The sequence below is a fragment of the Lupinus angustifolius genome, chromosome LG08, assembly GCF_001865875.1.
Source record: "Lupinus angustifolius cultivar Tanjil chromosome LG08, LupAngTanjil_v1.0, whole genome shotgun sequence".
NCBI classification, from domain to species: domain Eukaryota; kingdom Viridiplantae; phylum Streptophyta; class Magnoliopsida; order Fabales; family Fabaceae; genus Lupinus; species Lupinus angustifolius.
This window is the reverse complement of record NC_032016.1, coordinates 23,986,434-24,087,727: the sequence shown is the minus strand read 5'-3', so window position 1 is coordinate 24,087,727 and position 101,294 is coordinate 23,986,434. Positions and strand designations below refer to the sequence as shown.

General features: G+C 32.3%; 15 protein-coding genes across 22 annotated transcripts; 11 read left to right on the top strand and 4 right to left on the bottom strand.

Moving 5' to 3' along the window:
- Positions 8,206–9,370, top strand: LOC109355397 (E3 ubiquitin-protein ligase RDUF2-like). Its single transcript, XM_019598538.1, has one exon. It carries the CDS (start codon positions 8,280–8,282, stop codon positions 9,291–9,293), a length of 1,014 nt encoding a protein of 337 aa, XP_019454083.1. The 5' UTR covers positions 8,206–8,279; the 3' UTR covers positions 9,294–9,370.
- LOC109355395 (ATP-dependent zinc metalloprotease FTSH 10, mitochondrial-like) lies at positions 26,576–33,140 on the top strand. Of its 2 annotated transcripts, none has more exons than XM_019598536.1 (8): positions 26,576–26,867; positions 26,954–27,161; positions 27,278–27,349; positions 27,611–27,744; positions 28,316–28,789; positions 28,983–29,750; positions 30,539–30,766; positions 32,497–33,140. In XM_019598536.1, exons 1-8 carry the CDS (start codon positions 26,817–26,819, stop codon positions 32,974–32,976), a joined length of 2,415 nt encoding a protein of 804 aa, XP_019454081.1. In that variant the 5' UTR covers positions 26,576–26,816; the 3' UTR covers positions 32,977–33,140. The 2 variants fall into 2 exon arrangements, with proteins under 2 accessions (XP_019454081.1, XP_019454080.1); XM_019598535.1 differs by lacking the exon at positions 32,497–33,140 and adding an exon at positions 31,087–31,690.
- LOC109355393 (uncharacterized protein C24B11.05-like) lies at positions 34,243–38,615 on the top strand. Of its 4 annotated transcripts, none has more exons than XM_019598532.1 (9): positions 34,243–34,285; positions 34,704–34,785; positions 34,878–34,943; positions 35,997–36,094; positions 36,203–36,240; positions 36,362–36,449; positions 37,370–37,669; positions 37,929–37,994; positions 38,225–38,557. In XM_019598532.1, exons 2-9 carry the CDS (start codon positions 34,725–34,727, stop codon positions 38,366–38,368), a joined length of 861 nt encoding a protein of 286 aa, XP_019454077.1. In that variant the 5' UTR covers positions 34,243–34,285; positions 34,704–34,724; the 3' UTR covers positions 38,369–38,557. The 4 variants fall into 4 exon arrangements, 3 of the variants coding, with proteins under 3 accessions (XP_019454077.1, XP_019454076.1, XP_019454075.1); XM_019598531.1 differs by having other exon boundaries at positions 34,249–34,285; positions 34,688–34,785; XR_002108658.1 differs by lacking the exon at positions 34,243–34,285 and having other exon boundaries at positions 34,638–34,785; positions 38,225–38,437; positions 38,476–38,615.
- LOC109355394 (uncharacterized protein C20orf24 homolog) lies at positions 39,276–41,833 on the top strand. Its single transcript, XM_019598534.1, has 4 exons — positions 39,276–39,528; positions 39,920–40,023; positions 41,087–41,216; positions 41,301–41,833. The coding sequence occupies exons 1-4, from the start codon at positions 39,418–39,420 to the stop codon at positions 41,337–41,339; spliced, it is 384 nt and encodes a 127-aa protein (XP_019454079.1). The 5' UTR covers positions 39,276–39,417; the 3' UTR covers positions 41,340–41,833.
- On the bottom strand, positions 42,413–42,802 carry LOC109354041 (xyloglucan galactosyltransferase MUR3-like). The gene has a single exon (XM_019596393.1). The coding sequence runs from the start codon at positions 42,800–42,802 to the stop codon at positions 42,413–42,415; it is 390 nt and encodes a 129-aa protein (XP_019451938.1).
- Positions 44,235–48,279, top strand: LOC109355388 (RHOMBOID-like protein 1). 2 transcript variants are annotated; one of them, XR_002108657.1, is made up of 7 exons: positions 44,235–44,586; positions 45,186–45,349; positions 45,924–46,087; positions 46,209–46,465; positions 47,396–47,522; positions 47,933–48,106; positions 48,261–48,279. XR_002108657.1 is itself a non-coding variant. In XM_019598526.1 (6 exons), the coding sequence occupies exons 1-6, from the start codon at positions 44,273–44,275 to the stop codon at positions 48,053–48,055; spliced, it is 1,149 nt and encodes a 382-aa protein (XP_019454071.1). In that variant the 5' UTR covers positions 44,235–44,272; the 3' UTR covers positions 48,056–48,193. The 2 variants fall into 2 exon arrangements, 1 of the variants encoding a protein (XP_019454071.1); XM_019598526.1 differs by lacking the exon at positions 48,261–48,279 and having other exon boundaries at positions 47,933–48,193.
- Positions 51,073–52,797, top strand: LOC109355390 (protodermal factor 1-like). Its single transcript, XM_019598528.1, has 2 exons — positions 51,073–51,551; positions 52,290–52,797. Exons 1-2 carry the CDS (start codon positions 51,148–51,150, stop codon positions 52,603–52,605), a joined length of 720 nt encoding a protein of 239 aa, XP_019454073.1. The 5' UTR covers positions 51,073–51,147; the 3' UTR covers positions 52,606–52,797.
- On the top strand, positions 56,547–59,134 carry LOC109355389 (expansin-A4-like). Its single transcript, XM_019598527.1, has 3 exons — positions 56,547–56,820; positions 57,285–57,603; positions 58,508–59,134. The coding sequence occupies exons 1-3, from the start codon at positions 56,664–56,666 to the stop codon at positions 58,815–58,817; spliced, it is 786 nt and encodes a 261-aa protein (XP_019454072.1). The 5' UTR covers positions 56,547–56,663; the 3' UTR covers positions 58,818–59,134.
- LOC109355387 (probable serine/threonine-protein kinase PBL19) lies at positions 61,375–64,598 on the top strand. Its single transcript, XM_019598525.1, has 4 exons — positions 61,375–61,868; positions 62,222–62,488; positions 63,305–63,427; positions 63,855–64,598. The coding sequence occupies exons 1-4, from the start codon at positions 61,449–61,451 to the stop codon at positions 64,425–64,427; spliced, it is 1,383 nt and encodes a 460-aa protein (XP_019454070.1). The 5' UTR covers positions 61,375–61,448; the 3' UTR covers positions 64,428–64,598.
- Positions 65,198–66,668, bottom strand: LOC109355392 (mitochondrial import inner membrane translocase subunit Tim9). The gene is made up of 2 exons (XM_019598529.1): positions 66,483–66,668; positions 65,198–65,615 (listed from the first exon to the last, which is right to left on the bottom strand). The coding sequence occupies exons 1-2, from the start codon at positions 66,575–66,577 to the stop codon at positions 65,429–65,431; spliced, it is 282 nt and encodes a 93-aa protein (XP_019454074.1). The 5' UTR covers positions 66,578–66,668; the 3' UTR covers positions 65,198–65,428.
- LOC109355383 (probable protein phosphatase 2C 23) lies at positions 71,492–74,154 on the top strand. The gene is made up of 3 exons (XM_019598518.1): positions 71,492–73,186; positions 73,282–73,395; positions 73,608–74,154. The coding sequence occupies exons 1-3, from the start codon at positions 71,555–71,557 to the stop codon at positions 73,986–73,988; spliced, it is 2,127 nt and encodes a 708-aa protein (XP_019454063.1). The 5' UTR covers positions 71,492–71,554; the 3' UTR covers positions 73,989–74,154.
- Positions 75,149–77,087, top strand: LOC109355386 (epsin-3-like). The gene is made up of 4 exons (XM_019598524.1): positions 75,149–75,479; positions 75,576–75,698; positions 75,773–75,934; positions 76,049–77,087. Exons 1-4 carry the CDS (start codon positions 75,337–75,339, stop codon positions 76,626–76,628), a joined length of 1,008 nt encoding a protein of 335 aa, XP_019454069.1. The 5' UTR covers positions 75,149–75,336; the 3' UTR covers positions 76,629–77,087.
- On the bottom strand, positions 77,823–80,082 carry LOC109355385 (actin-like). Of its 2 annotated transcripts, none has more exons than XM_019598522.1 (5): positions 79,928–80,082; positions 79,486–79,558; positions 79,019–79,412; positions 78,285–78,898; positions 77,823–78,132 (listed from the first exon to the last, which is right to left on the bottom strand). In XM_019598522.1, exons 2-5 carry the CDS (start codon positions 79,543–79,545, stop codon positions 78,067–78,069), a joined length of 1,134 nt encoding a protein of 377 aa, XP_019454067.1. In that variant the 5' UTR covers positions 79,546–79,558; positions 79,928–80,082; the 3' UTR covers positions 77,823–78,066. The 2 variants fall into 2 exon arrangements, with proteins under 2 accessions (XP_019454067.1, XP_019454068.1); XM_019598523.1 differs by having other exon boundaries at positions 79,486–79,560; positions 79,978–80,061.
- Positions 83,634–88,134, top strand: LOC109355384 (U-box domain-containing protein 13-like). 2 transcript variants are annotated; one of them, XM_019598520.1, is made up of 5 exons: positions 83,634–83,808; positions 83,839–84,092; positions 85,425–85,541; positions 85,754–86,209; positions 86,727–88,134. In XM_019598520.1, the coding sequence occupies exons 1-5, from the start codon at positions 83,802–83,804 to the stop codon at positions 87,831–87,833; spliced, it is 1,941 nt and encodes a 646-aa protein (XP_019454065.1). In that variant the 5' UTR covers positions 83,634–83,801; the 3' UTR covers positions 87,834–88,134. The 2 variants fall into 2 exon arrangements, with proteins under 2 accessions (XP_019454065.1, XP_019454064.1); XM_019598519.1 differs by having other exon boundaries at positions 83,634–84,092.
- Positions 94,075–95,809, bottom strand: LOC109355380 (dof zinc finger protein DOF2.2-like). The gene is made up of 2 exons (XM_019598515.1): positions 95,492–95,809; positions 94,075–95,304 (listed from the first exon to the last, which is right to left on the bottom strand). Exons 1-2 carry the CDS (start codon positions 95,540–95,542, stop codon positions 94,384–94,386), a joined length of 972 nt encoding a protein of 323 aa, XP_019454060.1. The 5' UTR covers positions 95,543–95,809; the 3' UTR covers positions 94,075–94,383.

Below are 101,294 nucleotides of genomic sequence, written 5' to 3'. Positions count from 1 at the left end.
ACTTGTAGTTCTCTTTTATAATAGTGAAATAATCTTTATTGCTCTTCAGTTATAGACTTAAGCAAATTACCAAGTCACATTAAATTCTCAGTATCATTTTCTCTATTATATTTTCTTCATGGTTTTTTACTCCAACACTTGTCATTTTGTGTCATTTTGTTCATAATAGGAACATTCTTATTTAACTGTTGACTCTGATTTTGAGTAAATGTTATTGAATACATTCCCTCTAGATATATTCTTAGATTTTGGTTGATTACTTCTTTCCACTTTTGTTTTTGGCAGAATATATCCACCATGCTTAATTTGTATATAATTTTTACAAAAAAAAATATACATAATCTTATTTGTATTTTTTTACATTCATTTGCAATGGGTAAAAGCAATATACAACAACTAAAGTTTAATTTATATGGGATATATTAATCCAACGATATCATAATAATAATATTTATTGACAAAACATTTTTAAGATTTTTGTAATCTTTTTCATATATAATTTTTTTTAATTCTCTTTATCTTTAGAAATTAACCAACATTTTGTTTGATTAACTCACATTAAGAAAAATTCTAACAAAATTCTGTGAGATTCTGCAATCTTTTCTTTTAGGTAAAGTAAAAGCAATATGTTCATTAAAAAATTGGTGCACGGTACATTATCATAAATTGATTGCAAGGTAGGAGTTTATTTGACTACTGAAGGATCTAACTTGATAACTTATCATTGATTACTTTAGGTGCAACCTTCTGACCTTTTATTCATATAGTTAATACTCATAAATAGGTTCAGCTGTGTAAGGGAGAAAAAATGCTACTATCACTTAACTATGAACCGGAGTAACCTTGGCCAAAATGATATAAATTCATTTTTTTTATTTGTATCATTGCACTAGAGGTAATATTGTCCAAGCCGAAAACTCTTTTTATTTATTTATTTATAGATAATAAGATGAAAACAGGAGGAGTAAGGAAAGTGGGTAGAGCCACCGCTTCAAATAATCAAATAGTTAAGTGAGAAATTGATTACTTGCATTAACATATTCACCAACACACAATCAAAATCGAGTCTTGCTAAGTAGTGATATCAGGATATTGATTATAGAATTCTATTGCATAGAAGAATTTCATTTAAAAGTATAACTTCAATTAAAATTTCATGGAGTTTCGATCATACAAAAAATAATCCAGTGTACTCCTTATTCAACCTGTATAATTCAAATAATTTAAAACTCATACCATAGGTAGTATTTATCCAAGGACGTAAAAATTATGTGCATGCATTAATAGTTGTGTGTAATTTCTGGCTATTATTTTGCTATAATTTTTAGTTTGACTATGTTTGAGTTTGGAAAATATTATGCTTCTAAAGGTTAAGTGATGGGTGAACATCAATAGTGGATCAAATAGTTACATTATTAACATTATAAAAGAAAGTCATTTACTAGAGAATTTGAGCTATTAACAAACGTGTTTCCCTGAGTTCATTTTTAAAGGAATAGAGTTGGGGCCAAAACGTCACAAAGGTATGTTTTAAATGTGTTTCTGGTAGGTTATAATTTTTAATATATGTATGCATATGCATTTACGTCACCGTTACACATTTGAGGCCCAACAAACAATTTATATTAAGTTATTGCATTGTTTATTTTACACAATTCTCCTTTTTTTAATGTAAATTGGAGTTCTGTATGAAATTTTTATTTTACAAAGTATCCCCTCCAACCGAAAAGAAAGTAACTCTTTTTTCAGTGTTATTTTGTCACCGTAATAAGGTCTTCATTTTTTTGGTACAAAAAAAGTCTTTAGTTTTAAGGAAAGTTAAAACATGTGGAAAGAAGTTTATTCATTTCCATAAAGATAGTCAAGAGAGTAAAAAGAAATAGAAAGTAAAATATTATGTTTGAAGATGTCACAAACTATTTTCACCTAGAATCTTGATATCTTAAAAAAAAACATCAACAAGTGTTGTCTGTTCGGTTTATTCAAGTGTGAAGTCCACATTAGATATGTAGGGAGGAGTGAAAGGGTTTATAAGAAGGAAAGCCCATGGAATTAATACCTTAAGGTTTTGGTTCAAGACGTGATGTCCAACATTGTCTCACCCATATTATTAGAAAATGAAAAATACAAACAAGAATATAATAAATATTTATTTCTTTATATATTTTAATATCCTTAAAATATCAGTTAATCCAAATCCAAAATTTTCTAATAAGAAATAGTAGGATGAATTATTTCTTATGATTGTCCTTGTTACTATTGATTATTAACAAGGATGCATGAATGCACAAAGTTCAACACATACCCACTTTGCGTTGTTGGGTATGATTGCATGAACATGAACGCGTCATAATTAGTTAGCTCTGGCCCAGTTATGAAAATGATGCTTAAAATCCATTATGGCATTTGGGCTTTCAATAAGATGCTTAAATCATACTCTCCATTTTATATTAAAAAAACCTGGGAATCCACTTACTCTAAGAGTAATTTTTAAATTTACTTTTCATTATAGCTATCAATTTTATGGACATTAAATGACTTAGATTTAGTTACTAATTGAAACTATTAGATTTCATTAGAATTAATGGTTAAGATGTGGAATAAGTTTAAATTTTTTAGTAAGTATCTCCTCTTAAAAACCAAACCATGTAAATGAATGTCAACAAATCTACAAAGGACAATATCAATTTCCACATTACAAATCAAATAAACAACTACATACTTTTAGTGAAAGTGATGGAAAAAAAAAAATGTGACAAGGTGTAACTGTGTTACTCATGCAATGCATATTTTTAAATTTAAAAAAATGCAACACGTAGTTTTTTATCTAATAGTTAAACCGATTGTTATTTCTGTTAATGCTTTTTATTACCTGAATAAATGATAATACAATATGTCCAGAACAGTTATATGTAAATAAATTAAATAAACAGACCGACGGATTAAAAAATCATTTTTGCAAAAAATTATATAGAGCTTCAAATGAGGTTAATAGATTATGGAGAGAGAAAAATATAATAAAGCTATGGCATAAATTCTAAGATCATTTTTATTATTATTAATATATATATATATATATATAAAAGTTGAAACACACGTGCTAAAAGTTGACAACGTCCATGATAAATACTAAAATATCAATATCTTATTCTTTTCTACCTTTTAAGTAAATCTTTATTCAAAGGTTTCCTTATTGTTTATTTTACGTCTTCAAGCATGAAACTCAATGAAATTGCATTATTTGAGCCCTACTAAATATCTCCTGTCGTTTTATTCTAAGAAGCTCAAATAATTTCAAAAGGACTTATTTATCTATCCTAATGAAACAAAACAAAAATTATTTTGATTAAAAATTAGTATTAGTTGTACGAAAAATGGACAAAAAATTAATAAAAATAAATAGATAATATTTGTATATGAAATATATAATTCAAATTAACAACTCCTTGATGAAGATACTTCCCAATACAATTGAAAAGAATAAAGAGTTTAATAAGTATATTCTTAAGTTTTAAGTTTTTAATATTTTGATTACATTATTTATTATCTCTGTTTATTATTTTTATTTAATAGTTAATGCTAATTAATAAGTTGATGGTATTGAAAATCTTACACAATCAATTGATGAACTATTTTCGCAAGAATAAATAGAAATATATACCTTATATATATATAATACCAATTTTAAAAGAAAATAATATATTGAATACACGATTTTTCATTTCTCTTCTTAATTTTTCCATAAAATTGCAATTAACCTTCAATTAAAGAAGGGCTTAATTTATGATGTGATGAGAAAAGAGGCAACCCCAAAGGCCGGGAGGGACATGGGTAGGAGATATTGAATGTTGACAAGTATTTTAAATGTACTAATTAAAAACTTTTAAAATACTAAATTTTTACTTGGAATGAAATTGTTGAAATGAGGGTTAATAAAACAATATATGTATAAGATATAAATGGGATTTACTAACATAATCATATTTACATTGTATACCAAATATTTAGACCAAAAATCCAGAATTTATTATGGTCAAACAATTTTATTTCAAGGATATTTATTTGAACCTATGTTATTTTGCTTTAGAAACATTTAGTACATTTTCTCTATCCTACTATCACTCCTCGTTTTTTATTACAAAACATAATTGAGATCACTTGTTCATTTTTGTAAAAAATGGTGAAGTGAATTGAAACATTAAAATGATTTATTATGCTCTATAAACAATGCATTAGAAACTAGCAAGTGAAGTTACTATAAGAAATTTTATTTCGCCTGAACTTTTATGTGATGCGTTCTGTAGATGCTATTGAAATCCAATGTATTGTACTCATCATGCACATAGCTAGAAGCAATACATATTTAACTATAACCTTTAACTTAACATATCAATGTTTTAATTGACAGATTTTTCAACACCATACTAGTGATTCACATGACACATTTTCTTTGGAAAGTTAGTAAAGTCTTGTTTTTTTCCAATGACAGTTTAATTCTCTATATTTTCATTCACTCACATGTATTTCACGGACATGTTGTAGTCACTAAAAATACTCAAAACTTATAAATGCAATAAAGCTAAATAAAAAAGCTTACAAATCCAGTTCCTAAAGACCTAAACAATGTATTATGTATATCCAATGTAGGCATAATGAGAAAAGACACAATAGTAGTAGGTAATGGAGAATTAATGAAAGTATGAGGATAGAAGGAAACATTACTAAATTTTAAATTTACAGTTGTTAGATGTGAAGCTAACATTGAAGCATCAGAATATATGGTTCATATGAAAGTTTGACATTAGAGAATATTTTTTTACAACTTGAAATAAACACATATATTATTTTTCTAGTATTCCAAATGGTCGTTTACAAGAATCGAACCACTAACATTTTGATTTTTGTGTGAATATAGTAAGATGTTATATTATTAGACCAGTATTATGATGATAAATATATATATATATATATATATATATATCATTTCTGCCTATTATTCGTAAAAATATTTAGAGATGAGAAAAAAATATATGCACTCAAAATATAAATCATTTATATTTAATTATTATTAACTCTTTAATATAAGTAATATAAATTAATAATGAATAATAGCATAAATCTTGAAAATAAATATATATTACTCTATTAGTGAAGAGGAATGTATATTACTTATTATTTTAATATTTGAATTCATGACTTTAAACTTTGATGATATTTTATTAGTTTTTGGAAAAGATTTAATATGTAGAAAATGATAGCATAAGTATTTTTATACTGTTAATATATTATTCATCATTTATTTGTTAACTCTAATTTACTCTCAAGTTAAAGTAGTACACATCAATAATAAATAATATATTAATAGGGTAAAAAACTTTATCCTTATAACGCAAACATTTTAAAATCTTTTGAAAACTTATGAAATATTTTATTTATTAACTAACGTGTCTTAGAAGATTCCCCAGTCAGACAAAATACGAAGAGGAAAAGGAAAGACAGGGATGTGATGTGACGTGGATACAATAATGCAGTTGACCAAGTAGGTCCCACTTACATTTCCAATTGACCAAGTTCTATGGTATTCTCTAATACAATAAGTAAGGATTTAATTTATCTTTGAGTATATGATTACTTTACTTCCTAAAAAGTATGATTCCCAAATATTTATACCATTTAATCAATTGATAATTTTTGTTTTTCGTTTCTTACTCTCCAACTATTTCATTTTTATAGATTAAGGTATTCACAGTTGGATTAAAAAAAAGTTTAATTCACATCTTGTACTATTTTTTACTAAAATATCCACATTATTTTGTGGAAAATCGTACAGACTTAATTTCTAAATTGATTAATCTTGTATAAAATGAAATTATGATTATTTAATGAGGAAAAATAATGTTGGAATTTAAAATTACACAATATTGAAAAACAAAAACCTAAAACTAAAAAATAAAGTGGGTACCCATAGTTTATTTTTCCTTTTTGTCACCATCCTCATTCACCTATTAATTATATCTTTAGGTATTTATAAGTTTATTTAGAAAAAAAATATCATATAACACTATTTTGGTGCTTTAACTTGAAATTATTTTTTTCTATTCATCTTTACGCTATGTTTGGTTGGGGTAAAAAGATGAGGAAAAAATTGAGAGAATGAAAAAGGAAGGAAAATATTTTCCATTGTTTGGTTGGAATGAAAAGAAGAGAGGAAAGAAAAATGATGAGACTCATGTCATTATGTTTTCTCTCCATTATTAGGAGGAAAACAAATAGAAAAAATTGAACGATGATCAATTATCCAAAATTATGTCCCTAACCATGTTTTAAACCAATGATGATGAAGGAAAAACAAAAAAATAATAAATATTTATTTTTTTAATTGATATGACATGTTTTTATTAGTTTATGACATACTTTTAGACAATAAATCTTTGTCTGAGAAAATTAGTGACAGATTTTGTCTCTAACTCGTTATACGGTTTAAAAATCATATTTTGTGTTAATCACAACTATAAATGACAATAATTTTCTAAATTTTGTAAGAAAACAAAGTAACACGTGCATGTCAATGTAATAAAGCGTAATTTAGTGGTGTAAAGTTTCACTAGATCCACAAAAGGACAAAAATGTCAATCATTCGATTCATAATATAGACACTTATTATGATGGACAGTCAAACATCACGAAATAGATCAATTCCTTAGTCACATGGTGATGAAATACTCTTGATAGTACAAAGAAAATATCATTATTAATAATAATTATATTATTTTCTATCATACCAAACAGTTAAAAATCACCATATTTTCTACCTAATTTTCTCTCTTAAGTTTTCTTTACTTGATTTTCTTCTCTAAACCAAACATAGTTTTAGTTGTTTTGCTAAAAGTAGAACGATGCAAAGTAATGTAATTAAAGTAGATTGAATGGTGTATTCTATTCCATGTGTTAAAATAATACAAAATAAATATTCATTTTAGTCTATTATTTTTTCGATCTTATTAATTTGGTTTCTTAAATATTGAAAAACTTAAAAATAATTTCCAATTTTTTTAAATGTGTGTCAAAATAGTCATTTTTAAGAAGAAATTAGTCTTTCTCATATACTGTAAAACATGCCAAAAACATTAATTTGACTAATATTTGAAATTTTTGGAAACCATTTAAAGTTTTTTCAACTTTTAAGAAACTAAATTAATAAAGTCAAAAATCATAAAACTGGAATAAATATTTACTTAATAATTTAATCAGCCATAATGGAATAAAATTCACAATTTACACACGTATCAAGTACATATCCTATCAAGCCTATATCTCCATTCTATATCATTTCTTGTATGAGGAATGGTGTATTTTTTTATTAAACTTTCTATCTAAAAGGAATTGATCATATATAACTTATAAACTAATTATTAAAAAGTAAAATTTTATTTTATAACATATATCACTTTATTGTGGGTAACAAGATAAATAATTAGAACTCACTTCTAGTGACATTTCAAGGAAGGTTGTAAATTCTTAACCAAACATTAATTTTATAAGAGGTTGCTTAGTTTGTATATTCTTTCCCATGTACCAAGAAAGAACATATTTCATATAATGTTTAATTAGTTTAATCACATACACTAGCATCTTCATTTTGCATATATGTTTGATTATCTCTAAACAATAATCTGATTTTCAATATTCCATACACAAAGTACCATTCCTAAAAATTTAGCTTTAACATTCTACCAATTTCTAAACTCATAATTGACTACAAACTATGGATTGTGCCGGCCAGATATTTCTTTGAATATGGTATAGTCGAAATAGTTATTTTCCATGATGCTAATCAAAATCTGTCAAAAAAATAATAAAATATAAATAACAACAAATAAGAAATGTATGTATTGTTATAAACTATCATTCTATCCGTTAATTATTATTGACTTTTATATATAAAAAAATAATTCAAATAAATAATAGATGATATACGAATTATATATAAATTTTTACACTAATAATATATAAATATTACACTAATAAGAAATTAGTATATAGAGAACTAATTTCGTTAAGTAAAATATAATTGACTCGAATAGAAACTGTGGGTGGTGAGGAGCATACACTATAGTGCTAAACTGCTAATTAAAAGCATTGAAAAATTAACAAATATAATATTATAAGTAGCAAGTAAGATGTTAAACGGGAGACAAACACGCAAACGTTTCTTTATAATTCACGCTCCACCCTTCAAAAACAAAACTAGTAACTTCATTTCACATATTCCCCTTAATATGAACACTGATACCCGTGAAACGCTGTCGTATTGGTGCTTCAACTGCACCCGCTACGTTCACGTTGTGAACCACAACAACATCACTTGTCCTCACTGCGAAACCGGTTTCATCGAACGGATCCAACCCGATCCATCACCCAATCACCCTCTCACTCCTTTCCCCGACGAGTCAACGTTGACCAGACCAGCCATCCGCCGGAGACACCGTAACGTCACCATCCACTCGCCGATCAACCCTGTCATCGTTCTCCGTTCACATGGACACGTCAGCGCCGGCTACGACGATACCGTCTTCGAATTGTACCACGACGACGGCAACGGTCTCCGTCCCTTGCCGACTGCTATGTCGGATTTCTTGTTAGGATCTGGTTTCAATAGCTTGTTGCAGCAGTTTTCTCAGGTCGAGGTGAACGGGTTTGATAGGCCGGAGAATCCGCCGGCGTCAAAGGCAACGATCGAATTGATTCCGACGATCGCGATCGAAGAATCGCACATATGTACCGAATCACACTGTGCGGTTTGCAAAGAAGAGTTCGAGCTTGGTTCCGAAGCGCGTGAGTTACCGTGCAAGCATATTTACCACTCCGATTGCATTCTTCCATGGCTATCGTTGCGAAACTCATGTCCTGTGTGCCGCAGCGAGCTTCCTTCGGCTCAGAATCCTCAAGTTTCCAGTGAAATCGATGAAGAATCGACCGGGTTCACGATTTTGAGGCTGCCAGGCGGAGGAATTGCCGTCGGTAGGTTTTCCGGTAGCCGGAGAACCAGCGAGAGTCGGTTACCGGCTTTGTACACCGAAATGGAACGTGCAATGAATAATAGAAGTGGAACTTCGATCAGTATTTCGCGCACAGCGAGAAGGAATAGGGTTAGGGAAAGTGGCATTGTTCGTAGGGCTTTTCGTAATTTCATATCATTCTTTGGTTTTAGCTCTTCATCTCGGAGTAGAAGACTTAGCTCATTGAGTTCTCTATTCAATAGAGGAAGCAGAACGTTTGTCATAGAAGTTTAATTCATTTATGATTTCGCTTTTTTTTTGTTGTTAAAGAAAGCATACATTAAAACATCAATTCTGTAAATAGCAAATCATTAGCTACTAGCACTGACAAGAAAATGCATATATTGCTTTCAGTCAAATTATTAAATGAGAAAAATAATATATATATATATAATCCAAATAAATGGTGATGATGTATTAACTGTATATAAATTTTTATACTATCAAATATCAATACATGGATATTACAATATTATTAAATAGTCAGTATAAGCTGTGGTTTACTACTTGTTCAGAAATGTTCAATGGTTGGGAGAGAAGAGGTTACATGTGGAATGCAATTTGAATCCTTAACAATCTTCTAGTGGTCAGGTTAGTTATTTAAAATTTTCAATTTCTGCAGTACCCAATAATACCCTTGCTAGGCTTTCATATGTTCTTGGTTAGTTGTTGGCACATACCTATTTTCGTAATATTGTCTTGACTGTGCTCTGCCAGTACAATGCATTTCATGAATTCCCTTCACTTTTTTGACTCCTACCAACTTATTTAGGAAATTTGTTTGATGTATTAAGAATGGAAGTACACTATTATATAACCAAATTATTTGACAACATAAAGGAAATCTATTAAAAAATTAACTTTTTTTCATCTTAAAATGGAAGTAACATCTTTAATATCTACGCAATAAATTTTATGATAAAATTATATTATGACATAAACTTTAATTAAATTAGATAATTTTAATTTCACTATAAAAAATAGTCCTAACTCATACAAATATTATATATGACCCAAAATTTCTACCGACTTAACTATGGAACTAATTAGAAGGGAGGAGAGTAGTCTTTTTTTATTACGAGAGGTTGTATATTGTTGAATGAGAAGAACACAACACAAAAAGGGTTAAACTAACAATCTGGTTGCATGTTTTCAAAGTGGACGGTGTACATGAAAAAAGGTTGATGCCTTGATGGTAATGAGAAATTGAGAATAAGACCACTTCCTATGTGAACCAAAGTTTGACAATTAAATTTAAACCATGTGGAAAATACTTGCTTAATTTGAGATTTCTAAACTTTGAAATATCTCACAATTTCCAACAACTTCGGTTGTATTGGGCTAACTTTGGCTGTAATGGGATATAGGCTATCATTTGTGGGATGAAGATCACATATCCCCAAAAACTATTTCTCTTTATCTCTATCCAATCAAAACACACTAAATAATATAATTATTCATTTATGATTTTTCTATTTAATTTAATGATATATTTTAATTAGTCTGATATAACAATTTGGACATAAATAGGGATAGAGGATCTCCACTTGTCATTGGGATGGGATCACCTGTACCAACTTGGTGTCCTCATTCCTGTCCCGTTCCACTCATATATTGACATATGAAATTAATATATTATTTTAATAAAATAAAAATAAATTAAGGTATTATTTTTGACTTATTGACAAACATTGATCGGTAAATTGAGGTATTATTTTTTTGACTTATTGACGAACATTGATTGGTCTAGAACATGAGACATGAACTTTTATACGATAGAAGATCCATTCCCTTCTCATTGTGATGAGTACAAATTTGTGAATGCATGCAAAATGCCAATAGCTTCACGTGCAGTCTCATGTTGTTGAATTACACATCTTCACATGCTACCATCAATTGCAATTTTGATTTTGCAAGAGATGTAGCCTGTGTTTTGGATGAAGCAATATAAAATCTGTCTAAACTTTTACTCTTTAGTGTCTATATTAAGAATATTTGTCTAATCAACGGGTAATAAGTCTTAACTTTGTTATACCATTAGCAAATAAAACCCAAACAGATCAACATGTTTGAATTTATCTAGACGAAAGTTCTCTGAAGCCAAGAAAATTATTAGAACAATATATAATTATTGGTAGACATATTTCAATTCCTTCTCATATTAACCAAGTATGTTCATTTATATTATTCTTTTTAAATCTCATAATATTATAGTTTTTTTTTTCGTTAACGAGTGTTGTAGAAATATTGTTTTAGGAATACATATTGAGTAGGTGAATATTAAAGATTAGTTTTCTAACTTCCATATTATATCCTAGAAGCGCTTATTAGCATTCATCACATGATTTTGTCTCTTCTTTCGTTTTTTTCTCATTTTAACATGGAGATCTAGGCCCAATTTTAAGAAAGCACTCCGATTATTAATTATAATATGAGCAACAATATTCTTTTAGTTCTTTCAGTTAATTGTTTTGCAAAAATCTGAATATATAGCAGCCATGAGTGCATATGGGAAAAAAGCATGCGATTAAGGACTATGGCACGTAATTGAGACAATACATGTGAATCTAACGTTAACTACAGTCCAATAAGGTAGGAAAAGTATGAGACATACATAGAGTTAAAAATCAATCCTCTTCTGGCATGCTTCATTCTGAAACATGGACACTGATATACCTAACCGACCAAACACTAATTTCTAATTTGTATCTCTATATATATATATATATGCTAGTCCCGCATGCAGGTTGCTGTCTGTTATCTTATATCACTCAGACTCAGTGTCATTGTGGCCAGAAAAACGCAATATTGATGCAGACAAAATGATGGCCACTTTTGCTTCATCACGGGCTCTTTTTGTGCCTTTTCTCTTTGCAATCAGTTTTTTCTGAGTTAGGAATCACCTAACATAACTTAGGGTCCACATTTCTGTCTCATTCCACTTATACCAAGAATGTAAAATTGATATATTATTTTAATAAAATAAAATTAAAATAATATGTTATTTTTGACTTGTTAGCAAACAATAATTAATTCGGTCATAGAACATAAACTTTTATGAGACAAGGATCCCGTTCCTTTCTCTCGACCTTCCTTGAAATTTCTCTCGCTACTTCAAACCATCGAAGAGTTACAAAGCACTACAACTTTGATGTACGCATTATCTTCAACCTACTTATGTTTGTATATATATGATATTTAAAGTGCAACATTAAAGCTAAATTGGCCTAAAGCAGTTTGTATAACTTGGTGAGTCGGGGTGAGCATGAGGCGGGTTGGGATAGGTTAAGGCTTGTCCTTATTCGACCCTAAATATTGGTCGGGTCACTTTTTTGAAACCGACCTTAGACCCGAAGCTAAACCGATCCTAAATAACGATTGGGTCAGCCTTTAAACCTGACCCTAGACCCGATTAAATATAATGCATACTCATTTTAGATAAAGACTTCTCAATATTATTTATTATTATGACTATGTAGTTTGATATATAAAATGTTATATGTATATATATATTATTAATCATGTATATATTATGTAAAAATTAAAGAATAAATGATATTTTCGACCAAAAGGATATCATTACCTTACACACATGTGAGTAGAAACACATACAAACATATGAGTGAGTGACAATGGGATGGGACGGGTCGGGTCATGCTAGGTCCCTACCCGACCCTAAATATTGTTCGGGTCTATTTTTTAAACCCGAACCCAACCCTATACTCGATCGGACCCGACCATATTCGGACTCAATCATGATTGAACCATGTCGGGTGAACAGGTAAGGTCGAGTCCTACTCACCCCTCAAAAACCTAATTACAAGCACACAACAAAAAATGATCACACATATGTGCAATGTTTTCCATGCATGCAATGAATATATTTATTGGTTAGCTGGATATAGACTAATTTTTTAGTTCCTGACCAATGATATATTGCTACATAAATAAATAATATAATATTCTGATTAATACAAGATATAAAATAAGATTCTATTTCACACAAATTATATCTTGTCACTACTAACTTATTCTAATTCTATGATGCTATTAATGGCAATAAATAGTGGATGACAACAAAAAGAGGCAGGGAGTGAGACAGCTGCAAAGTGTATGGTTAGATGTGCCACTCACAAAATTCAATGCCCCATTGAAACAGGCCATAGCTATGCGTACAACCTCACCATTGTTGGAAAAGAGGGACTCTCTTTTGGCATTCATACTTCTCATTAGAGCTGTCAAGACGAGGCTAGCCCGTCAAAACTCGAAAATTTATAGAGTTTGAGTATTATTTTAAGTATTTTTTATTGAATTTATATTTTTTAACTCGACCTGACCAGACTATTTTAAATTCAGACTCAGGCCGAGCTTACCCGGGCGGGTTCGGGCTACCCGTTTTACTTATTTGTTTTGATATTTTTAGGACTTATGGCTTGATAATAAACATTAAATGAAAATTTACAAAACAACTTATAATAAAAATAGATAATAAGTACTATATTATTGTGTATTTAAGTATTAACTCATCATCAAGTTAGTAAATCACTATTAACATTATAATTTCTTTGATGGAAAATTTATCATATATAACATTTCTAACCTTGCAACATGAAAGTTATATTTTGTAGAATTTAATTGTAAGAAATCCGGTTACATCTGGATAAACGTGTCACGGTTCAATATAATCCACGCCATAAATGCATCGGAAGAAGATGATGGAAAAACAATTACAATTGTCATAACAAATATGTTTGGTCGCATATGCATAACAAATATGTTAAAAAAAGTTATACGTTAATATCAAATTATATATATTTTTCTAAATAGATTAAATATGTTTAAAAAATTCATTTTTTTTAGTTTATGCGGGCCGACCTGCCACAACCCGCTTAGGGCTACAATTGAATATGCATAAATTTTATCCGGACTTTTTAGCTCAGCTCAGTTTAGCCCAACCTCAAGTTCAATGTTAGTAAGATTAGGAACTATTTATATGTTTCGATCGAACAACAAATTGTTATTTTTAATAAGTAGTTTTAAAAATAATAAAAAATTACTAAAAAGATTAATAAAAAAATAAAAAACATAAAATATATGAAGAAATGCGTCCCCTCGATTCGGCCACAAGAGTAGGTTATGGAATAGTCTTTTTGTCGGCTTTCCCATTTTGACACCTCTATTTCTCACTCTGTATGCATGGACCCCTAATCCCCCTTCATAGTCTCAACCAATCTTACCCATTCACCAAACCCTATAAGGATGTGCCCATCCTTTTTTTGGTGTTGAGATCCTCTCCTACTCAAGAGTCCAATAGTTAGTATAATAATTTATAATATTTTTATTTAAATATAATTTAAAATTTGGATTATTAAATATTTTTAGGATACATGTTAGTATCTATACACCGGACAATATTAATTTCATCATTTTTGGCACAAGTCTCAAGTATTCATCATTATTGAATAAGTACATTATAACTTTTAACACTATGATTTTTATTCTGATTTGTGTGCAACTTATAAATAATAGTATAAAATAACAGTTGTGGTGAAAAAGAAAGGGAATTATGATAGTGGCTATAATAATTGAATATAGGTGAGTGGTGGAGCGTGGATCCGTAGGCTATGATTGCACAAGCCCTTGAGAGTTGAGACAGGGGGTGGCCCAAATATCTCTGATGCCTACACTATTCACGCACTTCCTGCTTCTGGGTCCCTCTACATTTTCCCCAGTAACGGTACTCTGCACGCTCAACCAAACTTAACACAAACTCTTAATTAATTTTGCCTAATAATTTGGCCAACCAAGATTTGTTCTCGGGTGCCATATTCCAAATCTAATCTTCCATTACTTAAAACATGACATATTAGTTAAACTTTTCAAATATTTATTATTTTATTTTTGTTACATTATCATTAATGTAAAATATGATTTGAAACATAGTTCAATATACCAAATCTCTATTCATCTTTTACTTTTGGTAAGAGGTGGGTTCAATTTTCATACTACAATTTTTCTAAGTAAATTCCCAAAGTAACCTATCTCCACACAAGCATGTATTGTTAATTCCTACTTCCGAAAGGATCTTATGTAGGAGTATTAACTATTAAGTTTCAAAATATTAAGGATTAATTTAGTGTTATAAGATCTCATTAAATCGTTAAGATGATCGAAAGGTAAAAGATTTAATTCCTGAAAGTCATACTTGTTAGAAATGATAGTTACACATCAAAAGAGATTAATTTCTTATTTAATAAGGTGAGAGATACTTTGGTAGTATAAAAAAATTTTGAATACCAAACTTAGCCCTCATTTGATATTTGCACACCAGAATTTGTATACCAATTTGACTTGGAAATTATTCATGTCATCAAATTTTCATGTAGTGTAGTTATGTCCTAATTATCTACCATGGATCATACTATTATTATTTTTTAAACAAAAAAATCACCAGTAATTATAAAATAAGGGTAAACAATAAAGAAGTGAGGAATTATTACATGTTTCGTACTTAATGGACTCAACCAAATCTTCAATATCAATTACTAATCATGCCTTCATGATTTAAAATTATATAAACTTATTTCATATGAATAATGAAAATGTGATTGAGATCCTTCATCTCTTAGAAAAAGCATTTTTTTAGTTTTTTACATATTTAGTTCCCCTCTAAACTGTTATTAATTACAGTTTATGATTATCGAAGACTAATAATGAATCAATTGGTTTTGACATGTATGTGGACAAAGACGTGAAACCAGAGAATACATATTTTCTTCCAGCATATCAAATCACACCTTGGTCATCGTTGAAACATATCAAGGACCAAGCAATGTTTCAAATTTTGCAGCTTCTATGAACAACATATATTTTACTCAACATTATTTCTTTGGGCAAAATAGTAACACTGAGACTTTCAAGTTGTACCCATTAATCCATTGAAATTCAACTATACGGGGACTCCACCAAACAACACTAGGTAAATAATTGCACCAAGAGTGTGATGATACCTTATAATACACGTGTGCAGGTTGTGTTGTAGAACACCAACATTTTGGGATCTGAAAAGTGAAAACCATCTTTTGCATCACCAAGGGTTCAATTTCAAGTTTTCAACGTTGTGGGGCTAGGTTTTGGGAACTTTAATAATTCTAGTGCAGACCCTGCAAAGTTCAATCTTGTTGACCCTGTGAGAGGAACACTATTGGTGTGCCCTCTGGTGGTTAATTGGGTTACAGTTTGATTTCTTACCTACACAACACAGGTGATTTTCTTAATTCTATAATCTATATCGTTAATCTTTTGTGAGGAAATCTTTTTATCCTCTAATTTATTAAGTCAATCATTATAGTAAATAATAATTTAATAAATAATTCTAACCAACTATCTTGTGATTGTTGTATTAAAAGGTTTGTGAAAGAATCTTAAATATTTAAGATTTGAATTCTTGAAATGGAATTGTATGTAAAGGGAGTAGATTGTATAATCTTTATATCATTAAGTGGATTAAGATCATAAAGTACTTGTCTACTTTAAATAAATGATCATACTTTATAGGTCTTAAGACTTTTAAACAGATGATATAAATGGCTGAAACATGTGTTTGGTTGATGCAATGCCACTTTGATGTGCAACTTAGTTGGGAAGGTGGTGTTCTTTTTAAAATTAAATAGTAACTCAGAGCTTGATTCATAATACGTTTATCTGTCACACTCTAACCACTGCTGTAGTAATTTGTTCCCTTTGTAATATTTATGATAAATTTCAGTATTTGTATTATCTTTTTTTAAAGGAGTATTTGTATCGTAGAACATACATTCAAGGGATACATTATTATAGTTATATAAAAACTTATAATAAACTGTCATAATAATATGGATAATGTACAAGATGTTAATTAATCTCGTAATATTAATCACATATACTAATAAGGTTTTGGTTTAGTAATGTAAGGCCTCACTAGACCATCCAAGTCGAATGTTCGATTTCTAGGAGTAATATTTATTAAGAGGGACAACCATAAACCTTGAAATAGATTAATTTTCTAATCACAAAAATGTGAAGAAATACTTGTACAAAAAAAATCATGTATATGACCATACAAAAAATCTATGGGTCACCTAATTAGCATGAATATCCCGTAGGTTGGTACCACCCTAGAAGAGTCTTGTTGACCATGATAATAATCATTCATTCATTCTTTTCTTTTTAGTCTTTAACAGAACTGAGGACCAACCATACCTGGAGCTAGCACGTATAGATCACCCCATGTATTAATTCTTTGAGCAACGTCCTAGAGGAGGGAACTAGTACTGGTTTGTAGGACCCATACATGCATTTCCACATCACTACCTTCCTTCTATTTAGGCATTGTTGAGATCCCATTATAAGAAAGTTAATACTTTTGGCTTAATTGCTTATGTAGAGTGCTAATGATCCCATAATAAAGTTAAATTGAGGTTGATGAGAATCCTTAATTGATGCTAGTCTCACATAAATCATATTAGGACCAATTGTTTGACCAGAAGCAAAAAAATTGTGGCAACTCTTATGGTGGGTTCAGTAATAAATGATGCTTATCTTATCTGGATTCTGACTATCACGATTTTATCTTATTCATGCATAGTGACAAATGAACATAATGTCACTAAAAAATTTCCCTGTATATCTACAGTGTTACAAATGTTTGTTATGATTTTCATTTTTAAATATGACAGTAATAGATACCAACTTAAAGAGTGTACATGATATCTAATATCAATATGTGAAATGCAATACACTTCATTTCTTCTTAGACTTGTTACATTTTGGTGGAATATTTCAAAGTAAAGGCTACTAATAATTACGATGAGTGTGACCAGGGTGAAGAAAAAGAAAGATTCCAACTCTATAACCATGACAACACCAATTATATATTTATGTGTGGCACCTAAGCTCCTAGGCCTCAAAGGTGATTGAGATTTTCCCTTCTGGTATGTGTCACTTTTAAATTGAAGAGTAAGAAAGGAAAGGAAAAAATAATACATAAAGCAAAACTTTGGTCTGGTAAGTACAACTAATTATGAATTAAACAATCCGGGGTTACTTTTGTTTGTTGTGAGAAAAGTCAGAAAACAAAGAAGGAACGTGGCTTGCATTTTCAATGCAGATCTAAATATTATTATAATGGGAAGGTGAAGCAGTTAGAATAATATCATTTCCCTATGCTCTTCTTGAAAATAAACATTTCCTTCTAAACACACAAATATAGTGCAAGAGATATGGCAGAATCATAGAATCAGATGCAGGATTTAATTAGCACATGAAAGCTTCTTCTGGATGCTAAACCAAATGAGAAATGTAGTATTATCATAGTTGTTGTTCTTTAATAAGAATCTCGAGTAGTAAAAGTTTATAACAGCTCTAAATCAAGATTATAAGTTCTTTGGCTGTAGGGTAAAGATTAGCCTAAACTGAAATAATGTTGTTGATAATATACACACATATCTATTTTGAGCAATGTGTAAATCTTATAACTCACCTTAGATGATTTGTAATTACAATCGAATATATAATATTAAAAAAGAAAAAGAAAAAAGATATTGGATCCCTTCTAGATCAGATAGCAAAAAAATGGTCCATGTTGCAATTATACCATAAAATCTGAAAAGGGTATTTGTCTAATAGACTTGTTATGCTGTCTGCTTCTTCAAGAATCACCATGCTTGTGCCAACAAACTAACATAGCCACACACCTTCTCATGATGTAAAATCTGGCTTTTTGTTCTTTAGCTATGTTGGTACATTTCTTACCTATGGATGAGTTTTTCTGTGAGTAGCTCCTAGGAAGGTTATTATTACATTTGGATGTAGAAGAAGAACCCTTTGTGGACATGCTTCTAATAAGGAGAGGGGAGTTTGAAGAAGAGCCTCTAGTTGAAGAACTTCTTGAGAAAAATGACTTAGTGGAAGTGGATTCATGGCTGCTTGAACCTGTTTCCTTCTTTGATATCTTCCACTTTTCATCCATCAGAAACTGTTAATGTACTGTAATATCTTGAACTAGCTCCAACACAGTGTAAACTTGACTCTTGGTGTGTTTATGTGTGAGAGAGGAATGGTGAATCTGACAAGAGATAAGAAAGAAAGTTGATTATAGTGGAACTGTGTAGTGTATAAATACAAGGGTTCACACAGAGATCATAAAAAAATTGTTGAGTAAAATTTGATGCTATAGTGTGCTAATTAAATATAGATATCAGATATCTTACGCCATCATTCATGTATATATTAATATTTGTTAGTTATTTAAAAGTTTGGATGATAATATTTACAAGTTGTTAATTTTAAAAATTAAACAACTAAAATTACTAATTATTAATAAAAAAATTAATGGATAATTGAGGAGTGTACATATTCTCACTGTAAGTTTAAGCAAAGATACCTTAAGTTGAACAGTATATATTACCAACATTTTAGGCACTTTATATATTCCTACTTTTCACTGTAGCTTTTGACTGTTTCTTACTTTGAAATAAGCTCACATGAAATCTACCAACACATACTTTTATACTATAATAACAAAATAGTAATTTGTTTATTAGTAAATTGATTTACAAATTAAAAGTGACACATAACTTTTTATATTATAAAATTCAGTTGATTAATTTTATAAGGAAATATATCATTAATCAACTTCAAATTTTATTTGGAATTTGGAAGCAGAAGATTTGTGCTTTTGGTTGATGTGAGTGGCCTTGGCACTTGGGACTGATACACATGAAACCTTGTCCCTTGAATAGCCTCGAATAACTTCTGATTCTTTTTGGAGACACGCCTCTTGTACAGTTCTAAAATGGCAATCACTTATAAAAATCATATATTCATATGTGATGTAGAAGAGAGAGAGAAATTTCTTATTTTTTTTTATTAATGTGTATTGCATCAACTATAATATAAAGAGTTTAATATGTATGTACCATCATTACACTCATAACACATCATCCACTATTGATTTGTATTACTTTAATTTAAGACTCAATGATACATATAAACGATAGATAACATACCCACATTAAATGGCATCACATAAGAACAGTGTATCTTACTTATTAAGTAGACTACAATATTAGCTGTTCTCATGTGGAGGAGTTGTGCAAGTTTTAACATTAAAAGACCTTCCAAATATGTATAATTTCATCACACTAGTTCCTAATTCACTTAAGATGCTATGTTCCTTAGGCAGAAAATGTGCACATGGATGGAAGCATCAACTCAACAATATTCATGATAGTCAAAAGGTGTGTCTGAGTTATAACTCTTAAGAATTAGCATAAGAGACTAACGTTCATCATCCTTATATCTTATTCTTATGAACGTGACTGTTGTGTTTCTATTCACACTGATGAAATTGGTTTTAAAATTAGTAATTTTGTTCAGACCTAGCATTCTAGGTAACTGTGATCTTTCAAAAAAATATGCATTATAAGATATTGCAATAAAATACTATATATTCCTTAAATGATCTTAAACCCTTGCACCGTTTTCTTAGTTATGATTTTTTTATATTATAGGATAATTAATTAGCAAGTGGGTGATATAGATATGATGATCAATCATTCTTATGATCACTGCAATCACATAGCACTTACTCTACCTCCTATCTATGGATTCGGTGCTAAAGTATCTTTTTCTCCTTTTTAATCTTAGATATAGATATAGGTTTCATATTTTTCTACTCAATGAAAACCTTAGTTTATTTTGTAAATTTTGTGACAATCACAACTAGTGCTGAATACATTATAGGATTTAGATAATACCCACATTATTATATTCATTAAATAATTCATTGAAGGAATGGATTCTTAAGCACATGGCAACTACGTAACAAGAGCAGTATTCATCAGATTCCAAATATTTTAATATATGAAAGTAGAGTCTGAAATTAATACCTTCAACGAAAGGCATATTAAACTTAACATATGAAGGTGTTTTTTTTCCTTCTTTTTGTACTAATGTCGTCATAGAATTTGCCGCACTCAGTAGTCAGTACTGTGGTCACAGACTCCAGTTAAATATATCAAACTGCAGTTCTTAAAGCAGCAACAAACTTTTTTTGGGAGATTGAAAAAATATATAAAATGTACAAGAGGAATCCAATGAGTTAGAAACAAACGTTGTTTCTCAAGATTATTTGACTGGTCAAATTTTTTTTTTGCAATCAATGCTTGAAAGTATCATTATCCTTATTCCTTTAGTAAACAAAATTAGTATAGATTTTTCTTTTTGGTTGAGCATATAAAGGGTAATTTGAGTCAATGTGAAAAAAGTATTTTCTTTAGTACCTTTTGAAAGCTTGACTTGCAATCTGGCATGCACAGTAGGAGAAAAGTTTGAGGTAGCTAGAAATGTAGCCAAGTTATTAAAATCAAAAGGCAAAGATATGCAATCAAGTTATAAAGGAGTGAGAGTTGAGAGTAGTCAAAATATGACATGGATGGTCAACACATGTCATGTCACGTGGTGTTTATTTGATCATTAGTCCAAAAACATGATTATGGATTCTTTATCTCCCCTGTTAATCTTATGTGTAAGGTAAAAAGAGGATTTAATAATTTATAATTTTCTTGTTTAAGAATAGTTTAAAATGTGGACCATTAAATTTTCTTTATTAACATATGTCATAATCTTTATGTATTGGACCCTCCAGTATCCGAGATGATAGTTTTCTTCTGGTCCAAAAAATTCCAATTAGCTTATTGAGGTGGTGTTTTTGGGTTTTGACAATGGTTTTGTTGGGCATATCTAATTGAGAGAATATGGGGAATCTCACATGTAGACATGTGATTTGCTTAATGGATGATGATTTGGTCAGGTGGGGACTGGGGAGTGTGCATTTTGTTTCAAATAAATACATTTTTTATCTCACTAAACAATGGCCACCCCATTGCGTACTCAACTTGTGGTGCTGTTCAAGACATATTCTAGTTATAAGTTTTCCACCACGTTAATCAAATAGCAAGTATTCATCTCTTCATTTAATTGTTTCTCCATTTCTTGTTTTTCCTTCTTCTATTAACTAAGTTTGTTGTTGATTCTAATTACTTAAGATATCATAAAGTGTGTAAAGGTTTTATCAATGATTAAATAAAAGGGAATGGGTATCTCCTCGTATAAGGAGATGATTTATCTCCTCCTACCAGTGAAATGATGATATGTGTCATGTTTCATCATTTTGTATAAAAATATTTTTAAAAAATAAACAAAATAGCACACATGTCACATTTTTACTGACTAGAGGAGATAAGTTATCTCCTGATATGAGAAGATATATTATTCTCTTAAATAATATACGTTTAAATAGTGGTGTAAGAGTCTACTCCATTCCCAAAAAAAAGTTATAAGTTTAAATGTTCAATGCAAAATGGGACTCAGAACAAGTTTATTATTCATATGATAAGAGATACATTTGGTTATACAAAAAAAATATTCGATATCAGACATTATTTTATAATTTACATGAAATACATAAAAATCAATGATTTAATATGTATATACTGACAATGTAAATGTTTTTTACACTGTCAGTCAATCATCTACCGTTGACTCTTAAATAAAAGTAATACAAAACAATGGTAGATGATATGCTAACAGTGTAAAAAAATTTACACTGATAGTCTACAGATTTTAAACTCAAAAATCAATACAGCATCTTCAATTTAAACTTTACATGCCAATTTCTCATTTGAATACAGTATCTTTTTGGGGTATAGAAGAAATTAACCAGTTCCATATATTTTGATACGATAGAGACAGGTTGTGTTGGAAGGAGTTTGAAAATATGGGAATGGATAGGGATCTCCCCACTACTATAGAGGAGAGCTATGAAACACGGATTCGTCAAACACCCTCATGTATCGGTGTCCGACATGGATACATTTAGATTTGTGAAGGATATATATCCATAGAGTATCTAAAAATTAAAAAAATAAAATAAAATAAATAAATATTAAGACACGTATCCGATTCGTTTTCAATAAAATATATGATATATAGATCCGTCTTCAGTAAAATATAGGATTATAGATTCGTTTCCAATAAAACAAGATAAAATAGATTTGTTTCCAATAAAACATGATAAAATAGATTCGTTTCTAATAAAATAGAATAAGATAGATTCGTTTTCATTAAAATAAGATAAGATATATTTGTCATGGAGGGCAATGATTTTAGGATATATTTGTTTTCATTAAAATAGGATAAAATAGATTTGTTATGGAGGCATGATTTTAAATTTCCATTATATTTTTTACTTTGGATATTTTGATTTACACTTATAATTTTATCATATTTTATGTGTTTTTATTATTTTATACGCGTATTCCTGAACGTATTGTATCCTGTATTTTGAAAAAATACGTATCGACGTATCAGATACATATTGTACCCGACACACATATCAATATCCGTGCTTCATAGGAATAGAGTATTGGACGGTGATTATAACATGTGGTGAAAAAAGTTTTGAAGATCATAATTTTAAGTTTTTTAATAAAAAATAAAATATATTCTTTTTTCTCACATTTTAATACTTCAGTGTCGAATATTAGAGAGGAGTTAGGCTTAACCAAAAATTTGAGAACATTCAAATTATCAAACCAGATTTTTGTGAGCACTGAGCAGAGTTTCGCTGACAACTTGGTGGTCAAATCCGTAATGGATTATTAATTTGCTAATTTGCGTACTCGGTTACCATATATACATCTATCCTTAAGAAAACAAAACTTTATAAATGTATGAAGTTACAACATTTCTATACTTCTATATAGTATATAAAATTAAAATATGAGTTTAAAATCTAAGTATTAAGAATGTAAATTTTTTACACTATCAACATATCATCAACAATTAATTTATAATTTATATTACTTTTGTTTGAGTGTCAATGATAGTTAATAAATCAATGGTGGATAATTTGCTGACAATATACAAAATACTTACCTTGTAGTGTATACATATTAAATCCTTAAAATATTTGTTAAGCCAAATAAATAATTTAACATGCATAATTTTTTATTCCAAAATTGCTCTCTTATATAATTTTTGAAAATGTGTTAATGTGTCTCATCTTTTTATTTACATTCTATTGTTTTATTTCTATTAATTTTAATCTCACTTTTTTGTCCTACTATTGTGTCAATTATATTTATTTTTCTACTTTTTTCTTATAGAAACTGAATGATAAAGTTAACTAAATGTGTTTGTTATACTTTATGATAAAAAGATTAGGGTGTACTTATCAATGAACAATATACATGTAGAAACATTTACTCTATTACTAACAACAACCTTATTATCAATATTGTCAATAATTTAAACGAGTCTTCTCTCTTTATGTGATGTTCTCTCTTTCCTTTACTTTTCTTATTTTCAAGAGACGTAAGCATTTCATTAATTAAATCCTTTAATATTTAATAAACCCGAGTATACAATCAATCTTAAACAATAAGAACACACTAGTGCAAGCTAGTTTTTATAATCTTTAAACTTAACCAAACATTCTTAAATAAAATGTAAAATATATTACCACAAGCAAAATTGGGCTAACATCAGAGAAGTTGAAGACTATTTTGTCACCTTCAATGAAGGATTCAAAGAGTCTAAACCAGCTTCAAATACAAGTAGCCTGAAAGATTATTTGGGTTTGTATGTGGTTTTCCAAGCCCAGCCCACCAGGATTAGTCCACAAAATATACTAAGCAAGGAAAATACCCACAATAAAGTAACACTATTATCAACACTAGCATGTTGGCAGTCACTCCGTGTCTGTCGATCCACATTTTTTAATTTTTAATATTAAATATTTAATTTTTATATATTTTATTTTAGAGATTTATATCACTTTTTCGTACATGATATTATAATTTTTTGAAAAAATGAATTATGATATTATTAAAAAATACATTGCTAGTTTAATATATTTAGTGGATGTAACTTCCTCTAACCTTCATTTATATTTTTATTGTTTGAAAAAATATTGTAATAATTATTAATTATAAGGATAAAATAGGTAATTAGAAATTATGTCATGTAAGTAGTTTTAATATGTTTTAATTTTATATATAGTATATATGAGTTTAATTTTGGTGAAAATTTTATACTGTTAAACATTGTAGTTCATACTTCATAGTCATTCTATCTGAAAGTATAGTTTCAATATGTTATCAGCAACTGTCATAGGTAATTATCAGTAACTAATTTACTTGATGATGTTGGCTACAGTATAATTGAATCAGAAGGATTTATCTGATGCCACACTTTTTATCTTCATCGAAAAAACTAGATTTAGTTAGCTCTAGATATTGGTATGTTAAGAGACAATCTTATTAGGATTGCAATATTTCCATATTATAACAATGTTAATTATTTAGTAGGAGTTTTCTTCGTTCACAAATCTTGAATATAATTTCGGGAAGTAAACATGTAGCCCTCACTCAAGCCCATATTAAAAAAAACTTATTTAAACAAACGTGGAAAATATTTTTAATCTATGTTTTGAAGTTTAAAATCTATGTACCAACAATGTAAAGTTTTTTACATTGTTAATATATTATCCACCATTGATTTGTATTGTTTTTTTTAGAATAACAATTAATAAATTAATAGTAGATAACTTACTGATAGTATAAAAAACATTTATACTATTAATGTATACGTATTAATTCTTGTTTTTATTGGATGATATTAATTTTTAAAATAATTATGAAGTAACGATAGAAACATTCATAGGGTTCTAAACCGTATTATTTTGCCTCCAACTCAACATATATATTTTTAAATAGAACTCAACATGACTTTAGTTTAGATTTTCATCCTAAAAGTATATGACTATGATCGCTCATGATATACTCATTTGATAAACATAATAACAAAGAAGGGATAATGTTTTTTTTACAATTTAAAGTTTAAAAACTATACGGTAAAGATATGAGGTATCCTATTGTTATAGCTTATGTCTTGTTCCTTTCACGAGCATATTTAGTAATATTAGTGTAAAAATTTATACATATTTAAAATATTATTTACTATTCTTTGATATTTTTTTATCTATTATTAATTGTTATTTTCTTAAAAAGTAATACCAATACATAAAACTCCTATATACTATATTATTAGATATAAAAATATAATATATTATTATTAATGTTGAAAAATAAATATTTTTTCAATTTCATTAAAAAATTAATTTTAAATAAAAATTGGCTGGTATGACCGATAAGATTCAATTGAAAATCAGCCGGTATAACCAGTTTTGATTAATTTTGACTGATTTTAATCGGTATGATTGCACAACCAGTATTATTACTATACTATACTAGTAATGAGACCGATTTATTGATTTATCGGTTGAACCAGCCGGCACAAACCACGAAGGGCTGAACTAGAAATCTAGAAATCAGATATTGCAAATTTCCCCTAGTAGGAAGACAAAATTATAAGCGAAGCCAACGTGTGTTTTTCTTGACCTCAAAGCACTATGTGCGACGTCGTATATCTGAACCAAACAAAGCGTTAAACCTCCGCATTTGCTACGACTAACGTGCCACGTGTTTTCTCCATTCTATCGAACAACAACAACTGATATTTTAGTATTATCATCGTTTCGTTTATCAGGCCGCCATATAATAACGTTTCTTCCCATTCATATTAGATCTGTTTTGTTTTGTTACAATTAAATTTCATTTTCAGATAAAGATTAATACTGTGTTTCTCCGAACGATGATTTTTTCAAGAATTGGGCGATCCCTTTCTCGTTCTTCTCGCGCTAGAGTAAGCTTTTCTTTCATTTTGATTCAATTTCTTCGTTGCAAAACAGCTATTAACAAAAAGAACCTAACTTTGGATTTGGGTTATAGAATTTGTTGACGGGCGATGGGAGATTGGGAACCCTAGTTGGAGCTTCACGTAGGAACGGTGAATCCTTTTCCGATGGAGGAGTGTCTTTGAGGGGTTACATAGCTCCTGCCAACAATGGCTTCGATTCCAATTTGTCTGATTTTAAGTCTATTGGAGCAAACCCTAGGCTCCTTCGCTTGTTTTCCAGTGAAGCCCCTAAGAAAAAGAGTAAGTTAGGGATTTATTGGGATGTTGAAATTGAAACTGATTCTATTCATCTTAGTCAATGAAATGTGCTCTGCCTTCAGTTAGTGTTTTGATTAGTATTCCTTTGTTTTTGGCAGATTATGAGAACTTCTACCCCAAAGAAAAGAAGGAAGTTCCGAAGGGAGACGATTCGAAACAGGAATCTAAAGGTAATAAAGCAAATCTACCACCTACAAACTTCATTTACAGCTGTAGTGTAGAGGGGATATGGATATTTATGGTTTGAAACATGTGTTGATTGTGTTCTGACACCAATACCGGAGCTCCTTTCCCTTGAATCTTGTTGGACTGAAATGATTAAATTGTAGGTGTGTGTAGGAATTAATCATGTATGTCATTTCCAGTTTATATTATTAGAAAAGGAATGCCACTAACAACTTTTAACACTTGAATTCTCCTCTTGATTGCAGACGACTCAAACACAAAGACAGACGATAATGAAAATTTGAAAGATTTTTTCATGAAGCAATTTCAAAACATATTACCTTTATTGGTGTTGGGGGTATTTCTTACGTTTTCACTCGGTCCTCGCGAACAACAGCAGGTAGCCATAACTTCAAACTTCTTACAGTGACTTGTCACGGTTTAATTTATTTATGTATGTGAAGTTGGGTTGAGAAATTCAGATAAATCAATATATGCACTCTATATGATGAGTAAAATGGTTTCAAATGTGTGGATATTTGTTTGGAACCCTCTTATTTATTTGGAGGCTCAGATAATCCCTAGAAGTTTATTTCGCTAGAGTTGGTGTTTGATTGAGAGTTCATGATTGCAAATGTGCGTAATTCTACAAGATGAGCTATGTGCTGCCTGATATTTGCTGCTAATCTCCAATGGTCAAGATTGTTATTGTGGGATATATTCCTCGATGTTTATAAGCATTATATCCTTTGCTTGCTAGTATCTGGTTGCAAGTCTTAAACTATCTTGGTCAATGAACAATGTTTGACATTTTCTTGGTCTTATTTGTTTTGAGGTTTCTTTGCATGATAACTGGATCCGAGTCCAACCACCTGCTTTTGGCAACAGGGTCATTGTGTCTAATTATTGTAGTTTCTTTTATTTCATCATTATCATCTTGCTGACATGGACCAGAATTTGATTCTTTGCAGATCAGCTTTCAGGAGTTTAAAAATAAGCTTTTGGAACCAGGCTTAGTAGACCATATTGTTGTTACAAATAAGTCAGTTGCCAAAGTATATGTAAGGAGCTCTCCCCGTAACCCAGCAGACAGTGAAGTTGTTCAAGGGACCCTCCCTGGACAAAGAACTGGTGGCCAGTATACGTACTATTTCAATATTGGAAGTGTTGAGTCTTTTGAGGAGAAGTTAGAGGAAGCTCAAGAAGCGCTAGGCATTGACCCTCATGATTACATTCCTGTTACATATTCTTCTGAAATGGTTTGGTTCCAGGAGTTGTTGAGATTTGCTCCTACACTGATGCTTTTGGGAACTCTTCTCTATATGGGAAGGAAAATGCAAGGTGGACTTGGTGTTGGTGGTCCTGGTGGTGGTAAGGGCGGTCGTGGCATATTCAATATAGGAAAAGCCCATGTTACCAAAGTAGACAAAAATGCTAAAAACAAGGTTGGTACCTTTCCTTTTCTTCTATAAATAAAATGGCAGTATCTTTTGTATTCAATTTTAAACAGTATATTCCCCAGCTGCCTTTGTTATTGTTTACTTTAGTAGTTTTTTAGAAGAGGGAGTGGTGGTACATAACTTGGCTATAAGTTCATTTAATAGATGATATTTTTCTTAAATATTTGTATTTGTTCAGGTTTTTTTCAAAGATGTCGCTGGCTGTGATGAGGCAAAGCAAGAAATTATGGAGTTTGTCCACTTCCTCAAGAACCCAAAGAAATATGAAGAACTTGGCGCGAAGATTCCAAAAGGTGCTCTTTTGGTGGGTCCTCCTGGCACAGGAAAAACCCTTTTAGCAAAAGCAACTGCAGGGGAATCTGCTGTGCCATTTCTTTCAATTTCTGGTTCAGATTTCATGGAAATGTTTGTCGGTGTTGGACCATCCAGGGTGAGAAACTTGTTTCAGGAAGCAAGGCAGTGTGCTCCCAGTATAATATTTATTGATGAGATTGATGCAATTGGTCGAGCAAGGGGACGTGGAGGTTTCTCTGGTGCAAATGATGAGCGTGAAAGTACTTTGAATCAATTGTTGGTGGAGATGGATGGTTTTGGAACCACTGCTGGGGTTGTTGTACTTGCAGGAACAAATAGACCTGATATCTTAGACAAAGCTCTGCTTAGGCCTGGGCGATTTGACCGCCAGATAACCATTGACAAGCCTGATATTAAAGGCCGTGACCAGATATTTCAGATCTACTTGAAAAAGATCAAACTTGACCATGAACCTTCATATTTTTCACAAAGGCTTGCAGCACTTACCCCAGGATTTGCTGGTGCTGACATTGCTAATGTTTGTAATGAAGCTGCTCTGATTGCTGCAAGAGGCGAGAAAACACAAGTCACAATGGAACATTTTGAGTCAGCGATCGATAGGATCATTGGTGGCCTGGAGAAGAGGAACAGGGTATGTCATTTATGCTTTTACTTATTCTACTATTAGCATGGTTTGGGAAAAGGGTGTCGGAGGGGCTAGGTGTAATTTATATAAGTCTTCATCATCATCGGGATAGTTATAATAATGCCTTCTTCCCTGTCATCATCATTGAAGTGAAAAATAGTTTTCGCATAAATAAGATGTTGTCTAATAGTTTGTACAAATTAATGATTAATTTCAACTTGAGAATGATAAGCCTTTGTTCATAACTCGTAAGTTACAGTGGGATATCTATAATAGGAAGATGAGGAAAGGGGAAATTTTGTGGGGGTTCATTTAAGTAAAATTAATTTATTAACGTATTATACAATTTCATATAATAAAATGTTATATCCTTTTTCAGTTTATGTCATAGAACTTGAGACAAAAATTATAAGACCAGGTGTTTCCATAATATATAGCTAAGTTATTGTTTGATCGCATAGTTGCTATTATTCAGAGTGTGGAAAAACTTTTCCTATCTCCTGTGAAATAATACATACCACAGATTTATCCCGCCAAAGATGGTCTTAATGGGAAAGATTGTATGCGAAAGCTTTCATCTACTGGTCTTTCATTTTAATGTTTGCTAGGACTGTGCATTATATTTTGCCTGCATCTTTTGATTCTTATGTTATTGATCTTAGGCATTAAAACTTCAATTCATGATGTTGAAAGTTACATGCTACCATGAACAGAATATGTTGTGACTAATTTGCAATTCACTTTTCTTTTTCCACTTGCTAGTCAGAATTCTTATACCTTTGTTTCTTAACCAGGTAATAAGCAAGCTTGAAAGGCGTACTGTTGCTTATCATGAATCAGGTCATGCTGTTGCTGGCTGGTTCTTGGAACATGCTGAACCTTTATTGAAAGTAACCATAGTTCCTCGTGGCACTGCAGCTCTTGGATTTGCCCAGTATGTTCCAAATGAGAACCTTCTCATGACAAAGGAGCAACTTTTTGATATGACTTGCATGACTCTTGGTGGTCGGGCCGCAGAGCAGGTAATTTCAGCATATTGCTTATTGTTGACTTTTTCTTCTTCTTATCATCTGCTGTTTTTTCCTTCAACTCTTTGCTATGCGACTCGTTGGAAGTCCAATATCACCTGCCTCAATTCCTGGGGTGTGGCAGTTTATATACCTATTGGGCTTATTACACTTATGTTTATTGGTTTTAAGATGGAATCTAACATGACTAATGCTGATTCCTTTCTATTAAAAGAAGTCAATTATTCATTTTTAGGTTTTTCAGTTGTAAATTGTTTCACAATCCCATCCTTCGTAGCCACGAAAATGATGGTTTCCCTGCCTTCTTATTCCAGGTTCTCATTGGGAGAATCTCAACTGGAGCGCAAAATGATTTGGAAAAAGTGACCAAGATGACATATGCGCAAGTAGCAGTCTATGGTTTTAGCGACAAAGTTGGCCTTCTCTCTTTTCCTCAACGAGAGGACTCGTTTGAGATGTCAAAACCATACAGCAGCAAAACTGCTGCAATCATTGACAATGAAGTGCGCGAATGGGTAGGCAAAGCATATGAACGAACAATACATCTCATAGAGGAACACAAGGAACAAGTGACTAAAATTGCAGAGTTGCTTCTTGAAAAAGAGGTGCTTCACCAAGATGACATGGTTCGAGTTTTGGGAGAACGGCCATTCAAGTCTGCCGAACCCACCAATTATGATAGATTTAAGCAAGGTTTTCAGGAGGACGAGGAGAAGATAATAGAAAAACCTGTCAATGAGCCTGAGGAGAACGGTGGATCTTCACCGTTAGATCCTCTGGTTGTTCCCACATAATTGACCAAGTTTATGTTAGACTGTTTGTTATTGTACATGAATTTGTTGTTTTTCCATTCCTTGATATAGAGAAAGCTTGTATCTCATAACTGCTAAATAAAAGATATTTTATTTTTCATTTTTTTGGTTATGGATATGTTATAAACTAGACAATCACGTGTTCAGTTATTCAACTATTCTTGACCTGTTTATATTGAAAATTTCCTACATATCACTACCACGGGACAATGCATGTACTTGTTCATTTTTTATTTTGAGCCATCAACTGTTGCAGATGAAGTACTTACGCAAGTGTTAGAGCATATTACTGAACTCCTCAGAACTCGAGCTATAAGAATGTAAAGGCAAAATAATTTCTCTTTCCCAGAAATTTTTATTTACACACAGTTATAAGTGGTGAGTACCCAAAAAGGAGTTGTAGGCTGAACATCATGCTGTTGCTGGCTGGTTCTTGGAACATGCTGAACCTTTATTGAAAGTAACCATAGTTCCTCGTGGCACTGCAGCTCTTGGATTTGCCCAGTATGTTCCAAATGAGAACCTTCTCATGACAAAGGAGCAACTTTTTGATATGACTTGCATGACTCTTGGTGGTCGGGCCGCAGAGCAGGTAATTTCAGCATATTGCTTATTGTTGACTTTTTCTTCTTCTTATCATCTGCTGTTTTTTCCTTCAACTCTTTGCTATGCGACTCGTTGGAAGTCCAATATCACCTGCCTCAATTCCTGGGGTGTGGCAGTTTATATACCTATTGGGCTTATTACACTTATGTTTATTGGTTTTAAGATGGAATCTAACATGACTAATGCTGATTCCTTTCTATTAAAAGAAGTCAATTATTCATTTTTAGGTTTTTCAGTTGTAAATTGTTTCACAATCCCATCCTTCGTAGCCACGAAAATGATGGTTTCCCTGCCTTCTTATTCCAGGTTCTCATTGGGAGAATCTCAACTGGAGCGCAAAATGATTTGGAAAAAGTGACCAAGATGACATATGCGCAAGTAGCAGTCTATGGTTTTAGCGACAAAGTTGGCCTTCTCTCTTTTCCTCAACGAGAGGACTCGTTTGAGATGTCAAAACCATACAGCAGCAAAACTGCTGCAATCATTGACAATGAAGTGCGCGAATGGGTAGGCAAAGCATATGAAAAAACGGTACAGCTTATTGAGGAACACAAGGAAGAAGTGGCTAAAATTGCAGAGTTGCTGCTTGAAAAAGAGGTGCTTCACCAGGATGACTTACTTCAAGTTCTGGGTGAAAGACCATTCAAGTCTGCTGAACCCACCAATTATGATAGATTCAAACAAGGTTTTGAGGAGGTCGAGGAAAAGATACTAGAAAGCCCTGTCAACGAGTCCGGCGAGAGCGGTGGATCTCCACCATTAGATCCCCAGGTTGTTCCCACATAGATGAGGAAGTTTATGTTTGTTATTGTACATGAATTTGTTGTTTTTTCCATTCTCTGATATGGACAAAGCTATGATGTATCTCATAACTGCTAAATAGAAGATATTTCATTCTTGTTTTTTCTGTTACGGATATGTTATAAACTAGTGAATCCAGTTGTCAGTTATTCAGCTAATGTTGTTCTGTTTATATTGAAACATTTATGCACAACACAACACTACCATATGAGAACAAGGACATAGATATGGACATGGCTATGGTATATTATGTTCCTACATCCATTTTCCTTCACGTGCATTATTAGAATTTAAAAATAAACACCAGACATAAATAATTGTTTTGATTACTTCATTTTTATTGTAAAAAAAACCCAGCACATGTGAAAGTGCTCTATTAGAAGAAAAGTATTCAACATTGACGCGTAATAATAATTAGAAGAAAAATATTCGAAAAATTTAAATATTAAAAACTTGATGCATGCGAGTGGCACAATCAGAAAGAGCTGGCTCAAAAAAATAAAGAAAATATTAAATTATTTCTTTCTAAGATCTCTCATCCTACCAAAACTGCGTCGTTTCTCCCCGTAACAGTTCACTAATCAATCAATCGCTTTCACTAAACGTGATTCTCTAACCTATTGACAACGTTGTTTGTCTATTTAATTTTTCCTCTGTTCCCTTTTCTCTTCATTCACACTTCTCTCTTTATTTCTTTTCCTTCCCTTGCATCTTTAATTGTTAATTTGACCTTTCTACTCAGTTGAAGGAGATTCACCTCCTTTGAGTAAAAGATATTTGTGGTTTAAACAAAAAAATATATACATATGCACAAGCTACTCTAATCATACTTATAATTTATAATGCCTGTTTAACTCATTGAACAATTAATATGTAGTCTAACTTTTTTGTTTGACCAAGTTCATTTAACAGAAAAACAGAAGTTTAATTAAGTGTTTTTCAACCACATTTACGCCATGCATAACTTCAATATAAATTATATTGACCAGAATTTAAGACAATAAAAAATTAAATTAATATAGCTTAAAAATATAAATTATTGAATTGAAAAAATGATATAATATGCACACAAAAAATACATACAAGAACAATATATATGAGTTTTATACATTATCTTATATTTTTCAATTGGTGAAGTAATTTTCTCTGCCGACGACTAGTTGATGAGTCAGTCGCTTTCAGGCAACGCGATTCTGAATTTTGAACATTCTTTCGTTCTATTTAAACACTTCCTTTCTTCTCTCCTCTCCATTCATTCACCAATTTCTCTCTCTCTCTCTCTCTCTCTTTCTCTGTATGTACTCTCATTACTCTATTCTCATTTCTGGATCTGCTTCACTTTTACTTTAACACACTCTCCTCTCTTCCCATTTTCTATATCTTCAAAACAATACACTTTCATTTCCAACCATTGCTTTTAGTGTTCATTACCATTCCAACGATTGGGTCTGCGCCCTTCGTAATGTTCTCTGCATATGGCTACTTAATCATCTTTTTTTTAAACAAAAAAACTATGCGTGTTTAAATATGATTATTTGGTTTATGCATTTTCTGCATTTTAACTATGTGTGCGTTAATTTTGTATTTCATGATTTTTATTTTTCATTTTTTGGGTTTACTCAAAATGCTTTTTTTTTCGTTGGGCAGTTATTGTTTCTTCAATTCTTCTCGGCAACTGTTATTTTGATCTTTCTACTTTTAATTATAATTAGGTTCTCTGAATTCGAGTCAAGATGGAGAATTCTCATCACTTTCAGGAAGATCCAAATGCAAAACATAACTGTCTTTTATTTGGTAAGTTATCAAGATCTGTTGATTTTTTCTCTTTTACATGCTTCATTATCTTGATCTGGTTTTGTATAACTTGTTTTTGTTGATAATTTCAGATGTTGATGATACCCTTTATCCTCTCAGTTCTGGATTGTCAGTCCAAGTGGCAAAAAATATTGAAGGTAATCAAATTTAAGATTATGTGCTATGATACTTATCTAAAGCAGTAAGATTATGTATAAAATAAGAAAGGGTGATTCAACCTTTATTTCTTAGTGGGCTAAGATTATAATGTATTAGATACCAACCAAGTATTAAGAAAGAACTAGGACAAAATGAGAAATGAGTGCAGATCGTTAGTACTGAAAATTTAGTAGTACAATTTGTGGAAAACAAGATAATAATGCAGAAACAGAGAAAATGTGCAACATTCTCTTCTCTCTTTCAAATTACCCTGAACACCTTTCTTCCTTATCTGAATTACCATCTTAATTGGATGCCCATCAATACCGTCCTCGGTTAAAATTCGGGAAGGTTTGTTTTACGAGATCAAAGTCTCCCACATGCTTAACTTCTCTTTGATTGTTATGAGACAAAAGATGGCCATTGCCTAGTTCGGTAGACCTCTTCGGATCGGGCATGTTGAGAAGTAAGTCCCACATCATCTGCCTCATTCTCCTAGGCATGGTTTAAATACCAGTTGGTTTGCACCTCTCATTGCTAATTGGCTTTGAGATGAAACCTTTGTAACTTAACTTGTGGTTAACCTTCTGGTTCAAATACACCATTCATAGTCCCTTAAATCAACCCCGATCTTTCTCCGAAATGCCATCATAATGCCAGTTTAGATTAAAGCAAAGGTGGATATACTCATAGACCTTGTTTGTTTGAGAATTTTTCTCAACAAACTCACTTGTTTGTAAGACTTGCCATATGTTCAACTCATATTCCTTCAATAACCAAAATCTCCAAATAATTAGATTCTGGTTATTTTGAGTAGCTGTAGATTTCATCTACTTTGATACAATGAAACTCTTCTTTTCATGCAAACATTTATTATTTTGATTCAACCAAACATAAATAGTTTATGCACATGAGGAGAGTTCAACCAAAAATACTACTCTATTGAGTGGGTGTGTTTTTTGTTGTTGTTGGTGTGTGTGTATGAAATTATCTAGTTTTGGAGTTGAACTTGTTCCTTTTTAATTGAACTTTGAATCGGGTGTGTTGGACAGAGTATATGGTTGAAAAGCTTGGTATAGAGGCTGCTAAAGTTCCTGAATTGTGCTATTCATTATATAAGGTTTATGGGACAACAATGGCTGGTCTAAGGGTACGATTTAAATTTCAAGGCATCGTATTGTAGACATTGTTTTAATGCAAAGAAAGGTGATGATTAACAAATGAGACATTTTTTTCTTCTTTTTTGTCCACTCGCCAGGCAATTGGCTATGACTTTGACTACAATGACTTTCATGGGTAATTTGTCTTTAACCTTCATTCAACCTTCACCCATCTTTTTTATTTGGGCCATTCATTTAAATGAAGTTGAAACCATGTGAAATGGGCATCTCATCCAAGACTATTTTGTGTTAAACAGATTTGTTCATGGGAGATTGCAATATGATTTGCTGAAACCAGATCCTGTTCTCAAGGGCATTTTGCAGAGCCTGCCTATTAGGAAAGTTGTAAGTTTTTTTGTTTTTTGTTATTTTGTTAATAGTGAAAGTAGTACTTGCTGAGTATGAAGTCTCTATTCAGCATGATGCATGTGTGTAATTTACTTTTGGTTAAATTACTCTGCAATGTTCCAACTATTTGGGAGTTTTCAAATAGGCCATTAAACTATTTGTATCCCTTTAAAATCATTTGTAATTGGATCCCTTAACTTTAAAAATTTGTAGTTCGATCCTAGTTTTTAAAGCCATTTGTAATTGAGTCTCGATAGCTCTTAATTCCCGTTATTCCCCTGCCTTAAAAAAATTGTAATTGTATTAGTTGCCTAAATGAAATTGCACCACTAATTTAATTAATTTATCATCAATTAATATTAGTGTATCATCATTATCACGATCATCATTATTATTATGGAAAAATGCATAAAAATCCCCTAAACTTTTTATGTCTTTTGCAAGTAGTCACCATGAACTATTTTTTCTTTATACTTACCCCTTAAGCTTTAACTATTGGTGAATTGGTCCTTGTGTAAATATAATATTAAAGTTCAAGATCCAATTACAAATTTTAAAGTTCAAGGATTCAATTAGAAACAATTTTAAAAGATCACGAGCCCAATCAAAATTTTCTAAGTCTAGGGACCTATTTGAAAATTCTAAAATAACTCAATCACGTAATTACATGCAATTAAGTTGCTTGGGAGAATAGTACTAGGATGAATGATATCCTAGGAAGTCCTTGTGTTGCACCTCATTTAAGTAGAGGGTGAGACTTGGCGCAATGATAAGGTTGCTGCTTAGTGACCATGAGATCATGGATTCAAACAACCTGGTCGCTTGCGGGGTAAAGTCGCCTACACTTACCTGCCCTTCTATTTTACTTAAGGGACCTGCATGATAAGTTAACCTTTATTTTTTGTTTTCCTTTTCAGGTTTTCACAAATGCAGACGATGGCCATGCAGCCAGAGTGCTTCGTAGGCTTGGTCTAGAGGACTGCTTTGAGAAAATTATAAGTTTTGACACTCTGAATTCCTCCAACAACGTCAATCCTCCTGATGATAAAGATGACACGGAATCCAGACCAACTAGTGCAGGAATTTTTGACTTTTATGAGTACATTTGCAACCCTGATTCTGATATGGTGCTTCCAAAGACCCCTGTTGTCTGCAAACCCTTTGAAGATGCATTTGAAAAAGTTTTCAAGATTGCAGATATCGACCCTCGAAGAACAGTAAGTGCACAATTCCTTTCACAATTAATATTTTAGCCATAGGTATTCGTTCATCACTTTGCATACACACTTTTAAAGTCTAATTAACTCATGCAAGGAGTATCTTGCTGTTTGCATATTTTATAATATTGAGTACCAAATTATCATTGTAATTATATAATCACTACCAAATTATCCTCTGCCTTAAAGTGGCCTCCTTTTTTTGGTGACAACAGAATTTATGTATACACTCATGTTTTATTATTTGTGCTCTTTTCAGTTGTTCTTTGATGACAGCATCCGCAACTTACTGACGGCCAAACGCCTGGGCCTGCACACCGTTGCGGTTAGTACTATCTAATTCATACTTATGAATGAAAGGAATTTTAAGTTAGGAACAATTTTGAGTTTGAAATTATGCTTATAGCACACTGAATTACCTTTTAAGAAGGTATAATTTGAAGTACACTTTTTATCTCAAACAAAACACCACTTTACAATTAAAATATAACAATTTGATTTCATAACAATGCAATTTGAATTTAAATGTTAGATCTTAATGCCTAATGGATACAGGTGGGAACTTCGGTTCGAGCTACTGGAGTGGATCATGCATTGGAGAGTATCCATAATATCAAGGAAGCATTTCCAGAGCTCTGGGAAGCTGATGAGAAACACGAAATTGCCAAGTATAAGGTTGCAATTGAAACAGTTGCTTAGAAGTTTAGTAACCCACTGTGAATTGTTGCTGATGTCTGTACTATGTTGGCAACTTGCCTGAAGAATGTAATTTTATTAAAAATAGATTGATATATTTATATAAGTAAATTTTATGCAGCTTTTGTTCTCAAGACCAATAAAAATGTTGAGTTTGCCTTTTGTATGAGTCTAAATTCAAGCTTAAACTTGTTTGATTTCGTATATAAGCTTGGTTGTGTATTTAAGGAATCATGTTTAAATAATTCATAAAAAATGCGACTCATTTACACCTCTAACTTTCTTAAAATAAAATCATTTTTTTTGTGATCTATGTAATTTAGGTAACTTGGGTGTGTGGTGTACCAATCAGGGGAAAAACAAATCCCAAAAAACATACATGTATAAATTGTTTTTAGTTATTTTGGGTATAATTTTTATCAACTAAACCTGTTTAGATAAAATGTTTAATTTATAAGAAATAATTTATAAAATAAGAAAAAAGCACGGTTCCATATTTTTAAATATTTGATTAAAAAATTTCTTCCAATTTACAATCTTAGAAGTTATAATGATAACTCAATGTACATGCTTACCAGTTACCATCAATTACTTTTCATTCTGGCACTTATTTTCCCAATTCATAGCTATCTGGCATTTATTAAAATGTTTAATATTGAAATATTTAATTTGAATTTATGATAAAATTGTATTTCAGTTCGAAGATCACAACCCAACAAGTGACCTCATCCAAGATTGTGATTTGTGTCAGTCACAATTACACAGATCCAATCCCAAACCTCCCAATTTTTTAATTCTTAAATCCTCACTTTCTCACTCAAATTTCTTACCCTTTTTACTATCAATCGAAAACCCTAAATTTCCTCATTTCCTTTTCATCTACCTTCGCCTTTTCTCAGCAATTAATAACACCATAATCACTGACCATTTGATTCCAATTGTCCAATCACGATTCAAAAATCAAAACTTTATACGAAGTAGCTCATTCCCCATTACTTATTTTTTTTTTAGTTTATTTATTTATTTTGATTCTTAGTCATTGCCTTGTGAGTATGAAAGAAGGTAAATCTGTTAAACTCAATCATCCGCAGCAGCACCAGAATGGTCACCTTTCCCCTTCCAAATTCGCCAAATTGTTCGATCCTGAAGCTTCATGGGACAAGGTTGTACTTTATTTCTTTTCATTAAGGAATATATCATTTTTTTGGTATTTTTTCTTTCCTGTTTTCAAATTTCGTAGATCCATTCCCCACCCCAATTTGACCCTAGAGATGTTTGCAGGAAATTGGGCTGAAATGTAATGATTATTAATTTTTGATATATTGGATTCAATTTTATTTTCTGTAGTCTCTGAAAAACAGAGATGTCACCGTAATAATGTGTTGTCAAATTATTTATTAGTGTTTGTTTAAGAATCATATACACATAAAACTGCAATTATAATTAAAATCAGTGATAATTACATTCATTTTATTATGTTGTTTTAATGCAGTTATTGAATTGAGACATCTTGTTAACAACCTTTCTCTCTATGTCTGTATTTATTCCAACTAGGACGAATTGGGAGACGTATTGCATTGGATTAGACAATTGCTCGGCCTTGTGTGCGGATTCATTTGGGGTTCCATACCGTTGGTTGGGGGAATATGGTTTATCCTGTAAGTGTGTCTGTTCTTCCTATCCAGTATACTCGTGTTATAATTGTATATTTGTGTTTGTATGTGGCATTAAAGTTTTATGTTATCTTATTTTGTGATACCATGCTAAATAATATGAATGGCCATATTTGTGGATTTTCATTGCACTGTGCAATTGTGCTTACCAAGAGAAATGCTGGGAATAAGATTTTATTTGGAGTCTTTTATCATATAGGATTAACTTCTGATCACATCATACTGGAGAAGACGTGACAGTCAGAGGACTCGAATTCTGCCAATGTTATTAATTGATTATGTGGGCGGAAAGATTGGGACATGACCTTGTATTTGGGCAGATACAAATGCTTAGGCAGTATGTAACCCCGGAAAAATTAATAAGCTCAATGCCTAATAAAATTTATCGAGTGTTGACATAAATTAAGCGACAATGGTGGATTGCATGCGTGTGAAACTGCTGTTCTAGGTACAACACACGGGAAATTGCCTTTTGGTGTAAATTTTACAGTGCAACAGCAACATAAACTCAACAAATAAAGTGGTAGCCTCTTAGGAAATAGAAAGTTTCAAAGTTGTTATCTTATTATTTCTATTCAATTCTGCTTTATCACTTCAATGAATTCATATTTTGTGATGATTTTGTTGTATAAACATTTGAAAAAAACATAGTTCATTAACGAGGAGCACCTTACAAAAGATCAAGTGACCTTTCATAGCTGAAACCGGTTTTATTTTGGATGATCATATATTTGATATGCAGAAGGATTTGATGAATTGTGGAAATCTAATACTTACTAGCTATAAAATTTCTCAGGCTTGAATTATTCAATCTCGTGTTTCTTTTTCAAGACAGTAACAGTTTAACATTAAAAACCTATGTCTTTGTCCGAATTGAATTCTTTAGTTCATAGTTTATTTCATGTTAGTTTATTCGAAGGCTTGATCTTTAAATAATAAAACTTATTGTTGCATTTTATGCTGTGATGTGGCACCATCTGGTTAGCATTGTTTATAAGTTTGATTCGATATGTATTCTTCATTGAAGCTTTGTTTTCCTCTTTTGCAGCTTCTTAGCAATGTCTTCTGGGCTTATATATGGTTACTACGCATTAATATTAAAGGTTGATGAGGAAGAGTTTGGCGGTCATGGAGCCCTCCTCCAAGAAGGCCTTTTTGCTTCTATAACTCTTTTCCTGGTAATATGCTATGTTTGTCACTGCTTCAAGTGCAGATAATAAGGCTTTTGCTATAATCTGACTTTGCTTTTTACATCTGTGTAGCTTTCCTGGACTCTACTCTACAGTTTAGCACACTTCTGATTGGCCAGCATCGGAAATTTTGCTAGTATCTCCAACACACTCAAAAGGATTTATTACTTGATTGCAAAAACAATGAGAAAAATCTTTTGAATTGCAGCTATCTGCTTTTCTTTATGTAAGATGCTCTGGTTTTGCAGTGCATGAACACTAGCTTCTGCTTTCCATGGTAAATAGTTGTTTCAGTCCAGCATTTAATGACCCTACATGTTACTGCAAATTGTGGACTGCAGAATTGATGAGATTCAAAGTTCTGTTTGTTGAACGGACAATCAAAGTTCTGTTTGTTGAACTGTGAAATAAAATTGATTGCAGGCAAATTCTGAAGGACCATTTATCGTCGTGGTTATGTCATGCTAGAACTCTGGCTTAGGTTCGCACTTTTTTGTTCTTGGTGTATCTGTTAGGGGAAAGGTATTTTGGTTGCAGCTGTTACCAAGTGATTATTTAATCATGCATTGTTGGGGTGTATTTATGCATGCCATTTCAATTATATATTGGTTTTAGGCAAAAACTATTGCAGACTAAAAACAAGAATATGAAACAGTTTGATGGTTATTACTATCCTTACTGTACACAATTATATAGAATCAAGTCAAAATGTTAAGGTAGTGGAAAGGCGTTGGTCTAGTAGTGCAATGTTTCACTGGATCCCTAAAGCCAAAGATTCGATTCCTGGGTGCAATACTTGTTGGAAGGGGTAGCTACAAACTCAGAAAGAGATTTTTTCATTACCCAAAAAGGTAAAGGATACCCTTAGTAGTACCAAAAGTTAAATTATTAAGGTGAAATTTCACAATTATCTTTTTGTTCAGGGTTTACCTTTAGCAAAACAATGTAAAACACCCATAAACCCATTGTGTACAACCAACCATTAGTCATTGAGATGCACCTATGTATATATAAAAGATAGAAATAATATTCAAGAGATGAAAATAGTTACATTTGTTATAAGAGAAAATTGTTTCCCTCTACAGTACAAATAACATTAGTACATAACTCTAAAGATAAAAAGTTTCCAGACCCTTATCTTCCTCTAATACTTCTCTACAATTTCTTGGCCTATTCTGTTTTTCTCACAAAGAAACTGCCCAATTTTGTTCACCTACTGTAACAGACAAACTATGCTTCCAAGTTAATTCTTCTTTAAGACTCAAACTAGAACACAATCCCATCCTCAGTTTATCTACTCTTTCTAGGACTCTCTCAATTGTAACATCAAATGCTTCTTCAACTGCATCCAATCTAAATCTCGGGTCTGTATATATGATTCTTGGAATCAGCTTTATAATCTCAGCTCTCATAAACTTGACCTTGGCCTTAGGAATTTCACTCAATATCCTTTCTATGCTCACCTTCCCATCTTGAACATCCTTTTCAGATATGAACACATAATATGTTGCATTAACTCTTCTGAAGTCCCAAGTGATTCTACCAGCAACCATGAAATGATCTCTACCCCACATTTTTATCCACTCAAGTTTTTCTCTTGGCCACTTCACAAGATCAAGGAACCAGCATCTCTTATTGATGCATTAGAAAACCATAGGAAATTTTATTTCTCTCATTTGGTTTAGGAGAGAGTTTGAGGGGAGAGAGAAAAAAGGAGAGGATCCACAAAATTTCTTTCTCTTCACAAGTGAGGAGAAAATGGGAGGGGAAGAGGGATTCAAATCTATTGTCACAAATTGACATGAAATATTTTCATTAATCATTTTGGGACAACAAATCCATATTCAGTGAAGAGTGGGGGAGAAAAATTATTTCTTTCACTTCTTTTTTCTATACAACCAAACAACACTAAAATCTACTGTATTTCTCATATCTTTTTTTATCTCATTTTCTTTTTTGACTTTTTTTCTCACATATTTCTTTCTTCTTGTCCTAGATTCTTTTTTCTAATATTTGTTCCTAAAGACATGTTTAACACAAAATGTTAAGTATATTCAGTTTGAATGACAATTGAAAGTCATACATATTGGATAGGACTAGAAATTGCAGGAGTTTATAAGTTACAAGAACAAATGTATCATAATTTTGGTTACAAATGTGATTTCTCATAAATAATTTATGGCTCTTAATTATTCTCATAACAATAGAGCAATGAGACTTTCCAATTTGATTGTGATATAGTAGATAGATCTCATAAATTGAAAACTGACTCATCTCATAATATAATAGGTGTGATCGTTTTTCAGCACTGTACGATGGATATAATTAGTTAATTACTACAACATACTTATATTAGGTCCTAACTCCGTAAATCTCCCGTGGTAGAATATTTTTAGGGAAAAATGTTGTTAGTTATTTTCAGGATTCCTTTTAATTATGATTGACTCTTCAAAAGTTAATATAAGAATGTAATATTTATGTATTGACATATAATGCATTATCTATTATCTATTTGTATTATTTTTATTTAAAAGTTAACAATAACTAAAAATAAATGAATAGCTGCATAAATATTTACGGTGCCAGTGCAAATATATTATACATATTTTTATCTACAATCTTTAAGGAAACATATTTTCTGTCAAAAATAATCATAAAAATACTTAGTAAAATTTTAATTTTAATATTTTTTAACCAATTATAACAAATAAGTACTATATGAAATAATACAATTATTTTTTTTACGAAATATTTTTTTTTTAGTATTTATGCTCATGATTTTTATGTAAAAATTTGGAAATAATATCTGGTTTTTACAAACTAGTTAATTCTTTACCAAAACGAGTATAAGAAAAGATAATTACTAATTACTAATAATTACGTAATATTGAATCCCGTGTTGTCTTTTTGGGCAATTGCAAACAGAGAGAAGCAAAGTGCATTCAGTGGTGATAGTACTACTTATGCCACTTCCATTTTCATAATATTATTTTATTTATGGATCACAAAGTTTCAATCTTTCCTCAAATTTCTTCAAACGGAGTATGATTCCGACCACCCCATTACCTTCTTCTTCGACCCATGTCGATATTAAAGATCAGCTTCCCCGTCGGAGCAACATAGTATCCATTCCTCCGCCAAATCACGGCGGCGATAGCCACTCCAGGCCCTTCAAACGGTGGTTCCCATGGCTGGTACCGTCGTTTGTGGTGGCCAACGTGGCCTTGTTTGTTATCACTATGTATAAAAATAATTGCCCTAAGCATTCATTTCCCGATTCTTGCTTTGCTAATTTTCTGGGTAGATTCTCTTTTCAGCCCTTAAAGCAAAACCCTCTACTTGGTCCTTCTTCATCCACGTGAGTTCTCTTCTCTAATCCCTTGCTTCCACTATATATTTGTTTAATAAAATATTCACGCATATATATATATATATATATATAGAAAATAGTTAATTTTCTTAGTATTGTCAATTAGATAAGGTATTTTGTATCATCATTAGGAAATCGATTCGATCTGAAGTTTAATGGTGTGTAATTTGCTTAAAGTGTCATATTTTTGCTCAAAAGGGTTGATTTTGTTCCACCGTGAAATCAATTAAGGTAGCATTATCATACAATTAAGGTATTTTGACAAATCAACATTTATTGTTAGTGTAATACAATTTACAATGACAGTGCATTCTACTTTAACTCTTAGAGAAAAAGGTAATCCAAATGAATGGTAGATAATGTGTATTATTTTCAAATATGTGGAATCTCGATTGGAGCTCTCAACTTAAGTTGGACATGTAACACTTTAATATTAACTTCTAATGGGTAATTACTATCAAATTTGTACATCCTATATTCTTGTTGACCTGTTTGCTTAAGGATAAACATTGTGGATATGTGAGTAGTTTATTTTTTGGTATATGTTGGAGTTGTTTTATGTCTGGCATGTATTTTTTGTTCTTCAGATTAGAAAACATGGGTGCCCTGCAAGTGGATAAAGTCGTTCATAGACACCAGGTTTGGCGGTTATTCTCTTGTGTATGGTTACATGGTGGGGTTGTCCATGTGCTCGCCAACATGTTGAGTCTTGTTTTTATTGGAATTCGTCTTGAACAGGAGTTTGGATTTGGTACGGTTCTCGGTTACCATCCTTGTGTTTGTTCTATTTGTGAACTGTGCATATTAATTTTATTCCATTCACAGCTATATATGTACATAAGCAGCATTGTTCAAATATTTCAACCTGCAAAAATATGGAAGTAGGTTCTTTTAGAGAGTGGTAAACTCTTTGAATACCAATTCATCATTGTTGATAAATGAAGGAGTAACAAGGCTTTGAGAACATATCATGATTTTGAACAAGAATTATATGGTTAAGAGCGTGTGAATAGAGAAAGATTTGGCAACAATGTTTCTTTATACATTTGATGGTTAGACAGGACTTCAGCAAAAGTGTGACACTTGTAATGTTTTCTTTTATGGGGCTTCACATTATTGTATTAATACATTCTGATAAATAACAAAGCTTCTCAATTCATCATTACTCCTTTTCATGAAGAACAGATTTCCCTTATGGGATTTTTACTAGCTAATTCTGTGAATGAAACCAGAGTTGTAGAACTAAATTGAATCAATAGAAGCAGAAACAATTTTTACTTTCACAGTTTTCAGATTATAATGTTTTCCTTGCTGGTTCTATGCAGTTCGAATTGGATTGCTTTATGTGATATCTGGTTTTGGAGGGAGTTTACTGTCTTCTCTATTCATACAATCAGGTATCTCAGTTGGTGCTTCTGGTGCACTATTTGGCTTACTAGGAGCCATGCTATCGGAGCTCTTAACAAATTGGACAATATATGCTAATAAGGTGAATAACAAAATGAATCTGTTAAACTCCACGGGCTTCCTAATAAATAATTTGTTTTGTCTTTGTGCTGCAGCCATTTAATAGTTTCTTTTCCTTTTCATTCTTTGTCGTTGTTGTGCAGTGTGCTGCATTGTCGACTCTTATTGTCATCATTGTGATCAATTTAGCTGTTGGAATCCTTCCACACATGGACAATTTTGCTCATATTGGAGGATTTATCTCCGGTTTCCTTCTTGGATTTGTTTTTCTGATTCGCCCTCAGTATAAGTGGGTTAGCCAAAGAAATTCTAGTTCTAGATATGTTTCCCGTCCGAACTCTAAGCACAAACCTATTCAGTATGTACTCTGGGTCATCTCTTTCATACTACTTTGTGCTGGGTAAGTTCTCTTTCTTTATACAACAACAACCAAGTTTTAGTCCTACTAGGTAGGATCGGCTACATGGATCGAACAACGCCATAATTTCTCGTTCTTTATCTCTTATTTTATTTTCTTTCTTTATATTTTTCTCTTTTGAATATTGCATTTTATTTTGTTGCATACACCATGGGATCATGATGGTGTGAGCCTGGTGGACTGGGTTGTGCCCCATGAACAAATCATATTTTGTTAGGCAGCTTGTCTCCAGTAATATATGTTGAGAGGGTACTTATTCTTGATTAGAAATTTAGGACTTCAATACTTATTTACTACTTTTCCAAACACTTCATATTTTAAGATTATAGAAAATTGTTCGAAAAACCTTTTCTTGCATCTATTTCGTGTCTGCTCATGGACATTTCATTGGTTTCTATCATATATAAAATGGGATTGGAGAACATTCTTAAGCTTAGTTGTCTCTCTTTTTTTGTTTTCCTTTTCATACTTTTTCTTTATTTTTATATGGCCCTTAATCCTGCTAGCTGTGTTTCACTTGTCTTCATCATTCTAATTTTCTAAAAGCAAAAAAAATGGGAAATTACTCTTATTTGTCTGAAGGTGCTAGGCACATAAATTACCAGCTTCTTCTTAAAATAAAATATTCACAGGGGATTGGAGCTATGTCCCTCAACTTAGGTAGTGTCTCAAGCTACTACAGAGCTAAAGTTCACAAGTAGAAAGATGAAAATACTCTATTGTTATTTGTATATTCTTCGTGGCTAGATATTTCTTTTGTTTCTGTACATAAAAAATGTGCAAACATAGTACACATTATTAATTATCGCATATTATTTCCAATATATCAACTGTCATTTTTTCTCTGTTTGGCGCATTGCATCGTCATACTCATACTTGGTTCCCCTAATCTGAAAGTTGGCTATTGGACAGATTGGTAGCTGGGACGGTTTTGCTCCTACGAGGGGTTGACTTGAATGATCACTGCTCTTGGTGTCATTATTTAAGTTGTGTTCCTACCTCAAAATGGAGCTGCAAACCACAAGAAGTTTATTGTGAGGTGGGTGATGCTACTATAAGTTCTAATGATAGATTGAATGACTCATGTGACTGGGTGCAAAGAAAACTGATCCAAAATATAATTGTCTCTGTCCTCCCATTAGTTTAGTAGTCCGAGTTTTAGAGCATAACCCGACCCGCCACAGTATATTATTCCCATGAAAATGAAGACATGTAGGATAAGTAAAAACAAAATACGTGCAAGTATGTAACCTAGTATCTATGCATGTTCTCTAGTGTACCAGCAATCTGTTAATCTGCATGTAAGATGTAGTTTCCTAATCTCTGTTCTGTATATTACTTAATGCCTGACAATTTCAACCGTTAACGAAGACTGTTTTAGAATTTTATTCTTTTTGTCTAATCTGATTTCGTCTTTGGACACTAACATTGTCTGCTTCCATGTTGCAGTCAACCGAAATGGGGAACCAACTTAACATAACATGTTTGAGTAATGGGAGAAGTGATATTTTTTCTGTGTCAAATACTAGCCCTTCCCAGGCTCAAGAACTATGTTCTCATCTTTGCAGTTGATAGATGTACAAATACAATATCTCTTGGTGCGTTACCATTCAACAAATTTATGTATGCTATTCATTCTTGTGACTGCATAGAAATGTCTTTAATGGTGCATTTCTAATGATGGTTGTTGTGTCTGTCTTCATTGGTATATTCATGTCACTGTTATTACCATCTCCTACTTATGAATTATTACTATGCATCATTGTTCTTTTCTAATATGGTTAAGGAAGATAAGTAACAATCAAAGATTGGAAGTGTTGAATTGAATGGTTTTATATCTTTGATATGCCTCCTCACTCAATTTATTTGGACTTTGAAATTTAACATTTTTATTAGGCAGCAAGGGTTTAATTTGAGATCACTTAATGAGGCTTTTGAAATCACTGATCTTTGAAGATGTGATATGGATGCATTAGGCAAATTTTCGTGATAATTAGTAAAAGATTATTATTATAATTAATAATTAATGAATAAATAATTCTGATTAGTATTAGTTGTGGGCTTGTGGCCAAATCTTATGCCTCCACAAGGTTCAAGTGAGGTGACAACCAACAAGGTATTGGTCGAGTGGTATAAGGCACTGTTAGATTCTTAGGATGATCAAAATGTCAATGGTTCGAAACATCTTGGCCTCTTATGTGCTAATAGATGAAATGCTATAATTATGTTTCACCAGCTTCCTGAAACAAAATCGATATTGATAATTTCTCCCTAATTTTTGTATCAATAGTTGGGTGGAGTCACTAGTCCCTGGAAGAAAAAAGGATCATAAATGGTAGTCACTTCCCTCATTGATGGCAGAGTAGTAATTCAGTTGCGGAGACAGCGCTTACATGAAGCAAATGGTTTTGCTCTATTCAGTTCGTGTTGTTTCACAACAAATGTTGCCTTAGGAATTGAACTTTCGACCATGGGATCCAGTGAGTCTTACACCATTAGACCAATGCATTGTTAATAACATTAAAGATTTTATATTAAAATATATATCTGAAGTAATAAAATTGGTTAATATAGTTAATAACATTAAATTTGTGTATTGTTCCAAAATTATATTTGGATATTGGAGATTATCTTTCTTTTACCACTTAATGATTTTATAGATCCATTCTCTTTTTCTTTCCATTTAATTAATAGGAATATTTTTTATAAAAATAATATAGTGTGCTTGAAATTCTAAAAAGAATCCTATAAAAAAGGTCAAAATCAAATAATTGGACTAAATTATTCTTATTGAAACTATTGTGTAATGACAGTCATGAAGTTTGAAAATTACTGTCTTAATTGTTTAAAAATAGACTTTTGTCATCCACCTTATAATTAAGACACAAAACAAAACATAAGTTGTACAGAACAGATTCATTAACCCAGGACAAGGAGCGGAGGATAACAATATCCTTTTAAAATATAGTTTTTTAATTAATATAATATAATTTAAAAATATAGTTAAGTCTGGAAAATAGATAAATATTCATTAATCTTCTGAAACTGACATTTAAATTAGGACAAGACTAGGGATGATAATGATTACCTGGACTCATGGTACCTACAAAAAATATTTGTAATTGATCGGACTTAGATCCATATTTTTAGACTCACAAGTAATTGAGATCTGTGATTTTAAGATCTGTTATTGGATGAGTATAGGTCTGAGCAATGAGGTACTCAGACCCATAGTATCTGGACCTGTTATTCTTTCTTACATATATATATTTATAATATTATATTCTTAATTCATAAATGTGTTTGTTATTTTGTTAAACAATTATGTTATATTGGTAAGTAGTGATGTGATGTCATATTGTAAATAGATATGTATAATTCAATATTTTATCAATTTTTACTAAATCAATTTTACATCATAATATTAAAATAATTAATTTAAAATATATTTAAAACTTTAAATATGTTCTACGTAAATAATCTGTACAATTATATGTCCAAAAATGAAACAATGGGCAAGTCCAGATAATACACTATACCAACTTATTCAGACTCATTGCTATCCCTGGACATGATATGGGTGTTATTCAAGATCACTGAGATGGTATATAATAAAGAATTTGAAAAGAAGGAACACAATGTGGCATAGGAATACAGGATGGTATAGCAATAGAAGAAGAAAAGTTTAGAGATGGATGATGAACATTTATTTTCTTATAAGCAAAAGCTGTGTCTGTTAATTTGTAGGCATGCAGAATCTCTGTCCCATTAACATTAAAATGGCCCAACGTTGAAAACAGTCCAAGGATCATGATGACTCTATGCGTGTCTACTTCAATGAATTAAGTAACAATATTTCCATTTTCACCTCGGATAGAAGGGACCTTGTTGGTATATTGCTATAGGTTTAAAATAACAATTCATTCGGATTTCAATCACATGGTAAAATGATGACAAATATTTCATTAATTATTTCATGTTTGTATAGTTAGTACTTAGTACTACTAATTTTGTAGATATAGAAAACCTGCACTATTATTTTCTTAGCTTATTTCAGAATGAATGAGATAATTTATCCATATGGTGGACAAAGATTTTTTCCTCTTTATATCAGCAAATTTTCAGGTAAGCTTTATATCCCAAAATCATAACAAGCCACCAATAATGTGGCCTTTCATTGCAGCTTCTCCTTTCCTAATTTAATTGAATATAATAAGAAGAAACAATAGTACAAGGTAAAAAAAAATTATTCGTAAATCTTGTCTCATATATTGTCTAACATCAATGAAAATATATTATATTAATTAAAAATTAATTAGTATTCTTTTTATATCATTTTCATTGACATAAGATAATATATGAAACATGATTTGGAACATCTCTCTTTTCTCACGTACTAACATATCTTCCACATGATTAATAAGAAACAAGGCCTGGTTTAGGACTTAGGACTTGGGAGAGGGAGAGGGAGAGAGAGAGAGAGAGAAAAGGAAGTAGTAAATAGTATGAGTAAATGCACCCAGCAAAACATCAACTAACCACATGCTAATATTTACTGCTTCAGTATGTGAACTATTTTATATTCACTTGTACCTCTCTACTCCAAACCAGTTCAAAATCTTGAACCCTCCTTTCTCTGTTGGTGTTGTAAGCAGCTAGAGATAATGGAGTGGAAAAGAAGTCATGTCTCTCTTACCATGTTTGCAATGCTCGCAGGATTGTTTTCTCATAATAACCTTGTAATATGCAGCACTAGTGTTGAAGATCAGAAAAACTACTACTATCCAGATCCAAATGCTGGAACTCCTCCATCTCATGGAACCCCATCAACACCCTCAGGTGGAAACTGTGGATCACCACCACCACCACCACCACGTGACCCTTCAACCCCAACAACACCATCAAACCCTCCCTCAGGTGGTGGTGGTGGGTACTATAACTCACCACCATCACCACCTTATGGAGGTGGTAGCCCTCCAACACCAACCATACCAATCGACCCGGGCACTCCCAATATACCCTCACCTCCTTTCTTTCCCTCCCCATCTCCCTTTACTGGCACATGCAAGTAAGTTACTATTACACTACTAATATATTACTACACAATAAACTACTATTAGTACTATATATATATACAATGGTATTAGCATAACACTATATCAAAGTTATGTTATCTATGGAACATGTTGAAAATATGTGTTGAGATGTATATGTCTCTCTTATACTATTTGGAGAGCAAGTTAATAAAGCTTGGCCTCCAAGTTTCCAACGTTCTTTTACTACTATAAAAGAAGAGTTGTGGCATATTTATTCATCACAAAATCTTCACAGAAACATCAGCAAAACACAAGAGTCTTGAATGTATTTTGGTCAGAATTTTTGTTCCATTTTAGAGAGTATTTGTGAGAGAAAATATTATTTTCTTTCTTCATCGTTATAAGAGGATTTGTTGTACTCTCCCTTCTCTCGTATGGAACTTTGCTCGTAATCGCCCATGGGTTTTTACCTCTCACACCGAAGGGTTTTCCCACGTCAAATCTTACGTGTTATTTCTCTTGCTCTTTTACCCACTTTTTTTATTCCCAATTTATCTGACCTTCTTGTGATTCCCCATAGCACTCTATCCCTAAAAATATCCTAAATAACAACTGATATTTACACACATTTTTCTACTCAATCTTGAAATACAAGATATCAATTTTCATCATGAATCATATAATGTCCTTATATATAGTTGGAAAAAAAACATTTTTCTTAATATTATCATAGTTTTATAACATTGTGGATCTTTTGCTCTAATGTTCAGCTATTGGAGTAGTCATCCCAGAATGATATGGGGATTGCTTGGGTGGTGGGGAACCTTAGGAAATGCATTCGGTTTTCCAGGTTCCGGTTCTGGTCTGACATTGCCACAAGCACTTTCCAACACAAGAACTGATGGAGTAGGAGCACTCTACAGAGAAGGAACAGCATCCTATCTCAACTCCTTGGTGAACAACAAGTTCCCTTACACCACCAACCAAGTCAGGGACAGATTTGTGGCATCACTTAGTTCCAACAAGGCCGCAACAACACAAGCCAAGCTGTTCAAGATGGCCAATGAAGCCTCAAGCATGAAATAGATTACTTTTTTTTGTGTGAGTCTATTGGTTAAGAACACTTAGTTATCTAAGACTTCTTCTAGTTTGTGTTATTTAAGGCTCTTATCTGTGTTTGTTTTTATCTAGATATGGATGTCATGTTTTTTTACAACTTGAATTTAGTAATGAAAGATTAATGGTTTTATTCTTGAATAATGTTCATTTATTGATGCACCCACAAAAAAAGTTCATTTATTGTTACAATTGATGGTTCAAGGCCTTCAATTAGAAGGAGTAGCCATTGTCTAGAAGTGTGATTTAATTACTTCTTGAATTGCATTCAAGTTATAAGCATGATTGGTTAGTCTTGTTGTTGCAGACCAGATACAGGGTAATTAATGTATCTATCAAAGAATAAAAGATCTTTTTTATTAAAAGTCCTAATTTCTATAAAAAAATATATATTTACAGAGAACCCAAGTAAATATTACGTACACTGATATAAAATATAAGAATAAATCTTAAGATTGCTCCAAATTCCCAACATATTCTATCATATATATACTCCCTCTTGTTCTTAATCTTGTAAAATATTCTGATATTTCTATTATTACCTAGCCATTCAAATATGTGGTATGGAACTATAGCTGTATTAAGCTAATTAGTTACATCAATTGATGTTAGCTGTGGGCCATCATGTGAAAAATTCAATTAAAGATTGTCATGTAATTAAAAAAAATAATCATAAAAGTATAAAATAATTTTTATATGTTATTTGTTAAAATATAATTAATTCGGGATATGAAAACATGAATTTTTTGAGACAGGTAATCTTTCTTCGTGCCTATATTGGCTTAGAGGTTGATCCTACAAGTTTATAGTGATGAGAAGTGTTGGAATGGGGAATGTTTTGCTATGTGGGGGCCAGCATCCTGCGGTGGTTCATGTCTTTAACTTTAAGGATGTAATGCTATAATCATGTTTTGCCAACTTTTAGAAACAGAAACAATAATGATAATTTCTGTGTAATTTTTGTCTCAATTGTTGGGTGAAAGAAACTGAGGAATCAATGCTAGTTGGAAGGATTTCAATACTTTAAATACTCACTGCCTCTATACTCTATACACCTCAACCTATCTCCCCTTCTTTGATGTTTTACCAGAAGTGGTTGTGCACTTGTTGAAGCTGTTTTCCAAATATAAAGACAAAGTTGTTATCATTATTGTAGTAGCTGAACTAAATATACTCCAAGTCCAAGCATATGAATATAGAAATACTACAAAGAAGGAGATAGTGGAAAATGTGATATAGTAAATAGATGAGATGGAAGAGGAGTCACTTTTTTATTTCAAGAACTCTATATATCAAAACATATTACATATTGATCATGCAAAAACAGAAAAAATAACAAATTTGACATACACTAAATCTTATAACGTGTCACACTTAATAAATTATTGGTTACGTGGAAGGAAATTATTGGTCCATGCCTATCAAGTTTGTTAAGAATAGTATTCTTAGCTGAGTACGTGTTTAATATAAAAATTATTTGCCAAGTTGAATTTTAGAGAGGAAAAAAGAAAAATGAAACTTTCAAGTTATCTGAAACGTTTCATGTTTTTGAAACATTTTATCTTCATTCACTCCCACAAAACCATGAAAATAGGAGTAAGAAAACTATGGTTCATTTTAAAGCTAAATCCAAATCACCTAAAAAAAGAACAGAAAATCAAAATCTTCCGATCCAAACCACCATATTAAAGCTAAGATTAGATTCCACCAACTACTTCCAAAATATATTGCGACTTTTGTTCCCTACCAAGTACCAACTACCTCCCTAGCTGTTAGAGTATGTTAATGTCCTTATGCTCACTTCCATGTGTCTAGACCTATAAGTGGTTGATCATAATAAATTAGCTTAGTGTGTATTCAATCCGGGATTATATGAATATTTGTCATTCTCACAGAATTTTACTTAACCATCACTATTTCAAGAATAGAGATATCGATTAAAAACCAAATTACCTTAATTGTGTCACACACATAATCTTGTTTATGTTGTTAATTTTTCAGGACATGATACTTGTACAATAGAAACATACAACGAAATGATTGGAACTAGGCTTCCATCAAAGATCTTCTGTCCATGTTGTTGTTCCGAACCAATCAAAATATATTATTTTAATTAGAGAAAAAAAATATAAAATAATATTTTTATATTATTTGATAATACTTCATTAGATAATGACATGATGGTCTTCTTAGAACAGAGGATACCTGCAAGTCTCCGCCAAGCCCGTGACAAAGTGAAATATTTTTTAGTTTAACTTGACCTGTGCTTTGAATTTGCTAGTTTGGCGGGAGAATCCAAAATTTCCCTCCTTTCTATGTGACTTGTTTGGTATATTTTGACAAAATGAGGAAATTAAAGTTTTCAGAAGGGACTGAAATGATGATAACAATAACAAAATACAGAAGACAAATAATAAGCTGATTAGAATTTTCTATCATCTTTTTATATTCCTGATGCAGTTGACATATTTTCCAATTCCAATTTATCTATTCAAGGGTAAAAGAGGATAATGTTTTGTTCTTTTAGGTTTAGATGCAGCTCTCAAATACTACCAATTTGTGTACAATTTTAACTCAGTTGAATGAAGGATTAAAAATAATTTATGTCTTTAACCAGTAGCTGCAGCAAAATAAGGTAAGTTTAAAAGTATTATTATGCTAATGTGTGAAAGAAGAAAGACACATTCATGCATAAATATGAATCGGCATGGAAAACAAAAGTGTGAACCACGGTTTATTGAATGAGAAAAAGATGTATGTACTGATAGTGTAAGAGATTTTTACATTATCATTATATTATTTATACTTTATTTTTTAATCATTATTGACTCTTACATAAAAGTATAAAAATAATACAAATGATAATAGATGATACATTGACAATATATAATATTACATTAGTATTGAATTTTGACTTTAACCATGACTCTTTATTTATTATAGTAATATTATTAGTCGAGTAAAGTGGAAGGTTTTTCGCGGGTGTGGCTCAAGAGAGGGAAATTAATGTAAGTGGATGTCCACAACTGACTCACCTTAAAATTAAAGCCAATTGGGAGGTAGTGAAGAATAAAATCAGTTGTCTCATATTTTGTATCTATTTATGTATTAGTCCAATAAAACTATAAAAGGTTATTATATATTTAAAAAATAAAACATAAAAAACATAATGTAACATTTTTATGTTATTTAATAAAATATAATTTGCTTAGGATATTAAAATATGAAGTTTTGGGGACAAAAAAGCAAAATATACCAAACAAGTCTTGTTTTGGAAGAGTTGTTTTGATAAGTAACCTACTAAAATCATTGAAACAATATAATATTAGGAATTTAGCCTTGGAAAACTAAGTTTAACATGTTTTGATATGATAAAATATCAAATTATCAATTTCAGAATAATGTTTTAGTCTTCCTTAACTAATAAATTTAAGACACTTTTTAACCTTCTGTTTTATAATGATCTATTAGCAGTATCCGATTAGAGAATCGTGACTTTCATAAGTATTGTTTTTTAGGGTAAGATGGTACAAAACATGAAAAAGAATTATAATTCTTACAAAAACAAATAAATAAAATAAATTAGAAAATCAAACCCATTGTGGAGCATACATTTACACTCTATATAATTAGAAGGTTGTGACCAACAAAACGTTAATAATATAAGATTTTATTAGATCTCTAAGGTCAAGAATTCAATTCCTGAAAATGATATTTGTTAAGGAGAGTTACGAATCCCGAAAGAGATTACTTTATTAACAAAAATAAATAAATAAGAAAAGACAATTACTAGTTAGTAGTACTAAAATTACAATAATATTTGTTTTCCAAATTACTACACGAAGATGGTTAAAAATATAAAAAATAAGTAAAAGTTTAGAAATTCCGAAGTCCAAACACTGCCCCTACCTCAATAAGTACTCCATCTTCCCCCATTGCTCAATCGCCTTTCATATCCAAATCTCTCTCTTTTCAATCTCTTTAACTTTCTCATTTTTTTAGTGTTTAGGGAAAGAAAAACAAAAGAAATGGGTATGGCCAATGTTTTGCTCTGCATTGCTTCCATTATGTTCTTATTAATGTGGATCCGTGTTGAAGCACGAATTCCAGGTGTTTACTCTGGTGGTGCTTGGCAAGGTGCTCATGCTACTTTCTATGGTGGTTCTGATGCTTCTGGCACCATGGGTAAGTAACTCACTAACCCATTTGTTTTTCTCATTCCCTATAAATCTGTTGGACGTAAAAATATAACATCAAATTATTAAATGCCCCTTATTTTGGCTTAAGTACTCTCATTAAGTTATTATGATATTCAATGTGAGACTCTTAATGTAGTCTCCTTATCGACACTAATCAGATCGTAATCTTTTCATTAAGTTATTATGATATTCAATGTGAGACTCTTAATTTAGTCTCCTTATCGACACTAATCAGATCGTAATCTTTTCAATTTTGCCGACTTCACAAACTTATCAATGAAAAACCTCAATTATTAGGAAGTACACGAGGAGAGTTAACACAAAAACTAGTTTATTAGATGAAAGAGTCTAATAATGAATGGTCGGTAGTTGAGCTTAAACCCCACAGCCTGAAAATTTTGTCCTTCAATTCCTTGGTCGTTATACAAAAATGGGTTATTAATTTTCCAGGAGGGGCGTGTGGGTATGGGAATCTGTATAGCCAAGGTTATGGTGTGAGCACAGCGGCACTAAGCACAGCACTTTTCAACAATGGTCTAAGCTGTGGTGCATGTTTTGAGATCAAGTGTGCAAATGATAGAGAATGGTGTCACTCTGGAAGCCCTTCAATCTTTATTACAGCAACTAACTTTTGTCCTCCAAACTTTGCTCTTCCAAACGACAATGGTGGGTGGTGCAACCCTCCACGACCACACTTTGACCTTGCCATGCCCATGTTCCTCAAGATTGCTGAGTACCGTGCCGGAATCGTTCCCGTTGCTTATCGCCGGTAATCACCATTATCATTCTTTTTATATATTATTCCCGTTTTACTTTTGGTTTTGGAAAAATGATTTAGAACACTCATTAAAAAAAACTGGTTTTTTAAAGCCCAGGTATTTAGATTCCTCATTAGTTCATTTTCCATTGCGAAGTTGAGTTAACGAGGGGCATGGGTGTATGATTAAAAGTTAATTGAATAAGTGTATGGTGTTTAGGTTGAGTAAGTACTCTATAGTATGGGCTCTATGTCTGATTCAGGGAAGGTGGGTCCGGGTTCTTCATTGTTTGTCAGAAAATTTGGTGTTGCTTTTAAGAATTCTTTTATTAGAAAAAGACTACATTATTATTGTATTATTATTTAGAGTAAATACTCATCTTAATTCCCCATATTTTTTGAAATTACTAGTTTAGTTTTTCAAAAAAAAACCTAAAATGTTGCCTAAAATTTTTAAATGTGTCTCAAGTTAGACATTTTTAGTATATTTGACAACATTTGATATGACTAATTTGACCCGAAATGGATTAATATGACCCATATTTGAAATTTTTTGAAACCTTTTAGGTTTTTTCATTTTTTAAGACTAAACTGGTAAGATCGAAAATTTAGTAAGAAAACTGTGTTGAGAGTTGTGACCATTGAATACTCATCCCCTCATATGTATATAGAATAATTTGCTAGGAACAGGTAAGTTGAAGTGACAAAAATTACCCTTTTTTACAGTGCTATATATAATACAGTCATGGGTTATTTATTTTATAAAATATGTGAAGAAGTGCAGTTAGTAGTTACTATCGAGCTTGCTTTTCTTTCTCTACTTTGACCGCACAGTTATCTAGGATGAGAGTGAATAAACGAATCTTGGATAGTCTAAAGTCAAAAGTAGTAATGTGTTTGGTTGATATTTGCGCAGGGTGCCATGCAGAAAGAATGGAGGGATCAGATTCACCGTTAACGGTTTCCGTTACTTCAACCTGGTTTTAATCACCAACGTTGCGGGTGCAGGTGATATCACACGCGCCTACGTGAAGGGCTCTCGAACCAGTTGGATGCCACTGAGCCGAAACTGGGGTCAGAATTGGCAATCAAATGCGGTTTTAGTGGGCCAGGCCTTGTCTTTTCGTGTCACTGGAAGTGATCGACGCACCTCTACTTCTTGGAACATTGCACCATCTAATTGGCAATTTGGTCAAACTTTCACTGGAAAAAATTTCAGGATCTAATTACAAACTTCTACTTACTTTTCTAATTGTTAAAACTAGAAGGAAGAAACGCTTATTTTAATATTTCCTGCTAATTATTACTTATTCCGAGATGGTTGTTTTTTTACTACATTGGAATGAGTGAGTGACAACTGAATTGTGATTGGTTGTTGGTTTTTGTGTTTTCCTTTTTTGATTTGTGAATTGCGAGGTTGTAATATTTGACCATAGGGTGTAGGTGGCTAAGCAAAAATAGTAGCTTGCTTTTGATTTGTAGTAATTTTATAGAATGATGATGGTGTTATATTTCCCTTTATATATTACATCACAATTTGCTTTATTTGTTGTGGTTTCCATACCTAACTTAAATAGGGGGAAATATTTTGTTTGTTTCATTCCACTGCATGTACTATTTTAAGAAAGCATGAGTTGTGCTAATCTTCAGTATTAGAGAGAATACCGTGGTGAAATATAAGGAAATGAAGATTTTAATAATTCTTTAACAGTATTTTATTCAAAAACCTCTCTTTTATATACATTCGTAGACCCAAGTCCACAACAAGTGGTGTCCTTGTAGTTTTAAGGATTGTCTCTAAATTTTATGGTCACATGCCTAGTCAACTAACCCCACAAAATACAAAACCAAGAAAAATATTAGACACGAAGTTGAATGATCATAGACTATAATCTTTTTTATCCATTGTTTCAAAATGGAACCACTGAAATTCACCATCATCCTCATTGTTTCGTTTGAGATAACAACCCCTTCTACTAATTTTGTACTTCTCATCTCAAACTCCTGCTTAGGTGCATGTAGCAGCACCATTGACTAAAATATCTTTATTTAATTTTCACCACATAAAAAAATAATATTAAAAACGAGAATTTACTGAATAATGGTTAGGCTAAAAAAGATACAATGAAGTATTAAGTTTTGCAAAAAAACTTGCTATAAAAAAGGAAGTGGATAAGCATCAGAAGGTAACAAATAAAAAGGTTCAGAAGGAACCAAAACATAAGAAGAGCCTCCTTAATTTGTCCTTACATGTTTGTTTTTCATTATTTTGTCTTACAAGATTAATTTAGCGAATTATGTTGAAGATGATTAGATTACAAGTTACAAGCATATATTTTGACCCAAACATGAGACAGCGTCAAAGAGAAGAAAGACTCCACAAAAAGGGGTCCCACAAAGGTGTTTGGTGAGATGATTGATCATTAATCCAACCTCACCAAACCGAAGGGCGGCATCAAATAAGCAATTTTTTTAGTAGGATGAAGAATATCTTTTTATTTATGGTTAAAGAAATAATTCATTTCAGATATATAAATATTTCTTCTAATAAATATTGTACATAAAAATTGAAATATTTAATTTTTAAAATATAGTAGACATTCACTGCTAGACCAACGCTCATTTGCATGACATTATATTTTCTTTTGTCTTTTTATTTATTTTCTGCAAGAAGGGAGAAAAAGGGACTTGAAAAAATAACTCTTTTTACAAAAAAATTAGTATGACATGAGATAATATAGAATTATTCCAATTCAAACTCTTGTAACCCTACCATTCCATAAGTTTCTATAAAAAACTTCAATCATTTTTTTATTTGTTATCCTATATATGTTAAGATGAAAAGAAATTAAAATAATTTTTTATGATATCAAAAAAGGGAACGTCTCTTTTTTTCACTTATCAAGTTTATTTCTTCTTTTTTCTTTTATGATATCAATAGGACTTGTTCAAAGATCTAGAAGGAATGGAAAATTAAAGGTGGAATGATTTGATCCTCTTTTGTTTGGTGTGACTTGAAAGTGGATGAAAGGAGTTAGTTTTCCAGTTTGATATTATATAGAGGAAGTAAATGGATTGATATAATAAAAAGGAAATAAAAGATTGGATGAGAAAGTAGAAGAGATTATGTGTTTTCATTTCTTTGCTTGTTGTCATGAAAATAAAAAATAAAAATGTTTATCAATAAATATATGGCGGGATCCATAAATTATATCAATCCTCTTAATATACAAAAGTGAAAAGATAAAAATAGTTAAACAAAGTTACAAAAGTAAACTTATTAATTCAAATATTTTGTTTCTTTGAAGCAAATTAATAATTATGATATAAGATGTAAGAAATTTGAACTTTGTCATTCATAGCAAAAATGGTTTGTTAATAGAAAATGGTTTAGTTATTGGTTTGGAAATTTATAGAAAAAATAACATTTTCGGTTATCGACCTAGCAATATCCTCCATTTGTTAGACTAACTCATTTTTTTGGATAACTTATTCTATATATTTTAATAAGTATCTTTCATATGAATTGAATTAATATTTGGTAGTATAGTTGTTCCATCTAATAAATATCATTAGTAGGAATGAAAACACCTACCTAACGCGTTACTACATGCTATTGATGGTTTGATTCAATAAATGTTTAAGTCTGAATTAGAATTGAATAACATTTATATAAACTCATAAAATTTCAATACATTTATACAGATAACGAATTTGTTGAATTGTATTGAAAATGATATAAAATTGAACGGTTTTCCTTATTATGCATAGAAGCGAGAGTTGCCAACAATGAAAGTTGAAAGATGCCAAATCCCGTTTTCCCCAATTCCTTTCTCGATTGATTCAGTTCCACAACAATGAAATGCTTCCATTTCTCAAACGGAGAGAGAGAAAGACGAGAACGAGATCGAGAAGATGAAGACGCCATAGCTTCAAGCTCTCGCACCTCTCGTGTTTCATGGGCTCGTTCTCTCAGCATAGCTTCAAGCCTCGTTGACACTACACGAAGATCAGAGTTTGATTCAGACTCAAAAGATTTCTCAGATACGATTCTCTTCCAAGACTTTCTCTCTCAGCGTCGTTCCAATAACCTTCGACTCTTCTCCTTTTCTCACCTCAAATCCGCTACTCGTGGCTTCAGCAGAACCCTCTTGATCGGTGAGGGAGGGTTTGGTTCTGTCTACAAAGGGATTCTTAGTTCTGATGATGATGATGATGATGATTGTTCTCATCAGATTCAGGTTGCTATTAAACAGTTGAATCGTAATGGCCACCAGGCATGTACCTTAATTTTTCTCTCTATCTTTTTTCAATTACCTGAATCAACTTCTGTTTATACCGCATTAATGTTAAAGTTGTATTCAACATTAGGTTAGACACTATGTGAAAGTTACATTGACTTCGACTAATATGAATTCAGTTACTATTATTTAAGTGTGATTATATTGATTACCTCAGTTTAGTGTGTCAAAATTTACCTTTGATAATTTGTAATCATAACACTTGAGTTTGAATGTTTGGAAACTTCGTTTTATGTTACTTAAGTTTTTGCAATTTGGTGGGTTGATAAAGGAGGTATCTGTATTAAAGTGGGTTTTATTTTTACTTTCTCTTGCATTTTAGTTTTCAGGGGCATAAGGAGTGGATTAATGAGGTGAACTTGTTGGGTGTGATAAAGCATCCGAATCTTGTGAGGTTAGTGGGGTATTGCGCAGAGGATGATGAAAGAGGGATTCAACGGCTTTTGGTGTATGAGCTTATGCCAAATAAGAGCCTGGAAGACCATCTTTTGACTCGAATCCCTTCCGGATCCACACTCCCATGGTCCACAAGATTAAAAATTGCTCAAGATGCAGCTCGTGGTTTGGCATACTTGCATGAAGAAATGGATTTTCAGGTACAGCGTTTACGAGGTTCAAACACTTTAAGATTCAGTGTAGCAAGTTGTTTTTTGTCATAAATGAACAATCATGCAGGAGAGAAATCAGTTTCTTAGGTTATCATCATTTATGTGTTCTGCCAAACACATGGGCCGTTATGGTTTCTCTTCATAAAATCATTAATGAGGACGTCCAGATAATGAACCTTTTAAGCACTTTTTAAGCTATATGCTCAGATATGACATCAATTTCAGTTCCATCATATAGGAGATAACTGAAAGGAATCTTCAGATGTATTCTATTTTCATTGACTGGCGGCCCCTCATTATAATCCTCAACCACATTTAGTTATGATACAAAATGCTTGTGAGTTACAGAGAAAGCAATATAAACTTACACCCTCTGTTGATGAAATGCGTAAGTGGGACCTATATTAGTATGGATTACCCAAGTTCCACAGTTAGTAATGTCCGTGTGTTTCATACTTTGCTATCTTATATTTTTACATTTTATTATATCATCCCATTGGTAATGTGGTACCAGTTTCATGAAGCAAACTCTGAAAATGTTCTTTATTTTTTCTTCTGATTTAATTTTATGTAGAAAGAAAAACCATCATCAATAACTTGTTTCCTAGACCTACCTATTTAGCATTTTAACATTGGTTTATAAAATAAGTCCCTTATATGGCTTTTGCTTCTGCCATGACCTCATTGTTTTTAATGTTAAGGATGACTTCTACTGTCAATATCTTCTATATAATTTTGGGTAAGCTAAAATTAAACACAACTGCTGTAGAAACACATTTATGATTCCCTTACTCACTGGTGCAGCTAATATTTCGAGATTTTAAGACTTCAAATGTCTTGCTGGATGAAGACTTCAATGCAAAGCTTTCTGATTTTGGACTTGCTAGGCAAGGACCGTCAGAAGGGTCTGGATATGTTTCAACAGCAGTAAGAAATGCCTATACCCTGAAGACTATTCAATTATTCATTATATGCTGCTCTAAAACATGTCATTGGTCAAAATTTGACAATATTTCATGATAACAGCAGAATAACATGCCTTCTATAACCTTATTTGGAATTCAAATATATATCTATTGTTTTCATTGTTGAATAGAGGGTGAGCCTCAACGCAACAATAAGGTTGTTATTTAGTGACAAGAAGTCACGAGTTCGAATATTGGAGACAACATCTCTGCTTGCAGGGGTAAGGTTGCATATATCTATCCTCCCCAGACCCCACTCGGTTGGAGCCTCGTGCACTAGGCCGCTCATTTCCATTGTTGAATGATTTTTATTTACAAGGTCATAATGATTTGTTATTGTCATGTTCTGCAACCATGCAAAATAAATGACTTATTTTCTCTTCACAAAGGTTGTTGGCACCATAGGTTATGCCGCACCAGAGTATGTTCAGACTGGTAAGCTGACTGCTAAGAGTGATGTATGGAGCTTTGGCGTAGTTCTTTATGAGCTTATCACAGGGAGGAGAGCTGTAGAAAGAAACCTACCAAGAAATGAACAAAAGCTTCTGGATTGGGTAAGGCCTTATATTTCTGATACAAAGAAGTTCCATCTTATTGTAGACCCCAGACTTGAAGGACAGTATTGCATCCAGTCAGCTCTTAAACTTGCAGCCCTCGCAAACAAGTGTCTCATGAAGCAGGCAAAGTCCCGTCCAAAAATGAGTGAGGTGGTTGAGCTTCTTAGAAACATTATTAATGAGACAATTCCTCCGGGTGAAGATATCTCTCAAGCTATTGCAGCAGCTGGAGAAGGAAAAGAAGTAAATTTGTCTGTAGAAGACACTGAACCTGAATCAGCTAAACAAGGGAATAATTATCTGAAGACGGTTTTTGATTTCAGTGACATGGTCAGCTTAAGAAATAAGTCTATTAGAAGGTTTCATTGGAAGAGTTGGGCGCCTGGGCTTATAAGAACGTGGTGATGTAAGTGTTTGAAATATCTTGTATAGCAAAATCTTCTACTACAAATCCCTGCCCATCAGTGTTAGATGACCACTTAGTTTTCAGCCAATGAAATCAACATTGTCAGCCATACAGTTAACAAATTTTGTATTTGTGTTTGTGTAGTATTATAGTGTACAGGTTGATTATGAGGAAAGCTATAATATTAAGTGATTTATTTGGCTTGCTCTGGAAAAGCGTCAAACTTAGTCCTGAAAAGTAGGTCTATGGTATGTTTAGGAGGATTGCTAAACCATTATTAGAAGTGTGCTTGGTGTTTGCTTTAACAGCGTCTAACTATTTTCCACTCAAAAATGTCTGAGGAAGGAAATGCATGAATTTTGGTCAGTCCTTTCCCTTCATTAAATAATAAAACAAGTGGCATGGTTTTAGAGATCAATGTTGGATGGAACAGAATATTTTTTTATTCGATCATGTCAATGAGGTTAAGCTTTAACTCATTGATAATGAACAAATGTTAAGCAATTAGCACAATCTTTTGTAGGTACGTCTTATACAAATTTCATCCACGTACGCAGCTATGAAATAACTTTCTAGGCATTATACGATTTCCATAGTAATATCGGTGTTTAAAATGATAATTGCAGTAAAGGTGGATGAACAAAAACTCTTTCACTCTTCAATTTGATACCACCAGGAAAGAAAAATCAAAAACGGAAATTTTCTGGTAGGTTAAAGTACAAGGTACATCTCCTATAGTTAAACCAGTTCAACTATTCAAATCCAAATCAAAGTTTGTGCTTTGCATATTCCAATGCAGGCTTGACAGAGATTAGAGTCAAATTGGGCACTACATGAAGGATTATGCAGAGCTTTCTGAGCTTATTTAGCAATAATTCTTTAGTACACATAGCAACTAAAAAATTTCATACTGTCTCATTTTCTCAAGGGCAAAAATATAATTAGACAAACTGAATCTTAAAAAAATCAACAGTTTTCCATGGGAAGATGCTAACAGACATCAATCTTGTGTTGCAGCTCCTTGGTTGAGCTCAGCAAACCTCAAGCCAACACGCATGGAATGCTTTAGAAATTTCTCAGCACATCTTCGGATACAGGTTTCCTCCTGCTTTGTCAGGGATTTATGCTTAAATGTGTCAACACAATCGGTAAAGCATCTCTCCACCAATGAATTGTACATTCTCAGACTGCAATAAAACACATATCATAATCAGGTTCCTATGTATAATCCCATGCAACATATTGGTCAAAAGGTCTCTTTGAGAGGAATCGGTTTTCGGAGGGTAATAGAGGAAGGGAAAGGCTTGGGAACCATAAAATACACTTGCAAGTAGCCCTCGAGCCTTCACTTCCTTTTCCTCCAAAGACCAAATGACAAACAGATATTAAAAGAGCAAGGGATTTAAGAGAAAATAAGAGCAAAGGATTTTGGTTTTCATCAAGCAGTAACCTATAACCTTACTATGTCATAATCTATTTTATAAACATGTTCTATATCCTCAGCCATTTACATGCATAAGAGAAAATAAACACCAATAAAACGTTATAATCTAATACATACAAGTATTTATATGAAAATTATTAGCCAGATAGAACCAAGAATTACAAGTATTTTGTTAAAAAAGACAATCACTGAGAAATGAAAAATGCCAACTCTGACTACATCGAAAAAGGTTCTAGTACTTAGTTTAAGTTCAAGTGCTAATTAATTCTAATCAGTGAAGGTAACATACAATTGCAAAGAGGGGGAAAACTCTTCACAAATGTTGCTGCCAAAACGTGCAGGAGCAACATTCATATAATGTTGAACTGGTTTTAAGGAGAATTTCAATATAGCTTCGCAGCAACAGTATAAAAAACTCGATAATATTGTGATGCCCATTAAAAAAAAACTATAATGAAGCACCAAAATCTGAAGCAACACATAATTTTACTGAATCCGACAACAAAACTTGTAACAGCTAAAATTCGCACCTTTTTTAAAAAAAAAGCATTAAAAATAAATAAAGATTCCAACTTTAAGGATTGAAGAAAGAAAGAAACAAAAATTGAACCTGTCACGGATTTGGAGCTGATCGATCATGGTAGACATTCTTTGCTTATCTGCTTCTGGAAGAGAATCCAGATCCCCTAACATGCTCTTATCCATACTTGTTCAATTGATAAATCACTTCACAATGGGATTTGATAAATTGTGTTGCAACTTTGTTCTGCCGTTGAAGGTAAAACCCTAACTCGATGGAGGAAGAAGGTTATATATGTATTTGTCATGCTGTCTGAGCCGTTGGATTAAATCAACTTCTAAAACTATGACACGTGGTATATTGTGTTTTTAGTTTTAAAATAATTGTTAAAAAACAAAGGGAAGGGGATTTTGCAAGGGTATATTCTCATCTATCTCTTAACTTTTATCAAAGGGACAAATATATATACACCGACAGTCACTAGATCTTCTACTATTAGTTTTTAATTATTATTGACTTTTAAATAAAATTATTGCAAATGAATGGTGGATGATGCACTAATTGTGTATAAATCTTTACACTGTCAGTGCATACATTTTACCCTCTTTATCAAATGGTGCATAAGTTGATTTTTTGTGTGTTGAAATATGTAACGGATGTGTTCTATGTAGCATTAATTTCAATACATTATTTCTTTAATAGAAATATTAGTGTGAGTTTTATAAAATTTTAAACTTGTTTTATGAGAAAAAATGTATATATTAATATACAAGTTTTATATATTTTTATTGTATTATTCATCATTTATGTTTTATCATTATTTACTATACAAATTTTTATACTAACAATATATATATTACAATAGAAATAAAGTATGAGAAACGTGTATGACTGTATGAGTTCATATTAATTTTATTTTGTACAATTTCCTGAGCAATATAATTTTTCTTCATTCAAAAACTAATATAAATTATGTACAAATTGTGGATGGCGTGGAAATTGGAATAAATCAAATGCATGTGACGAACGCGTAAGTGGATTGCAAGGCATGGCGGCAAGGAGTAGTGTACTAGTATTCCTGTATGCTTACGGGTTACGGCTAATGACAATGACCATGGTATCTACCACCTACACAAATCATATTCACTTTTTACATCTAAACAAATCTTTAATTTTTATACTTTTATTATACTGATCACTACTGCATAAGAAATAAATATAATATTTTAAACAAAAAAATGATAAATACAATTAAGTTAAACAAAACATAATATATTATAGAGATAAGTCCAAATAATATACAAATAAATATATCTTTATTATTTATATCTGAAATTGTTTAAATAGTATATCATACACTTTTCTTTACTTTCATTATTTGACAACCTCTTTATTTGAAACAAATGAGTATTCCAATAATAAACAGAAATTGATAAACATAATGAATTTATTAATAAAATTCTGTAAGTTTGTGTACACGTTCACCATATATATAGCAATTATCATCCATTGTATATACAGATATTTCATGTCTGCTAGTGAATATTGCATGATACAACATATTCAATTTTTATATATTTCACTTTTTGTGTTTATGATAATGTTCAATTTAAAGTGGAATGTGCAATTAATTAATATATTGGTAGTGCTTTTTAAGATTATATGATTTTTTTGTAAAAATTTATTAATGTTAAGGACAAAACAGAAAAATTACATCATGGTAAAAGTCACAACATATTTTCTTTTATAAAAGTATAAAATATATTAGAAAATAAAGACAATAATTAGTTTTACATATATAACTACTTACCCACACCCCCTTTATATTAGTCTTTTCTACATAAATGTGTTGACATTGTATAAATGTCAATGCTATCTAGAACTTGAACCTCTATATATATTATACAAATCCATATTTTTGACTTGTGAAGTTTGAAGAGTTCATCACTAAATACATATAAAAGAACAAATATTTGTACATTGTCACAATTGATTCTATTATAAATCCATACTTCATATGCAACTTTATCATTTAATTAACCCTATGGCGATACATTGATGACATAAGATTCCATAATATGTGTATCTCCATAAAACCTTTGAATATCCTAACATTTAGCCTCAAACATGCATCTCTCTTTCTTTGTAAGAGTCTTACTCATCATCTTTGTAACATTATTCTATTTAGGAGTCTTCTTCACTTGGAACTACCTATGAATGTCATGTTCTTTATAGAATTCCCTAAAGTGATTCTTTGTACTTCATGACATTGTCTTACCTTGAGGATGTGTTGTCCCAAACTGTATCCCGAATGATATTCCGAACCAATGATATTGAAGCAAAAAAAAAATAATGAATATATTTTTTAATTGATATGTCATGTTTTCATTCGTCCAATATATAATTTGGAACATAACTTGAGATAACATATCCTTGTCCAATTTTTCATGTCTATCTCGTTCTCACCATTATCTTCCAAACCTTGAATTTAGCAAATAGTTTTAATTTATGCTTTAGAAAATATACTCAAGACATACGAGAAAATAAAAGAAAGTTATAAAATAATAAGAACATGGTCGAGCAAGTTTCCCGATGTGTCATTATACATTAATGTGGACAAAGTCTACAATGCCCAAGATTTTTGTTTATCAACCTTGGAAGTAACCCGAATATATTTCTTAAGCATATAATACTTACATAAATCTAACTTGCATTTCCTAATTATTTTCAACATACGTCTCTTGCATAATTTCTTCATGCCATTCACATTAAGATAACTCAAATACATATGTCAAAATTTGGTGGCATCATAGTAGTTTAATGACATTTTTACAGTTTCCCCAATAACTCTATCTATACTCCATAACGACTTGTTGTTTTATGCATTTCTCTTATTATTCATCATAGGAGGGACACCTTTACATAGATTCTTAGAGAACACTATTGTTCCCATCAACTTTATAGATGAATCATTTGACATACAATGTACCCAAAACAAACAACATCTTATTCAGCTCTCATTTATGTCTAACCTCACATTATGTCACGACATTATTATTATCTATTACAATTATGATTCCTTCCGTGCTAACTACTGCACATGTTTGTTATTTCACATATACATGAAACTAGAGTTGTTTGATATGTATATATGGTGAATCATTATTTGTTTGGCCTAATGTGGTGGAACAATAGAAAGAAAATCACATTGATGAATCACTTTTGTCAAACCAACTTCTGAATGTGATATAAAATTTAAAAAACCATGTTAAAAGTGGAGAGTATCTAGCTGAGATAATAATATGTATCATTTAAAAACTATCAATCGCTCAGATTTCAAATTATTTTTAATTAACGAGGAAAGATCATTTATTCCAAGAATAAGTTTTTAAATTTATTTTTTATCATAGGTATCAATTCAATTCTACTAATATCTAATGGTTATTGATGACTAGGGTGAGAAGTAAATGAATCCTTCCTCTAAATTAATATGGACCTCACATTATTGTATCGGACAGGATCCAAACCTTTCTCAGTGTGGGTTAAAAAAAAGCAAATCTGAATTTTCTCCACTTATTAATTTACCGACTTATACTGAAACACGAAGTAGAGACTATTAACAATTTTTGAATTGTTTGCCCCATGAGAAGTAACGCTGTAACGTGCTAAGCTTCGGTAGTAAAACTTGGAGTTGACAAATTATGAGACGAGGCAATGAAGGAGTAGCATGTGTCAACCACCACTTTTTTCTCCGAAGCCATCCACTTACCCCAACAGTTTAACATGCCACCATTTTCAACTTCCATTTTTTTAATCTAACCCGATTTCCCTTTTTCCTCCTTGTTGACTTTCTGCCATCACCCAGAATTTATGACATGGCAAAACACACATGAGGAGGATGTACATGCATAGCACTCGTATTTTTGTAGGTAGGGCATACAAATTTTACATATTTGTGCGTTTCGTCCAGCCTATTTTGCCTATCATGTTTGTGAGAATTTTTATTGGGCATGTGAGCAGCACGCGGGCGACCCATAAATATAATTTAAGAAAAAAATAATGTTTTTTTAAATAAGTTATAATGTAATGTGATTTTTAATCCCTAAAAAAATTACAATTACAATATAATATGATTTGTTAAATTTATATAAATATTAAAAAAATTGTTAATTTTTTATCTTCAATTACTTTATTTACTTTAATTTCATTTATTATATCAATGAAAATTTCTATTATAAAAAGACTTTAGTAAATGCTTTATTTTTTGGGTTACTCATTTATTTTCAAAAAGATTATTTTTTTATCATATTATATTGTTAATGAAAATGAACAAGACATTGGTCTATTGGTATAAGGTCAATAGATTCCTCAAGATCAAGAGTTTAATTATTGGGAGCAACACTTATTAAGATGGACATTCACAAATCTTAAAAGATGGTAGTTCCTTACTAAAAAATGTAACGAAATATCTTAATAATATCAAAAAATTTTACTAATGAAAATTTGTCAAATTGGTAAAAAATATATCATATTCCATGAAACTGAAATTGAGAGAATACAATTGATGAATTAATTTAAATTACCATATACAAATGCTCAATAAATCATTAATATTGCCCAACTCAGATGTCAAACAAACAATTCATAAATCTTCAATATGCATTAGGAGCGTGAGATGCACGATCCATAATGTACTAGCTCTTGTTAATTGACCAATAAAGCCAAGAAAGTAGAACCTATCCAAATGAAGGTTTCCTCTAACTTTTTCAGTTGTCAACGCCCCACTCCAAAATTCCTTTTTTGATATTGTTAATGTTATATCCTTAAATTAATCTTCTTACCAATAAAAATATAATATATATCATTTAGAAATCAATTATCAATAAATTATGTATCATTTCTAAATTATGGGTTGGGGAATTAGTAAGAGGATTTAATAGAAGAATATATCATTTTTCTTCTTCGAATAATCTAGTTAAAAAAAACAGCATTTTCTAAATTCCAAAATCCTCTATCCCAAAGTCAACGCTTCTCTCTCATCTTCTCAATTTCAGTACTCATCTTTCTCTTTCTTCATCAACTTCTAACTTCAACAAACATGAACAATCACTTATAGCAACCTTCTAACTCATCTCTATATTATTTATTTATTTCCATTTGCGATGGGTAACGGCGTCGGAAAATTAACACCGTGTTTCACCGGTAACGGTGGACGCCGAAAGCATAATGAAATTTCCGTTTGCATAACGGAGCCACTAGACGAGGGTCTTGGTCACTCTTTCTGTTACGTTCGACCCGACCCGACTCGTCTATCATCTTCCAAGGTCCACTCAGAAGAAACGACGACGTTCAGAACAATCTCTGGTGCATCGGTGAGTGCCAATACATCAACGCCACTCTCAACCGCTTTCGTTGATTTATACTCATACGGTTCAATTGATCGAGCCGCGGCATTCGAATCTTCAACCTCCTTCGCTTCACTTCCACTTCAACCTATACCTAAAGTTTTAATGAATTCGGGTCCTTTCTCCGGTAACCTAACCGGTTTTCACGGTTCGGGTCCGATCGAGCGCGGGTTCTTATCCGGTCCGATCGAGCGCGGGTTCATGTCCGGTCCGATTGAGAAGGATGTTAACGGTTTAGATCAGTTTCAGAGAAGCTTCTCTCATGGTGGATTAGGTTTCGGATCCAGATTCGGGTTCGGGTTTAATCATAGAAAACATAAGGGTGGGTGGATTAGGGTTCTTCAGAGAGCGATATCGAAGACTTTGTCACGTGGACAGAAATCAATTGTTGCACCGATGAAAGGTGTGGTGGTGAAGGAACAAGAGTGGGTTGTTGTGGCGGAGAAGCAGAATCATAACGAGAATTTGATAGTGAATAGTTTGAATTTCAGTAGTGAGGGTAGTTTGGAAGACGATGTTTTGATGGAAAGTCAGAATCTTCAATGGGCTCAGGGGAAAGCAGGGGAGGATCGTGTCCACGTCGTGGTTTCGGAGGAACACGGTTGGATTTTCGTGGGGATTTACGATGGTTTCAATGGTCCCGATGCACCTGATTACCTTCTCTCGAATCTGTACACCTTTCTCCACAAAGAATTGAAGGGCTTGCTGTGGGATGATAATTCTGAACAAGTTAATGTGAAGGAGAATCGGAATTTGGAAGTGCAAGAAGTTGATGATTGTTCTCAGTGTTTTGATAATAACAATCGTCCTTGCACAAGTGGCGATGCTGCAAATTTTGATGATTGTTGCAAGAGAAAGAAGGTCAAGAGTCGCAAGAATAAGTACAAAGGCATTGCGAATAAATGGGAGGAGAATCAGAGAAGGTGGAAGTGTGAGTGGGATAGGGAAAGAGTTGAACTTGATAGAAGATTGAAGGAACAGTTAACTCGATCTAATTTCAGTGGGAAGAATACTAGCTCAATTAACCATTTAGATGTGTTGGAAGCTCTTTCTAGGGCTTTGAGGAAAACTGAGGAGTCTTATTTGGATGCTGCTGATAAGATGGTAATGGAGAATCCTGAATTAGCTTTGATGGGTTCGTGTGCGCTTGTGATGTTAATGAAAGGAGAGGATGTATATGTGATGAATGTAGGAGATAGTAGAGCTGTGTTGGCACAAAAGGTGGAGCCTGATTATTGGCTTGGGAAGGTTAGGCAGGACTTGGAGAGGATCAATGAAGAAACCATGAATGATCTTGATGAATCTTGGGATGATGCTGATATATCAAGCTTGGTTCCCACTCTAAGTGCACTCCAGCTTACCAAGGATCATAGTACTAGTGTTGAAGAAGTAAGTTGTTTAACTCGTTTTGATTGTATTGATGAATTAAGCAGTGAGTGTTTACTTGCCTATGCTGATTGAGAAATGTCTGATTTTAATTACAGGAAGTCCAGAGAATAAGAAATGAACACCCCGATGATCCTTGTGCAGTAGTAAATGATCGTGTTAAGGGTTCTCTGAAGGTTACCCGAGCATTTGGTGCCGGATTTCTCAAACAGGTTGGCACCTACTGAAGATATCTCTTATATATAAATCTTAATGCAATCTACTTTACAGTTATATGCAGCATAAATGTCATGGTTTTTTGAAATGTATGCCATATTGAATGGTTTAGTTTTGCTATAACATTATTATCTTCAATTTTGCTCTCCATTTAAAAGGACATTATTGAGCATTTTCTTATTGCTTGTTATATTGTGAATATTCGCAGCCCAAGTGGAACAATGCGCTTCTGGAGATGTTTAGAATAGACTACGTTGGTACTTCTCCTTACATAAGCTGCCAACCATATCTAAAACACCACAGGTTAGGCCCCAAGGACAAATTTTTGATCTTATGCTCAGATGGTCTGTATCAATACATGTCAAACGAAGAAGCGGTTGCAGAAGTTGAGCTTTTCATCACATTGCAACCTGAGGGAGACCCCGCTCAGCATTTGGTTGAAGAAGTCTTATTTCGTGCTGCAAAGAAAGCAGGTTTGGACTTCCATGAGTTGCTTGAAATTCCACAAGGCGATAGGCGTCGCTACCATGATGATGTTTCCATCATTGTTATTTCTTTGGAAGGGAGGATATGGAGATCATGTGTATAAGTATAGTAAAAACCATATATCATATAAGAAAAGAGAAAAGAGGGAGATGAGGAATATGCTACTGCCTAAGGGTCAGGCATTACCTTTTAGCTGTTTTCCCCTCTTCATGCTCACTGTTTGTAAAATAGCAACTAAGCACTGCGAGATTAGTTGATTATAACTCTCATATAAAATTTATTAATTTAATCATTCCTTAAAATCTTTTCATTGTGCATGCAGCACTAACATAGCACCCTCCATCACTTTCTGTTGCTCTGGTTGGCAAATAGCAGAGCTAGTTGTATGTGCATCAGCATCTTTTTTATTTTCTAAATCAAAATTGAAAATACTTACATAGTGATCACAAGTTCACAAATCACAACACAGATAGGACAAAAAAATTTATAGGATCAATGTTAGTACATAAAATGCACATTATATACATAATTAACGACCAATAAAACAAAACTAAAGGGCTTCACAAATCGTGCTGCTTAGTGCACAAATGCATATCAGACATTTGATTAACTGACCTACATTGTAGTTATGGTTCCAGAAGAATTTTCTTCATCTAATTCCTTTTTTCTTTGGACAATTCAAATTCAACGACTTAGAAATTCATAATAGACGGCCTTTTTGTTGATTTATAAAGTTAAGACTTAAGAGGGACGTGTCATACAATGCTGCTATTAGAAAACCATTGTTCACCTTTGGCAACATTTCCAATGAATTGATGACAATAGCAAAAACTGACTTGTTTATTCTAACATAAATATATCCAACTGTTTCCAACCTAATAGGTGTCTTTAATTTGGGGCACTCTTTCACAACATCTTTTTAATTTGGGCACTGTTTAAAAACATCTTTATCAAAATTCTCATGTCCCTTGAGTTTCATCGTTCCTTATCTCTGTCTATTGGCTTTGGACATGCCCATAATGTTTTACATGTGGCTGGTGGTTGATGCACCACTTGGTTGATTGTGTCTGCATGAAAGGGAAACCAGTTTCCATGTTCCAAGTGATGATTTCAGAGAAGTTGACCTTAGACAATTGTTTAATACGCGTTTAAATTTAAAAGTGAAAAAAATAAGATTCAGAAACAAATGGCAATCTGACAAAACAAAACATCATTTGCAAATTACTAAAATAAAATTGTCCCTTCAAAAGTCATGTCACACACATTTTTTTTCCATAATTCACTGCACTGTTTAAGTTGAATAATTATTTTCCTCTATCAATGATCCTGACCACTTAAGTTGTTAAATAAAGTAAGATTAGGTTGTAATATTAAAGGAGTAGTTGAGATTTGTGACCTCACTCAATATCAACTCATACAAACAATCTTTTCTTTTTCCTTAAAGATTAGATATGTCAACCCACATGAACAAAAACAACACCAGCAAAATGAGCACCCCTTTGTTCCATGAATTCAAAAAGCAAGCTTCTTTCTTCCTCAAGGAGAAGATCAAGACTGCTAGATTAGCTCTCACAGATGTCACCACTGCAGAATTGTTTGATTCCAATTTTTATTGCATCATCATAACCTTTTTGAATTTTGATTAAACTTCAATTAGTTTCATGACTAAAGTCATATCTACTATTTGCAGGATGACAGAAGAGGCAACAAAAGGAAATCCATGTGCCCCAGATACCCCAACACTCATATCAATTTCAAAGGCTGCTTTTGAGTTAGATGATTATTGGAGGATTGTGGAGATTCTGCATAAAAGGTTTGGTTTTAGGCCACTTTTATGTTACTTAATGAACCAATCATGGATGAATGACTAGTAGTATTCTAAAACAGGCTGCTTAAATTTGAAAAGAATAATTGGAGGATGTCTTACAATTCTTTGATTGTGCTTGAGCACATGTTGACTCATGGACCAGAAAGTGTTGCAGATGAATTTCAGTGTGACAAAGATGTAATTAATCAGCTGAAAGTCTTTCAGTATATTGATGACACTGGGTATGTGTTTTGCAATTCTTAACTTAGAATGTTTTCTCATGATTTTTCTTATTTTGAGTGGCACTTCAAAGGCCTTATATAATTTGACACTAATTCTTTTTTGAGTGTTTTCAGGTTTAATTGGGGTCTAACTGTCAGAAAGAAATCAGAGTGGATTATGAAATTGTTGGACGAGGGAACTCTTCTAAAGGAAGAGAGAAACCGTGCTCGGAGGTTATCGAGAGGAATCCAAGGTTTCGGAAGTTTCAGCCAACCATCAATTCCAGCTCAAGGTATTCTAGCTAGAGAGAAATCATTGCCAATTACATCTGGAAGATGCAACTCTGAAATCAACTACCATGAAAATCATGAAAACCTGTACTCTTGCTCATACAATTGTGTGGACACTACAGCTGTCGACAAATCTCTTAGCCACCAAGGTGGAATATTCAAGTCCCTAGACAATGTGGAAACCAAGAGCTACCGCGATGATCCTAATAACAACCAAATGCTTCAGAGATCTGAAACAAGTTCTAAAGAAAACATGGAACCTAGCATTGAGGAATTTCATCTATGGAACTTGAGAGGAGAGTCCAATTCACTTTTGGATTGTAATGAAGAAGATTCCAAGCTTGGAAAATTCATAGCAGAAGATGACCATCCTTTCAATTCGACAACAGAAACGCATGGCACTGCTTCCTTGCTATCCTGCTAGAGATGATATACTACAGGGGTGTTGAAGCAATGTGTGAGTAGTTAAATGAATCCAATTAGTCGCTTGCAAGTATTGCATTGCATGGACACCAGAATTTTGAAGAATGCTCTATGGTACATGCATTCATGTATGTGGTTAACCTTTATACTTTATCCTTTATGTTGCAGCTAAAATCTCCCCTGTTACTGTTTGTTACTGCACAAAGTAGTTGTTGGAAATATGAAATATATATCTCATTGCTGAACACTCAGGAACTTTATGCTTTCTGAATCTCCGCCTTTACATGGTGTTCTATACATACCCGACTTCAAATATAACCTTATTTCGATCAACAAGCTTACAGAGTCTCTCAATTGTAAGCTGATATCGGATAAATCCCTTTGCCTGAACAATATATGATTACCTTGGATATGATCAGGATTGCTGAGGTTCAGAACAATGTATACATCTTTTGTAAGCCACATAAACCAGACAAACAATTTCTCCATAGCATTAATTCTTGTATTTCAAAAACTATATTTATTTTTGACCTTTGGCAGTTTCCTCTCATTATATTATAAATACTATATGCAAACTTTTCCTTATGTGAAGTTTGATTCCAGTTAGGTGTTTGAAATTTGTCACTTTGCAAAACAATCTAAGTTGCCTTTTCCTACTAGTACTAGTAGAAGCAATTCTCCTTTTGTTTTGGTCCATATAGATATTTGGGGTCCACTTGCCATATCCTCAATTCACAGTCATACATGTTTTTTTATTGTGGCGAATGACTTCACAAGACACACATAGTTGTCTATTATGAAGTCCAATGCAGAAACTATGGGTCTTGTTCATGGTTTTTAAGCTCATTAGCACTCACTTTTAAAAAACCATCAAAGTTCTTATGACTGACAATGTGGTCGAGTTTCTTATGAGAACATTCTATCTGGAAAATGGTGTTGTACACCAAACCTCATCTGTACAAACTCCACAGCAGAATTTAACTCCAGTTGAATTGTCGCTTAGATTTTGATGTTCAATCCATGCATTACAAAGGTAACAACTATGACCACAGTTATTTGCATACATTACCTCACATCTTTATAATTTAATAACAATTAACAAGCTTTGTTTTATAACAAATTCCAATCCAGTTGAACCAAAATCTCATGTCATTTTCTTGTTTATGATATGAACGTTGAATCGTTAATGAAAATATATGCAGTAATCTGATTCCATCTTATTTATATGAATATCGGTAAGCAACAAGTATAATGAACTGAATGACATTGATTTTTAGTTAAAATATCAACATTACCAAGAATAAAACAAATGAAATGAAAGAATTAATTCAACCATCCACTCCACTTTCTCTCCGAAGTTATCTGTTTCAACGACACAAACTTTCAAATAGAAAACGAGGACAGTTGTATTTTCTTTCCACCAAGCCACCTTGCAGCATTTAGAAGCATTTCCTGTGTACAATTGAAGGACCAGCCTCATCATATTCTGCCTTTGCAATCCACATCTGCATTTCAAAAACCAATTTCCCATCATTAGTATTCCCCAACAGTTGGTTCAAACAGTTGACATTCAACTCATTAGTGATTTCCATCATGGAAGTGTTAGTAGAACTAAAAGGAAAAAAACATATGCATTATCTCATCGCTGAATATTTACCTGTTGGAAAGTGCTGAGAGAAGCCAAGATAGAGCCACCGATCCAGACACTGTACTTTCTCTCAGGTGGAGCAACCACCTTAATCTTCATGCTGCTTGGAGCCAAAGCAGAGATTTCCTTGCTCATTCTGTCAGCAATACCAGGGAACATGGTAGAACCACCACTGAGAACAATGTTTCCATACAAGTCTTTCCTAATATCGACATCACACTTCATAATTGAATTGTATGTGGTCTCGTGAATGCCTACAGCTTCCATTCCGATCATGGATGGCTGGAAGAGGACTTCGGGACATCTGAATCGCTCAGCGCCAATGGTGATGACCTGTCCATCAGGCAACTCGTAGCTCTTCTCAACAGCAGAGCTAGTTTTTGAAGTTTCAAGCTCCTGCTCATAATCGAGGGCAATATAAGCAAGTTTTTCCTTCACGTCCCTTACAATTTCACGCTCAGCTGTGGTAGTGAACGAATAACCACGTTCTGTAAGGATTTTCATGAGGGCATCAGTGAGGTCGCGTCCTGCTAAGTCAAGACGAAGGATGGCATGAGGAAGGGCATACCCCTCATAAATAGGAACAGTATGGCTGACACCATCTCCAGAATCCAGAACAATTCCTGTACAAATTAATATAACAAGCATAAATCAAACCTTCGAAATTAGACAACTTTAGAACCATCACCTCTACTCAGAATTAAAATGCATCGAATGTTAATCTTAAAGACGAAGCAACTAACCAGTTGTACGACCACTGGCATAGAGGGACAAAACAGCCTGGATAGCAACATACATGGCAGGGGTGTTGAAGGTCTCGAACATAATTTGGGTCATTTTCTCGCGATTAGCCTTTGGATTGAGAGGTGCTTCAGTGAGCAGAACCGGATGCTCCTCGGGAGCTACACGGAGTTCGTTGTAGAAAGTGTGATGCCAGATCTTCTCCATATCATCCCAGTTACTAACAATACCATGCTCAATGGGATATTTCAAAGTCAATATACCTCTCTTGGATTGAGCTTCATCACCAACATATGCATCCTTTTGACCCATGCCAACCATCACACCGGTGTGACGTGGACGACCAACAATGCTAGGAAATACTGCCCTTGGAGCATCATCTCCCGCAAATCCAGCCTAAATGTTGCAAAACAATAAATCAACACAAACTCAAAGACAACATGGAAATAAGAGCAACCTAGTATTTTACCTTAACCATCCCTGTGCCATTGTCGCAGACGAGTGGCTGAATATCCTCACCGTCTGCCATTTTCTTTTAACAGCTGAAAAAACAATACTAAAAGCTCAGAACATTGGGATTTTGGAACAAAAACTTATCACATGTAAAATCTAAACAATCTCAATTGGATGAAGTATGCAATGGTTGGTCATGCTAAATCAACCATAGGTTGATCGCAGCTACAATATGATGTTTGAAGAATCAATGGTACAATTTAACATGTTTGGATTAATGTAGCGGAATAAAATAGAATGGTATTATATTCCATTGTTTGAATTTTTTAAAATAGGATGGAATGAATTCCATTCAATAACATGAGATAAGATGGAACAAACTATTCAATTAATCCATCTCATTCCATCTATCATTAAATACTAATCAATATCTATGTATTTGACAATAGCCGACCCACCTAGTGAAATTAAGACTCGGTTGCGACCGAAGAATGAATGAAAAGGGATGACGTTCAAAGAAGGAGAGAGTTGAGAGAAGAGAATATTATTATTTCTCTGATCTCAGCTACCCGCTCTTTGGGTTCAAAATCAAAACTCTCCTTTTCTCCGTTTTTAAATTCCCAGATACCTCTTATGCATCTCTTACGCGACACGTGTCACATCTCATATGTGGTTCCGCGCGCTTTTATTTAGAGCTTTGCCAAAATCAAACGTGCGCTAAGTGTTCTTCACCTCATATCTGTCTCACTCCCTAAATTTGGAACTGCTATTTTTGGACCATTCAATTCCTCACTCAATTTTATAACCCTTAAGTTATGCCCAAGAAATATAAAAGGGGAATTTCTATTCTTTAGGTTGTAGAGATGAATTTCCAATGAGTTTAAAATCTGTATAATATGTAAAGTTTTTTACATTATCAGCTTATCATCACCCATTATTGATTTGTGTTTGTTTCAGAGTCAACGACAGTATAAAAAACACTTATATTGGTCAGAGTGTCAGTATACTTATTAAATTCCAATTGTGTGGCATTAGTTTGGATGATGCTTACCTGAATCGCATTTGAGGCAATGTCAGATACACATTAGCCTTTGTTCCAAGGAAAAAATGAACAAAAATACATAACAATCTGGATTGTGTATCAATTGCACTTGAGCATTGCTATAAGAGGGGAAAAAACTAAGTTATTAACTACTACATGCATAAGAATACCATTATTACTTGTATGTATGATGGAGACCATTCACTTTGTTTTATGAGAAAAAATGTAGTATTTTTTACCAACAACATTTTGGTCAGGTGATATATGTTCTGCTAGATTATTATTATTAGCATGACCAAAATGTTAAATGTTTAATTTTTGGGATGAATAATCTTTAGTGAGAAGATACAAAAAATACAAGAGATTTATATATTATCATTGTATCACTCACCATTAATATTTAATTATTATTGATTCTTCAAAAACACAAGTAATAAAAATGAATGATAAATAATATATTAACTATATATAAATTTTTATTATATTAACAATACATATTCATTCTTATTTTATTTACAAGTTATTGCTAAATACCAAGGTTAATCCTAAATATTTACAATGACAATAGTTTCTTAAATAGATACTCTTAATTTAAAAAAGAAAAAGAAGAAAGGGTTATTGGGTTTTAACCGGTTTCTCCTATCGGATCCATTGACATCCATGTTTGCTAGCTAGTAGGGATGAGCAGAATCTGACCGTTCATCCAGTATGACACCCAATCATGATAGGGTCTTATCAGGTCTAAAAATTAGACTCAAACAATATTTAAGGTCGTGTATGAACCAAACATGACCTGTCTTTATGTGAACCAAAGGGGGTACCCTACAATTTGGAGGACAAACACTAACTCAATGACATTTGTTGGAGATACACTTAAAGAATAAGAGGTTGTTCCAAAGCCAAGTCCAAAAATAATATGACGGGAATGTTTAATTCATGTTAAATCATCACGTTACATTCAATAAAGTGAAGAGTGTGCAAGTAGGACCAAGAACACTTTGGACAACCACATACAACCTATGTTCACGTATTCCTTCATATCAAATAAGGAAATAATTTGTGTATAACTCATACGGAAATATTGTCATCAACTATGAGGAGAGAAGGTGTTATGGTATTATTTTCTTTATGAGAAGATGTCATGTGAAAGATTTATTTCTCTTTTAATGTATGTGTGTAGATTGAAGGAAGAATGATTTACTTCCTTTTGTAAAAGTGAGTGTGTGAGTTCAAGAGTGAGAGATTGATATGATTTGTTTCCTTTCTCGGAAGATTGTCATGTATCTTAAGGACAGATGATTTTTTATTTTATCGTCGTGTGATCTAAGGAGAAAGTGATATGATTTATTTCCAGTTTGGGTTATCATATGAGTTATGGAAATAGTTAAAGTGTTTTATTTGTTTCCTTTTATAAGAAGTCAATTGAATTAAATAATTGGCACTTTAATGTTGTGTGGTAAGTTTTTTGTAAGGAAAAAACGTGGAGGTTAAAGGTTGGTTGCAATCAGCCATTAGTTGGTCATTAGCATCATAATTTGGCTATTCAAATGTTAATTCTTATGGTTAATTTCATGGAAACCAAGTTGTCTACCCACACATTATGTAACCAATTTTAACATGAGAAATGATAACTTGGAAATTATTTTAGATTAAAATCCATTTAGTGAACTTGTCTCCTAAGTTTTTGGTTGAACCAAGACCTCATTATTCTTATTAGAGCTGTCAAAATGGACGGGTCCGCTAAAGCCCAAAAATTTATAAGGCTTGAGTATCATATTAAATACTTTTTATAAAATTTGGGCTATTTTAAATTTGGACTCGGGTCAGGCTTACTCGGGCGGGTTCGGGTTACCCGTTTTACTTATTTGGGACATTTGGCTTAGTAATAAGCACTAAAGTGAAAATTTACAAAACAACTTATAATAAAAATAGATAATAAATATTATGTTACTGTGTATGTAATTATATTTAACTTTTACACTAAAAACATAATAATGAAAATAACATTTACAACAAAACTAAAGTCAACATAATTGTTTATTATAGAGAACTTCACACAACCAAATTTAATATAATAGTTCACAATGAAAGTGTTGATAAAGAACATACAAAAGATTATATTTTTTATAATATCCAAATGTTTATATATTAAAGTGAAGTTACAAAATATATTGTGTTAGAGTGTGAGAGTCGAATAAAAATAAAAGATTTAATAAAAAAAGTTATGTTAAAAAGCATACACGTGGACTTAACATCACGTCTTTGCATTTTCTGGCATAACAAATGTGTTAAAAAAGTTATATGTTAATATCAAATAATATATATTTTTAAATATATTAAATATGTTAAAAATTTTAAAAATTATTTTTTAGTTTATGCGGGCCGGCCTGCCACAACCCTTAACCCGCTTAGGGCGGGTTTGGGATACTATTTGATATGTATAAATTGTATCCGGATTTTTTAGTCCGACCTAGTATAGCCCGAACCCGTCCGGATAGTCCATTTGACACCTCTAATTCTTATTAAGACCCAAAAGTTCTTGTGGCGAACTATAACATGACTTATCAAATAATTCACCATTGTTTATGGCGCATTTGTTCTTATCAAGAATCCTTTCTTGTGGTGAACTCATCTCGGCTTATCAAACTCTTGTTTGTGGTGTCGTCCCTCTTTATATCTTAAGCATCTTCTTTTTTCCAATATATAAAAAATATATAATAATGACTGTTTGTATTCAAATATATACATAGTAATGATACATTTATGGTCAAAAATATAATTGATTCTCTATTTTTTATTATACATGCATATTAATAATATATACATATATTATATTATATATCAAATTACATATTCATAATAATATAATACAGAAAACGTTATATAAAATGAGTATGTGTTATATTTAATTTAGTTTAGAGTCAGGTCCAAAGTTAAAGACCGACCAATCGATATTTAGGGTTAAGTTAACTTCGAGTCTATGGTCGAATTCAAATTAAAGAGAAGCTTTAATTCGTCCCACCTGGTCTATTTTCACCCATAGTACTACAATTATTTTGTCTTGAAAAACCAAGTTGGACATTTTTTGTTTGAATAATCATGATACTGGGTTAGCTCGCTCATTCAGCGTGGGCCGCGTCGTAGAAGAAAACTAGAGAAGTAATTGCGCCTGTCTGTCTGAACTTGCAAAAACGCTGTATTAACAACAGCTATCACCACCACCAACCTCGATTCGCGGCTTCTTCTTCTTCTTCTAACCATCGTTGTTCCAGATCGACGAACGCGCCGCCATGGAGCGTGAGAAAACAGAAGTAGTAGCAGGCATAGACATAGTGCAGAGTTTGATTGAATCGGTGAATGAAATAGCTGCGATCTCTGATTACAAACCTATGGTGAAGAAACAGTACTGCAACTTGGCGCGTAGATTGAAGCTTTTGACTCCGATGTTCGAAGAAATTAGGGAACTGAACAAAGAAGGTATCCCTCTCGATACTTTGAAACCCTTGCTAGCTTTCAAGGAAGCTCTTCAATCAGCTAAGGAACTTCTCAGATTTGGAAGTGAAGGAAGCAAGATTTACATGGTTTGTCCCTCTATTATTGCTATTATTCACTTTTATATTCAATGATTTTATTTATTTATTATTTAATTTCAGAATTGATACTCTTTGTTTTTGCAACTGTGCTTTCTCTAAAGAGGTATTGGGATATAAGCTAGGGTCCTCAACTGTAACTGTAATCATAATATCTTGGTTTTGATAGTTTCCCATATCATAATTGCAATTGCGTCAATCCTATCACAATTGCAGTGAAAGCGACATCACTGTTATCACAACCACAATTTAAATGGATGAATATAATTTTTTGAGCATTGATGATTTTCAGCCTACGGGGTTGAATTTTTGTTTTACTGTGGTGGATGAGAAATTCTTGAGATGCAAACTACTTTTTAAATTCTATGCAGTATTTTGGGGTATCATATCTGCTGAAGCTAAACCCCTACCACTTGTTTAAGACCTTGGACAATTGGTAAATCATAATACTGGGTTCTTTTTTTTATGTTTCTTGGTGCGTGCCTAGACCATGATATAAATAGAAAAATCATATATGTATCATTTCTAATTGTTAAACAAGCTAATGATAGGAACTTGAATAAAGAGTATGGTTTTTCCCTTTTCACTTGAGATATGTTCCCCAGTGTGCGATGGAATTTTATAGATATAGTCTTGCACATATTAGAGAAAGATATCCGAATGCAGTGAACATGCCAAACTCTAAAAATTAATTCCTTTTTGAAGCTAGTGGTATTTGTCGATTAGTGTACCAAACATTTTATACCATTATGGGTAACAATAGGCCAATGAATGAATACTGGGGATTACAAAAAGCTCTCTTTCTTCCCTCTTTGGCCTAGTTATACTTTGGTGATCATACCCCCCAAACAAAAAGGATAATGCCATCATTCATCTGGTGATGCTGTCACAATATCCAAATAATTTGGGCCACCATTATTTGGATAAACTCTGATATCTATGTGTTACGCTTTCTGAGTCAAGGTAAAAGTTAAAATGTAGAGCAAGGGTAAACTAAACCAGGTTACACAAACAATAGGAATTTTATTAATTTAACAATATTTGTTCTAATTGGAATCCGAATAATATTGTTTACTTTATATTTGTCAATATCGTATTATTTTGTATGCTATATAGGAACTTTAGTTTACTCACAGTTTCAAAGGAGGCATTCTCATTTCTTATGCATGTTTGGCCCTATTTGCTTACAGCTGTCCTGTAAATCTCTCTTCTAATTATGTTTTGAATGATAAGTCTGAAGAGAGCAATATGGAAATATGCTTCCAGTAACATGACATCAGCTGACTTTGATGTTGATTCACTAATCTTTACTCCTATTAACAGGTACTTGAGATGGACCAAATTATGAATAAGTTCCATAAGGTGACAGATAAGTTGGAACAAGCATTGGTTGGAATTTCATGTGATAAACTTGATATATCAGATGAAGTTAAAGAGCAGGTACAAATGTTTTAATTGTATAATATATATACTATTGCATGTGTTCGCCAGAGTGATCTTACTCAGTCAATATCAATTTTAAGTAGGAAAATTTGATGTACTGAACCATCTAGTTACTTGCTAAGAATAGAGTGGACAGTGTCATTGTGGGTCTTCTATATCTCCATTTTTGTAATTTACATAGTCTTGTTTAATTCTTCTTATCATTTCAGGTTGAGCTAGTTCTTGCCCAGTTTAGAAGAGCAAAAGGGAGAATCGATGAACCTGATGTCAAATTGTATGAGGATCTGCTGTCACTTTACAACAAGAACAATGATGCTGATACAGATCCAGCAGTTCTAAATCAAATTGCTGAAAAATTGCAATTAAAGGGAGTAGCCGATCTTATACAAGAATCACTTGCTTTGCAGGAGATGGTGGCGGCAAACAGTGGAGATCCAGGGGCACACATTGAGAAAATTTCGATTTTGTTGAAGAAGATAAAATATTATGTGCAAACAGAAAATCTCGTCATGGATGATAATGTAGGAGGTAGAGACCTTTCTTCAAGTGTCTGCAGTAAAGGGACAAATGAAAAGAATCATCAGGCTCCTGTTATTCCTGATGATTTTCGATGTCCAATTTCCTTGGAATTGATGAGGGATCCTGTTATTGTTTCAACTGGACAGGTATGTGCTATCTATGTTGCTCTCTGATATCTAATTTGCAAATAGGGTGCAGTTAGACATTATCCTTATTGACTTGTCAAATTGGAAGATCTGACCACCTCTATCTTTGCCTGCTTGAAATGTAAAATACTAAAATTGCAGTTAAAGGCACCCTGCTCCTGAACAATTTTGTTAAGATATCTAACTTATTTCTGGATGAAGATCCTTCACTTTAATAATTAATATTTGAGGGTCATGTTGCTAGAGAGTAAGGCACAAAAGCATAAATGATGTACCCTAATCTTTTTCTCTAATTTCTTCTCTGAGGCTGTTAAGCTTCACATGAGCTGGAATGATTGTAACATGTACAATTGCTTCACATATTGATGGATTTTTGGAACACACTTCTAATTGACATATGTAATGCATTTGCCATTTGTTGATTGCAGTTTACACTGCTGACACTTTACCACGTTTCAGAGTCAGTTTGTTATAACTGTAAATTTACCACTCAAACACATCTTGTTTTCATCTGCAGACTTATGAGCGTTCTTGTATTGACAAGTGGTTGCAAGCAGGGCATGGGACTTGCCCAAAAACACTGCAAACCCTCACTAGTAGTGTTCTCACACCTAACTATGTCTTACGAAGCCTCATCGCGCAATGGTGTGAAGCCAATGGCATTGAACCGCCAAAGCGACCCAACAGTTCTCAACCTAGTAAATCAGCATCAGCCTACTCCCCAGCTGAGCAAAGTGAGATTGAAAATCTTATGCAAAAGCTCACCTTCGGCAGTCCTGAAGACCAAAGATCAGCTGCGGGAGAGATCCGCCTTCTTGCTAAGCGAAATGCAGATAACCGTGTGGCCATTGCCAAAGCTGGTGCAATACCTCTCCTCGTTGGTCTCCTCACCATTCCTGACTCCCGCACTCAAGAGCATGCTGTGACAGCACTTCTGAATCTTTCCATATATGAAACTAATAAAGGAAGCATTGTATCTTCTGGGGCAGTTCCAGGCATAGTTCATGTGCTGAAAAAAGGAAGCATGGAAGCTCGGGAAAATGCGGCAGCAACACTTTTCAGCCTTTCAGTTATAGATGAAAACAAGGTTATAATTGGTTCTTCTGGGGCCATACTACCACTAGTGTCATTGCTGAGTGAGGGTACGCAAAGGGGTAAAAAAGATGCTGCAACAGCACTCTTCAATTTGTGCATCTACCAGGGTAACAAGGGAAAGGCTGTGAGGGCTGGCGTTATTCCCACACTGATGCAACTGCTGACAGAACGTGGGGGGGCAATGGTGGATGAAGCATTGGCCATTTTGGCAATATTGGCTAGCCATTCTGAAGGAAAGGCTGCCATTGGTTCTGCGGAGGCAGTGCCGGTTTTGGTAGAATTTATTGTGAATGGATCTCCAAGGAACAAAGAAAACTCAGCTGCCGTTTTAGTGCACCTTTGTTCTGGAGATCAACAACATCTAGCACATGCCCAAGAGCTTGGGGTGATGGGTCCATTGTTGGAAATGGCTCAAAATGGTACAGATAGAGGCAAAAGAAAGGCAGCACAATTGCTAGAGCGTATGAGCAGGTTCCTTGACCAGCATCAGCAACAGGAGGATGAAGTTCAAACGCAAACCGAAATTTAAGCCCCAAACGAGGATATCCAACCACTTCTTGTTACTAATGTTGATGACACATGAGTTGTTTTGTTTACACTCTTGTTCATTTTGTTTCTTTTCTCCTTTTTTAAGTGTTGAAAGAACTAGTTGTTCGGAGGAAAGGGTGGAAGATCACCTTCCCGCTCCGTTATGTTGTTCATTTGTTTGTGAAAGGGGAGTAGAGATCAAAGAAATGGCTCGCTGTGCCTTGACGTGGGAAATGTATAATTGTAACATGTGATATTCTGTTCATCCTTTGATTTTAATGAAGAGATGTTTTTGTGTAAAATTTCTCAATGTATATGACCAGATGCTATAATGAAAACAGTAAATGACATGATGTATATGACTAAATGCAGTATTAAAAATGGAATTGGGTTCATGTTATATTTTGAAGCCTGGCTTCATTTAGTATCTTGTACTTGAAGTCTGTGAAAGTTTGCCCTAAAAATGGCACCATCACTTGTGCCCTTAGTGCATACCCTTAGTTGAGTATCAAAATCTAATCACTGGTTATAATTTAATGACATGTACCGGGTAAACATCTTAGCAACAAGAATTAATGATTATTAAGTAATCCCAGTTATGCATTAGCGAAATGGTGGTTATTATTTGATGTGACTTTCACCATTTCAGTGGAAATGGATATTGAAAAGTGATGGCTGTGCAAATCAGGTTGTGCATCAAGCAGCCATGACGATCAAACGTTATAGATGTATTATTAAATCTGGGTCACATATTCAATTAAATGAGATAAAATTAGATGTTACATTACATCACATATGTCAGCATATCTACCATAACTTTGTGATTACTCAATAAACTATTTTCTTTTAAATTATAAATTAAGTTTTTTTTACACTTTTATCTATTACGAAGTTTTAATACAAAGCATTATACAACAAATTTGATATCCGACCGAACCATATTCTTTCACCCAACCAAACCATCTAGTTTATTGTGAGCATTAGGTAATATTAAGGCTCGAAACAATTACCAAAAAAGCTAAAGCCCAAGATACAGGCCGCACCTTGAGAAAGGCTCCACAATTTTACACTTCTCAAAACCGAGTCCAACTCCTCTCCAGTACTGGATTTTAAGGGGAAACAATAAATATAATTTATTTTATTAAAAAATGAGTTAAAATTAGGACTGTTAGATTTTTATTTTTGCCACGTGTCATGATCTTAACATGGTAATGGACTCTCCACTAATGGAGAGGATACAAATTCCTCAAAACCACATAGCAAAACAAGATTGCACCAATAACACGATGATATTGTAATAAGTGTTAAAAAATTAATTTTAATGGACAAAATTTTAAGAGATTTTTTAACAATATTCACTAGCAAATTGTTCTTAAAAAATATTTTAAATTAACAATAATAAGTATAAAAGTTTATTGTTGGGTAGATTTTTCATTTTATTTTCTTGCAAAGATGATCATTCTTCCATATATAAAATCTAAAATTGTACTCAGAAATACTAAACAGTGCACTTAAACACATTGTCTGCTCTTAGGTATTACATGGTTTCACTCATTTACCTTACATATCATGTGTCACATACAAGTGTAATGAAAATGTCTTATAATAATATAAAAAATAAGGAATTGGTACAAACATAGGTATCGACTTTTCAGTAATGCATGCATCAAGATGTTTAAATTAAAGTATGAAATTATATTTAAGTAGCTGGTTAAAATAAAATCATATATATATATGATAAATGCGACACATTCTAAAGTTGGTAAATGGGTTTTCAGGTCCCCACACAACTGCAAAAAGAAAAAGGAAGGGGAAAGCATGGAAGCAGTAAAGGACTAAGAAGAAGAGAAAGAAAAAGAAGATTCAAATGATAGAGGAAAATGAAGCAGAGGGAAGAAAGGAAGAAAATATTAGAGACCTTTTAATTTGCATCTTCTATTGTCACCCATAAACATAATAAATACACATTAACCTATTATTACAAACGATGAAATTAACCTGAAGCTTTGGTTTATGTTTTTAAATTATGCCGCTGTTGTGCTTAAATTGTGTGTATTTCCATCATAAACAATCATGTGAAAATACAACGTAGTACTAAGGGCATACAATGATCTACCCTTTTCTAAATCAACCAAAAAAATAACTAATTTGACTCACATTTGAATTTTTGTGGACCATTTTAGGTCCTTTCTTTTTTAATTGACTAATTAGGAAGGTTTAAAAATGAGGGACTAAAATGAATATTTACTCTTCAAAAATGAGTAATTACTCATTTCAGTCTCTTATATTTTTTTGACCTTATCAATTTGTTTTTCAAGAATCGAAAAACTCACACTAGTCTCAAAATTTTAAAATAGGGTCAAATAAGTAATTTTTAGCATGTAGCATGTTTTACAACATCTAATAAAGACTAATGTGATAAAAAAATGACTAATTTAACTCACATTTTGAAATTATTGAGGATCATTTTGGACTTTCCAATGACCAAAGTAGTAATGTTAAAAGTTTTGGTATTTACTCTTAAAAAATTTAAATTTTTATTATTATTACTGTTTTTGCTTTATTTTGATTGCCACAATAAATCATATACCATAATCTCTAACCCAACATTTCTGTTTTCTCAATTTAGTCTCTATTTGCTGGTGGCTGAGTTTAATTAGATTTTTAGAAGTGTGCCTACCCCTCCTTTGAACTTACAATCTAGCAAAAAACAAGGTTGGTTTAATTTGGGTCCATTATGTTTGAAAAAAGCAGAATTGAAATAGAGTGAGATAGAGGAAGAATCGAGTAACCATGAAGCGTGCATGAAATTCTGAACCCTTTGCTCTTAGATTAAATAGTACAATAGCAGAGGAGCAACCCTGCAAAATTAACCCACACTGATATTTACTTCTTTTCCTTTAACTGATGCAATGTTTCTTGTTTGAGACCCACAACTACCCACATTTTTGGAATCTGAGTAACCATTTACTGTCTATCACCAAAGACATGGAGATAGCTTTTGTCTGTGTTGTCTCTGCTCCTCTTTCTTGCTTTATTCGTTCTTCAAACCCATCATTAAAACAAACTTATCATTATCATCTTAGATTCTCAATCATGCTATTTTTTCTTTTTACAATAATTACTCATTAAATCCCTGTTGCGTTGGACTACGATTATAAAGTTTGTAACTAACTAATTAATTACTAAGGGGGAAAACTTGTGATAACAATATTTTAAGGATTTAATATGTATACACTGACAGTAAAATAGTTTTTTTACATTATTGGCAAATCATCAATCATTGATTTGTTAATCATAATTGACTGTTAACAAAAGTAATATAAATTAATAGCCAACCACAGCGTAAAAACATTCTAGTGTCACGGCTACACAGATACCAAGGTACAATCTTATGATTTTTGCATTCTTCACAATTATATTGCTATAGGTGAATCAACGTATATCAAAGGGTTAAATATTAGATGAGACAATAATAAGTATACTTTTAAAAAAAAATTGACAATATAAATTTTAAATTATTTGTAAATATATTTTTTTAAGAATTATCAAAATCACATTCTAGTATTTAACTCTTTAGTATCGGAGAGGATTCAAACCCAATATAATTATGGTTGCGGGATATGAAAACCAAAACTTCTCAATTGGTTTAATCCAGAAAACCATTGAACTGATTTATATATCAGTACAATAATTATACAAATCACATCATCATACTATTTATTATATTTATTTATACTTCTTAAACCTTATCTGCTATCAAATTATATATTTTGTTTCAATAAACAATGATGTAAATAAAAATAAAAATATTTATCATATTTTTTTATTAGTCTAGTATTGATATTATTAGTAATAATGAACCAGTGTTTAAATTGTTATACCATTGAATCACCTTATCAGTTTCCTTAGTGATATAATAACCTGAAATGATAGAAGGACTGCTACATGGAAATTAAAGAGTGAGAATGAGAAATGTAGACAGAACCTAGAAAAAGGGTAACACTTATTTTGACCATGACCACTTTATCTTTTTCCTTTCAAATTCAAGTGCGTAATTAACATGGCCCAATGGGAATTTCATAATTAAGAACTCGGTAATTGTATGTTGCATCATTCAGCTGAAGAAGTTCTAGAACACTCATCCACTCCAGTTTGGTCCAATATAGAATTACATGATTTTGAGTGAGATTTTGGCGTCTTCTTAGAATGGCCACTTTCAACCAAAGCCAACAAATATATATATATATAATTCTAATCTAATAATTACAACATTATAAGTTTGACTCATCCACTCATGTAGAATGTATATAAAAATTCTTTCTTCAACATGCATAAGTTGAGTATCTTAAATTATTTGTGGCCATAATATTAGGACATCAGAATGGTAATTATGACTGTATCAATCATATTTTTCTCTAATTTTTCATATATTATAATAATATAATTTAATCATAACTTAAAACACTAAAGTCTCATGTAAGCATATATAGTTCATTTAGGTATATAATTAATCATGCTTTATATTATCGTGACAATATTTCCTCTAAGATCAACTTATTGGACACTATAATGAATTCAATGCAAAATACATGGTTAAAGAAACAACCCTTCCATTATTTCACTCCACTAAATAAACGTTCATCTTTATGCAGTTGAAATCTGCATTTCACTTAGTCTACTGACGTAAGACTCTGCTAAATTCTTAGAATGACTTAAAAGTTAATAATTCAATTCTTATTAAAAATACTCTTTACGATGGACAATCACCTACCCCGAAATATTCCAAAACACATGTTTCTTCAAGGTATTAGGGAAATTCTTGATTGGCAACAAAAAAAAAACTATGGTAATATTTTATAATAATTTACGTAACGTTTATAATATAGATTTCAACGTCAGCATTGTACTTAAACAACCTTAAAATGACAATCCAAACAAGAATATGCTAAAAGTATGATGCAATGAGCTTCCTTGGAATTGAAAATTTACTACCATTAAGGAAAAGTTAAGAGCTAGCGAGGACATTAAATAACTGTCCCACTCAACGGTTTCCAAGAATTTCCACACTGATGAAAAAGTGAAGGTGCAGTACATAACACCATCTTCAGGGCTCTAACAAAGGCTGAGTGAAGTACCACAGTGATTGAAGAGAAAGAGAAAGAGAAACATCCGCAGAAAAGAAAAGAAAAGAAAAGAAAAGAAAAGAAAAGAAGCAAAAGAAAGAAGTGGAAGAAGGAAAGAGTGAGGCTAATAGTCTTCTCAAAATAAGTGTCAGACTGTCATCACTATCTTTAGCTGAAATTGTCCAATTTGTGTATGCTATAGTCTATACAATTATCTATACTTAAATATTAGTTCATTGATCTTATGCTTCATTTTTTAATCTCAGCATTTTTCAGACATTTAATGGTTTAAATGTATTTTACTTACTTCTAACACCCCAAATATTTTTTGACGATTTAGGTGTGCTCAAATTTTGTCCGTTTTATAATTGTAGCCTCTTCATCAAAAAATTTGTCCAAAAATTAACATACGACAATGATATGAGCCATGTCTTTTTTTTAGGTTTTTAGACCAAACTTGATAGAGGGAGTATTATTACATGACTAAAATGTTTGAGAATGAAAATTAAATTGTCTTTAAAAAGTAGGAGGGGTGAAACTTCATGCACAAGCAAAAAGTAAAGGAGTGAGGGACAAAAGGTGTATTGAAGATTATTTTATAAGAAACTGCTAAGTTATCAATACTTTTGATGCAAACACAGATACCCATTTTCTTCTCTGAAAAATAGGGTGCGTGATAAAATCGGGGTTGATATCCATTTTCATTTCAAGATGCATGACAAAACATTAATCCGTATCACAAACAGAACCATGCATGGGATATTTAAGTACAAACCAGATTCACGGTTTTGCACTAAGATTTAAGAGATTTATACACATTAAGTAAGATAAACTTGTATGGAGGCTTCAAAATATGGAAAAATAAAGTGCTCAAGCTTGAAATTTTAACAAACTTATATCACCGAGACAACTACCACGGCAAAAAATAACGTGGAGTAGCACATTCTTTAGTGCCGTATGACTTTCACTTTTCTTCTTTCCAGATACTTATGCTTTATCGTGCAAGTTGAATCCGATTATCGTATGTGAGCAAAAACGTGATGCAATAGTTTGAGCTACCTAACATGATGTAGATGGTAGATATAATGATGTAAACAAACAAAGGAGAAAGTTTTGTACAGAAATGAGAAAACAACAACGTCAGATATATAGCAAACTCACAAAACATTACATGCACACACAGATATACAAAACAAGCCAATATATAGTACACAAATAATAGATTACTTCACTCCATGAAGAAAAAACAACAGACAAAATCAATGAACATAAATTACAAAGAAAAGATGGAATTCTACCATGATATATTGTCTGCATTAATTTCTGTCAACTCATGAGATTATAGTTGAACTTGGGGGTCAAGTTTGCGAATTTCTCTGATCCATGAAAGCAAGGAGATCGATTGGGTTGATGAGGTTATTATAGTCACAAGAGATGACTAGCAGTAGTTGAAGAAGGAAGACCTGATAAATCAGTCCATGAATAGTATTGGTTATTTTCTGAGACGGTATTACTCATAGATGATCTTAACAAATTTAGAGCTCTATTCTCTTCCATTTTAACTGGTGGTTGCTGATTATAAACCCTGGAACTTGCAGCTATATCTCCAACAAACCCAGAATTTGCTTCAACATTCTCATTTTGAAAAGGGTATGAAGTAACTGAAGTTGACTCAAAACCATTCATGAAAGGAAACTGCTGTGACCGCCACTGCTCCAATCCACCACCACCACCACTGCCGCCAGCACCTGAATTACTACCACAACCAATTTGAAACCCCATGTGATCCGTTTGTCCTTGAATCTCACGTAAGTTCAGACCAGCCATGTTTGCAACACCATAACGGTTCATCTGGTTCTGTAGAGAGGCCATGAAAGGAAGGTTAGGTGGTTGAGTCATGTGACCAATAAGCTCATGAGTGGTACCACCTGAAGGGATTGCACTTGTGGAACTAGAAAGGGTTTGTTTCTCAGATGATGATGGAGATTTAGAGCGACTCCTTTTATTCTTCTTGTTTCTACGGCATCCTCCACCCACAGGAACGTTTCTGAGAGCACCACCTCTAGTCCAGTAACGCCTACAAGTCTTGCAGAAGTGGCGTGGTTGCGTGAGGCTGTAGTTGTTGAAGTAGCAGAATTTAGTGTTGATGGAGTCGCAACGAGGACACTTTAAAGCGGTCTCAGGAGGAGGCAACTTAGCTAGCCGGGCTCGATCTGCCATCGAGCCCGGCCTCATTGACCCCACAGTCGCACCTCCACCTCCAGAAAGAGATGCCTGTGGGGGCAAAGGTGGAAGCATCTGAGGGCTACCATTTCCATTCACTTGATGATGGTTCTGGTTTGATTGCTGCAAAATTAAGCAGATCAAGAGAAAAAAGAAATTTGGTTGAGTTATTATGATGGGAAAAAAACTCTGGTATATTCAAGGAGATATTATAAAGGAGGAATAGGAATAATTATCTTTTGAAAAAACTTCCTTTTGAAAAAAAAAAGTTGAGAAGCTGTGGCTGAAATTTGAGGAAAAATAATCTTACCTGGTGCCAATTGGGAGGATCTACATAGAGTGGAATAGAAGAGAAAACCATGGTGCTTGAAATCCTTTTATGTATTTTCTTTTTATAAAGTTTGATGGGTCTTTAGGGAGATGGTGGAGATAGAATCACAACAAGGGAATACTAACAGAGTTAAGAAACAAAGGGAAAAAGAGCATTAAAGAGGAAGAGGGAGGAGGAAAGCAAGAAGAGGCTTTAATTTTCTTTACTTTGCGCTTATTCCCTCATTCTCACTCTCTTTTTGTTTTATTATATTTTAGGGTTTTTAGTGGACGAAGTTTCTTAACTTATAAGCTTCTCTTTTCATGGGTTAGTCTGTAATTTTGTTCATAAAAAAGGGATAGTGGCTACTATATATGCATGGTAGAGATAGGTATGGAAATAAAGAAGATTATAGCACACAGTATATGAGTAACAACATTAATTATATATCACTGTCTATTCAAGTTTATTTGATGATGGAATGGGTTCACGTAATCAAAGAATTTTAAGCTTGACCAAGGACCTCATAGAATGACATGCTCGGGGTATATATAAAGAAATATGTTGAAGTTTAAAAGTATATAATATAAACCTTCCAAACATAATTTACAGAAGTATTATTATTAATCACTCAAATCGACAAAATATTATTAGCATAATCCTGTTGATGTATAGTATATACACAATAACACAATTACCAATGACTTAGGAGTACTACATGTTAAAAAATGGAAGTGAGGTAAAATAATTCCTTGAATCATTTAAGATGCAAGCAGGCAAAATGGAAATACATTCGAAGTTTCAAACATATTCCACAAATGGTGGTCTTCCAATTATTGAATAACATTAAATTGAAGATGTCATGCAAGCTTTGAGCTTGGTTAACATGAAATCCTTCATTTTCTTTTCCATTTCCCCTGCCCAATTGTTTTTATACACACATAGGCAAAATTCAGTAGGGTGAACATGGGACGGGTAAAACCTTATCCAATCCTAAATGTTTGTAGATTCATTTTTTGTATATATACATAAATCCCGGAGACCTAACCTTTTTTTAGCCCTATTATGATTGGGCCAAACCAGGTGAACGGATAGGTTCAGTCCCGCTCACCAGTAAGAGTGAGAATGCATAATTAATTTGTTTATAGATATATAAATTTTCTAACATTACATTTCACGATTATGAAACAAGCCCTGTGAGTCACCCACCAGTATGTCGGATTTTGTGAAAATATTTGCAAAGGATGCGGCAGATAGAGTAATTAAAGAAAAATATGAGACAAGTAATTCAGAAAGAAAACACGAGAGAGGAAAGAAAGGTAGCAAAAATGTCATATATAACGTCTTACATTATAATAATTGGCGCTATAGTCTTTAATTGCTTTACTTTTTTAATGCTGAGCACCAATAAGTTCAAGGCTTAAAGTTGTGGTCAGATCCTTTTTGGGCACAGCACAAACACTAGTGAAATGCTATGTTTATCCAACTTTATCATCAATATCTTTTAAGTTGCTCGACAAAATCTTCCAGTTGCCCCTTAACTTTAATGCTTCAATAATTAATACTTCAAAAATGAGGATATTGTATTAATTTAAGATTAAATGTTCATTTTAGTTTTCATATTTTTCGATCTTATCAGATTAGTCCTCAAATAATTAAAAAATCCAAAAAATGATCCAAAAATTTCAAATATAGTCAAATTAATTATTTTTAGTATGTTTGAAACACACATATAAACTAATATGACCATGAAAATAACTAATACGATTCATATTTAAAATTTTAAAAAACTATTTTAGGTTTTTCAATTTTTTATAAATCAAACTGGTAAAATCTAAAAACTAAATAATTTTTTTACTATAAGTCCCCTTTTTTATTTTGTCTATTTTCACTTTCTTTTTTACCTATGAGTCCCCCTTTTTTCCCGGTGCGAGACCCCTAAATGTGGTAGATAGAAAAACAACATATCCTTTTTGTTAGTGGGTCGGAGTCACACTCAAACTTTGGCTGCTGTGTGAGTAATGAAATGCAAACATCATGAGATCAATGTCGTTTCTTCATGCATAAGAAATTTTGTTCTTCCCTTCTATTAAGCTTTGTGTTCATGCCACCACTTTCCGTATAACTTAGCTTGCAGTATTAAAGAAAAGTTATTGCACGTAACTAAGTTACGACTTGAATTTAATATTAAGGTTAATTATTGTCACATTTCAATTAGAGAAACAGTAACTAAAGTAAGCTACCTACCAAAATCACGTGCTATGTCAAAGTGAGATATTGTAGTGAAATTGACATTTGGTAATGATAATATTCATTTTAATTGTATGCAGTGATAGTGTGTTCTTTGGGGTGGGGATATTGGTGTACATCTGATGTGCCATATTTAGTGTTATTCGATTTATTATGAACTTGTGATTGGTTGAAAACAAAATTTAAGTTAAAATTTAATTTACAAGTATTTTTCTAATTATTCATAACTTATACCACATACAATGGTACTAATTATGGGACAATAAATATGTTTTCCTGAAATATATATGGGATAACATTTGAGTTTAGTCTTTCTCTGTGCCTATTCCATTTTAGTTATGACTGTCGAGAAATTTGATGATCTATATGACTATGAGTTTATCGCAGAATAGACTTTTGTGGTTATTCATGACAATAAATATATTAACATTAAATTCGTTTATTTTTATAAACTTTACATCGGCGAATTCAGGGCATTTTAAAATAAGCAAAGCTAACAAAAGAAAAGTGGGAGTGATTAATAGAGAAATTCACAACTACTATGCATCAGAGTGGAAATTGTTTTAAGCTAGGATTTTAATCAGGAAAATAACATGTGAATTATACCATGAAATCCCAATTAAATTGGGACAAAGGAGTTTAAGTTATTTTCAGTATTTCTTGTACAAATATTTGAATGAAAAAACAAGATCAACTCTTAGGGGGTATGCAAGAGTTCACCCTAAGTTTATTATTTCCTAAAGAAATACATCAGAATTTGAAAATTCACCCTAACATTATTATTTCCTAAATCATCTTTGTATAGATATGCAAGAGACTAATCTATTAGGGGTGTGATGAGATCAACTTCTGTAAAGAGAAAAGTTTTGATATATGTAGCTGACTTTTTTTAAGGAAAAGCATACATGTACCATTCAAATCAACTACATATTTGTGAAGAGTTTCAATTATAATGATATCTATCTATATTATTTGAAACAAGAATTTCAATTAGTCCAACCTTATTTTTTTAAATGTTTATCATAATTTTTATTTGCTTTAGTATATTGTACTTCAAAATGTTTTACAAAAATCTTGAAATAGAATGCAAAATCTTTTTAAGAATCACAAACCATCCTTTGTTCTCGACTAATTTAGAAAACACTATTTTAACATCAAAGGTTTGGATAAATGATAAATTCATCTTAATTTGTCGTATTGGATAATGCACGAATATTATGATATATACTAAAATAATTTACAACATTACTACTCAAAAGAAAAAAGATTTGTCATTATATGAAATAATAAACTTTTTTAGGTCTAAAATTCCACTTTTGTTTTTTACTCTTACTCCATGCTTACTTGCAATTAAAAACAAAATACAATTTGGCAAAAAAATGAAAACAAAATAGAATAGTTGGAAAATCAAGATTTGTCTGTTTTCTTTTATCCACAAAGATATATCTTGCATAGAAGAGGTGAAGTGAAGAATAGAAAGTGTGTAATAGTCTTAGATCAAATAGTAACTAGTGGAGTGGCAATGGACAAATTAACAAAGGTGGGTTTATGCATGGGAGTGGAGTGTGGGGCCAAAGATGACCGTGTTGTGTACCATAATGCACACTTGCAAGGAATCAATTTCAATCATTTTGTCATAGATGCTTACGGTCGGAACGGGAATCCTTATTGACACCTCATGCATTAGATTTTTAATACCATCAATAATATCTTTTCACTAAACTAATCGTTTTTTAGATGTATGGTTGTCTCTCCTAACAAATGTTATTATCAAAAATTGAATCATTGACTTTGTAGTCTTTCTTAAAATCTAGCGAGACCTTAAACTACTAGACCAATGCATTTTTTATGGACGGTCCAATAACACAACTTTCCTTACATTTGTCTACTACGGAATATATATACTCTACGTGCTCAAACTTCAATGGGTGTAATGGAATTTGGAAAACGCCAAACCAAATACCCCACTACTCATCATTTCTTTCCATGCATCTTCCTAAACCTATGCTTCATCAATCTTCTTCCACTTTAATTTTCTTTTTCTTTGAGTTCCCAACATGCACATAGGAAGTTTGTTCCGGCCCCTAATTTATAAAAAAATATTAACTATTTAAAAGTTTAACATAAAGAAAAAATAAGAATATTATGTGAATCATGAGGAAGTATGAAGTATATATTTTATTTTATTGTTTTGTTGTTATTGTGACTAATGAAAGTATTTTTATTTTTATTTTTGGGCTCCTTTCATGATGGGCCATAGGTCATCCCTTGTTGCCCAACACTCTAGGCCAGCCCTGGTTTGTTCTATCATTTTCAATTTCCAAAATGTATTTCTTTTTAGTTTTGTGATGTTGATTATTAGGTAAAGGATGTTATGGTTGGATTCAGAATCGGGAAAGGGGCTAGGCGAGAAGGAGATGGAAATGAAAATATAAATAAATTAATTAACTTCTACTTTTGTTTTATAGCTAGATTAAGTTAACAAATAAGAAAAATAGGGTGCTTGATTTGTGTTGTAATTGTATTTTAATGGATATGTTTTTATTAATGACTATATAAAATATCATTTTTATATATTTTTGAATGAAGGGTAGAAATGTTTTTTTTTTCTTTGTCATTTTCTATTCCAAAATATTAAAATTAGGAAACAAAACAAAAATAATGTGACATTTTTATAGCAATGAACAAGCAAAAACCATATTTCTTTTTTTAAGTAAAGAAAATATTTAGGGTAAGCTCATTGTATCCTTAGAGTTTGCATGGCTTGAAATCATAGAATAATAAATTCATTTAGTTGTTTCTTGCATGTAATATCACTTAAATGTTGAGTCTCTTTTATACCAATATGCCATAAAGTGATTTAAAGGGACAGCAACCGAAATATTGTTTAATTAGCATAGGATACTCTTAGAATGTGACGTAGGATGGTAGGATTATTCTCACAATAGTCAATTTATCAAATATCAAACGCACAAAGATTTGATATCCCAAACTCTACCTCAAACCAATCTTTTTATGCTACGTTAATTAAAAAAAATTAAATATTCATAACTTTATCAATTTTGCTTCATTATGATTGGTTAGAAACGTGGTTAGGGACATAGTTCAGAACAGCAGATCCCCATCCAATTCAAAGTCCATGACGTGTGGTTAATTCATAAAAAAAAAAGTCCCATGGCGTGTGTCATAAACAGCATCAATGTCTCTAGATAACTTATGATGAAATACATCTTTTGTATTATTGATCGAGGGCTCAATCAATACAATTTTATTTTACTTGGGCATCAAAAAATCTAACCACGTCATGGGACTCTTCATGATTAGTTTAGTTAACACCCTTGGAATTTATACTTTTCAATTTATCTACACGTTTTTTTGTACATATTTATCTGTAAGGTTAAAGGTTTTTTTCTTTATATTGTTTTTGTAACAACACTTTTAGCATGACTACCAACAAAGCAACTGCAAAAAATATTTAATTGAAAGCTGAAGTTAATATTATTCTAGAAATTTTTAACATAACTAGTTAATTTATTGACACAATTCATAAGGA

What these genes read in the sequence shown, in the direction of transcription:
- LOC109355397 (XM_019598538.1), top strand. Translation starts at nt 8,280, where the DNA reads ATGAACACTGATACCCGTGAAACGCTGTCGTATTGGTGCTTCAACTGC.
- LOC109355395 (XM_019598536.1), top strand. Translation starts at nt 26,817, where the DNA reads ATGATTTTTTCAAGAATTGGGCGATCCCTTTCTCGTTCTTCTCGCGCT. An exon ending in TTCGAAACAGGAATCTAAAG is followed by an intron (nt 27,350 to 27,610) that starts GTAATAAAGCAA and finishes TCTTGATTGCAG; the next exon opens with ACGACTCAAACACAAAGACA. An exon ending in GTGGTCGGGCCGCAGAGCAG is followed by an intron (nt 30,767 to 32,496) that starts GTAATTTCAGCA and finishes TTCTTATTCCAG; the next exon opens with GTTCTCATTGGGAGAATCTC.
- LOC109355393 (XM_019598532.1), top strand. Translation starts at nt 34,725, where the DNA reads ATGGAGAATTCTCATCACTTTCAGGAAGATCCAAATGCAAAACATAAC. An exon ending in ACATAACTGTCTTTTATTTG is followed by an intron (nt 34,786 to 34,877) that starts GTAAGTTATCAA and finishes TGATAATTTCAG; the next exon opens with ATGTTGATGATACCCTTTAT. An exon ending in CAACAATGGCTGGTCTAAGG is followed by an intron (nt 36,095 to 36,202) that starts GTACGATTTAAA and finishes TCCACTCGCCAG; the next exon opens with GCAATTGGCTATGACTTTGA.
- LOC109355394 (XM_019598534.1), top strand. Translation starts at nt 39,418, where the DNA reads ATGAAAGAAGGTAAATCTGTTAAACTCAATCATCCGCAGCAGCACCAG. An exon ending in CTGAAGCTTCATGGGACAAG is followed by an intron (nt 39,529 to 39,919) that starts GTTGTACTTTAT and finishes TATTCCAACTAG; the next exon opens with GACGAATTGGGAGACGTATT. An exon ending in GGGGGAATATGGTTTATCCT is followed by an intron (nt 40,024 to 41,086) that starts GTAAGTGTGTCT and finishes CCTCTTTTGCAG; the next exon opens with CTTCTTAGCAATGTCTTCTG.
- LOC109354041 (XM_019596393.1), bottom strand. Translation starts at nt 42,802, where the DNA reads ATGTGGGGTAGAGATCATTTCATGGTTGCTGGTAGAATCACTTGGGAC.
- LOC109355388 (XM_019598526.1), top strand. Translation starts at nt 44,273, where the DNA reads ATGATTCCGACCACCCCATTACCTTCTTCTTCGACCCATGTCGATATT. An exon ending in TGAACAGGAGTTTGGATTTG is followed by an intron (nt 45,350 to 45,923) that starts GTACGGTTCTCG and finishes GGTTCTATGCAG; the next exon opens with TTCGAATTGGATTGCTTTAT. An exon ending in CACAAGAAGTTTATTGTGAG is followed by an intron (nt 47,523 to 47,932) that starts GTGGGTGATGCT and finishes TCCATGTTGCAG; the next exon opens with TCAACCGAAATGGGGAACCA.
- LOC109355390 (XM_019598528.1), top strand. Translation starts at nt 51,148, where the DNA reads ATGGAGTGGAAAAGAAGTCATGTCTCTCTTACCATGTTTGCAATGCTC. An exon ending in CCCTTTACTGGCACATGCAA is followed by an intron (nt 51,552 to 52,289) that starts GTAAGTTACTAT and finishes TCTAATGTTCAG; the next exon opens with CTATTGGAGTAGTCATCCCA.
- LOC109355389 (XM_019598527.1), top strand. Translation starts at nt 56,664, where the DNA reads ATGGGTATGGCCAATGTTTTGCTCTGCATTGCTTCCATTATGTTCTTA. An exon ending in TGATGCTTCTGGCACCATGG is followed by an intron (nt 56,821 to 57,284) that starts GTAAGTAACTCA and finishes TTAATTTTCCAG; the next exon opens with GAGGGGCGTGTGGGTATGGG. An exon ending in GTTCCCGTTGCTTATCGCCG is followed by an intron (nt 57,604 to 58,507) that starts GTAATCACCATT and finishes ATATTTGCGCAG; the next exon opens with GGTGCCATGCAGAAAGAATG.
- LOC109355387 (XM_019598525.1), top strand. Translation starts at nt 61,449, where the DNA reads ATGAAATGCTTCCATTTCTCAAACGGAGAGAGAGAAAGACGAGAACGA. An exon ending in ATGAAGAAATGGATTTTCAG is followed by an intron (nt 62,489 to 63,304) that starts GTACAGCGTTTA and finishes TCACTGGTGCAG; the next exon opens with CTAATATTTCGAGATTTTAA. An exon ending in CTGGATATGTTTCAACAGCA is followed by an intron (nt 63,428 to 63,854) that starts GTAAGAAATGCC and finishes CTCTTCACAAAG; the next exon opens with GTTGTTGGCACCATAGGTTA.
- LOC109355392 (XM_019598529.1), bottom strand. Translation starts at nt 66,577, where the DNA reads ATGGATAAGAGCATGTTAGGGGATCTGGATTCTCTTCCAGAAGCAGAT. An exon ending in CAGCTCCAAATCCGTGACAG is followed by an intron (nt 65,616 to 66,482) that starts GTTCAATTTTTG and finishes GTTTTATTGCAG; the next exon opens with TCTGAGAATGTACAATTCAT.
- LOC109355383 (XM_019598518.1), top strand. Translation starts at nt 71,555, where the DNA reads ATGGGTAACGGCGTCGGAAAATTAACACCGTGTTTCACCGGTAACGGT. An exon ending in ATAGTACTAGTGTTGAAGAA is followed by an intron (nt 73,187 to 73,281) that starts GTAAGTTGTTTA and finishes TTTTAATTACAG; the next exon opens with GAAGTCCAGAGAATAAGAAA. An exon ending in GTGCCGGATTTCTCAAACAG is followed by an intron (nt 73,396 to 73,607) that starts GTTGGCACCTAC and finishes GAATATTCGCAG; the next exon opens with CCCAAGTGGAACAATGCGCT.
- LOC109355386 (XM_019598524.1), top strand. Translation starts at nt 75,337, where the DNA reads ATGTCAACCCACATGAACAAAAACAACACCAGCAAAATGAGCACCCCT. An exon ending in GTGGAGATTCTGCATAAAAG is followed by an intron (nt 75,699 to 75,772) that starts GTTTGGTTTTAG and finishes ATTCTAAAACAG; the next exon opens with GCTGCTTAAATTTGAAAAGA. An exon ending in CAGTATATTGATGACACTGG is followed by an intron (nt 75,935 to 76,048) that starts GTATGTGTTTTG and finishes GAGTGTTTTCAG; the next exon opens with GTTTAATTGGGGTCTAACTG.
- LOC109355385 (XM_019598522.1), bottom strand. Translation starts at nt 79,545, where the DNA reads ATGGCAGACGGTGAGGATATTCAGCCACTCGTCTGCGACAATGGCACA. An exon ending in ATGGCACAGGGATGGTTAAG is followed by an intron (nt 79,413 to 79,485) that starts GTAAAATACTAG and finishes TGCAACATTTAG; the next exon opens with GCTGGATTTGCGGGAGATGA. An exon ending in TGCCAGTGGTCGTACAACTG is followed by an intron (nt 78,899 to 79,018) that starts GTTAGTTGCTTC and finishes TAATTTGTACAG; the next exon opens with GAATTGTTCTGGATTCTGGA.
- LOC109355384 (XM_019598519.1), top strand. Translation starts at nt 83,802, where the DNA reads ATGGAGCGTGAGAAAACAGAAGTAGTAGCAGGCATAGACATAGTGCAG. An exon ending in AAGGAAGCAAGATTTACATG is followed by an intron (nt 84,093 to 85,424) that starts GTTTGTCCCTCT and finishes TCCTATTAACAG; the next exon opens with GTACTTGAGATGGACCAAAT. An exon ending in TTATTGTTTCAACTGGACAG is followed by an intron (nt 86,210 to 86,726) that starts GTATGTGCTATC and finishes TTTCATCTGCAG; the next exon opens with ACTTATGAGCGTTCTTGTAT.
- LOC109355380 (XM_019598515.1), bottom strand. Translation starts at nt 95,542, where the DNA reads ATGGTTTTCTCTTCTATTCCACTCTATGTAGATCCTCCCAATTGGCAC. An exon ending in ATCCTCCCAATTGGCACCAG is followed by an intron (nt 95,305 to 95,491) that starts GTAAGATTATTT and finishes TTAATTTTGCAG; the next exon opens with CAATCAAACCAGAACCATCA.